Source organism: Elgaria multicarinata, chromosome 7 (genome assembly GCF_023053635.1).
Source record: "Elgaria multicarinata webbii isolate HBS135686 ecotype San Diego chromosome 7, rElgMul1.1.pri, whole genome shotgun sequence".
Taxonomy (NCBI): domain Eukaryota; kingdom Metazoa; phylum Chordata; class Lepidosauria; order Squamata; family Anguidae; genus Elgaria; species Elgaria multicarinata.
In genome coordinates this window covers 8,172,482-8,316,660 of record NC_086177.1, presented here as the reverse complement: position 1 = coordinate 8,316,660, position 144,179 = coordinate 8,172,482, and the positions used below count along the sequence as shown (strand labels likewise).

The 144,179-nt window shown below is 44.0% G+C and overlaps 4 protein-coding genes across 7 annotated transcripts; 3 read left to right on the top strand and 1 right to left on the bottom strand.

The window, feature by feature from the left end:
• Nucleotides 1–48,330: 48,330 nt before the first annotated feature.
• Nucleotides 48,331–66,972, bottom strand: ATPSCKMT (ATP synthase c subunit lysine N-methyltransferase). 4 transcript variants are annotated; one of them, XM_063129719.1, is made up of 5 exons: nucleotides 66,942–66,972; nucleotides 57,546–57,838; nucleotides 54,369–54,506; nucleotides 51,453–51,503; nucleotides 48,331–48,931 (listed from the first exon to the last, which is right to left on the bottom strand). In XM_063129719.1, the coding sequence occupies exons 2-5, from the start codon at nucleotides 57,825–57,827 to the stop codon at nucleotides 48,755–48,757; spliced, it is 648 nt and encodes a 215-aa protein (XP_062985789.1). In that variant the 5' UTR covers nucleotides 57,828–57,838; nucleotides 66,942–66,972; the 3' UTR covers nucleotides 48,331–48,754. The 4 variants fall into 4 exon arrangements, with proteins under 4 accessions (XP_062985789.1, XP_062985790.1, XP_062985788.1 ...); XM_063129720.1 differs by lacking the exon at nucleotides 66,942–66,972 and adding an exon at nucleotides 63,857–64,042; XM_063129718.1 differs by lacking the exon at nucleotides 66,942–66,972 and adding an exon at nucleotides 58,705–58,786.
• A 218-nt stretch (nucleotides 66,973–67,190) lies between these two features.
• CCT5 (chaperonin containing TCP1 subunit 5) lies at nucleotides 67,191–84,331 on the top strand. The gene is made up of 11 exons (XM_063130182.1): nucleotides 67,191–67,353; nucleotides 71,388–71,448; nucleotides 71,552–71,716; nucleotides 73,365–73,563; nucleotides 74,741–74,933; nucleotides 75,141–75,290; nucleotides 76,047–76,166; nucleotides 76,247–76,432; nucleotides 82,015–82,152; nucleotides 82,759–82,939; nucleotides 84,079–84,331. Exons 1-11 carry the CDS (start codon nucleotides 67,249–67,251, stop codon nucleotides 84,204–84,206), a joined length of 1,626 nt encoding a protein of 541 aa, XP_062986252.1. The 5' UTR covers nucleotides 67,191–67,248; the 3' UTR covers nucleotides 84,207–84,331.
• A 10,382-nt stretch (nucleotides 84,332–94,713) lies between these two features.
• Nucleotides 94,714–103,080, top strand: CST3 (cystatin C). The gene is made up of 3 exons (XM_063129717.1): nucleotides 94,714–95,005; nucleotides 97,652–97,765; nucleotides 102,667–103,080. Exons 1-3 carry the CDS (start codon nucleotides 94,790–94,792, stop codon nucleotides 102,742–102,744), a joined length of 408 nt encoding a protein of 135 aa, XP_062985787.1. The 5' UTR covers nucleotides 94,714–94,789; the 3' UTR covers nucleotides 102,745–103,080.
• Nucleotides 103,081–134,277: 31,197 nt separating this feature from the next.
• CD93 (CD93 molecule) lies at nucleotides 134,278–136,664 on the top strand. Its single transcript, XM_063129716.1, has one exon. The coding sequence runs from the start codon at nucleotides 134,473–134,475 to the stop codon at nucleotides 136,297–136,299; it is 1,827 nt and encodes a 608-aa protein (XP_062985786.1). The 5' UTR covers nucleotides 134,278–134,472; the 3' UTR covers nucleotides 136,300–136,664.
• Nucleotides 136,665–144,179: the final 7,515 nt, after the last annotated feature.

Sequence of the window (144,179 nt, the reverse complement as noted above, 5' to 3'; positions counted from 1 at the left end):
TTGGACTAAGTTGTAGAGATCAAGGAAGGGTCATTCTGATGGGGAGGAAAGGGAGAAACTAGGATCTATAGGATCATATGGGTTCTTTGACCCCCATCCCCATCCACCACTGGAAGTGAACTAGATGAGCTCAGAAGTTTGTCTGTGTTTTTTGCCTCCACCCTTTCCCTGCCTTGCCTGATTCTTGCTGACAGTGCACATGATTGATAGAGGGCTCTGATATTGGAACTTTCCATCTATCAGAGCGTAATCCCTAAGACTGCAGTCCTAATCTCTACCTATAAAGCTGAAAGTATGTGTGTGGGATGTACGTCCAGAAATGTTTACCCACTTCCAGATGAGTTAGAAACTTGAAATTTGGCATGCTGATAGGTCTGGCTGTACAATGTACCAGAAAAATCTAAAAACACACATTTGAGTGTTTTAAGTATTTTAAAAGAATTTAGTTTTAAAAAAACCTAGGCTTAAGCCTACAACTCCCAGCATGCCTTGGGTGGGAGGCCTGACTTACCAACCCTTGGGGGCCATTGTGACTGTGCAGATGGGTGGCTGCTGTGTGCCTTTCACCACCCAGACTCCTAAGATTGGTCTCAAGCAGTAAACCTAATTTCACATAAAAGGAAACAACCCACAAAAATGGGCTGGGGCCTTTTGCAGTACCTCCTTCCGCCTGCCGTGTGTAGTTTTAAAAACATAACTAGATACAACAGTGTGACTTTGAGAGGCCAAACTCTGAACATGCTCAAAGGTACCATGTCCTGATATCAGTTTCTTTAGAATCTGCGGGAAGTTCGTGTGCGGCCTTTGCCCTTAAGAGGGAAAGAGGGAGAATGGGGAGGCGCTCTGTGCATGCCCAGAAACAGGCCCAATGAAGGGAGAAAGGGCACAGGCCGGCCCCAGCTCTTCAGTACAGCCTCCCAATGGAGCACTTGATGGGTGAGAAGTGCGGGCCAAGGCAGTCCCGGCAGACTGTCCATTGACAGTCGTTTACCTCCTCTCCTCGCCAATGAGGAGCAGCATCAGGGACGAGAGGAGAGAAATACCTCTTAGAGGGCACAGACACCTGCGAGCCGCCAAAGTCATGCTGGGAGGTATTGTACTACCATGTAGAGGGGCTGATTTTAAATAAAGCATGGGTTAGCAAACCAGGTCACTATGAGCAAATCAGGGCCTTAGCTAGACCTAAGGTTTATCCCAGGGTCATGCTGGGGTCATCCCTGTTCATGTAAATGACACACAGGGGATCCAGGGATCAGGCAGGGACGATCCCGGGATAAACCTTAGGTCTAGCTAAGGCCTAGGTGAGTATTGCTCAATCTTAATTCAGCTCCCACTAACTGTCTTTGTTCTCCTTCTGACTTCCTCCAACTGCCACTAAACCCGCCCATCATTCAATTCTGGCCTCAGCTACAACTCCCAGCATGCCTTGGGCAATTTAATTCATTTAAACGTTAACTCACAGGCCTAGCACTGGCCTACTACTTTAAGATGATTACCTTGCAGACATATATCTTAGGGCGCCCAAGCAGCGCTGGTTAGATCAGCTAGTTAATCTATAACCAGAAAGAAATATTTCACAGCGTAGCATTATTTGAATACAGTTTATATTTTACATCAGGGGTGAGCAACTTGTGGCCCTCTATATCTTTTGATCTACAACTCCCACCACGCCTAGCTAGCATAGCCAATGGTGAGGCCAAAACACCTGGAGGACTAGATATCGCCCAACCTTATGCTACATGATGTTTGATGCCTATTTGTCCCCATGTCTCGCTTGCAGTTCAAGCTGCTGCCCCTTTCAACCTGACCTAGTTACGATACTGTAAACACTCATTTCACAATGACTTTTTTCCCCTTTAGAGGGAAAGGTTCTATATCATCTTAAATTCCTTTCTAACGCAATTCTACACATTTTATACTCTTTTCATATCAAGTGTTTCTTGCTGGAATTTTCTTTTAAGTGTTGATCTTATTTAAGTAGATAAAAATCCTTTGAGTATTTCAAACTCCAAGCAGTACAAGTCATCTCATTTCTTGCTGCCAAGGGCTGGATCTTAATTAAAATAAAATCCTCTTAGGTTTTGTTAGAAACTTTAAGAGCCATTTCACTGGCCTGCGAGGTCCAATTAAAATCTCTTTTCTACTGCCTGCTATTTAGCTGTTTGCAACTGTCTAAAGGAGATGTATCCAAGTAAAAGCATGTGATTATTCTATGGGTTCCCTAGAAATGTGGAATGCTGCCTTCTGAAATATTCAGCAATCCACAACCTCAACCCAAATGAGGTTATATGTTTACACTGCCCACCCAAATTTTCTTGTGTATGGCCACTCAAAACTATAACACCAGTCTGTGCTAACAAATGCTTACGATAAGTGGATGACTACTTTTGCTGGTGGCTGGTATATGTTGGGGGTTTTTAAATAATTTTCTCAGAAAACTGGTAATATGCTCGTTAGGAGCCACTGATCTGAAGCCATCCTAGACTAGCACGGGGGTCTCACATTAAAGTTTCATCTTTCCTTGTGCAGAGCTGGAATAGCATACTGCCAAAGAGACTGAGCTACAACTCAGGAAGTTCCTGGTTCAAATCTTGCCTCTGAGTGGCTTTACGAAGCTACTCAGAGTTTACCTCTCATATCTACAATACAGGTGTAATAATGCTTACTTGCCTTACAGGTTTGTTGTAGGATTACAACCGAAAAAGATCTTTGAACATACGAAAGCAATATAGATATTAAGGCTTCTAAAAATATTTTTGACTTTTGTGTAAATAAACATTGGTTACAACCAAGACATAATGCCATCAAATTTAATAAACATTCACAAGGCTACAACAAGTAAGTTGTGTGTGTCATCATCTGCACTCCCAATTTACAAGAAGCTTCCCTGGGAGATTGCATGGAGATGACTCTTAGTAACTACAGGCAAGTGATTTGCTATTTAATAGTCACAAGCCCCTTGTAATCAATTCCTTAAAGTCTTTTAATGTCAAAACCAGGGCTTTTTCAACATTCCGATTAAGACAAACTAGTGGAACCAGATCAGACTTTATGTCTGTCCATCCATTCAAACACACACACACCTTTAAATGTTTCCAACTCAGCCATGGCACCCTGCTAAGAAGCTAGCCGTGATACAGAATAAAATGGCCTTTCTCTTAGAAGCCAGTTTCCAGAACTACCAGTGTCCAAAGAAGTCCCATTCGTAGGAGTGATGTAGGTTTCCTTTAGCCCTCACACAGTCTTTTGATTCCCTGCATTCACATGGCTATGGAAAGACCAGTTTCTGCTGTACAAATAACTCTACCTCTTTTTAAAATTATTTGCCCATGCATCTGTTAAGAAGACAAGGGCAGCTTTGTGCAAGTGTCCCCTCAACCAAATACAGTTACCTGTATCCACAGCAACCATGAAATCCGCACAACTTTAATTTCAATAGGAGCCAAAGGCCAGGCAAACATTCATTTAATGCATCTGAGAATGCAGGAAGGGTGTTTTTGTTTTGCTTTGTTTCATCTCATTGGGAAACAAGTAACTCTGCTAGACATTCCAAACAGACAAGCCAAAATTAACTTGTTTCCGGATCAGGAAATTAAATTATTTGCAAAAATGCTTTTGCAACGTCTGTTTCGGTCACAGGCATCATGCAGTAGGTGTTTGCAACCTTTGCACGAGCCCCTTGCACACAGTATACACTAGAGAGGGGGGAGGGATTTGTATTTTCTCAGCAACAACATAAAGGTGTTTAAGTGTCAGTGAAATGTAATGGCCCCCAGAACAGAAGACACCTGGATCTCCAACAACAAGTAACAAATGTGGATTTACTGCACAAAGAAATCACTTTGTAACCACATAGCATTTATGCAGCACATGAAAAAGGATACCCAGCAATGCAAAAGCAGCAGGGGGGATAAAGAGAGAGAGAGAGGAAGAAAACTGGTGTTCTCACAAAATTACAGGGAGGAAAGAAAATAATAAGAAAAGGGAATGACCATGAAACAATAAATATCTTATATAAAATGCATTATAAAGCTGGAACATCACAAGGATACACAGATTGTACATGCAGTGAAAAAGAACACATTAGACATCCATAATACGCACACACTATATGCACAGTCCAACCCAGAATACAAATACACAATGCAACAACTCCAAAGATAGGTGATTGCCAAACTCAAAGTAGGAGATCAGATAGTATATGTTCAAATCCAGGTGTCTGTTTCTTTTAAAAGGATGAATTCCCAGATGATAAAATAGTTCCACTGCTCTGATATAAGCAAGTGCTCCACATATATTAGGTTGAATCCAGAGTACGTCATACTTACAGTTAACCCCCTTAAAAAACTGGGACTTAACTAGGACATGGCTAACTTAAGTCCAAGTGATTTCAATGTGTCAAAGTATGACTAAGTCCAGATCCAACACATTATCTCAGTAATCTTTACAACAAACCTGCAAGGTAAGTCAATATTAATGTATCCATATTACAAATGGAGGCTGAGACATGATGACTTCTGTAAGGCTGGCTGGCAAATTCATTGACGAAATGAGAGTTGAACCTAGGATTTTTCAGCAAACATATTATTTATGCAATGTGCTCAGCGTACATGATGTTCTTAAAGGGTTACATAAGAAACACAAAGAGATCCCTGCTCTCAAGGTGCTTACAATCTAAAATAGACCTTGGGGAAACAACAGGACTAAGGGATGGGGCGATGTGGGGAGATGTTGTTTCATGTACTTAAAGCTTAGAGCCAAACAAAATGTTCTTGTAATCATGCAGAACTGAGCTGTGTGTGCTTGACTTATTATTCCGGAATAAGGATGCACAGCTCCAATTTAGATCAGGACAACAGCACTCTGGAAGGGGGGTCAGTGCCATGCACACTTACTCTGAGTATATAAACCAATCATGCATAGCTCAGCTATGTGTGATTACAAGAACATTTAGTTTGGCTCTTATTTACAGCTGGGAATGTTACCACTGGAAATGAGGAGTAAGAGAATAGGCCACCTCACATTCTTAGCCATTACATGGTACTAAGTTGCAAAAGCTGGCATGATATAGTGCTGAGATGGGGAATGGGTGACCTTCTGGGTGATGTTGGACTGCAACTCCCATCAACCTTAGCCAGTGAAGGATGAAGGGAGCTTCAGTCGAACAACACCTCGAGGGTCACATGTTCCTCATCCTGGTGTAGTGGATAAAGTGCTGGACTTAGACCAGGGAGAGGTGCATTCCAATCTCCAGTTGACCATGAACTTCACTAGTAAAGTCTCAAACTCATAAGCCTCAAACTCAGAGGCTTATGTGTATCCAATCCAGAGCCGGAGGCACTTTGCACCTCCGGCTCTACATTTTAGCTAAACAGGAGATTTCACCCATCTAGCGGAGGCTTTGGGGAGGGAAGGAGGCTGGGGACAGCTAGGGATACCTCGTAGCTAGGGATACCTCCCCAGTCTTTTCCCCTTTCTGCCCCAGAAACACCTCCTTTTCTTCATCTCCATGCCCTGGTTTGCAAGCACAGAGAGGTAGCTGGCATGGTTCTTTCCACATCAGCTGGGGGGGGGGGGGAGCGGAGTGTAGTTCCTGGCTGCAAGTTTGGAGTCCTGTCTACAAGCTTGGAGTCAGGAAACCAAACAACCTTATATCCCCCAGATGCTGTCTAGGGGATAAAGAATTGCTCCCTGAGTGACTTTATACCAATCTTTCTCTCTCTCTCTCTCTCTCTCTCTCTCTCTCTCTCTCGGTCTAACCTACCTCACAGGTTAAACTTTTGTGAGGATAAAATGTTCTTTCACTGACAGACAAAACAAAAAACAAAACTGCTTTTACCAGGAAACAAAAATCTCCATGCAAGATATTGTAATTTGCATATCAGTAATTCACGGCTCTTTCGTAGTTTCCTTCCTCTAGGATGTTTTTACAGCAAAGTGTGCAATAAAACATCATTAACGAATATAATAATGAAATATGCATGATCTGATGTAGCCAAACAAAACCTGGACGTCTCAAATACATAGACAGATTTTAAATGTGCTTAATTGGTGGGTTTTGGAGCCATAAATTACGATCTTGTTCACTGTAACACTTGTTGCAACGATAAACAGCCACCTGAGAGTGGGTTTCATCAGAAACACATCCATTATTAACCAGGGCCCTGCACTCTATTGCCCTGATGAGTCTGTCTTCCATCAGCACTCTCACCTCTTAGATGGTTCAGCTGCATTCTTTGAAGTATAGCAGAGCCTTTCATTCCTGGATTGCAAAATCAATATGGAATGGATGCAGTTGCCCAAATCTGCTTCTAATTTGCCATTAAGCATCCTATTTATCCCACTCCAGTTCTAACAAATTGCAAGTGTAGCCACTTTCAGGGCCTATAATGTTTGCATGGAAAAAGGGGAGAGAAAAAGATAATTTGTTTGTACTGAACATACATTTACACATACCAGAAACAAATGCTTCATTTTCATCTCACTATGTCCTACGGACTTAAAGGTGGGCTGCAAGATTGTTAAAGCCCGGAGCAAAATAACCTTTAAACATATTACATCTGAAACAGGGAGTGCAAAACGCCTGCATTCTCAGGAGTGTCTGGATGCCAGCCCTCAGCAGGCCTTGCATTGGTGATCTGAGAAATATTGAGTGGAGATTCTCTTTTGTACATTACTACCAATCTTGAGGAAATGACCTGGTTTGCAAATAGCAACAATCCAGAGTAGGGGGTTGACGACAGGTTGTCATTAAATCACAGATTGTTGTTAGGGAGACATGATAGCACTTTTCAAATATTTAAAAGGTTGTCACACAGAGGAGGGCCAGGATCTCTTCTTGATCCTCCCAGAGTGCAGGACACGGAATAACGGGCTCAAGTTAAAGGAAGCCAGATTCCAGCTGGACATCAGGAAAAACTTCCTGACTGTTAGAGCAGTACGACAATGGAATCAGTTACCTAGGGAGGTTGTGGGCTCGCCCACACTAGAGGCCTTCAAGAGGCAGCTGGACAACCATCTGTCAGGGATGCTTTAGGGTGGATTCCTGCATTGAGCAGGGGGTTGGACTCGATGGCCTTGTAGGCCCCTTCCAACTCTGCTATTCTATGATTCTATGTACAAACCCAGCACTATGGTTTAACTTTAGGTTGTAGATCAGAAACAACCCCACAACAAACCATGGGTTGTCTTCTGGAATTATCATTAACAACACATAATGCAGTTAAACAATTCAACAACAATCCATGATTCAAAACACTCTGACCACCATAAGACGACGTAGGTCAGGCTTGCTTGCTTGTCTGAGCAACTAGGAGGTCTGCTTAAACTTTCTTCAGTTTCACAAAAAAAGAATCTGACAAGAGGTCACTCTACTCCCTAGACACTAATCCAGGGGCTGGAACATTAAGAACCCTTTTAGGTCAGCTCCTATTTAAAAAGTTTGCATTGCTGAGCAGGCCTTCAGAGGTATGGAGTGTATGTTCTGGAATGGTACAAGATCGTTGATTGGAGGTGGAGTGCATGTGAGAGTGTGAGAAACAAATATGATCCCTGAAATATGCCCGCAGGTTGAAGTGGTCCTTTGCCTTTTCAGAATGAGAACTGGATAGCAATGGAATGAAATACACACAAACTCACCCCTTCAATTTTTTTTATATATAGCAATGAGCAATTGTTGAACCGCTTGAATAACATTTGACGCAAACTCCCTACAAGCCAGATACATTTGGTCCAGTTGGCCAACACTAATCTAGAAGGTAAAAGATACAAAAACAAACTCAACTTAATTACCCTTGCTAGCAGATTTTTTTAATCGTAAGCTTTACTGGACTGGAGCACCAATTGAAGGGCAACAACATATAGATAGTACCAGGCTGAAATAGGTTATTCAAGTGGCTAGTTCTCCGTTGATTTATTATACATATATATATTAAAGTGAAGAATATAGGGTGCGTTTTTTATTCTGCTGTCTTAAGGATACGTTTCTTGTTGATTTTGGGCCATATCATCCAGATCTACACCAGGCAGGATATGACACTTTGAAAGCGTCCTGGGCCTGGGCCCCAGCAGTTGTCACTACTGTTATAAACTGTTTTAAAGCAGTAGTGTAGATCCTGCCCAGGTTTTATTACTGAGCCCTTTTGATTGTTCCTCTTTTTCCCCACTTTTTTTTTCTCACAGGCCCGGTTCAGATGTCAAATTAAGCCCAGAAATGCTGAGAATTCTGGCTTACTATGAATGAGCAAGTGTGTTGCTGCACGCTGCTTGATCGTTCCTGCTTGGCTCCTCAAACCAAGAGATCAGATTGGCAGGCAGCCTCCCTCGAGTGCTCACCCACCTGATCTCTTGCTCTGAGTTTTAGAAGAGGGCTCAGAACAAGATATTGGAGACTGTGGTTGTTCCTCCAGGAAACCCTGATTGCTGCTCTCCTGCTGTGGCATTTACTCCAGCATGGAGCAAGGCTGGTGTGGCCTCCCATGAGGCAATGCCTATAGAGGCCCTCTCAGCAGCGCAGGGGAATGACCTACCACTCCTCCCAATCCACCAACAGAGCAGGGATTCACCCTGCCTCATGGGAAGGCCAGCCCTGCAGTGGGAGTAGCTAAACAAGCCAGGTAACCCCCATCTGTGATTTGTTTACTGTTAGATCTATACCAGTATCTCTTGTCCTAGTCTGATATGAACAAATCCTAGCTTATGAGCCTGGCTTATGAGGAGAGGAACAAACGAGAGATCTTGGTTTGATGTAATAGCGAACAAAACGCAGATGGCGGTTCTCTTGTTTTCTTAGCCACTTCCACTGGAAGGAGACGACAAGTAGGAGCAACTGATCACTTTGCACTACCATGTTTGCTCGTTCACAGTAAACAAGAACCCTCGGCAATTCTGGCTTATTGTAATGTGCAAACATGGCCATAGTTTATTTCACAGTTTATTTTCTTGCCATTGCTGTTGGTACACAAAAGTAACGTTTTATGTAATTATTTAAACATTCTATACGGCTGTCACTTTCCCACTTTGTGATAGATTACTTATTATCTATAACACATAATTTGTGAGTGCATTTTTAAAATTGTTCTTATTTTTCAATATCAAAGTTTGTACAGGGAATTTGTATTTTGGTTTTATGTTGTTCATATTCATAGGGCAATATCCAATGTGACACTACCGCTAGTATAAATTATGTTGCTTTAATGTAAAAGACCTCAAGCTCAAGCCAATAGTGTCAGCGTTGGATATTGTCCATAGTGCCTCTGAGGAACAACTCTACTTGAAATGTGTTGGGCTCAATACATTTTTTTCCTTCTCTACCTGAAGGTCTCCTTCCTTCCTTTCTCTTGTAGCAGACTTCCATCAGTTGCAGGAAGTTCTCTCAGTTGGCAGGTGTGTGCATGTGTGTAAAATAAACAGGTACAAAACTCCAGACGGATGAGGCATGTAATGACTAGAGCAAAACCTCCATAAATATAAGAGGTATAGTAGATCTATAACATTTCTATGCAAAGGCTGTGCAAGAATATAGACCCACCCTCAAAGCAGTCATAGGAGATAATACTACTAATAGTATTAGCTGTGCTACATTAATACCTTTAGTAGGAAAGAAATCCCTAGTGCCAGTTAAGTCTAAATTGAATAGATTTAAATTTACTAATAAATTCTAGTTCAGCAATTTCACACTAGAATCTCCCTTTGAAGTATTTTCGCTGAGTATCTTAGAAAGTCAAGCATTCCTTCTGAAAAAATAATTCACCCCTAAAACTACCTTGAATACGTTTAAGTATTCAAAAAAATTTGTAATGTGTTTCTGTAAATATAAGTAAGTGAAAATTATTTAGCATAGTAAATGCAATAGACAAGCTTACTCATTCGTGCATCTCTGGGTCTTTATTTTCCAATATATTCTTCTTCCAGGAAAGTAATTAAGTGTGTTTTTTAATTATCTTCATTCCATTGCTCCCCCTTCATTTGTTAGGCCAAAAGGATGTTTATATGCCTTCTCTGACATTCAGATAAGTCTAGCTTCTAAAGTGTTTTACAGCTGAATTTTAATTTGCTCTAGCCATATCTTTAATTTTCTATACAACACGTAAGTTCTGAAGCCCAATTTCATAAAAGTCATTACAATACAGATCATCTGTTCTCCAAAATGACCACAAGAAATAGACTAGTAAACAAAAACAAAATCCCTCAGCAGAATGCTGTGTTATTTGTGAAACAGGCCAATAATCTCATTTGCATCTGTTCCAATTTGGATCACATAATGGATGAAGTACTAGTACAGGATGTTCCCTCAGACTTTTCTTGCCATCATTTGATGAAGCAGTTATTGCAGCTTGGAAATACAGACAGGTGCTTACAGGAATATGGCCCATCAACTGCATGCTAAGTCTTTGCCCATCCTAGCTAATAACATCATGTTAAGGTGGAGTGAACCGCTGTGTAAATGCTTTGTTGCGAGAGGGAGTGATTCCAGTCACTTTGAAGGAGGTGGTTGTGAGAGAACTCCTGAAAAAAAAAACCTCTTGACCAAGATGACCTTGCTGACTACTGACTCATCCCAGATTTCTTCTTTGAAGGTGTGAATAACCCATAGCAGACAGCAGACATCTACATGCAGTCACCCATCCCACTGCAGGCCAAAGCCTGCTTTTCGCACTGCCAGGGGAGAAGTTGTCTGTAGGACTCTCTCCATACAGCTGTATTATGCTCAATAAAACAGAGTTGCCTTACAACCAAAGTGGATTTTTATCCTTGACAAAGGCAAAGTCCTTGAATGGATGTTGGCAGCCCAACAAAATGCATTCCTGGATGATCCACTTCGGCTTGGGTTCCAGGATGAAAACTGCCTTGGTCATCCTGTGGCAAATGACAGAATTGCAAATGGCAAATTCTGTAAGACTGGCCAGTGGGCTCAATGCCAAATTGAGATCTGAACCTAGGACTTCCCAGCTCACACATTTTTATTAGTTATATCACACCATTTATCAACTGCAATTAATACACCAGTGACCACCTCTCCAGGACAAGAGTCTTGCCAGACTTGCCTTGAAAACATCCAGGTTAGATTACCATACCATGTTGTACTGGGGGCTGCCTATGAAAAGCATTCAGCAACTTCAACGGATGCAGAATCAGGTGGCCAGGTTACTAACGGGACCTGATCTGTGGAACATATTCCACCAATACAGAAAGATTTTTATTGGCTTCCCATTTGTTTCCAGGCATAATTGAAAAGTGCTGCTTTTGACCCAAAAAGCCTGGAGAACCTGATACCAGAATAACTGAAGGTGCATCATCTCCCATACCAATATGTGGTGTGCTGTAGTAGTGAGAGCTGGGATTCAGGAGATCCAGGTTCTAGTCCCCATTTGGCCATGAAGCTCACCGGGTGGCTTGTGCCAGTCACTGACGCTCAGCCTAACTTATGGAGAGGAGGACCATTTAGGAAGCCTTGGTTTCGTTGCAAGAGGGGGGAAAAGACAGGTTATTGATATAATATAGCTGCTTATGCACTGGGATTGTGGCCAAAGTCCTGTTCCAAGTGTCTCCACCTCTGGAAATTACATGGGTGGCTACCAGAAAAGGGTTTTCTTTGTCCCTAGAAAGCCCTCCTTAGTTATGTCCATCTACTTCACCATCTTTTAGGCATTAGGTGAAAAAGGATTTAATTGTCTTGTGATCTGCAATGGTTTTCAATTGTTCTTTTGCTGTTCTTGTTTTTAAGAAATGGTATTATTTATGTCATGCTGTTTTAATCTTGTCGCAAATCACTTTGGAAGCCATATACAGAATGGTGGGAGTATAAATTTCTTCCTTATAAATACGTCACTAAGAAATCCACCACACATGCACACAGACACACCCAAAAATAAGGACAATTTTGCACTTGGTACTTAAAAACTTTGCGGGGGGGGCGGGATGGACAGTTTGTTTGAAGTATAGGGGAGGGGCGAGCCTGACAGCTGAGTCAGCATTCCTCAAATAAATAACCCCACTCTTTCTCCCTTCCTGCCCTTTATGCCTGGAATCTATGCCTAGATCAGCCATGCAATGACACCAATTTTCCTTACCAGCCTTCCTCTAAAACCACCTTTACTATGGAGCCTTTGACATAACCTTTAGTCTACATAACTGTACTATAACCAAATTTTAGCTTGCAAACACCTCAGGGCAGGGACCCATCCTCTCGTATTTTGTAAAGCATCACTGATGGCATTATATAAATACTTACCCATACAGTCATTATATTTTATTTTTTATTTATTTATTTAAGGATTTTTATGCCGCCATTCAGCCAAAAAAGGCTCTCATGGCGGCTTACAAAAGTATTTCTTGACAGTCCCTGCCCACAGGCTTACAATCTAAAAGACATGACACAAAAGGAAAGGGGATTGGGAGGGAGGAGGAGGAGGGGGAAAAGGAAAGCAAATTCAGGCACTACAATCTTAGTTGGAAAGTTCAGCAGTTACAGGTGACAGCAGGAGGGAGGGGTCTCTCATCTGGAGCTGGACCCAGGCACGGTGGAGAGGTGCCTGGCTGCTGCTTCCTCCCTCACTGGTGGCCTCTGCAGAGACAGTTGACAGCAGGAGGGAGGGGGCCCTCAGCTGGAGCTGGACCCAGGCACGGTGGAGAGGTGCCTGGCTGCTGCTTCCTCCCTCACTCTTGGTTGGTTCAGAGCTTTGGACTAAGACCTCTCAGGGGCAAAAGAGACATTCCTTTAAAGGGTGTCTAGCAGCTATGTCTTTTCATCTTACTCTAGAGTAAAAATGGAAAAATGTAGCTGCTAGACACACATTTAATTTTGGCCATCTGGCATAAAGCTCAACTGGGTGGCCTTGGGCCAGCCACTGTCATTCAGCCTCACCTACCTGACAAGATTGTTGTAAGAATAAATTGAGGAAATAACCCAATGTATACTTCCCTGATTTCTTGAGGGAAAGAATAATATAAATAAATAAATAAATAAAGTGTGTAGTGAATGTTTTTGGCAACAGAGTTCATAACAGAAGTTTGCTGGTGACATCATTCTGAAAGGTTTGAGAGAAAGGAAAAATCAGCAACACTGAGCTGAAAAAATGCTGAGGTAACAGAAGGATGATCAAATGTCAATAATTGTTGCTGAAACCCTAGATACAGTTAAAATGATGGAATATTATATAGGGTACAAACCAGACAAATGAAAGCACTTTTAGGTCCTGCTGATTTCAGTGAAGATCTAAGCAGATGCCTAATTCTCCTACTGAGATCAATAGGATAGGAAAGTGCTTGTTGCTGGGTGGATTGTGGCCATAGTATTTACATTAATATATTTATACAGTGCAACATATTAGCCTCCCTATAAACTTTCCTCTCCCTTTCTTTAATTTCCCCTAAGGTTTCCTTATTTTAACTATGCAATTATACAATGTATGTATCCTGTGATTTATTTCTCTGCAGACATTATGAGTAGGATACATCCAAAGTTCAACACTCGTAAACCCCACTGATTTCAGTGAGGGGAATTTAAGCACATGCTTCACACTCACATGGAAATTATGAATCTTAGATATGTTTAATTGGATCAAACACAAAATGTTTTGTCTAGTATTTCAGTTTTATTTAATAAAATACTTTAAAAAAAATAGCAAGCAGTCTCCTTTCATTGCAACATTTGCAATACTTTTGTCTCATTCTTCCAAGAGCCTTTCCTTTCCTTACCACTTATGTGATAATGACGAAGTTGTTTCCAACACTTGGAAATGTGTTTCAAATTCCTTTATTTCCATGTTTTTAAGGTACCAGTCCTGGGGAGTAAGCAGAATTAATTCTCTGGCACAAGCAACACAGTGCCTGGGAGACCAGGTGCCCTGGTTTTTCCCCAGCCTTGCTGCTGAGGTTATAAGCCATTCTGCATTACCAAATTCCATCAAGCTGTTTGATGCCAGCCAGTCTTCGAATGTTAAAATGCATGTAACAGGTTGTGGTCTCAATTTACCACCCTGCAGTGCTTCATGTTACCACAATATTAAAAATAACACACATGTAGGAGAATGCTTTTGCATATGGAAGTGTTAAAACCATTCCTGGCATAGATTCATTCTTGGTTCAGACATGCATCTGAAAAAAAAAACTTTGCAAAGCTATACATTCAAAAGAAGGGAGATAGTCTTGCTGATTTTCTAACGTTGCTGACAGACATTCTCCCCAGATTAATTCTATGAGAACCCTATCAACTGCACTGCCCAGTATTTGTTTATGGGGTCAGGAGAAACCAGCCACGTAATTTTCCAATGAACTCAAGAGTTCCCAAAACATGACATGTTTTACATTTTTTAGAAGTAAAACAACCAAAAGAAAGCAGTTCTGAACCCCCAATGTAATTCTCATTACTGTACTGCATTAATTATAGAAGCAAATTAAGGATTGACATTGAAAGCTAGAAAATTAACTCAGCAACAACAAAATGAGTTGTAGAAGTTTGTACAGAAATTATGCTTTGCACAATAGTAAGAAATTCATAGGTAACAAACAGATTGTCTGAAATGATATATGCAAAGACTGATATAGAGAGCTTCGGCTATTGGGCGGTATAAAAATGTAATAAATAAAATAAATAAAATAAATAAAAATAAAATATAGACAGCCTTTTAAAATAAGGGTTGGGGGCATGTGCCCACCCCCATTTTGGCCATTGCAGAAGCACCAGGAATTGAATATGGAAAGTGGAAATTCCAATGGGACTTCTGACATTCCATCTGTACGTTGTTAAAAAAAAACACGTATGTTTTTGAATATCCATTCACGAGATGAATTGACTAGCACCATAGTTTTGTTCATGGGTTTACATTCATTCATGGGTTTACATTCATGTATTGAGTTACATATACGATTTAGAAAACACCTAAAATAGCTACATCCCATATGAAGAGAAAATCAATAAGGTTCAAGCTAATTAAATTATGGTGCCCTTACCCTTGTGGCTCTAATTATTGCCTTTTAAGCCTTGGGTAACAATGAAGTTGTGGTAAGAAAATTACAGATATATTAGATGCTCAAATATAATGTACGTCATCATAACTGTGGACACATATAACTTGCAATTCAACCATTTATAAATGCAGCAGTTTACTAAGGGATTTCAACCAGCAGAATTTACAGTTTCCTCAGACAATCCCCAAAAGAGAAATACCCAGTATTCCAGAGCAAACCCTCAGCTAGTTGGGCTGACTGAGGAAATTGAAGATAATAATATGGAAGCAGCTATATTCCACATGCTCTGTGGCATCCTTGCTCCCTGGTACAGACTAACAGGAGCCATCTCAGCAAATCCTCTCTTTCTTTTTTCTGAAGAGAGAAAAGTAACTGATAGCTAGCCCACTTAAAGGCACTGATTCCATATTGCTAGCAGGGCAATAGTACATGATGTGGCAAAGTTGTTGAGTTCAGGATGGCCAGATGCAAGAAGAGGGCAGGGCTCATGCACCTTTAAGAAGTGTGGAATGACTAATTTCAGCAGATGCAGCTTGTGTTGTCAGTGCCTGGATGGGAGAGCAGCTGAAAACCCCATGCCAGCTGCCTTGACTTCTATGATGGAAGCAAGCTGGAATATAAAGACATACTAAACGGATAAATATGCTTATATATCCATGGTGTAACCTTTTTCATACTTAAGAGTGACTTTCTAAGCTCCACACAGAAAACGCCTGTCCTCTTATAGCTTATACTTTGTGAAGTGCAAGGGAATAAAAACAACATCATCAATAACCTAAAGAGTAACTGAATTTTCAAGAACATGTTGACACTTCAGTATGTGTGCATATAATCATTTCTGTTCAGGGACATTATTTCAGGTTTTGGCTGATGAACGTAAAATTTTTGAGAGGGACAGGGAGATTTGCAGCTACATTCAAAAGCCTTTTAATTGTATTCAGGATTAAGCTGCAGAAAGCCTGCATATTTTAGGACAATTTGGTTGCTTCATAACAGCCAGGAAATGTAGGTGCTCCTAAGAAATAATCCTACATGGGTCTGAAATATACTAAGAGAAATAGCCTTCCCCATCCCACCCATTTTCAAAAATGGCACCTCTTTCTGTATTTGGTATAAAATATAATGAAATGAAGGAGCAGGAGGGACAGGGGAGTCTGGGTAATTTAATTGAGTCAAAATATACACATATAAGTTTTAAATAAGTTCTATTAGTTTGCACTAAGATTAATGGTGTATAATGTATTTATTTATTAAATGAAGGAATAGATTAGGAATGCATAGATCATTATCCTTGTCTCAAACTTGTAGAATACATTTAGACTCAGATGTCTTTTAATATGATAGTTATCAAACCACAAAAGGAATCAAAGTAGTTCAGAAGGCATATAAGAAAGATGGTTCCTGCCTGGTCCTCAGAGCATGACAGTCCCAGGGGAAAAGCCAGTGTTGGGCTGCTCATTTTGTCTTGTGAAAAGTTAAATGTCATGAAATGGAGGGGGAGTACCTCCAAAGAAAACAGCTTTACACTGCTTATTAATGGCTCTCAGGAATTCATTCGTGTGTGGTTAATTAAATCCTGACACGAACAAGCTCTTTAAGGAAATGAATGGATTCAGTATAAACACAGATAGTTTAGTACCACGGGGATCCCTAGCACTCGCTTTCAGTGAAAAAGATGTGCTAATTGCTCCCTTAATCATCAGGTTCTTAATGATATTTTGACACAAGGAAAAATCAGTGTATCTTCACAAAGGCATCTGAGGTAAAAAATACAGTCAATGGAGAAATTGAAAACCTATGAAAGGCACTTTCCAACCATCTCTCATGCCACAACACACAGGAGCTATCTGCCCCCATAAATCCAAAGCCCAGTGGGATGACAGACCCCCTCCTCCCTCAAGTTCTCTAGCACAGATAGAGGACACTGGTGATCTTTCTGTGGAAATATGTAACAGGTCCCTAAAACTGACCTCTGTACCTGAGGACTGGAAAGTGGCCAATGTGACAGCAGTTTTTTAAAAAAAGAATCCAGGAATTATAGGCCAGATAGCTTAATGAAATTTCTGGGTAATTTGGCACAAAGCGTTATTAAAATTATGAAGCATATATAAAGACAATCTTTGCTGAAAGAAAAACAACATGGCTTCTAGAACAGTAAGTCCTGTCTCACTAACTTTTTAGAGTTCTTTGAGGGAGTCAACAAGCATGTGCATCGGGGTGATCCAGAGACGTTGCATAACTAGGAATTCAAAAAGTTTTTGACAAAAATCCTCACCCAAAGATCCTGGACAAACTTAGCACTTATGGAGAGGTCCTTTTATGGATCTGTAATTGCTTAAACAACTGGAATCAGGGAGTAGGGGGAAAACGTATACCCTTTAAAGTATATGCTTTAAATTTGTTCACAAATGATCTGGACTGAGCAATGAGGTGGCCACGTTTGCAGATGACACCAAATTATTCAGGGTGGTAAAAACAAAAAAGGATTGTACAGGTATCTCTCCAAACTGGGGGAGGAAAGGAAAGGAAATGAACCTCTCATGCAAGCACTGAGTCATTACTGACTCTTGGAGGGATGCCAGCTTTCGCTGACGTTTTCTTGGCAGGCCTTATAGTGGGGTGGTTTGCCGTTGCCTTCCCCAGCCATTATTACCTTTCCCCCAGCTAGCTGGGTACTCATTTTACCGACCTCGGGAGGATGGAAGGCTGAATCGACCAGAGCCGGCTGCCTGAAACCAGCTTCCGCAGGGATCAAACTCAGGCCGTGGGAAGAGTTTCGGCTGCAGAAACTCCTGCTTTACCGCTCTGCACCGCATTAAAATGGCAAATGCAGTTCAATGTAAATGTAAGTGTGATGTAATGTGATGCACTTAGGGGCAAACAAAATTTCTAATGTCATGTGACGCGAACTTGGGGTTGCGGTGGATAGCGCAAAGAAAATATCTGCCCGGTGTGCAACTGATGTGAAAAGGGTAAGTTCTATGTTAGGGATCATTTAAAAATCATGACACCAATATCATAATGCCTTTATACAGATCTACAGTGCACCCATGCTTGGAATACTGTGTGCAATTCTGGTTGCCTTACCTCACTCAACAAGATATTGCAGAGCTGGAAACAGTACAGAAGAGGGCAACCAAAATGGTCAAGGTACTGGGGCAACTCCCCTACGAAGTTACAACACTTAGAACTATTTAGATTAGAAAAAAGATGAGTAAGAGGAAATACGATAGAGGTATATAAAATTATGCATTCTTCCAAGAAAGTGGATAATACCAGAACCTGGTTTATCCCATGAAATGAATGGTAGGAAACTCAGGGCAGACAAAAGGAAGTATTTCTTTACACAGCACATAGTTAAACTAAGGAATTCCACAGGATGTGGTGATGGCTTTAAAAGGGGATATGGCTATCATGGCTACTAGTCCTAATGTTTATATTGATGTTTACATGTTATCTCCAGGATCAGAAGCAGCAGGCCTCCAAATGCCAGTTGGTGGAAAACAGTGGGAGAGGGCTTCCCACCATAGGCGTCTGGCTGGTCACAGAGGGGAACAGAACGCTGGACTAGTTAGGCCTTTGGTCTGATCCAGCAAGGCTCTTCTGAAATTCTAATGACATGTGGGAGGGGATCAGTTGCAGCCATGAATTACGGCTTCGCTAGAAAGCCAAACCAAAATGGGTGCCCCCTTTTCCTCTGTGTTCCTATACTATCTCACAATGGACCACAAAACACACAAGACTAGGAAAGGGCAATACACCCACCCACCCACACAGAATTAACCTCCATGTACTGTGAAAGAATCAACGAGACACAGAGCTCCTGCTCACCTCTCTCAGAGTCACTTCATACTTTATGCAAAGGCAAACCTGGATATGCCACAGAGTTTATACCTAACAGGAAACAAATCAAAGCTCCCTGTGGAGCGCATGACATGTATGTTTGTTGTACTCACACTTTTACATCATAAGTGTATACTTATGTATCTATTTGTGAGGTAGCTGTCACTATTCACACCAGGAGGTCTAGTACAACCCATTTACTGAAGCTCTACAAGGAGTCCTCTTCTGGGTCACCGGACTGCAAATTAAGTATACCAAGCTAGAAGAGTTGAGAAAGCACAGCAACCCATGCTTGGTATTGTTTTATGCTCCCCCACTTTGCCACAGCAGCCTTGTAGGGAGAAAAGCAGGAGACTACAGCTGCAATCTTGCACACACTTACCTGGGAGTAAGTTCCAATGAATTCAGTCCCATACAGTTCACAGTACTTGGAGTGTTAATCTATTTGTTTACAAATGTAGAGGTTGAGCAGGGGAAATGCAGACAGGCACCAAAATAGCAGGGCTTGTCTGCCGAACCGCATCTGTTCCCCCTAAGGCTGCTTCTCACAGCCAGCTGCAAAACTTGGATTCTCTCTCTTACTAGCTAGATTCAAACTGCCAAACTGTTTTTTTTCTAGCCTCCAGGCCGGCAGGTAACTGTAACCTGCATTCCTACCTCTAGAAATAATCAATGGCCATCGGTTCCCTTTAACAAGCAATCAAGCTACATAAACACCTAAAAAAAGATGCTGATGGTAATCGCTTCACTTGACACAACACAAAAGCATTCCCAATAATGTAATAACTGGGTACTCTACTGCAGCCTTGCAATCAAGGACTAGAAGCCTACCTCCTGCTCTAGTAGCCATTTAAAGAAAAAAGGGAGCTAGAGGCCAAAAACCACAACATGCATTTCAAGCACTTTAGTGATCCGTTTAAATATCACCTCTGTCTGTGCCGTTTCTACATTATGCATGGCTAGAAATGACAAAAGAGCACAGGCATGAAACCATGACAGAAACAAGTTACAACCACAGTGCTATTCCATCGAGATCATAACTCTTAACTACGTATGTGAGTCCTTGCTGCATAAATTAACTTTCTCAAAGCAACTTTGTTTTTATTCCCACTCTGACTTGTCTAATCAAATTCCTGTCATACAAAGAAATTACACAGCTGCTTAACATTCCAGTGTCCATTGACTTCAATGCAGACAAGGCGTCAGCTAGCTAAATAGCTACTCTGTGGGTTTATGTCGGATCAGGACATTAGGCCTGTGTCAACCTCTCTAAAAGTAGGGACAATCAGCTAGTTCTGTGTGTGCACAACAGCCTACAAAAATCCATGCTGATAGCAATCTTGGCATAAGCAGTCAGATGTTAACTCCACCTCTAACTAGCACCACTTTTACACTGGTGTCATTGACGGATATTAAAGCTGACATAGAAAGTCACAATGCCCCCAGAAAGTTCACTGCATTTGAAATGACTAAAAACGCCTAGATCCAGGGAACACAAAAGAGCTCAAAACCATTTGTAAACAAATAGATTTACACTTCGGTTTTAGCTATGCACCTTTGTAGCACACGGTTTAAAATCTAAAGAGGCCCTTACACTATGGATACAAATGGAAAACTCCTTTCACATGGGCATGCCTGAAAAACGCAGGAATGGGCTAGTGCAGACTGTAAGAAGGAATTACCTTCCCTACTGGTGGACCCCTTCTTTACCAGGGTTCCCCCCAAAAAGAATTACTGCTAAACTGTCACCAGTCAGAATGAGCCTCCTAACACACTCCTGTCTGCCCAGCTGCTTGGTGAGTTTCTGAGCCCTATTGCCAAGTATCCCTTCCTTCAGCCAAGGCCTAGGGGGGAAAAGATTTTCTTGCCCAAAGCACAGAAACAAAAACCACGTGAACATTCTAAAAGCAAAAGAAAGTAAGTTCATAACTGTGTGAAAGTTCCACAGTACATTGAAGGTGTCTACGGGAAAAGCAATTTGTCTCCTCACCTCTGCTGGCTTACACGAAGTATCCTGGTGGCAGGGATTATGGTTGAAGGGATATATGCCATAAAGTTAAAAAACAAACTCTTTTCACCGTACTGTGCAGAAAGTTTCAGGAGGGACAGGAAGGAAAAAGAACCCATTCTCCTTCTCCGCAGAAAATTCCTCCCCCTGATATATAGCAATAATGACTGCATTCCTAATTATAAGATATGTACATACAGCCTATTCACTCCCACTTTGCACCTCCCTTTGCATGAGAGGGTAAACAGACCAGAAAGGTAAGGTCCAAATCCAGATTATGGTCAAGAGTATCCAAACAAGCCAGGATCCATAAACCAACAAACAACCCTGGTTTATAGCAGGCTTACAACCCTGGCTTGTTTGGACACATTCAGTCATGATGCAAACATCACACAACGCTCCCTCTTTCCTAGTTTATTTAACCACTCGTGGAAAGGGAAGAGTCAACAGCTGCATACACTGTCACATAGCTTGTTCTCATCATGATTTCTTAAGTCAGGATTGGGAGCGAATGCTCCTGATGTGTTCTTTGCATTACTATATAGCACAGTAAGGGAAGTTTGAAGGAGGGAAAGGGTGTGTGTGTCTTCTTGTCCCTTCTGTGGCATATATCCCTTCAACCATAATCCCTGCCACCAGAATACTTAGCATAAACCAGCAGAGGCTTGAGGAGACAAATTGCTTTTCCTGCAGACGCCTTCAATATACCGTGGAACTTAAAAATAATTAATTTTAAAATTGGTCTACAAATGCCAATGTGAGTGCAGTCTCTTATCTTACTTATATATGGCTGCTGTATGGGGGAGAGGGGAGAGGGGAGGGTGGCTACAAGATTCCTGGTGCAGACTGGCTGGCGCCCTCAAGAACACTCCTGTTAGAACACATTTTGTTGCATGCCTCCACTTGTACTTTCCAATAACCACAGATACAGGGGCTCCTGAGAAATAATCACAGGTCACCCAAATTGCTTGTATGGATTATTTTCCTACAAAGCAAAAATGGGCTGCAGCACATTATAAAATAAATCTATTGGTAAATTCCGTTACAGAAGTATGGTCTGTGATTTCTTCACATTTCAGCCACAGTTTGAAGTGCCTGTATTCCACCTAAGATTGCATTAGTAACTTTCCATCAAATGTCAAGTGTATATGCCAAGGATAGGATCAATAAAACTGCAAAACGAAGTCCCTACTCCTGTCGGACTACACATACACACACACACGAATGATGTCCAGATAAGATTTAACATCCTCTTCCACATGCATGAGAGAGCCTCATGTGGCGCAGAGCAGTAAAGCAGCAGTTTCTGCAGCTGAAACTCTCCCCATGGCCTAAGTTCGATCCCAGCGGAAGCTGGTTTCAGGCAGCTGGCTCGGGTCGACTCAGCCTTCCATCCTCCCGAGGTCGGTAAAATGAGTACCCAGTTAGCTGGGGGAAAGGTAATAATGGCTGGGGAAGGCAACAGCAAACCACCCCGCTATAAGGCCTGCCAAGAAAACGTTAGTGAAAGCTGGCGTCCCTCCAAGAGTCATTACTGACTCAGTGCTTGCATGAGAGGTTCCTTTCCTTTCCTTTCCTTCCACATGCATGCTTGAGAATTAGTCGCCTCTGGCTATATAGCAATGGTTTCCAAACTTTCTGTCATTTTTCTGGTGCCAGGCAGAGTGTTCCACAATCAGGGGGCTACCACCAAGAACGCCCTCTCCCTTGTTGCCATCCTCCAAACCTACCTTGGAGGAAGGTATCTCAGCTGTTGATTGTAGCGGGACAGGTGTTCTGTCAGGTATTGCAGTCCTGAGCCACATACAGCTTTATAGGTCAAACTCTGCACCTAAGCCATCCATGTAAGACTTTATAGGTCCAACCCCCATACCTTGAATTGGGTTTGGAAACATACACTCAGACATGCAAGCAGGACAGAATTTGTATTATATGCCCAGATCTTCTGACCTCTGCTACCAATCTGACTGCTGCATTTTGCACAAGCTGCAGCTTCTAAATCATATTCAAGGGCAGCCCCGTGCAGAGCACATTGCAGTAATCAAACTTGAGGTTACTAGAACATAGAATACCAAAGCCAGGTTATCCCTGTTCATATGGGGCGCAGCTGGGCAACCAGCCAAAGCTGGTAGAAGGTTTCTGTGCCACCGAGGCCACCTGAGTCTCAAGTAACAATGATGACTCCAGGAGAATCCCCAAGTTAAAAATGCTAATATTTCCAATTAGAAGAAAATATAGCTGAAGTTACAGGGATCAGTGCTTAACAGCTGGTTGCTCTGTCCACATGGTCCAAAACTGACCCAAATTCATAGAAATCGTCATTCATCTTTTTATTTGCTTGGCTTCGTATTCCCAATTTTACTGATATTGCTAACAGCAGTTGGGGAGATTTCCACTATCATGCAACACAAATGCCTGCAGCATTTAGGCCTTCCACTTGCTTTTCAGGAGCAGAAAAAAACCATAGTACCAACATAGTACAAGAGAATGGAAAATTCATTCCATCTGCACCACCAGCAAATACATACCTTGGGACCACTTTCTAAAAATGTATAATGCTGCTTCCTGAACAGCATAAGGGGCACTCATCTAGCAAGCAAAAAAAAAAAAAAAAACACCCCAATGTGAAAGACTGTATCTACAATTCCTAATTTTACCTGCAAAGGCTTGCTTGGGCTTCTAGGATTCCTCAGATTTCTGCAGGGATTCAAAACAGCAGACTGCCACCTGTTCTTGGCTGGTCAATTTTGCAGTGCTCCAGGCTAGACGTTAAAAGTAGTCTACCGTGAACAGCTGGCAAAAACTATATGTCAGAGAGAGGTCAATTTGAAATATGTTTTGGCATGGCTGATAAAACACACATTCTTTCAAGTCAGCAATACTTTACAGAGACAAATTGGAAAAGACAAAGAACGTGTGCATTGCGTTTTATAGCTGATTTCACGAGGGAATGTGGAAGACGACCAAATGGAAGAGAAAAAAGGCCAATTGATTCTCTGCACTTCTGGTTCTTCTCTTAAGCAGTGATATTTCATTAGATAAAATACACAAACTGACAAATACTTTGAATGGTTTTAATTTCTGTGAACCGCCCAGAGAGCTTCGGCTATTGGGCAGTATAAAAATGCAATGCAAAACGCAAATACAGGAAAAATTAAGAATGGTCATAATAATGGTTCTTCCTTAGTATCAATTCAGTCTTAACGATTTTACTAGAACAAAAAAGCTAGGGCAAAATATGATGTGAAAAGAGTAGATCCGTGCAATTATATCCAGATATGCCACAATCAATCACACAGCCAGCAGGTGATCAAGCCGCCTTCCCTATCTGGTAGTCTCCAAATGAATTGGAATACAACTCCTGTCATCCCCTTTGGCCTCACGGACTGGTGATGATGGGAGTTGGCAGGCACCAGGTTGGGAAAGGCTGCCCTACCCTCTTGATTTGATTCCCACAAATCTGGGCTTAAGCACACAGAACTGCCACTACATTAACTTTGACTTTAAAAGAAAAAAAGAGGGGCGCATCTTACATATTATCAGCTTTCTTCCTTCAAAATGTTTGATTTTCTGTCGCTAAACAGTAATTGCAGTTAATTGCAATTAAAAGTTGTCTATGTGTTGCACATATGACAAACACTCATAATATAGATCAGAAACACTCAGCAGTATGTATCAGGATTGGCCACAATCTCTGGCCTATGAGCAGGTTCTGATTCTGGAAAACCATGAAATCTGGGAGTAGTCCTCAGTGGTGGAAGAGTCACTGGCATCACCATAATTAGTTGGGGGCAGACTCATAGCAAACTTATGAGGGCAATGCTATCCTCTTCTGGCTCCAGCACGGCTCCATTTCCAGACAGCTATTGGCTCTCCCTAATTTGGCCAGATAGCAAAAGTTTGCAGGTCAGGGCTTTTTGCCTGGGCATCAGTCTAGTTTTGGCCTTGCCATCCAGCTCACTACCACCTCATCTGCCACCACCAGCCTAGCCTCCTTGTTCTCCTGCCTGTCTCTGCAGCTGCCCTGTATCCTGACCAACACCTTGGTTGCAGCCTCAACCTGTTAAGGACTTCTCCTTTGGGCAGCCCAATTCCAAGTGAGGCCTCAAACGTCTCAGGTCAGCAACTGATGGGGTCCCTTGAAATGCCGGCCTCTGCTCTCGCATGGTTGCTTACAGTCCAGCTGACTGCTTTAAAATAACATAGCATAGTGACTAAATGTAAACTGGGAAGTCCTTACTTCAGATTTCATCACAGCCCCAAACTGAATAGAGGGCCTGGGCAAGCCACCATTTATGCAGCCTCAGTCTCCATATGGGAATTATTGAGCTGTTGTAAAGTTTGCTCAAATCATAAATGTGAAAGACTTTGAACATTCAAAAAGTGTTCCAAGTCACTCCCTATATTAAAAAAAAATCTAGAAAATTGCTGAATACCAAGACAGACCATTGTCCAAATGGCCCAGTAGTTCTCTTACTACCATGGTATGTGTCCACCTTCAATCATGAAAATTCTCCCATGTGCCATTGTGGTCTGCATCCTTGACAGTATATGTAATGGGTTAACACCACAGGTGTAAAAAGACCAGTATCAGTTGCTGTAAGAACACAATCTGAAACGGGAGGCTTTCAAGACCCATCTTTGAAAGGTAAGATTCCCAAGATACAAGCTGCTGAAAACAATCCACAAGAGACAACCTTCATAATCAAATGCCTCTGAGTTGCTCACAGGTAGGGTGGCTGCTGTTGAAATCAGAATGCTGAACCAGACAGACCTTGGTCTGATCACCAAGGTGATACTTATGTTAGTAAGCTGCTCACTCCATTGTGAAGCGCATGAATGAGACTGGCCTAACAGGGACTGGCTGGCGAGATCACATTACGCCAGTCCTTTTACAACTTCATTGGCTCCTAGTCCAGGTCCAGGCCAGATTCAAAGTGCTGGTATTAACATTTAAAGCCCTAAATGGCTTGGGGCCAGGCTATCTGAAGGAATGCCTTCTCCCATATGTACCTGTCTGGACCTTAAGATCATCTACAGGGGCCCTTCTCTGTGAGCCCCTGCCAAAGGAAGTGAGGCAGGTGGCTACTAGGAGGAGGGCTTTCTCCGCTGTGGCACCCCGGTTGTGGAATGAGCTCCCCAGAGAGGTCTGCCTGGCGCCTACATTGTACTCCTTTCGTCGCCAGCTGAAGACCTTTTTATTCTCTCAGTTTTTTAACACTTAATTTTAACTGAAATTTAAATTTCACTGTTTTAACTCTGTATTTTAATCTTATATCAATTTTGCTGCATGGTTTTATCCTGGTTGTGCTTTTTATACTGTCATTTTGTATTTGTGCTTTTAACCTGTTGGTTGTTTTATTATGGTTTTAATTTTTGTGAACCGCCCAGAGAGCTTCGGCTATTGGGCGGTATAAAAATGTAATAAATAAATAAATAAATAAATAAATAGCTCAGTGTGACAGACCACCTGCCTGGCATGCAGAAGGTCCCAGGTTCAATCTCCGGCTTCTCCAGGTAGGGATAGGAAAAAATCCTGCCTAAAACCCAGGATTTAACTGACTAACCCGCTGCTAGTCAGTGTCAACAATACTGGGCTAGATGGACCAGTGGTCTGGCTCAGTGTGAGGCAGCTTCCTACGTTCCGCAAATCCCAGCATTCCCCTGCCAGCATGGGGAAATATGGGGAATGCTGGAAAATGTAGGAGTTTTTCTGTCTATATATGCATAGGATTACACCCTGAACTAGTAACCAACATTACATCTTGAGGCAGTCTGGAAACAAGTCCTATAAGGAAAGTCATTGCATGCCATACAATGTATGCATGTCATACATTGCATGTCATACAAATTGCATGTCATATGAGTGTATGTGTTCACCCCACCCAGGGCCAGTGCCAGACTATTTTGCGCCCTAGGCAGGTAAACTGCTTTCACCCCACTCCCACTCCAGCGTACCTGGGTGTGGGGTGCCATCTTGCCCGCCCAGCCGAAGCGAAGCCAGGACGCTGGGTGGGGTGGGTGGCTTCGGAACAGCGCGCCCAGCCGGAAGCCGCTCTCGGAGAGCAACTTCTGGGTGGCCGTTCCAAAGCTGCTCGCCCGCGCCCCCCGCCCCAGCGTTCTTGCTTCGCTTCAGCTGTGTGCCCACCCAGCCAAAGCGAAGCCAGGATGGTGCGCCTGGCCAGAATCTGCTCTGGGAGAGCGACTTCTGGGCACGCCGTTCCGAAGTCGCCCGCCCGCCCCAGTGTCCTGGCTTCACTTCGGCTGGGCGCCCAGCTGAAGCGAAGCCAGGACGCTGGAGTGGTGGGGGGCGTGCGTGGCTTCACTTTGGCTTGGTGGGCACCCAGCCAAAGCGAAGCCAGGACGCTGGAGCCCGGAAGCCACCCTCTCAGGACCGCTGTGGGAGAGCGGCTTCCAGTGCAGCGTTCGGCGCCCCCCTTACCTTGGCGCTGTAGGCAGCTGCCTGAGTGGCCTCTATGGTAGCACCAGCCCTGACCACACCCCCTTCTCTCTGTACACACGGGGCTCTCCTCTTTCTTTGAACCTCCACTTTCTTTTGGAGCCCCATCCGTGTTAATCTACCATTCTATCTTTTATCTATTGACTACTCATTCCTTAAGGCCATCATAGCTAATAATTCCAATAGAGTCATAAGCTATATAAAAAGAAGTACCTAGTTTAACCATTTAAGATGGTTCTGACCACCTCAATTAAAGTCCCACATATTTGGAAGAAACAGATGAAAGTGCCAGGGGCAACCTATTGTTTTACATCAGGAATGTTACCTCAATAGAAATATGATTTTGAAATATGAATATGATTTTGCTGTATAATATGCAGGAGACAGACCAAACCATAGGCTATATGAGCAATTTTATCCATAAGTGAGAATATTCTTTTCCACACATCATTTACAGATTTTGTGCTGTCTGTTTTGCATCTTTTGAGTGATGCTCCTCCCCAATTATTTCAGCACATTATGGATTTTTTCTGGTCAATTTCAGCCCTCTTGGATCATTATTTGGGGGGGGGGGGAGTGCCAAACTTTCAGTGTCAAGCACTGACACTTTTAAATGGGGCTTTGTTTTGCTTTTTTAAAAATACACAATTCAGGGGAAACTTCCTCTTTATGACAGTGGTCACCATCTTGTGGCCATCCAGGTGTTTTGACCTACAACTCCCATCCGCCATAGCCAGCAGTGAGGGATCATGAGAGTTGTAGGCCAAAACATCTGGAGAGCCACAAGTTTGCCACCCTTGCATTACAACAACAATTATACTAGGGTCATAAGGCTATCAAAGAAAGGCCACCTGGATATCCATCAATGATGTTACATGACAAACTCACTCACTCTCCATTGGTCAGCTTTTTAAACCCTCAGACTTCTGTTAAGAAATGTCTACCTATGGACAAAAAATCCAAATGGAGTTCCAAGCTAATCTTGAACTTTGTGAAGTGTACAATTTTTTTTTATTTTTTTTTAAAGTAGTGATGCTCAGCTGGCTCTTCTCCACTGATGCAAAGAGAGTTCCAGTTGCAAAATACTATAGAGGGTTGCAGGTTACAACGGGTGCTGTGTGTAAATATTGGGTGGAGGTTCCTATTCTTAATGGCTGTAAAGGAGTGCTGTGTTTACTCATGTCACTTTGTGAAATTGAGCAGGTGGGGGCTATCGCACTCGTGTCCTGCTTGTATGCCTCCCATTGGGTCATCTGGTTGGCCACTATGGGAACAAAATTCTGGATCAAATAGATCTTTGGTCTAATCCATCACGGCTCTTCTTATATTTTTTCCACCAAGGCTCTCGATCAGCCAGTTCAGAAATTACCTTGGATATCTTGGCTAGAGATGTGACTTAGAGAGACATCTGCAGGTTTCAGAGCTTCCATATATAAGGATATAAAAAGAACCATGCTGGATCAGACCATGAGTCCATGCAGTCCATCATTCTGATCACAAAGGGGCCAACCAGCTGCCTGCAGGAAACCCACGTCAGACATGAGTGCAATAGTACTCTCCTGCTTGTGTTCTCCAGCTACTGGTGTACATACAACAGGCATACTACCTCCAACGCTGGAGGTAGCATTTAGCCCTCAGGACTAATAGCCACTGATAGCTTTATTCTCCTTGAATTTGTTTAAACCCCTTTTAAAGCCAAATTGGTGGCCATCTTGTGGTATCAAATTCCATAGCTTAATTGTGCACTGTTTCAAGAAGTACTTCCTTTTATCTGTCTTGAATCTCCCACAAATCAGCTTCATGGGATGACCCCAGGTTCTAGTATTTCCAGAGAAGGAAAAAAGGTTTCCCTGTCCCTTTTCTCCATACCATACATAATTTTGTCCATGTCTATCATGACTCCCTTGACTTGTCTTTTTTCCTAAGTTAAACAGTCCCAGACACTAACCTCTTCGCATGGAGGGGTTGCTCATTTTAGTTGCCCTTTTCTGCCCTTTGTCGAACTCAACAATATCCCTTTTTAGGTGTGGTGACTAAATCTGTACACAGTATTCCAAATGTGGTCATGCAATACATTTGTTTAAGGGAAATATGGTATTAGCAGTTTTGTCTTTTCCTCTTGGCATGTAGGAAGGAAAGGAAAGGAACCTCTCGTGCAAGCACTGAGTCATTACTGACTCTTGGAGGGATGCCAGCTTTCGCTGACGTTTTCTTGGCAGGCCTTATAGCGGGGTGGTTTGTCGTTGCCTTCCCCGGCTGTTATTACCTTTCCCCCAGCTAACTGGGTACTCATTTTACCGACCTCGGGAGGATGAAAGGCTGAGTCAACCTGAGCCGGCTACCTGAAATCAGCTTCCACTGGGATCGAACTCAGGCCGTGGGGAGAGTTTCGGCTGCAGAAACTGCTGCTTTACCACTCTGCGCCACACATAACCATACATAAAATGGGCACAAAAACATGCATTAAATTCCAGCAAGGGATGCTCCTAACATTTTTATTCGGTTAGATACCAGCAAGGGCAAACTACAGCTTTCTTGCCGTGCCTGATCCTTAACCCTTGCATAGCCAGCCTTCCAAAACAAAATGGAGATTCTAGAATAAAGGTGTGCAAGGCACACCTCAAAAAAATAAAAATAACAGTGCAGCCAAACTCTTCAGCAAGAACTCCGCACTGCAACTTTTTGTGGCAGGTCCCACTTGTAGGTATATATACAAACAACATAATGCCAGCAGCGGCAAAAAGATCAGATAAACCAGTTTAAACCCATGCATAAAGACTAGCATTTTAAGAAACGTATACACTGCCTATATAGCAGAAGGTGACACTGTTTCTTTACAACACAGTTTTATCCCATTCACAGTCTTTGGGGAAATGCTGCTGATCAAGCAAGAAGTTTGTGCTTTCCATTTCTGAACCACCTCAGAGAAAGAAGGCGCATATAGAACAATGCTTTTCCCATTGGCTCATTTTAAAACAGCTGCAAGTTTATGTGCTTAGGGGGGGGAGATTAACTTTAAACTACTGCCTATCCTAAAACTGAAAATGGCATCTCCAAATATGTAAACCTTATGTTTCACAATACATTTTAATGGACTGCTTGAATTCTACAGCTTGTCATTAAAACAACAATGTTTTACCCCAGAGAAGGTTTGCTTTAATAGACTGCTGTTTAAATCGGCTGAACATTTTTAAAATGTGTGCTTTTTACAAACCTCCCCAAAACCACTTGTTTCTTAAAAGTATAATTATTTGGCTCTGTAAAACATTAGGAAATTGGCTATATATGAACTTATAAATCTATCTAACCAGTTCATTTTCAAAGATACATGAACCAGCACATTTTCTGTCAATTAAAATGCCATAAGGATTATTTTATGTTGAAATTTAGCATTTACACTAGGCAACAAACCGATACTCATTCATCAAGTCAATACTCCACACAATAAGGATGATTTACACAACAGACCAGGCTATTCTCCATGGATCAATAAATCAAAACTTCTCTTGGTTTTCATATTTTATGAGAAAGCAATACGCAACTAGTATACGGACATATTTTCAGAGGGTGTCTCATGAAGGCCATTTCATCAATTACATAGAAGCAAACTGGGGACTGTCACTGAGCTGCCACCAATCACAACTCCCTTACACTTGTATAATATACACCTTTGCAACACTTTGTTGCACTTACACATGTACATGCAATGACTGAGTTGCTGGCTTGCATCCAAGACTAGGGGAATTGAGCGTATAGAAATCTAGTGAGGTACATGTATATATGAACACGTTCTTATGCTTCAGAATGATGGGTGCACATAACACTTAAGTCTATGTGCATAAAACTATCAATAATTTATAGTTAAAACTTCACAGAACACGTGAACAATAAAAATGTGGCTTTTAAAAGCCAGTACCCAAATCTCAACACTCCGCAAAAGAAAAACAGGAGAAGTTTGCCTGGCTCCTTTCCTATTGACTTGTACGTGTCATGTCAGAAGTCTACCGTTCTGTAAAGGCTTTGAGGATAAATTGATTCTTCCTTTTAAGGTGACTGTGTTATGTTCCGTGCTGCTTTTCTGTTCAGGGGCTGGTTTTAAAATAGTGCTTCAATGAATTTTTATTTATTATCACTTGATGTATGCCCCCTGCCCCATGGATTATTTGGACGCCAACACAGCATATATGCCTTTTAAATAAATAAAATTAAGTTGGATTCAACTTACAAACTCAAGCAGCTTTAATTTTATTTAATATTTAAAACAGCTACATTTCCCCACAGGACTGGAAGTAAAGAAGTGTCAAATAAGAGAAGATGCAGTGAATCCAAAGTTACTGACTTCCAAGTATATCTGCAGAGGATTCTGCTGTAAGATTTTTATTCTTTGCTAAATGGGCATAATATCACACTGAGGCCAAATGAGATATTTCCCTTCTAATGTTTCTCCAAAAAACAAAACAAAAATGGCAGGTAACATTTCCTTTCTCTCCTCCTTTGAAACATCAGAAGCGCCAGATAACAAGAAGGGCGGTTCTGCTTAATGAAGAACATCTGCCCTCTTCCCCCCCACCGACCCGGCGCCCCTGCGCCCCTTTCTCTCCTTTTCACTCCACCACCTTCTCTCCCAAATTGATCGCTCCTACAAGGTGCCCAAAGGATCAATTCACGAGCAGGAACCTCACTTCTAGCGCCCCCTGCTGCTAAGGGCAGAGCCTTCCAAAGCAACATTGCAGGATGCGCAGGCGGAGGCGGCATCAGCTCATGGTAACGTTGGGAGACCACAGACGGGGCGACCGCCTACGCTGCACCGCAGAGCGCACGGGCGTGGGGGCATCGCGTGGAGTCGGAGTTTGCCTTTTCTCCTCTGCAAACACATAAGTTTACCTCTAATAATGCTCTCTCCGCAATGAAGAAGCTCCAGAAAGGCAAAGGGCAGGCGGGCGTGTGGTGCACCGTGCACCTCCCGAAGACGTCCCGTCTCCGATCTGCCCATCACACTCTGTCACACACAGACAGTTCCTCGCGTAAACCCCGGTCCTTCCGACGGATTTACACCTACAGACAACACCGCCTCAAAACTCTTTTCCTTGCCCCATCTGAGCAAGGGAAAAATTAAAATGAAGTTTTAACGAACAGCTACCGCGCAATCCAGACGTACGAACGCGCGCACATGCACATACACATACACACATGCATACACACACACACACACACACACACAGCGCTTATGTCATTTTGGTGGAGCCGCGAGAACAGGGCAAACAAATCGAAGCTACAGGCTTAAGGATGGGTAAACCCCATGGAACTTCGTGGGACTTCCTCGCGAGTAAACACCCATAGGCTTGGGGTGCAATCCGCCCAGCGTAGTGGCTTCCAAGTAAATCCCATTGAAATTCCTAGGGCTTCCTTCGGAGTAAACCTGGGAAGGATGAGGCTGGAGAGTACGGCAAGTGAAGTCGCCCGACGCCCGCTCCGCTTGGTGGGGAAGCGGTTACTCACCAAAGCAGAAACACCATTTCGGGGGGTCGCGTCGCCTGGCCTACGGAGGACAGGTCCGAAGGCGGCGGCAGCAGCACCAGAGAGTCCCCGAAGGCAGTCCCAGGAGAAATGGGCGCTTGCTTGCTTGCCCGGCCCCCGCTCAAAAAGCACCCGACGGCGATTCGGGCACGGTTGCGGGGGGACAGGGCTACCGCTGCTGCAACCGACGCGCGGAAACTAGACGGCGGAGGGAGGGAGGGAGGGAGGGAGGCAGGCTGCGAGAAGCGCTCTGGGCGCGGGGGGGGGGGGGACGTGAATCAGCGGGGCATGAGCCGGAGCAGAGAGCGGCCGCCCGCAGCAGCAGCAGGTCCCTGCTAGAGGTGGTGGGGAGGCGGCGCCGGAGCCGCCGCATGTGCGAGCGGCTAGTTGCTACTGCGGTTGTGGCTCCTCCTCCGCCTCCTCCAGCCCTCGCGGGGAAGGGTGGAATCGGAGCCGGCGGGCCCTTTTTCTCCTCCTCCTGGGTTCTGCCACCGCGCCGGGAGCTCGCCAAGGGGCGGCCTCTCTCGCGTCCTCCTCCTCCTCCCGTCCAAGGAGCGCGGAATGCGCTTTGACGGAGACCCTCCCTCCCGGTTAGAAACGAGTGACGTCTCCCTTTTGTGCCTGCGGCTAGTTTTCCAGAGAGATTCGAGACCCGGAGACTTGGGGGGCGGGGTGCTGCTCGTTCTCTCACTCGTACACACGCGTGTACTCCCCCCCCCATACCTTCTTTGGGGTGGGGGTGACATTCCTGCGGGCCTGGTCCATACAGACGTCCTCGACGCTAAAACGTGTAAAAGAGTCAGGGGCCAGAATCAAAGAAGTAGTGCGGGGTATTTTCTGCTTAGCTTGAGGTCTGTTGACCCACCACCGACTCTCCGGACGGGTTCGGACAACACGATAAGCAATGGTTGATTATTTAGGCAACCGTCCGTTGCGTTGCTTATCGTGTCATCTGGCGGACAACACACAATGGACACATAATTCACAGTACGCTATTTTCACAACTTATCCAATGGAGAAAAACAACGAGCTGCTCCATGGCTTATCCAGAGACCCGTTGACTAAGGTGTCGTCTGGCGGGCTCTGTTGCCTAATTTCACGCATCAAGTGTGCTGTTTCACAAGCCCGTAGAGTCCTCCAGCGAAAGCAGCAGAAACCGCCCCGGCCTCTCTGCTACAGATGCCTAAACTCCAGTCCGAAGTCGGTCTACCAACCCTCCCCATCCCACCCTCAGCACACTCAAGCGAAGGGCCAGATTCTGGAAGGATTGGACTCGATGGCCTTATAGGCCCCTTCCAACTCTACTATTCAATGATTCTAAGAAGGAGCATCTCACGGCAGCTGTGTCTCCATGGACACTGGCCAGCACTCGCCCCCCACAGTACACAAGCACCTTGGAGCAGTGCCACCTGGCACAGCTCCACTGGTCACAGGCCGCCCCAAGCCCCTGTTGTGAGGTGCAAGCCCACACAGCCGCCCCAACTCCATCCCCCTTCCGTCTCCCAAGACAAATGCCCTTGCCCTGGGAGAGAGGGGCGACCCTTCCCCCATTCATGCCTCCCCCACCCACTTTGCCCAGCTCCCCACAGCCTTGATGTCCCTTCATCACTGCATGCCTGCTCAGCCAGTTGCCCTGGCAACACCACACTGGCCCTCCATGCCAGCCCTCCTCATCTCCACCCACCCCTCTGCCAGCTCCCGCTTCCCCAAGCCTCATGCAAAGCCCAGCCAAAGGGCGCACACGGGCAACACAACCTACAGAATCCTCTGGATATGCCACCTGCGGTTGTTGTGTGAAACTTACGAAAGAATGCACAACACTCTCATGGCCATGCATCTCTGCTCTTCTATCAACCACTCCCAGCCCAAGTGTTCAGGGCAATTTCCCACAACTATCTCCAGCTCCCAAACCTGTACTCCTTCACTGGCCCACGGGAGCCCTACACGTAGGTGACACCTCCAGGTCCTCACAAACACCCAAGGCTGCCACTCTCACCACCATGGATCCCAGGTAAGTGAGTAGAGGATTGCGGCCTTGGTTGTTTTTGCTGTAACAGAACAACATGGCTACTACCCTACTGGAAGTTATCTGTAAGAAGGGGCTCAGATGGATTTCCACTGCTCAGGGCTTCAAGTACAGGGGTAGTTTGACCTGTGGGGGCATTAATACAATATGTTCCCTGCAAATGCTCTCCACCCTAGTGTTACTGCTACACAGGGAGGGGGGGAAACGGGTTGGGAACCCTGTGATCATCTTGTAATACCTCCCTTTGGCCCTTAGTATTTAGCCCAGTTATTTAGGTAGCTTGCAGGCTAGAGTCTGTTTCAGAGGGCTCTGTCACACCAGCATTTTATCACACTCTCGTCATGCCTGGTTTCCTGTTTTGCAATGCGGTACTCACATGACATTGTGCCTATCCTGCAGTCACTCTGCCTCTTCCCCTCCATTTTCTGTGTTTTCCTAGAGTGGGGAAAGTCCGGTTTATATCCTCAAAATGGGATTAAAGTGCCCTTCTGCCCCCATGTATTGCCATCCTCATGCTCTGTCCTTTGTTGGGGGGGGGGTGCTTTGAAGGGAGGTCTTGCTGATGAAAGAGGAGGGTGTTGCAGTTCTCCTCCTCCAGCATGCCGTGTCAAAGAAGCGGGCTTGTGCTGACTCAGTTGAAATGACTTCTGCTGCTCCAAGCCCACTCTCATTGCCCACAGAAACGGAACGCAGCCAATGAAACATTAAAATTGGTAAAATGCTAGAGCGAGGGGAAAGGCACCCAAGTCCATCACAATGTCCATCAACAAGAACAAATGAACTGGAGGACGGAGGAGAAGGGAGTGGGAGAGCAAACAAGCAAAAGGAGATTTCACCAGTACAGTGGCAATACCACAAACATGTGAAAGGGACCATTAGCTTGATGCGCAAATGAAACGGAGGTGGAAATGGGGGAGGCAAACCAGGAAAAAATGTAGGTGTGATGGAGCCCTAACTTTCAGTGAAGGCCTCACAGCTATTTCCTTCAGTAAACAAGAAGTGGTGCTCATAATTATTTTGTCTCTTTAAAAACTTCCAGTCCACTTCATATCATGAGAGTCCTGGTGTTTTGATGGTGATATATTTATGTCTTTCAGTAAATTGTTTGTTGGATCCTTTATGAATATTCCATCATTCTAATTACTTGACACTGTCTCATTGCCTAGTCTGCAGAACCTTCCAGCTGCCTCCTAGCAGGCTCAGGCTCCCAGCACAGAACTCTCACACACACCCAGCTGCAACAACTTTTGGGGACTGGGAGCTTACGAGGCAGGCTCCTGCTACCTGGGATCGTGTCCATCTGATCCAGCCAGGAGAGGAAGCCTACAAAGCAAGGGGCCAGTCAGCGGCTGCTGTTGTCCTGCCTTGGGGAGTTGGCTAGTCTGCGGAGCCTTCCAACTGCCTCCTAGCAGGCTCAGGCTCCCAGCACAGAACCATCTCACACACACCCAGCTGCAACATCTTTTGGGGACTGGGAGCTTAAGAGGCAGGCTCCTTTGGGGGTGTTGTGTATTTTAAACTTTTTTTTTTTTTACATTTCTTTTCCTATGTTTTAAAATGTATGTTTTAAACTTTGTAATACCGCCTTGAGGCCCAGTATTGGGCAAAAGGCAGAATACTAATAATAATAATAATAATAATAATAATAATAATAATAATAATAATAATATACAGTATATATATGGGCCAAAGAAGGGGGATAGCTTGAGTGGAACTAGTGCAGAACTTCATGGGTTATGAGAGGAACTGGCAGAATCTGGAGTTTATTGGGTATTTTAGACCTCAGTGCTAGTTACCTCTCAGAACATGTTTAGTAAGACAACTAAATTACTACTGAATTAGCTTTGGAAGCCCTTTGTTCTAACACCATTATTTGTATGGACCTGTCTTTTCTTACGTAAAACCCTCTTTACCTCACCAGGTGTGCACCCTGGTGAGGAAAGAAGTTTGAGCCATGCAGTTTTATTATTCTAATACCGTGTCCTTTATTCTCTGTAAGCCATCATTCATTATATGGTGTGTGTGAGAGTATGAAGAGAGTGCTCCCTCTGCACATCCTGTCAGTGATGAAAGAGCTAAACCTTCTCCCTGCCTCTGGTGACCCCACTCATGGAAAATCAAGCTTGCTCCATAGTGGTGCTATTAATCTAAATCACCCCATCTGGGGGCCTCTGTCCCCTGCACATGTCTTTGATCCTGGAAGAACTTGCCCCTTTAGCCTTTGCTCTTCTCCAAGATGGCTGCTAGGAAGGCCTTGATTGTCACTCATGAAGCTCTGGCATTCAGAAGGAGGACCTCACCATCCTGGTCTTCATGGATTGCAACTTCATGGATTTTTGTGAACCACCCAGAGAGCTTTGGCTATTGGGTGGTATAAAAATGTAATAAAAAATGTAATAAATAAATAAAGTCTGACAGGCTATTGTGAGTGTGGGATAGAATTTGGGGAACTGCTTTTTAAGTCAATAAATATGCATACTCTTACTGAAATGGCCTGGTTTCTGAACCCTAACTATGGGTTAACATAGGTATTGTTGCATCATGTGTTAACATTTCTGTCTGTTCCTATCTGTAACAAATAGTACAATTCTATGCATGTTTAGTGGCATTGGATTGTAGCTTTATACAGCTAAAAGCCATCACATTATTGTTAAAAATAGATTAAAATTTGGTTTCGTATCTAGTGGTGTTGTTGAAATTGGTTTCCTTTTGATCTCAGCAGTATTTTCACTGGACCTCATTTTGCACTTTGCTGATCGGTGTGGTGAATTGACTTCTGTAGATTTTGTATGGGTACATGTCCCTATTCATTTATGTAAATCTAGATAAAGAAAAGGACTGTACATATTTAATTGTTTTGCATGATTATTTTCTGTACTGCCCTGTGATCTTCACTCCACCACCATCTTCAGCAAGGCCATTTCATAACTGTGGTGTAAAAAAAAAAACACCGCTCTTTCCTTTGTTGAATAGCCCACTTCCAAGAATGAAAGCACTTGAAGAAGAAATTCAGCAGAAGATTTCAAAGCTCAGACAGACTGGTATAGGAAGAGGCAGGTGTCTCATTCCCAATCTTTTAGGGCTTTGAAGGGAAGTATGAGTCCCTTGTATTTGTCCTGGAAGCGAATAGTGCAGTTCTTTTAGATTGGTGTAACAAACTTCAAATGTAATAACCCTGCCTTGCTGCATTTGCGGGGAGGGGTCTTCCTGCTCATTCTGCTGATTGGGGCCCTGAAGGTCTGCCCAAAGTCCTGCCAAGTTTGCTGACAGCACCAAATTTTTTAAGGGACTGTGAAGAGCTCCAAAGGGATCTCTCCAAGCTGGGAGAGTGGGCGTCCAAATGGTAGATGCGGTTCAATGTAAGCAAGTGTATGGTGCTGCATGTTGGGGCAAAAAAACCCCAACTTCAAGTAGAACCTAATGGAATCTGAGCTGGCAGTGACCAAACAAGAGATCTTGGGATTGTGGTGGATAGCTTCAAAAGGGGGTTGGATAAATTCCTGTAGGCAAAAGCTATCCATGGCTACTAGCCCTGATGGTTGTGTGCTATCTCCAGTATTTGAGGCAGTAAGCCTGTGTGCACCAGTTGCTGGGGAACATGGGTGGAACGGTGCTGTTGCACCATGTTCTGCTTGTTGGTCCCTGGCCGATGGCTGGTTGGCCACTGTGTGAACAGAGTGCTGGACTGGATGGACCCTTGGTCTGATCCAGCCTCAGGGCTCTTCTTATGTTCTTATATTAAAGGGATTGATGGCTGACTCCCTGTGATGAATTCAGCCTCCTCCCACCACCACCATCTTTCTCAAAATATCTTTGAATAAAGAACATGGCCAGCAGGCTTACACACCCACATTTACACCTCTATACATTTCAGGTTGAATCTCCAACTTTTCATCCTTCATAACTCAGCTTATGTAACAGCAATTCTGTAGAGATCACCTGGAGGAGGCAGGACCAGTTTGAATTTTCCTCCTGGGAACTGCCCAGCCCCACAGAAATATTTGGGCTCTCTGAGATTTTCCTTTGACTTTCCACTGATGGGCAAAGAACTCTTCCACACTCTGATGTCCCACCTACTTTGGTGAGCTTGTTACTCTTAATTGCTTAAGAAGTAAGGTTTAGTGAGCTAGTTTAATGCTTCATTTTATTTCTAAAAGCAACTGACTACTTCTCAGCTTCTCTCTACTTGGCTCTTTAATAAATATATTGGATTGGAAACTGGACTTGGTTTGATTCTCTTCTCTAGCCTGGAAGCTGGCCACTCATATGCCGGACTGCTTAGCAAACATTCACCATGTTTGTTAAGGAGTTTAAAGGAAGCTCAGAAAAGGGGACCTATCCTTCTCTGTATATAACACCCATAAGCCTGTCTTCTCATCCGTAAGATAAAGGGTATTAGAAAGTCTCAGGAGTGGTGGTAGCAGTATTTCTGAAGCAAATAGACAGAAGTGTGTCTTGCAGCCTGGCCTACCTTGCAGGGTGCAAGCATACCAGCTTGTCACACTCCCACAGTTCCCAGTTTGCATTCTGCAGTACCTGACACTAATCTCTGGTGTTTCTTTGCTGTGGTGAAGAGTGAAAGAGCGCCCTTCTCTGTGTACCCAGGGCATTAATGCTATCCTTCTATCTTGACCTTCTCTTCCTTTAGCAAAGTAGTTCTAGTCTCATTACTGTCCTTAAAGCCACTCCAGTGAATGGAATTTAATATGCATGCAAAACATCCATCTCTTTTCCCCCCAGTTCATTGTTAGCTGTTGAAATACCAAACCCATGCCAATACAGAGACACTCTTCAGATTAATATATTTATAAGCACTTTCCTGTCATCAACGTTGTCTGCTGTTTCTAACACATTGCTGCAGGGCTATCTCGTTTACGTCAGAAAATTAACAGACGTGCTCCAGGTGAAGTAGATGCAATATTCCCATCACCACCAAGGAAAGAGTTATGACACGGGCAGAGCAATCCTATAATATCTGCAGTGATGTCATGGATGGAGATACTCTGCCGCTGCCCTGCCAGAACATGCTCCGTACATGCTCAGCCCACGACAGAAGAAACATGGCGGAAAGAAAAATGATTGAAAAGTGGCAAAAAATATCTGCCATACCCCCTAGCATCTTTGGCTAAGACCGTCACTGCCTACCAGCCCCACGATGGAGGGAGACAACCCATGTTAGCTGAAGTGGGGGGGCATGGCTGTGACAATGCCATGCCCTTTCAATGCGCAAAGCAGACATAATGACAATACCCTGGAAGACAGAAATAAACTTCAAAGTGATCTTGATAGGCTGGAGTGCTGGGCTGAAAACAACAGAATGAAATTTAACAGGGATAAATGCCAAGTTCTACATTTAGGAAATAGAAACCAAATGCACAGTTACAAGATGGGGGATACTTGGCTCAGCAATACTACAAACGAGAAGGATCTTGGAATTGTTGTGGATCGCAAGCTGAATATGAGCCAACAGTGCGATATGGCTGCAAGAAAGGCAAATGCTATTTTGGGCTGCATTAATAGAAGTATAGCTTCCAAATCACGTGAGGTACTGGTTCCTCTCTATTCGGCCCTGGTTAGGCCACATCTAGAGTATTGCGTCCAGTTCTGGGCTCCACAATTCAAGAAGGACGCAGACAAGCTGGAGCGTGTTCAGAGGAGGGCAACCAGGATGATCAGGGGTCTGGAAACAAAGCCCTATGAAGAGAGACTGAAAGAACTGGGCATGTTTAGCCTGGAGAAGAGAAGATGGAGGGGAGACATGAGAGCACTCTTCCAATACTTAAAAGGTTGTCACCCAGAGGAGGGCCAGGATGTCTTCTCGATCCTCCCAGAGTGCAGGACACGGAATAATGGGCTCAAGTTAAAGGAAGCCAGATTCCAGCTGGACATCAGGAAAAACATCCTGACTGTTAGAGCAGTACGACAATGGAATCCATTACCTGGGGAGGTTGTGGGCTCTCCCACACTAGAGGCCTTCAAGAGGCAGCTGGACAACCACCTGTCAGGAATGCTTTAGGGTGGATTCCTGCATTGAGCAGGGGGTTGGACTCAATGGCCTTGTAGGCCCCTTCCAACGCTGCTATTCTATGATTCTATGACAACACAATGTACAGATAGCAAGCACACCATACTCAAGAGATCTCAGGCAGCCTTACAGGGAGGAGCCTGAGACTCCAAATAGCACACACTGTTCACAAGCATCTCAACCTCAGGACCCAATCAGACTCTCTCTCGTTTTATTTTAAAGCCCCTACCCCAAACAAAACCCCGCCGGGACCAAGGGCTGTGCATGCGCATATTGGAAGGCCACAGAAAAGAGCAGCTGACACACAGGAGTCCTCAGGTAGGCTGACTGGACAGCAAGCAGCCTGTCACTTCAGCCTCAGGCCCAAAGGGCAGGAAGGAACAAGCCTTGGGGGATGTGCACCCCCTGAGCAATTTTGATCCATTTCCCCTCTTTTAAAATGCTAATGAAGCTGCCCTTCCTCACACCTCAAGGATGGGGATGGATGGGAACTGGGTTGACTGTGCCAGACAAGAGGAAACTCTGCCACATACTCCAACCGCCTCTCTCAAGTCCCTGAGGCGCTGCTGCTGCTTTGGGCCCTTGCTGGCTCCAGAGAGGTTCCCTGCAGTGGGCTTGAGGGCAGGGAGACAGTGCAAGGAAGGAGGGAAGCGGCAAAACAAAAGAAAAAAGGTTTCTTCCTGCCTTTAAATCTAGGGTGGCCATGTACGGGGCTCCTGGATCTTTATCAGTTGTACAGAAAAGGGAGTGTCAGCAGGTGTCATTTGTATGCATGCAGCACCTGGTGAAATTCCCTCTTGGTCCAAACAGTTAAAGCTTCAGGAGCCCTGCCCTCTTTTGTAACTGCTCACACTAGGCAGGGCTCCTGCAGCTTTAACTGTCAGGATGAAGAGGGAGTTTCACCAGGTGCTGCATGCATGCAAATGACACCTGCTGAAATTCCTGTTTCTATGCAGCTATTGAATACAGGAGCCCTGTCCTCCTTTCTGTATGGCCACCCTATTTAAACCTCATCTTCCGCATCCACCCGCAATGCTCGGTTCCCTCCTCACAGGATTCTTTAAGCTGAAAAGGAGATTGCCCCACCCCAAACTACACGTGTCATTCCTTGATTTGTGATGTTTGGCTACATTATAATGTTTAATTCCACTTCGCTCATGAGAAACACATTGGAGAAATTGTCCAATGGTAACGTAACATCTTACTTTCAGATACCACAATGGTGTGAACAGAGGTGTACCCCTATCCTAAGCACCTGGTTCAGCAATTCTTGATTACATCAAATATTCTGGATCAATTTAGTGAACAAAATGGGATATTTGCCAAGACAGCTAAAATTATAACCTCCGAGGGCCTGCTCCTGGTGGTTCCACCTAGATCCATCCTCCGATTGGAGCCCACCAGGGGAAGAGCCTTCAGCGTGGTGGCTCCCCTCCTGTGGAATTCCCTGCCTCTGGAAGTCAGGCAGGCGCCAACCTTGTACTCCTTTCGGCGCCTCCTGAAAACATCTTTATTCCAAGAAGCCTTTATTTAACATGCAGCCTTGGATCCCTGTTTTTGCTTCTTTTAAATTTTGTTTTAACTGTTTTATTCTGTTTTTATTTTTCATTTTATCTTGTACACCGCTCCGAAATTTTTCCATGGGGAGCGGTATATAAATATTCTAAATAAATAAATCCGTGAGGGCTTCCTGGAGGAATCTGCCTGACTGCCATTGAAAACAAGATGCTGGGGCCAAGGGATTTGATCCAGCAAGGCACTTCTTACGACCTTAGTTAATCTAATGACCCAAATATGCTCTATAATGAAAACTTAATAAAATCTGAGTGAGCAAAGCAGAAATTGTGCATATTTCTATAAAATCTATGCTGAAAACATCCATCCGCTGGATTTATGGTTTTGAATTGTAACTTTTATTACATTTCTCTCATGCTCTGTCTCGTACCCCATATCCTAATGAGTCTCTTGACTCTTTGCTTCCATGCCGTTTTATAATCTCTCATTTAGCCATCATTTTCATAAAGCAAACTGACACGGCAATCCTACACATGCCTACTCAGAAGTAAACCCCATTGAATTTAATGGGTTTTATTTCAAGATAGGAGAAGTGAGAATAGGGTTGCAGTCTTAGAGATTAATAATTTAGTGGACATACTGTACAATGGCCTTTTCAATTAAAGTTCCAAATTGTTAACTGTCTCAGACTCTGTCATGCTGGCAATTTGTCATACAGTGCTCTTAATTTCCTGTAATAATATTGCATTGATCTGGTTTAAATATGTAGAACACAAATGTACTTTGAAATATTAGAAGATTCCTCCGAGGTATCTGAACAATTTCTTTATTCAATGGATTTTCAAATCTTCACTCCATCTGCACAGTGCCGAGGATTAGAACTGTTTCCAAATACATGAAAACATATCTTGCAGAGGATTAGTAGGAATACCAATGTTTGAAGACTATTTCAGGACAAAGTAGGACAAAGTGAAGCAAACTGAAAACAGAGATGCATTTCATCTTAGAAGAGTACTGGGTGTGTGTGAACCTGCCATGAGAAAACTGCTGCCATTATTTATTATTTATTTATTTTAAACATTTGTATCACGCCCTATATCATTAAGATCTCAGAGCAGTGTACAGATAAAAACATAAAGTATAAAACAATAAATATGCACAGTTAAAAACAAATTAAACCATGATCCAAGTTAAAACAATATATAATTTAAAAGCAATAGATACAGTTAAAACAATGTGCCAGTGAGTTTAACCATCAAAGGCTTTGTTAAAAAGCCATGTTTTTACTTGGCGTCAAAAAGCAGTCAATGTTGACACCAATCGGGCCTCCAAGGGGAGGGCACTCCACAGTCGGGGTGCCACAACAGAGAAAGCCCTCTCCCTTGTCCCAACATAGCGTATATGTCGCATTGGTGGGATGCGGAGAAGGGCTCCTCCAACAGATCTAAGGTCTCGGGCAGGCATATATAAGGAGAGGCGCTCTCTCAAGTATTGAGGTCCAAAGCCGTTTAGGGCTTTAAACGTCATTACCAACACCTTGAATTCCAACCGGAAGCGAATAGGCAGCCAGTGCAGCTCCTTAAAGACTGGTGTTATGTGGACTCTGTATGATGTACCCGTCAGCAGTCTAGCTGCTGCATTTTGCACTAGCTGCAACTTCTGCATCGTCTTCAAGGGCAGCCCCACGTAGAGTGCATTGCAGTAGTCTAATCAGGAAGTTACCACTGTATGCACTACTGTGGCTAGGTTGTCCCTGTCCAGGAAGGGCTGTAGCTGGCGGATCAGCTGAAGCTGACCCCAAGTACTCCGTGCCACAGAGTCCACCTGGGCCTCCAGTGACAATGATGGGTCTAGGAGTACTCCCAAGCTACGTATCTGCTCCTTCAGAGGGAGCGCCACCTCATCCAGAACAGGTCGCTTACCTGCCATTCTATAAATAATATTTTATATAATACCTTTTTAGTAATCAAAGCTCAGAACAGAGATAAGCACAGGTGTGGCAGAGCCAGAGCTTGCATTAAACTCCCCTTTTTTTATTAATTCCTGTTAATAAAAAAAATAACTTTCATTAGCAAAAATGCTGACATCATCTACCCCTCCCTTCCGAATTTCCTGTTCTCACAAAGCTTAGCTGAAGTCCTCACATTAAGCTTCATCCCACGTACCTGCTTCCCTCGGATTATCCCTGTAGCGCTAAGCTTTTGCGGTTGTTGTTTTTGCTACCGGGCGACAGCAATCCTTTGCATACCAGGAAGTGAGTTTAAGGGTGGAAATGTAAAAAAATCGTAAAAAATCAACGGATGGCCCAATTAAATTCAAATTTGGTATGCTTAAAGCTCTCCCTAATATCTATTACTGTGCCAATTTTGGTGTCTTTATCTTTAAAGCTTACGCAGATGTAAGCATTTCTTTATAATCCTGCTTCTGCACCCCAGTGGCGGCTTGGTAGATACGCTCAAAAAGTAGGGGCTAAATACAGCGAATCTTTTTGCTTTATTGCACAATTAAGGCAGGATGCATGGGAGTACTTCACAATCAGAGCAGATTATAAGGTGGAAAACTTCGGAGTCCTTTGCAAGCAATTCGCAATAATTACACAGTATAACGCTGGTGTGATAAAGCTCATTATCTGGGAGGAAATGAACCTCCCTCCCACAATATATTGTCCCATGTTGTAATGCAAAGTATTTTGGGTTGGCTTGATTTTGAATGAGCAATGAAGACCCATGAGCTTTGCAAAAGACTTGTTCCTGGTGAAGATGAAAACTGCTAGAAATGGTTTGTTGATAGCCAGCCTGAATTTCTGGACTCTCCTTGGACGGCATGGCTGTGCAGACTGACACGATGTGTGCCTGCACTTCAAAATTCACTACTACGCTACTGGACATAGGATTTGAACCAGGAAGTTCTCATTCATAGTTCAGGTCGCAATCCTAAATACCCATACTAAGGAGCAAGCCTCACTGAATGCAATGGGACTTACTCCTGAGTAATCATGCATAGGAATCATAGAATAGCAGAGTTGGAAGGGGCCTACAAGGCCATCGAGTCCAACCCCCTGCTCAATGCAGGAATCCACCCTAAAGCATCCCTGACAGATGGTTGTCCAGCTGCCTCTTGAAGGCCTCTAGTGTGGGAGAGCCCACAACCTCCCTAGGTAGCTGATTCCACTGTGTAGGACTGTGTAGTCAGCCCCTTAGGAAGGCTACTTACATATTGACATAAAATAATACACCACCAAAACCGAGGACAATAGAAGACACAGGTGTGTGTGTGTATGTATGTATGTATGTATGTATATATTATATATATAATCAGCTTTGTTTTAGGTTTTTCTAACTGTTGTATTTTATTGTTTTTATTATTTTATTGTCCATTACCTTGAGCACTTGTTGAGTGGAGGGGTGATAAATACATTAAATAAATAAAATGTACATATACTAATTTATGAGTATATTTGCAAATTTAGAATACTATAATTTAAACACTAATATAGTGGGGGAAACTGTGACCGGGGGACCTGTGTGTGTTCTCTGTTTGCTCTCTAGGGGCTGTCAGTTGGCATCTTCAAGGCTGAAGCTGTTGCTATTTTGTGGCTTAGGTGACTTCTCAGAAGTAAGTAGTCCCTGTGTTTCTGTTTGTTTCCCCCTGGTTTGTTTCTTATCAGAAAGAAACTGGTATTGTAAAGCTGCTTGAAATTTCCTATCATGCAGGCAGCACAAAATAATGCAATGTGTTCCTCTAGGACTACTGCTTGTAGGAAATTCCTGAGGGATGAGAGCAGATGCAATTGCCGAAAGAGAAAAATACACCATCACAGCGCTGGCTCTTTCTTTCCTTGACTACAGCCCTGTCTCCTGGAGTGAACAATCCATATGGAGTGGTCCACTTTTCTCAACCCATTTAAATCAAACTGAGTTGCTATGATGTCCTTTACTAGCCTTTTAAAAAATGCCCACGCGAATATAGTCCAGCAAACACGACTAGTAATTGTAAGCGTTAATATTAGTACAACTATTAAACACACTGCCAAGCTGAAACCCTGTACTCCCATGAAGCTATTCATTAAAAAAAGCAATTATTTTTGAAGGATTTGTGGAGCACTACAGCACCTATTAATGAACATTGTTATGTATTAGCCAGCTAAGATCTTTCAACCTGGCATCAGTAAATTTAATCCTTTTTCCAAGAAATATGTAGAAAAATAATAGATTGGATATATAGTATATAAATAATCTATTTGCTGCCCCACAAATTAAAAAAAAGACAGGCAATGCTTGCAATCTATATGCTATATTTTACACATGCATACAGACACAATTTAAAAAGTTGAGTAAAAAAAGTAGGCTTTCAAGAGGGGAAAAACCTACCAACTCCCCGCCCCACCCATGCTATTTTTGTGTTGGTTCACACAACTACGTGCTGCCACTACAATACCATTTTAGGGCTTCTTTCTGTACTGGGTGAGCCCCATTGAGGAGGGATCAAGTAATTGATATGATGTTATAGTACCACGTAGCCAATCAGATTTGGTTCCTACTGATGTCACACTAGCCTCATTCGGGGAAGGGGAAACGGTTCTTGTTGCTTAGGCAACTGGGGAGTTCCTTCCTGCCTTGCTGCGCTAGTAGTTCCATTGTTTGTCCATGGTGCACACCAAGATTTTTGCTCAATTATGGATGTCAATACACAATTGGAAGATTGACTGATCTTGGTGAGGTGCATTCACTTACCCCCCAGGATCCTCTCCCTTACAAACTCTTTAGCACCCCTTCACAAAGGGATGTGAAAAATTGCTGGAAAAGGAGGCACTTTTTATTGTGGGTACAAGAGTTAAAAGCACGCAGACACACACACACACACACACAAAATAGCAAAATTCTAACTGAAACCCTACAAAGAATCCACTCACTGATTCAAACCAAGATGTAAAATTCATCACCCCACTTTGTGCTTTTCTTTTTAGGTTTTCTACTCCCTGTCCTTTTGCTTCTTTGCTTTCTGCAACCTCTACTCAGCTTTACAAAACTTCATCTGTCCCTAGAGCTTGTCTGAGCAAAAAAACCCCACCCTGACAAATTTCCTTCCCTCATAGAAGGTGGACCACAAGCATTTTGAAAGCTTTGTTCCAGAACAGTTGAGATGTTTATGAATATTCTGTTCCATAACAGCAACTCAGCCAATCAATGTCAACAATTTCATGAGCACAATATAATATAGATTCCATCCACTGACAGGAAGATAACTTCGAAAGGGAAGGAGCTATGTTAATTTGTTTAGAGAGAAGAAAGTTGGAACAGTTGATAACAGTGCTCGTGCCAGTTTTAGATAGTCTTCAGGCAAGACACCGTCCATGAGCCTTCCTTTCTTATTACTGCCAGCTGCTACTATTGTTCTTTATCACCATTGCCTGCTCACTTGCCCAAGAGAGTTGCTGGATGAGTAAGTGATGTAGGCAGTAGCAATACCACTGTTTGCTTGCTTTCTTCCTCTGAGTCAGAGGAAAAGGATGGATGAGCAAGTGAGCAGATGGCAACACTGGCAAGCAAGAGCCAGTGGACCCTTCCTTATAGACCCCCTGGAGAAGTGTGGGCCTTGGAAGGTGCCCAACCACAACAATCCTTGACATTGACCCTAGCTGATAGCATGTCTTGTAGCTATCTGCTACCAGTTAGGCACCCCTACCATAATCTTTCTTACAGTATCCCTACATCCCGGCAAATACTTTTAAGATCTCTGTCCTCACAGAGTTCAGCAATATGGATTCATGTTATCAGCAAGTTTAATTAAACTGTGTTTGTGCGTGCACGACAGCAAGCAAGGGTGAAGAGACCTGCTTTAGATTAAGTGGGCATATGATTGTGGCCTTAATTACAAACACAGAGAATACAAAATCAGAATAGTCAAAGAAAGGTTAGCCTGAAAGCCCAATTTTTAATAAAATCTTATTACATCTTACCATTTGTTAAATATTTTATTAAAATACTTACATCACATTGCAGGCATTTTGCCAGTGCGTTTTTAAATTGGTACGTTACAATTCCGTAATTTACTTTTTTAATTCAATGGATATTCCCTCCAATCTCAAGGTATTGTGGAAGAGGACACTGCACAATATTGGTCTATGACTAGGCAGTGGGGAGGATTTATGCAAGTCCTCCCTACTGTCCAGTCATGGTCCAATATTTTACATGACTGAAGCGCCTAATGATCTTTAAGGAGTACAAAAGACAAGGAGCATTTGGGGAAGCATTCTGGGCTACTATTGCTGAAATGTTCACCCACCAAAATCAGAGGCACAATGAGATCTACTCAACACCCATGCTCACCATTCAAAGCCACCAGAACAATACTTTTGGAAATGTAACTAATTCGAAAGAATGCACTTGGTCATAACTGCATCCTTTTCCTTTTCAATCTAAAAGACTCTGAGTCATAGGCCCACACAGTGTCAATGCCCTCTCCAAAACTATGGTTTGGCCTCCAGTGGGGAAAAGGAAAACGACAGGCAATAACCCTGGCGTCTTGCTGAAGTTCTTCTCCAAGCTTCTTCTCCAGTTGCAGCATCTGTGAAGAAACAATAAAACCCCTTCAGGTGGTGTTGTGTGCTGTAGCTGCTCAAGCGTCCCCAAGGAGTCAAAACTAAGGAAAGTTCCTAGGCTAATCTACAAAGTTTTATTGCAAACAATTAATACTTCTGTAATACAAACTAGGCACTTTTATGGGAAAATCCCCTCTAGGCAATGCTATGCAAACTAAGCAAAACAATTGACCGTTCAAAGGAAAGAAAAGGCTTTTCAAATATCTCAAGCTTCAAGGTGGAGGAGGGTGCGTAGACGCCTTCTCACACAATCTCTCCGACTGTCTCTTTGCTGCTAATCTCACTGAACGTTTTAACTTCCAGCAATTCTTAACATCAAGTAATATTTTGGAATGTTCACCCCCAGAAGTTGACTCCCTCTCTCCTGAGAGCAAAGGATCTGGCCTTGAGGAGACAGACTCTGGGAGGGGCGCATTCGCAGCTGGAGGCTCTCCTGTGTGAACTTCCTCCCCACACTGGCTCCGCATCTTCTGAATCATAATCTGTTTCTGATTGATTACCTGGGTCACCTGCTCCCAACACCAGAGAATGGATGGGAATACATAATCAAGTGAGAAAAGTGTAGAAGGCTGAGATGGAACAATGGCGCTTGGAAGATTACAAAGAAATGGCAGAGGAAGAGAAAGGCTATTAAAGATATGCAAAAATTAAAATAATAGGTTTTCTGTGTGAGTAAAATAAAGAAAGATGGAGGCTATAAGGAAAGGGAGAGAAATACTGGTCATAGCAAATTAGCAGAAGAAATGACAGTTACTGTATAAGACAACAGAATAGTTAATGGTAGGTTAATAGCCAACTCCATAGTTGATTATCAAGGCGTTACTCCCCACATGACATGGTTATAATCATAGAGTTGACTATTAGTCAACAGTGTTTGATTGACACATTCCCCTCCCTCTCTCCCCCACCCCCTCAGTCGTCCCTCTGGTATCCCATCAGATTATGGCTATTACCTCTTTTGTCTTTATATCTCCCATCCTTCAAGGTGGCTAGAAATAATTTTAAAAAATACCTCCCTTCTTATATTTCCCCCTCGTTTCTCTTTATTTGCCTTCTTTTCATTACAGCTTTCTATACATTTTTCTCGTTTATACCTCCATCCTTCTCTGTAACTCATTGCTGCCCTCCCCTAATACCCATACCTCTTTCTTTGTTTAAAAATCTCCCCTGTCCTCCTCCTCCTCTTCTTCTTCTTCCTCTTCCTCCACCTCCTCCATATTTTGAGATAAGTGGAGCTGAACTCTGTGCATGTGATGATCCCATGTGGGGGGAGGCACTTTTTGCAAATTTCCCTCTTCCCTCCTTCCCTCCCTCCCTTCCCACTCTTAAGATCTGTTCTTTGTTCTAGAGGGTTGGGGGACCCTCCATAACAGTGTGTGAGGCGGCAGCTCTGGGAGGGATGCAGGGAGGGAAGGAAGAATCCACAACACTTGCCGTCTCTCCCCCATTCCTCCAGCAGAAAATTCCTGCTAGATCCCGGTTCCCCTCCACCAATGGAAGCAGCCCTTCTGTTCATGGAGGATGAACTCTGCATCCCACCCATAAATTATATTCCCTCTAACCTTATACAGTTTCAAGCAGCTCTTATGTCCCTTCTCCATTTCTAATTGCTTTTTTTAAAAAACAGTCCTATCAGTGGAGTTGCCGCCAATCAAAGACTGGGGATAACCAGAAGATTGGGGAGTTGCAGCAGTGCACTCAGTCCAGTACTTGAGTTGTCCTTCACCCCATGCAAGAAAGGCAAACGAAGAGAAGCTCCCTTGTCTGGTATTTACAGGGCAAGTGAAGCTAGACTGAGCACATTCACCTGCCCTGCATCCTCTCGCCAATGTGAAGAGCGCCATGAACAGCAAAGCCAGTTCCCGGCGGACGCACCAGGAGGACTATATTCCCAATACGCCTACCAAATGACATCAGGGGGAGCGGACTTTCCCCTTTGATGTTATGTGGCCTGCAGAGGGCTTGGCAGATTCTTCTTGCTCAATCTTGTTCTATTTATTTGAAGGTTTGTGTGATGATTTCCGTTGAAGATGCCACTATTTAATTCCCCGCCCCCTCCACAAAAATAGCCTCGGGTGGCGCAGAGTGGTAAAGCAGCAGTTTCTGCAGCCGAAACTCTCCCCACGGCCTGAGTTCGATCCCAACGGAAGCTGGTTCTCAGGCAGCCGGCTCAGGTCGACTCAGCCTTCCATCCTCCCGAGGTCGGTAAAATGAGTACCCAGTTAGCTGGGGGAAAGGTAATAACGGCCGGGGAAGGCGACGGCAAACCACCCCGCTACAAAGTCTGCCAAGAAAATGTCAGCGAAAGCTGGCGTCCCTCCAAGAGTCAGTAATGACTCAGTGCTTGCACGAGAGGTTCCTTTCCTTTTCCTTCCCCTCCACAAAATGAAACATGGATTCTGTCAAACCTATCCACAATCAAGGATTTCAGAGATTATTATATATAAACATTCTAGATAATCGTATGGTTAGATAATGAAAACTTACCATTTCAGGTACTCCAAAGATAACAACATTTGTATACTGGGAAAAACTGATCTGTTAAAAAAGAAAGAAAAAGAAGGCAATATTCACTCTCTATAAATGCATTATTTGTTCCCTCTGCTTATTTTACAGGCCTGTATGTGCCCACTTGTGAATATTTTTTAATTATTTCTTTCATCTACATTCTACAAGGATCAGAAACTCTATATGAAACGTAAATGAAGTTTTCCCCTCAACTTGTCAAATTCCTGTCTGTCTAATGATGCAACTGAGATCCCTTGCTCTCTGAAATCCGAGGTGTGTTTTATTGCTGGCAGCCATGATGGCTTAAAATGGTGGTGCACTATGCCACTGGCGATGTTCAGACAATCATGGACAATCATCATGGGTTCTTCCACAGTCCCTGTGATTTACATAATTATCTATGATGCAGTGCGGGTTGTTGTGTTGTCCAAACCCGGCGCACGATGTGGCAGGGGTGGCTTCTCATGTACTCTACAACCTTACTGCAAGCCATGGGTTGTGGAGTGTATAAGAACTCACTTCCACTATACTGTGTGCTGGGTTCAGACAACATGGCAACCTGTATTGTGTTGCACATAATTATGAAAATTGCAGTCATGCATGTAGCATGCACAGGGGAAGAACCCACGAGAGCCAGTGTGTTGTAGTGGCTAAGGTGTTAGATTGGGAGTCGGGAGATCTGGGTTCTAGTCCCCACTCAGCCATGGAAACCCACTGGGTGACTTTGGGCTAGTCACAGACTCTCAGCCCAACCCACCTCACAGGGTTGTTGTTGTGAGGATATCATGGAGAGGAGGATGTACGCTGCCTTGGGTTCCTTGGAGGAAAAAAGGCGGGATATAAATGCAATAAATAAATAAATAAAATAGTCCCGCAATCGCCCGAACCTGGTCTCTACGTCTTTCTATCCTAGAGTTTGGATGCCAGTGGAATCACCAGTAAAATACTGGCAACTGATGGTCTATTCTTCATACTGGGAAAAAGAATGAAGGCCTTTGAAAGTCAACAGATTTAACATATATATTATTGGTGGCATTACTATTATGATTTTAAATAGAATATGAGATGAGAGAGCCAATGCAGAGAGCAGAAAAGAGCCGTAACACAGGCAAGCTGAAGAATTCAAGAGAGAAGAGAAAAGAAGCCAAGCAAAAGAATGTTGCCAGAGTTTATGTGAGAAATAGTGAGAGCAAACAAGAGTTTCAGCTGCATCAGAAAAAGAGTAACTGATTTATTTTGTAGCTATTACAAAGATGAAATCAACAAAATTTAGCACTGAGTGAATGTGGGGTTGTACATAGATAAAATCAGAGACAAAACCTGATTATAGATGTACAATCTAATTAGGAGGCAAAGTAAACATGACACTATGGATGCAATCAGCAGTTGTGTGATGTGGTTTTTACAGTAACTAGCAGGTGTAAACAGCAGTTGTGGGTACACTGACCAGATCAACTGTGCTGGCAGGAAAAGGAGGACCTAGGGAGGTTGTGGGCTCTCCCACACTAGAGGCCTTCAAGAGGCAGTTGGACAACCATCTGTCAGGGATGCTTCAGGGTGGATTCCTGCACTGGGCAGGGGGTTGGACTTGATGGCCTTGTAGGCCCCTTCCAACTCTGCTATTCTATTATTCTATGATTCTATTATTATGAAAAAAGGAAAGCAGCCAGAACACAGGTGCCAGGGCATCTTCAGCGGACTGTACTGACAAGATAACCCATGTGCCGTTGTTAGACAATACAACACATTAAATCAAATGCACAGTTACAAAATGGGGGATACTTGGCTCAGCAATACTACAAACGAGAAGGTCCTTGGAATTGTTGTAGATCACAAGCTGAATATGAGCCAACAGTGTGATATGGCTGCAAGAAGGGCAAATGCTATTTTGGGCTGCATTAATAGAAGTATAGCTTCCAAATCACATGAGGTACTGGTTCATCTCAATTCGGCCCTGGTTAGGCCTCATCTAGAGTATTGCGTCCAGTTCTGGGCTCCACAATTCAAGAAGGATGCAGACAAGCTGGAGCGTGTCCAGAGGAGGGCAACCAGGATGATCAGGGGTCTGGAAACAAAGCCCTATGAAGAGAGACTGAAAGAACTGGGCATGTTTAGCCTGGAGAAGAGAAGATTGAGGGGAGACATGATAGCACTCTTCAAATACTTGAAAGGTTGTCACACAGAGGAGGGCCAGGATCTCTTCTCGATTCTCCCAGAGTGCAGGACACGGAATAACGGGCTCAAGTTAAAGGAAGCCAGATTCCAGCTGGACATCAGGAAAAACTTCCTGACTGTTACAACAGTACGACAATGGAATCAGTTACCTAGGGAGGTTGTGGGCTCTCCCACACTAGAGGCCTTCAAGAGGCAGCTGGACAACCATCTGTCAGGGATGCTTTAGGGTGGATTCCTGCATTGAGCAGGGGGTTGGACTCGATGGCCTTGTAGGCCCCTTCCAACTCTACTGTACTATGATTCTATGAATTCTTAGCACCACACTGTGGGGCCAAACCAGATCAGTCCCTGCCCCTGTACCAGTTACTTGTATCGTGAGAAAAGCTCCTATTGGCACAATGGTTGCAATTAGAGTAAATAACCATTTCTAGCTGTGTCAGTGAGTCTAGTTTGGTCCTAAGATAGAAATGAAAGGGGTGCAGAAAGGGGAGACAGGAAATTGTCACTTTGCCCTGATTTTAATGTAATGTAATTTTAAAAAATGTACCCCACCTTTTCTGAAAACAGTCCAATGATTCCATTGAATAATTCCATTAGAATATTAATATAGGAATGAACTTTTAAAAAATGCTTAAAAGCCATACTTAACATTGCATTGGTTTCTATTTGTCCATTTCTGTTTGCATTTTTGGTCATTTGTAAATTTTCATATACATGTACCTTCCATAAATCTGAAATGTAAAATTTGGCATCTTGATGAACTCCTTCTCTCCAAGCACAGTACCTGGAATACCATACCAACCAGGGGTTTAATTCATAACCAACAGCTTTGAATCCAACTTTTGCAGCTGCTATTACCTGCGTAAAGACAAAACAGTATATGCTCAACAGAATAAAATCACTGGGACATTCCCGACTGGAACACAGAGCTTAGTGAAACTGTAGAAAACTATTTTAAATAGCACAAACATGCAGCAGGCTCCTCAGCATGAATACTGAGTTCAATGTCCTAATAAATATGGCACAGAGTTACAATCATAACATTATTGTTCAAGCAATTATTGATTTAGGACGCAATCCTATGCATATTTAGACAGAAAAAAGTCCTATAACTCCCAGCGTTACTCAGTCAGCTAGGGAATGCTGGGAGTTGTATGACTTCTTCTGCCTAAGTATGCATAGCACAGTGCCTTTAAGTGCAAAACCTCCGTTTTGCAGATAACCAAATAAGTAGGTTTAGCAGTTCGCTTTGATGGGTCTGCCTGTGTGTTGATCCTTTGCACTTTGCAGTATTACTCCAATCTTATAAATTAGCCCACAGAAGCTAGTAGCCTAAAAGCTACTAGCTAAGAGGCTAAGAGCCTGTGTTTCCATGCTGGCCATTTCCAACCAGTATGGAAACACAAGCTAATAATCACTTAGAGAGCAACCCTATGGCCCCTAGACAGCATCTCAGTGGGCCACAGGGTCGTTTGGTTTCGTGGCTTAGAGGTCAGACAGCGTTCTGACCTTGAAGCCAGGAAACCACGCTCCCCTACCCTTCTCCCTTGTAACCAGCACCAAGAACTGAGCCAGTTATCTCTCCATGCTCGGAAAATAGAGGGCAGAGACATGGAAAGGGAGTGTTCCAAGGGTCAGGGGGGAGAGAAGACCAATATGGGTGTGGTATGTCATTTCCTGTGGCCATCCTAGCCTCCTTCCCTCCCCCTCCAAGGTGTTGCTGCTAGACGGGTGAAATTTCCTGTCCAGCGGAAATGCAGGGTGGCTAGAGTGTGTCCTCCCAGGGTGCATTGGATACTTGGTAGCCTCCGAGTTTGGAGGCTGCTGACTATCCTCATAGTATTGTGCCCTTAGTTAGGGAAAAAGCAGACTTCTACCAAGTACGCTAGCAGAGAATGGAAGGGTTATTCTCTTCCAACTCAATCCACCCACGGTGTTTCCGTGCTGGTCGTAACTTTTTTATTTATTTATTATTTATTAATTACATTTCTACACCACCCAATAGCCGGAGCTCTCTATGGCTAGCATAGAAACCAAACAGGCTGGCAGAGAAGGAATGGAATGGTTCATCCCTCTTCCACCAGCCTGCTCACTCACCTGCCTGGAATACCGACTTATTAAATAGAAGCCTATCTTACCATGTCAAAGGAAGCAATAATTTGGACCTCCTTGCTGATAGGATTGCCAGGACATAACCCAGTGAATGAGCTTGCCTGTTGAATAGCCTGCAACTGCGTAAGAAGACGGAGCAACAACTACTTCCATCGTGCTCCTCCCTTATTTATTTATTACATTCTTATACTGCCCAATAGAAAATATTGGGGTTCTCTGGGCAGTTCACAATTAAAACCATAAAATACAAGTTAAAACATAATGTATTTATTTTTAGTTAAAACATAATATAAAGATTTAAAAGTTAAAAATATCATATAAAACCAAAAAGTTACAGTCCAGGGAAAGCCTGTGTGAAAAGATATGTTTTCAGGAGGGGTTTAAAGGATTTTCTGCCTCCTGAACTGCACGAGTGAGGGTTTTCCAGATGGTGGGCGCTGCTACAGAGAAGACCTTCATCCCCACTATCCACACTCCTCTTGTGAGATTAAATCAGGAGATAAGGCAGCTGCAACCTTTCTACATAAAATAATTTTAAAAAGCGGGGGGGGGGGGGGAGGAACGGCCCTGTTTCTCTCCTCCCCAACCCCTGTTTTTATTTTTATTTTACCTTTTCCAGAGGTGTAGGGCTGTGAAATCTGCACTTGCCTTCCTTCCCATGCAGATGCCAGGAAGGAATGCAAGTGGGGGTGCAAGGTGCATCATGACGCCAAAGTGCCGCCATAAGAATGGGGCCTGAACACACCTGGACTCCTAATAGTGAAAGTGGCAACGAGGAGTATGGAATAATGAATGGAGAGGAGGACATCTGGAATGGGCTGGGAAACTCACAACTGCTTCATCATCTAATTCAGCAACAGATTTAAAAATAAGGGGATTTCTAGCAACTTTAATGACCTACTTTATAGCTCAGAGGTTGGGCACATTCTTTACATCAAGGGTGGACAACCTGTGGCCCTCCAGATGTTTTTGGCATACAATTCCTATCGTCCCTCACTATTGGCTATGCTGGCTGTGGCTGATGGGAGTTGTGATCCTCCAGAGGTTTTGGCCTACAAGTTGCCAGTCCCTGCTTAAGGTCTCCTGGTCAAATGCCAACATCTCCAGTTAAATCAGCTTCCCTAACCTGGTACCCTCCAGATCTTTAAGATTACAACTCTGAGGATTCCTGACCATTGGCTATGCTGGCTGAGGCTGATTGGAGTTCAAGTTCAAAACATCTGGAGAGCACCAGGTTGGGGAAGGCTGCCTTGAAGGATCTCCGGTAGTTGGGCTGGGAAAAACGTAAGAACATAAGAAGTACCCTGATGCTGGATCAGACCAAGGGTCTCTCTAGTCCAGCACTGCTCACACAGTGACCAACCAGCTGTCAACCAGGGACCAACAAAGCAGGGCATGGTGCAACAGCACCCTCCTACGCATGTTCCCCAGCAACTGGTGCACAAAGGCTTATTGCCTTGAATACTGGAGGTGGCACATAACCATCAGGCCTTAGAACAGCTGCCAGAGAGATGGACCAGGGGCCTGTATTAGGCAGCTGGACAACCATCTGTCAGGGATGCTTTAGGGTGGATTCCTGCATTGAGCAGGGGGTTGGACTCGATGGCCTTATAGGCCCCTTCCAACTCTACTGTTCTATGATTCTATGAATGGGTTCCTGTGTATTTGGCAGTTCTATCCCTGTCTTGGGTAAAATATACAAACTCCATTAACACTGCACTGCATAACTCAATGTACACTTGCCCGGCTCTTTTTCATTAAAGACAAAAACCGCTTTAAACTTACAATGCGTCCATCGCCACTCCCTATGTCAACCAGGGATCCAGTTCTGCCCTTCAACACGTTCAGGACGTTTTCAACCTGCTTTGAAGTCGCAGGTATGAACGGCAGGCAATGTTTCCTCAGTGCTGGAGCAATAAATGGAGTAGCAACAGAGTACAGGGCCACTAATGTCCCACCAACAATGCCAGTGAGCAGTAAGCCCCAATTCCTTCGTTTAGAGCCTTCCTCAATGACAATCAAAGGCAAAATGTCTTGGGCTGTGCTGCCTCCAGGTATTTCTGACATAATAAAAACACCTAGAAAATGAGAAACATTTATTATGAATAAAATCCAGAATTTATATTAATATTCTTACACCTCTGTTTGCAACAGGGGACACAGCACTATAAGAAGATATCAAAGGTCCAGCATCCTGGTTCACCTAGGTGCTCCTGGGAAGACAACAAACAGGGCATGAAGGCAATAGCCCTCTTCAGTTGTTTGCTCCTTATCGGAGGTATACTGCCTTTGAACAAGGAGGATCCATTTAGCTATCAGGGCTACTAGATACAACTATCACTAGTAGCACATCCAGTTTATAATTTTTATAGATTTAAACATGTTAAAAATTCTAAAATTTAAATTGTTATAACTTTTTTAAAAAAAAAAAACCATATACATATATAAACAGATTTTAAAATGTGAACAATTAGGTATTAAAAATAGCTTCTGTCACAAGTAAGAGTGTGCTGCAATACCACTTATAAGCTAAACCAGAACCAAACCTCAATGAGAGAACATGAACTAACAATTAACATTTGTATTCAACAAGTCTTAGATACGATCATCCATGAATTTTTAAAGCCGTGGGCCATCACGCCTTCTTGGAGCAGTGAACTCCATTCGTTAATGATATGTTGTGTTAAGCATGTGCTTAAATCTCTCCCATTAAAATCAACGGGGCTTAAAATTGCCTGACTTTGGGTGGATCATGCCTCTGCTTTCTAATTTATGACAGTAATTTCATTTTAGGATTTTCTTCCTTGACGAGACTGCCTCAAATCATATTAACAAAAATGAATTCTGAGAAAAAACTTGAGTTATACATCAACTTTGTTCTCATTTTAGTAGTACAAAATGCAGACACATAATCCAATATTAATACATACTACCCAAGTCTCACAGGATCTGAATAAAGAAGGACGATCTCTCTTCAGTAATGCTTTCCTTGGGCATTTCTCCTGTAACATTCAGTGGTGTTTCAACATCAGAAATATTAATGCGCGTGCATAAAACTGGATTCCATTTACAAGGGAAAAAAAACACCAAATTGAAAGTGCCAAATGATATATAAGCTCTTTTTGAATGCATTAGTAACATTAAGAATCCAGACACTTTCAGAAGTTGCCCTACTGACTGCAGCAGGACTTACATATAAGTAAGCTAAGCGTGCACAGGATTAGGCCATTTGTTTCGCTGCAAATTCTGCAAAGTGTTTGCTAAGTAACGAAGTGCAGCATCCATTAAAGGAGAGTGAGTGTTAAGGCATGTTATGCCGTATATGTCCTTGCTTTGGACACAGGCAGCGAAGGACCAGAGATCCTTAGAGAAGGCTGTCAGTTTGATCTAATGCAGAGCTAGGAACACTGTTGATTTCAGTGGCCTTAGGCAGAAAGTAGAGATCTCCAGATATTTTGGATTTCAACTCCCAGCATCCCTGACCATTGCTGTAAGGGATTTTTGGGAGTTGAAGTCACAAATATCTACCTTCTTCCCACCTCTACCTTTAGGTATGCCTAATCTTCCATAGGATCGGGCTGCACTGATCACAATCTGCACCGTCCAGCATATTAATTCATTTATTATTTATTTAAACAGTGCTCATCCACCTTTCAGGGTGCACTGCCCTCCCAAGGTTACTTCTAATATTACAAAACATGAACATACAAATTACAATTAAACATACACAGCAGTAGCAGCAACTAATGGTATTTATTTAAAATATTTATAAGCCGTCTTTCAGGGCAGGAGAATCAAATGTTTTAAGTACCAAATGAAATGCTTCAGAATCTTTACAATTACACAAACTGTGTTATAAAACATATGAGCATGTTCACTCAAGGCTATGAAACAAAGTAACAGATAATAGAATAGAAATTTGTAAGTCAGAAATGCCTAGGCCACTGTGATCCAGAGTGTCTTTTATCAGCTTTAGCTGATATGCCCGCTGCGACCCTATCTAGCCTTGCTTCAGTTATCCTGGCAAAGCCACCTGTTTGAATTACCGCAACACATTGTAAGTGCTTTTTGGCACTTACACCTTCAATTAGTCCTGAATAGGGATGCAAGATTGTTCATTGGCACTGGGCAATTTGATCATATTTCATCAGTGCTTTGTCATTTGCACTGGCTTCCAGTCATTTCTAGGCTCAACTTAAAGTGCTACTTTTGACCCAAGCCATTTGACCTAAATGGCTTGGGACCTGGTTACCTTACGGACTGCCTCCTCCCACATGTACCAACCCAGACTTCCTTGAGCATCCTTTAAGGACCTTCTCTGGGTGACCCCCTATCGATCTAAGTGGGGTGTGGCAGGTGGCTATGAGGGAAAGGGGCTTTCCAAGATGTGGAGATTTCATTCCAGAGAACCTAGCCTGTTGCTTACTTTGTGGGATTTTTGGCATCAAGTGAAGAAATGTTACTTTCTCCAGGCCTCTTAAACTCTTAAATCTAAACCCTCTTTTTAAAATTGAAACCTGATTAATTTATTTCTGAGTATTGATGGGGATGGTATCTAAGGAACTAGCTGGAATGACCGCTAGCACACCAGGAAGCTAGTGCTTGACAGCACAACCAAAAAGTAGCTCAAACTAGTGCTTCCAGAATGGAACATGTCTTCTCCTGTTCAAGAAGCGTTTGAGTTGGTTTCCAGGGTTGCACTATGAAGCACTAGCTGCCTGTTTCGCTAGCGGTCATTCCCACATGCGCAATGTGATTAGCACTGGTGGACTGCCAGCCCTGAATACTGCCAAGAGCTTTTGTGGCACTGATTTTATTCTGTGCTGTATAATTTAGGGTTGCATTTCATTGTTGCTGTTAGTTGCTGTGAAGGAACAATGCTGTCCTATTTTTGTATTTAAGTTGATCTGGGAATATTATGGAGTTAAATCTGTTTTGTGCATGTGCTGGTTAGTTTCAGCCAAAAGGTTAATAGTCTATAGAGATCAAAAGTTTAGCTAGATTAAATGAGTCAGGATGTTTGTTCAAGGAGCCAAAGGTTTGCAAGGAGATTCAACTGAAAGTCAGGAGAAGAACTTAGGACATAGAAATTTAGAGTGCAAAAGTGAACAAAAAAATAACCTCCTGATTGGATGGACCTGAGAATGGGGTGTGTGTAGGGGGAATTACTACAAGAGCAATCCTGTGATGGTTAGACAACCATGCTGGGAGTTGTATAGGATTGTGCCCTAAGTTATAAATAAGATATAAAAGCCAAGGAGACAGAGAGAAAGGAAATAATGAACGAAAACTCAAGAGTCCTAGATGAAAGAAGGTATGGCTTGAAAGGAACCTGGATAAAATAGGGACTCAGTCTAGTAAGGTTAGTTAAATGTGGTTATTTTATTATTGCTCATACTTTTTTATTTGTATGTGGTATGTGTGTATCCATTTAGATTTTAAAATTTATTCCTGTTATTGTTTTCCCCCCTCCCCCGTAAAATTCTAAACTTTGTGGTCTCGTTTCTTGTTGGGTTATATCTAACAGCCAGCCCTCACACTACCTGAGTCCCAGAGAGTTCTAAGGCTGGTTTGGTGGAAGCAACCAGAGGGGGGTTGCTTCCATTGCCACCACTACCTGGTGGCAGTGGAGAAGGCCATGGCAAGAGAATGGCAAGAGTGAGAGTACACTATTTTGCCTGGTCTCCCTTCCACTCATGGAACAGGGTGTTGCTAGTCTGTGCCAGTTGCCCAGAGAACTGTTATTTGGTGACATAAAAATATTGTTAGTAAATAAAAAAAATTACTGGTCTTTGACAGGTCAGTTTTGACCCACAACTAGGTCAAGCTAAGTTGGGTCACATCATTGGTATTATCTCTATTTTTAAAAAATGTTTTAAGAGGAGGAAGAGAGGAGACGTACGAAAGGCGATCTTTGCCTCCCCAACACTCTTTGGTGGTTTTTGCTAGATGGGCTTTTTCAGGGTGCTTTGGAGGGGAAGGGAAGGCGGATGGAATAGAGGCAGGATAAATCATATCCTGGCCTCTCCAGTTTCGTCCTCTCCCCACAGAATGCCCCTTTCCGCCTCCTCTGAGGTTGCTTTTCCATCCTTGAAGGGCCGCCAAGGTGGTTCCCTCCACTCCGGGTGTGAGGTGGTGGCAGCGGATCTCCAACTCACTCTTCCAAAGTTGGAGTGTTGTGTTTGACCTCGGAAGGATTTTTCCAAGCAATCCTATGATCCCTGGGATGCTCTCCCAGGGACTATAGGATTGCTCTCTTACTTAGCCCCCAAACTGTATGGGAGTCCTGGCTCTCACTTCAATCTTGCATGGCCTAAGGAAGACTAATATTTTACAGCTTTGTACCCAACCACAGCATTAGCAATACAAGTCAAAGTTCTGTAAACAAGAGACAGAGACGCATAAGATCCCATCAGTTTATGGCAGAGGTGCAGAACGTCAGGCTCGAGGTCCCAAACCAGCCCTCCAGGGTTCCCAGAAGGCCCCTTTTCCCCAACCAGCAAGTGGTTTCCTGGCTTTTGTAGCTCCCCCCCTCAATCTAAAAAAGTTGAAAGACGTTTCCTAAGACTTTAGTTGCTCAGAGTAAGAGCTTTAAGCAAAAAATATGCTGCTGTTTTTGGTATTTTGTTCTCACCCCTTTGGCCCCTCCCACACCAGAATGTGGCCCTCAAGAGCTTCTTTGAAAGACAATTTGGCCCTGAAAGAGGTTTTGCACCCCTGGTTTATGGGCTTTATCATAAGCAAGTAACCAAAAACAGGAGTTAAGGTAAGTAACTATATTTTCAAGATCAAATCACTAACAGTTAACGACTGGAAAAGACATTAAACTTGCATATAAACTAGTAACCACCATAGAATATACACATATAAACATAGAAATTTTTATAAAAACGAAATGATAAAAACAGGTCAAATGTGTTTCGACAAATGTGTCTTCTTCAGTGACGCCTAAATAAACAGAGCTTCTGTATATGTATTAGACTGGGGTGACTCCAATTTAGAGGCTCAAAAATTAGGTAGCCATTGTCACTCCCGTAGAATAGGGTGACCATATGAAAAGGAGGACAGAGCTCCTGTATCTTTAACAGTTGCATAGAAAAGGGAATTTCAGCAGGTGTCATTGGTATATATGGAGAACCTGGTGAAATTCCCTCTTCATCACAAAAGTTAAAGCTGCAGGAGCTATACTAGAAAGACCAGATTTAAAGGAAGGCAGGGCTCCTGCAGCCTTAACAGTTGCGATGAAGAGGGAATTTCACCAGGTTCCCCGTACACACAAATGACACCTGCTGAAATTCCCTTTTCTGTGCAACAGTTAAAGATACAGGAGCCCTGTCCTCCTTTTCATAGGGTCAGGAAATCAGAAGACGTTTACTTCTTGGGAGGAGAGCAATGACAAATCTTGATAAAATAGTTAAGAGCAGAGACACCACACCGACAACAAAGGTCCTCATAGTTAAAGCAATGGTATTCCCCGTAGTAACCTATGGCTGCGAGAGCTGGACCATAAGGAAAGCTGAGTGAAGGAAGATAGATGCTTTTGAACTGTGGTGTTGGAGGAAAATTCTGAGAGTGCCTTGGACTGCAAGAAGATCAAACCAGTCCATACTCCAGGAAATAAAGCCAGACTGCTCACTTGAGGGAATGGTATTAAAGGCAAAACTGAAGTACTTTGGCCACATAATGAGAAGGCAGGATACCCTGGAGAAGAGGCTGATGCTAGGGAAAGTGGAAGGCAAAAGGAAGAGGGGCTGACCAAGGGCAAGATGGATGGATGATATTCTGGGGGTGACGGACTTGACCTTGGGGGAGCTGGGGGTGGCAAGGGCCGACAGAAAGCTCTGGCATGGGCTGGTCCATTAAGTCACGAAGAGTCAGAAGCGACTGAACGAATAAACAACAACAAAACCGTAGAACTAATTACATCAGGCTCAGTTTCGCTGTTGCTGGCTACAATGAACGAATAAACAACAACACAACTGATGTGAGGGGTTAACTCCTGTTTTTGGTTACTACGTAGCTTGTTTTAGTTAAGGTTTATACTCTTTTCATATATAGCTTTATCATAAGCAACCTTACTGAGAAGAGATACTTACTGTCGACTAAATAAGCATAAGCTTGCAGTCCTAGTCATACGTGCATTCTAGGGCTAGTCATCCTTACTTGGAAGTAAATTCCACAGATATCCGTGGACTTACTTCTGAATAGCCATTAACGAAGACACTGTCCCCTGCCTCGGGGGTCGGATCGGGTCCCGCCTCCTAGCAGCGGAGGAACCGACGCCTAGTTCATTTACACTTCTAGCAAGCATGCAATTGCTTGGCGGAAGCGGCAAGGATAAAGCTACTTCCTATCCGCATTGACTGTACCATTATGTTCATGGATGGGGGGGGGGTTGTTCTTTTTTACGCATAAACTGCCTGTTTTTTTACTTGAAAACAAAAGGGCAACAATGACTTTAAGGCTGCCTTTTCAAAGAACGGTGTTGTCTCAATGGTATCATCCACCGTGTAAATAGCCAGAAAAACCACAATACAAAATCTTCCCAATGGTAGCTAGCTCATAGAGATAGAAAAGGTTTAGAGTAACACACCCTACCCGCCGGCAATATGGGAAACAGTCATTGGCGTAGAGATTATAATTATTTTTTCTTATTATTTTAGGGTGACCCTATGAAAAGGAGGACAGGGCTCCTGTATCTTTAACAGTTGTATTGAAAAGGGAATTTCAGCAGGTGTCATTTGTATATATGGAGAACCTGGTGAAATTTCCTCTTCATCACAACAGTTAAAAGTTGCAGGAGCCCTGCCCTCTTTTAAATCTGGTCACTCTAGTATAGCTCCTGCACCTTTCACTGTGGTGATGAGGAGGGAATTTCACCAGGTTCTCCATATATACAAATGACACCTGCTGAAATTCCCTTTTCTATGCAACTGTTAAAGATACAGGAGCCCTGTCCTCCTTTTCATAAGGTCACCCTAATTATTTATTACATTTATATACTGCTCCATAGCCGAAGCTCTCTGGGCGGGTTACAAAAGTTAAAAACAATGAACATTAAAAAGAAATATACAAAATTTAAAACCATATAAAGCATAAAATACAAACAAAACAGACAATATCCATTTAAAAACAACTATTCTGGGGCCAGTTAAATGATGCACTCCAAAAGCCTTGAGACAGAAATTCCCGGTTCTTTAGGTATGAGCTTCTGCTAGAAAACAATGGAAAAATCCATGCACTCAGCGTAGCCTGTCGTGTGTCCCCAGCCCCCCCCCCCCCCCGGCCGCCCAACAAATGTTAGCAACAAGAACAGGAGTTCCGGTGTTTCTAATGCTGGTATTATTTTGCATAGAAAATATTGTTGTTGTTTTTTAAAAAAGAAGTTTTAAATATTAAATGCTTGTAAATTAAAGGTAAATGATAACATAATTATCTCCATATTGGGGGTACATGGTTTACGACAATTTTACAGTGTTGTTATTGCATATTGCTTATTGCACTTGTTATTGCATTTTGCATATTGGGGATGGATTAGTTTAGATTTTCAGCCAAATATTCCACATACAAAACACCCTTAAGGATGCAGAAAAGTAAATCTATTTAAATTACTCTCTAGTCCAGTACAATCAAAATACTAACTACATGAAAAGGCAGTGTATGCTGTTTACTTGCATACACACTGTATTCTTAAACGTTTTTTTAAAACTCAATTTTTCACACAAATTTTTTGCTGCTACCTTTTGGGGTGGGGAAGGAGATACTGTCTAATGCCCTATCAGAGCTGCACTAAAATCCTGTATTTTTCCTTTGTTTTTCATGAGAAGTTTGCTTCCACCCTGGGGAGAACAGAAAATCTAGACTTCAGATTCATCCTGGAAGATAGATGTGTCCATATTTGGATGTAACATTAAATCACAGTTTAGTTCCACAGGACAAGACTTGATCTGGTGTTGTCCACCTGCCTGTTCCCTCCTTCAGCGCCTCTGACATTGGAAGTGGCCTGTGAGATCAGAGGCGTTTGTTTCCATTTTCAACTAACCCCAGTTACTTTGGCTGAGTTCAGACGACACGATAATCAACAGTTGTTTCCCATTCTGTTCCTATTACCTTCTCCCAGTTGATTAGCGTGTTGTCCAAACTCAGCCTCTGTGTTTTCCAAATAGTCAGCGATGGGGAGAAGGTAGATCTGATTGATATACAGAAGCTTGGCAAGGGTTTCTGACTTTCAGTTGTTTAACAGCAACAACAAAACAAGTTTTTCTACCTACTTGATTGCTGAAATGAAAAATAGTTTGGGGAAAACCTTGTATGTGAAAGGGCAGTAAACTTAGTTCAGTTCTGAGTCTGCAAGTAAATTTCCTAGGCTTCAAATGTGCTCAGAGGCACCCTGTTCTTTAATTCTAAATTTAATTTAACTTTGTTCTAGTTGGTGGATCTGATAAGACTGGAAGTCTGACCACCCCTGGTTTAGGGAAACTTATAAACCATGGGTTGAAGCATGCTTGCCTAAACCTAAGTAATTGTTAAGGCTAACCACAGTTTGTCCAGCTTCAGACAGAACAAGTAACCATGGTTAGCCTGAAATGGAAACAAAAGCTTCCAATTTTCTCCTCTAGCCCACGCAGGAATAAAAAAGGGAGAGTGGAGTATGAGCCATGAAGCTTTGTACTCCTTGCACTAAACCAGCTGAGCATTATGTGTGAAGTAGACATTTTAAATGTATTTTTGTGAACCGCCCACAGAGCTCCGGCTATTGGGCGGTATAGAAATGTAATAAATAAATAAATAAATTTTATGCTTCTGCCTTGTTTCTGTAGTTTTATTTGCTGCCTATTTTTTTTTTTATTGATTTGGAATCGGAAAATGGTGTGAAAAATTAATTTGATTTTAGACTTAGGAATTTTGTTGAGATTTTTGAACAGAAAAAGATTTACAGCGCAATCCTATGCAGGCATGAAAAGAAGTAAATCCCATTGAATCCAGGGAGGCTTACTCTCAGGTCAACGGGTGTAGGATCGCAGCCTTAGAAGTACTCCCGTTGAGCTCAGCGGGTCTGACTTCTGAGCAGTCATGTATCGGATTGCGCCGTTAGTCAACCGACGCCGCGCAGAGCAATGCAAAGTCGAGAGAGTGGCGCCACTCGGTGCACAAAGAGCATCACGGCCTTTCCATTTTTACCCGAAGTTCAGACTGTGCGTTCTTCAGTTTTCTTCCTTATCTCTATGGATTATACATCCTGGGTGTGGTACTGCTCTTGCGCGTGCGCGCGCGGACGCTTCCAGAACATGGTTTTACCGCGAGAAAGGAGCTCGGCAGAGAGAAATTCTCCGCAAAGGGGCAGCCTTTGCGCATGCGTGCGTGCCGTCTGTCGGGCAGTCTCGCGAGAAGAAAGGGGGCGTCGTGGTCGGTGAGGAGAGCGCTTGCGCGGGGCTCTTTCTTTGCCGTTGGCCCGTCTTCGCCCGGCCTCGTGGAAGCGTCTGCCAGCATGTCGGCCATGGGGACTCTGGCGTTTGACGAGTACGGGCGGCCTTTCCTCATCCTCAAGGACCAGGATCGAAAGAGCCGCTCCACAGGCGTGGAGGCCCTCAAGGTAAATGGCGTGGCCGGGAAGAAGGCCAGCGCCTGCCGCCGCCGGCGCTTGTGGTGGTGAAGAGTTCTAGCCCAGTATTTGGGAGACGCGGGTTCGAGTGCACGTGTGAATCTCGGCTACTCGGCTTTAAGCTGCCTCACAGGCAGCTGTTGTGAGGATAATTTGGGAAAGCTCCATCGTGCGCCGCCTTGGGCCCATTGAAGGGGGGGAAATGCGGTGTAAGTGCCGGAAATATGCATAATTTTATGTATTTATTTTTATTTATTACATATTTATACTGCCCAACAGCCTAAGCTCTCTGGTAGTTTACAACTAAACCCATAAAATCCAGATTAAAACTTTAAAATCACATAAAACCAGAATAAATTATAGTCCAGGGAAAGCTTGTTTAAAAAGATACGGTTTTAGGAAGCGTTTAAAAGTTATTACATTTTCCGCCTCCTGAGCAGCACGAGGGAGGGTTTCCCAGAGGGTGGCGGCTGCTGCGATGCGCTCCTATGCGTGGCTGAACTTGCATCTGCAGCTAGTGCAGAATGCAACATAGAAGCATAGACTAGCAGAGTTGGAAGGGGCCTACAAGGCCATCGAGTCCAACTCCCTGCTTAATGCAGGAATCCATCCTAAAGCATCCCTGACAGATGGTTGTCCAGCTGTCAGGGATGATACTCAGCTAGATACTCAGTATAATATCACACACACACACACACACACTGCGGATCTTTTCCTCGCACCTCCTTTCATATTACTCCCATCTTTCTGCTCTGTCTGGGATTCCTCCTTCCCAGGGTGATCTCTTAGAGGCTGGCACCAATGGAAGTTGGAGAAGAAAGGAGAGGCGGGCTGTGGTTGATGTACAATGAACTTATTGTTCCCAAATTTAAAATGGCTCAACGTTTCGGATTCAAAAGAACCCTTCCTCAGGAGCTAAAACAAACAAATTACAAAACTGTTATTTAGTGTAAGAGAATGAGGACAACAACACCCATACAAATACGATAGAAATTCAGGATAAAACAATACAATACATCGTATTTGTATGGGTGTTGTTGTCCTCATTCTTTTATACTAAATAATGGTTTTGTATTCTGTATTTCTTTATTTACAGTCAACAGACCAATATAAAACAAGAAGATACACCATTATGTAAAACAATACAGAGTAGGGATAAAAAAGGAGTGTTACAAAATCACTAAAGATACTATATTGTTATTTATTGTTTTCTGAAAAGGGAACAGAATTGGGTTATTGGGGCCTAGCATAGTGAAAAAGGGAGGGATATATAGATAATAAAATTGCTAATCTGTGGATTTAAGCGCAATCAACATCCATAAGCATCCATAAGCGATCTGGTGCGGATGGCCAAATTCAGGAATTTGGCCACCTGCTCAGTGGTAGATTTACTGGAGTCCTGAAGTAGACTGTTTGTTTTAGCTCCTGAGGAAGGGTTCTTTTGAATCCGAACCACAGCCTGCCTCTCCTTTCTCTCCAACTTCCATTGGTGCTATTCCCTCTCACCCAGCCTCCAAGAGATCTGCCTGCGATGGATGAATCCCAGACTGAGCGGAAAGATGGGAGTAATATGAAAGGAGGTGTGAGGAAAAGACCCACAGTGAACTCTTAAAAGGATGGGGCGGGGAGAGATATTATACGTATTTCCGGCACTTACACCGCAATTTTTTTCCTTCAATGGGCCCAATGCAGTGCATGATGGAGCTTTCCCAATTATCTTCACAACAGCTGCCTATGAGACAGCTTAAGTCGAGAAAGAGAGAGCCGAGTGGCCGAGATTCACACGTGCACTCGAACCCGCGTCTGTGAGGACAACACCCATACAAATATGATAGAAATTCAGGATAAAACAACACAATACATCGTATTTGTATGGGTGTTGTCCTCATTCTTTTATACTAAATAATGGTTTTGTAATTTGTTTGTTTTAGCTCCCGAGGAAGGGTTCTTTTGAATCCGAAACGTTGAGCCATTTTAAATTTGGAAACAATAAAAAGTTCATTGTACATCAACCACAAGCACCAGATCTCTTGGAGGCACAGGCAAAATCTCCTTTAACGTTTCCTCCCCTGTTTTAAAGAAAAACCCTTCAAGCAGGGATCTGGCCTTAGTTTTCTGTTTTTATAACATCAAAACTGCCCCCCCCCCCCCCGCAGTCTTAAGTGGCACAGTCCATTCTACCATGTTATGGCTCTCTCCCACCTTATTCTGCAGCTCCTGCAGATCAGGCCACAAAAGTAAGAAAAGCCACCTATAAAAAATGAAGCATGTGGGCTCTGAGTAGGTTTAAAGTTCCTGGTTCATATCTTGTTTGTCTCTGCCACAAAACTCCCTAAGTCTGCTCATGATTTTCGTTGTTACTTTTTTTTTGTTTAATATTGTTTGGCGTTTAATTTTCTTTATGCTCTGCTACCCTGTGTTGTATTCTAATTCTTATAGATTGTTTTCTTTAAAACCTAGATAAATTGTGCTGAGAGGCCCAGCTTGAAAGGTGGTATAGAAGTACAATGCATTAAATAAATAGATATGCAACTTGATTTTAGAGCCTTGTGGAATACGGTGGAAACTATTACTGTCATCAGCAACATAGGCATAATATGGGCTTACTTCAAGGGCACTGATTAACCCCACAGACACTTTACTTGGTGGCCACCAAGGTGCACTATCCAATCCACTCTTTTCTTTTAAGTAACATATTTTTTACTGGCAGCTGGGATGGTTGTGAAAGGTTTCTGTTGGCACCGAAAACTGTGGACGCAAAAGAGTTATAAAGTGTGTTGGGGCTCAGACGCCAGCTCTGCCTTGTACTCAGTCTTTTGCATAGGTTACTTGTCCTTTGCCACTCCTACAACCGCCATTTTGTGGTGGTGCCCTGGACTGTTTATCATATTGCCAAATGTGCCCATATCCTCCAAAGATTGCTTTCTTCTAGTGAAGACAATACTGTAGACAGATGGACTAATAGTCTAACTTGGTATAGGGTAGCCTCCTAACAGTAAGGGTTTATGATGATTGGGAAAGACAAACCAAAAATAGCTTTTCAGATCTAGATGTTACCATTCCAAGTCACTCTGGTTTGTGCCTATCTTGAACAGCTTTGGCATAATATGGCACCAGTGGGCTCCTATTTTCTTTTAGCACAGCATAGGTTCACCAAATTTGTTTTGCCTCCTCCTTGTGGAGGTTCACTTGTGCCTTCTGTGCTGTCAGTAGTACAGTAGCTGCCTCTTCTTGTGCCTAGAACAGCCTTCTTTCATTTTCAGCTCCTCCCTCAAGGCCTATTTCTTTAACAAAAGCTTCTTGAATTATTATTATTATTATTATACCTAGCTTCCTGTTCACGCTATCTGTACATTGTCTTGATCCTGCTTGTCCTCCCCAAGTTTTGCCCTATTGGTTAGAACAAATTGAGAGTTTTATTTTAAACCATTTTACTCTGTGTCTCTGATCTACACTATTCTCCAAGGTATTAAAATGTTTGAATTCCAAATTGTTTGAAAAAAATCTAAGAACTACCCTATGTCTTCAATTCTAAGACGCACTTTTTTCCCATATAAACATCTCTGAAAACGGGGTGCGTCTTAGAATCGCAGATGCAATTATTATTCATAGAATCAAAGCTTTTTTTCTGTTGGTGGTACTGAAATTAGTTTGCATCTTACAGTCGATGGTGTCTTACAGTCGAAGAAATACGGTGATATCTTTAGAAAGAGTTTCCATATTCTTGAAGTCATAAAATGGTTTTTTTTAAAAAAATTCTACTGCAACCACAACTGTTCAGGGATATTTCAGGATTAAAAACTTCTCACATACATACCGATTCAATGTAAACAGAATGAAAGAAAAGTAGCTGTTCCAAAAAAATGTTGATATATAAGAAGAGTGATGGTGTTCAGTTATAGGAAATTAAGTGGAAAAAGATGCAGTGTTGCCTTTATAAAATAAGTGCTACCAATTGCATGATTGGAAAATACTGTACTTGTAGGATTTGGATAATGCTCATACTGTACTTGTGTTTCTTATAGTCTCATATAATGGCAGCCAAGGCAGTGGCCAATACACTCAGAACTTCACTTGGGCCCAATGGTAAGTATTAAGACTTTTATGTTGTAAAATTTTAAGCTTCTTGTGTTACAAGGTTTTTCTATTTATATTGAAACTTTTAAATGTCTGCTTAAATGTCTTGCAGGCCTTGATAAAATGATGGTTGACAAGGATGGTGAAGTAACTGTGACAAATGATGGTGCCACCATCCTAAATATGATGGATGTGGACCATCAAATTGCTAAACTTATGGTAGAGCTGGCAAAATCTCAAGATGATGAGATTGGAGATGGAACCACAGGAGTTGTTGGTAAGACTACCTTGTGCAAGTCTCTTACTGTAATTTTGTAATTTCAGAGGTATTTTTTTCTATAAAATACACTAAAACTGGGCAGTTAATACCAAACATATGTAAATGACGTCATATTGGGATGGTTATTTGAATATATTATTTAAATACACTTTTCGCATATTCTATTTTGATTCTTTATAAAGAAAAAATTCACCAGGTGCCACTAAAGCTATGATTGAATGAAGAATTTAGGATTGCAGGTTATAGTGGATCAGCAGCTGCGAAGGCATAGCACTTGAACCTGCTGTTACAACCTTTCATGTTATTGTCTGCAGTTCTGCATTAAAACTACCTCCATTTATGCAGCTAGAACAGGTTATGGTAACCTAGTTAGCTAGGTATAGTCACCAAGAATGTATTCAATGGGGCTTCTTCCCAGGTGAGTATGTGTAGGATTGCAGGCTAAGTCTTATACTGTGTCCATATTTTTCTTTTTGAGGTGATGTTCACATTTTACTACCTTTTCATCTGAGCAGGACTTTCTGTGAAGTAGTCTCCATCTGAAATTCGGAAGCTACTGGCTCAGTTCACACAACAACGATGGTGTAATAACTCCACTGTGGAGTTTTTACTCCACCTTTGAGAAAAGTGTTGTCTGGAGGGAAAACTCCACCCCATGGTGAATTTTTAAAAACAATAACACACTCCACCCTGAATCTCCATGCTGTGCAGAGTAGAGTTCCTGCATAACTGTTGTGTTCCATGTTGTCTGGAGGGATCCATGAAGTTACCTGTAGAGTTGAGTGGAGTTTCCCAGTGGCCTGCAAGCGTGGTGAAAGGAGGGGGTGTTGCTCTAGGAGAGCCTTTGGGATTGTTTTTTGCAGCAGTGGCTGATGGGATACCATTGGGAGGACTGGGGGAAGAAAGAGGGCAGAGAAACTGTCAATCAAGTGCTGCGTTGATTGCGCTCCACAGGAGGCCACACACACACACACACACACACACACACAGAGTGGTGGAGTTGGAACATGTTGTGTAGTGAGTAACACCTACAAACTCCACCGTTGAGTGGAGTTTTCCCACTGAGTGGAGAAAAGTGTTGTGTGAACTGAGCCACCATGTGAGAGAAAATACTTGAAAATGAATTGAGTATTATTTAATGTTCTGTTAAAAAGAACTGGCGCTAGACACTGTCATTTTGCACACCTTGTGCCTGTGCTTGGAGATGGTATGTGGCTGTTCATGGCATCTGATAAAGTGGCTAGTTCAAGAAATTGGTTATACAATACCTTAAAATTGTGGGTTTTTTTTAAAAAAAATAGTGTATGGTTGGTTAACTGCTACATTTACCAGCAAAAGCCTTATAAATAGCTACTTACCTAGTCACTTTTAGCAGGTAAATGATTGCCCAGTTTCCTGTCAAGGAAGTTCTTGTAAAACTGGAAGAATTGACTTTTTTTTAAAGACAGTTGATCTTCCAGAAATGATTCTCATGGACATATGTTGGCAGGTGGGCTAGTGAAAGCGTTTGCAGTCTTCCTGGCTTTCTGTTTAGGAATTGAGATTTCTCTCGAGGTAAATCTCAATATATAAGAAGATACGGGCATGGGAGGAGAAGAAATTTCCTAAATAGGCACAACTTTTTCTTATACATTTGTTTCTGTAGTTCTTGCAGGTGCACTATTGGAACAGGCAGAGCACTTATTGGATCGTGGTATTCATCCTATCAGAATAGCAGACGGTTATGAACAGGCTGCTCGCATTGCCATTGAAAACTTGGACAAGATCAGTGACAGTTTTCCTGTTGATCCAGAGAACACTGAGCCTCTCATTCAGACGGCAAAGACAACTCTAGGCTCTAAAGTGTAAGTATACGATTGGGAGTATCTTAAAATTGATAGCTAATTCTCATCACTATCTAAAAAGGTAGCTAGTTCTTAAAAAAGAGTTGTTAGGAAACCGTCTGTGTTCAGATTCTCTGGGAATGAACAAAACATTAAATGTGGAAACTAGCTTGGTTCTCTAATTAGGACAGACCCATGGAGGCCGTGAAGTTCTGAGCCACTCCTAGCTAGGCAGCCTCGCATATATATTGAAGTCCCCAAGCACAACAAGCTGGGGAGATTCCAGTACCTCCCTGGGACCATCCCAGCTGGCTCTACATGGGGCTCATTCACTCTCTCACTGGGCGATGTGGGAAACATGGGGCTCACAGGATTCATTCCCCATCATTGTGCCACCCAGAAGAATAGTGCTGATCAGTGAGAGGATAACAACTCTCTCGGTGTTGCAGCATAGATGGAAGGGTGGGCAGCAGTAGCTGCTCAGTTTCTCTCTAGATAGCACTAGATGGCCCCTGCCACGGTGCTTGGGCTAAAGTGAACAAGCAAAAGGCAGTATGAGCAGCTGCCAGTTTTGCTTCGCTTGCTGGCTCCCCTGCATCTTGAACTCCCAGGGCTCAGAGGATTTCCATTAGGCTTTCTGGCTAGGGCGTTCCCTTTGCTCTGTTCCACCCTCTGCTCCAGGGCAGGACAAGGAAGGTGAGATTACTGTTTACTCTTCTCCTGTTGATCAATTTTCTTCACCAGCAGCAACTGTGCTGAATATTGCTTTTACTTCAAAATAGAACTACAATATTCAGCACACTTAAAAAAATAATTATGGAACAATCTCCCTGAGGAGAGACCCGCCTGGCACCAATACTGTTATCTTTTTGGCGCCAGGTCAAGATTTTTCTTTGCTCCCGGGCATTTAACAGCGTAGGTTGTTAACTATCTTTGGCCTGGCTGAGAGTTTAAAAATTGTTTTAAATGTTAGCTGTTTTTATATTTTTACGGTTTTAAATTTTGTATGTTTATTTTTAATGTCCTGGTTTTTTTAATCTTTGCAAACCACCCAGAGAGCTTCAGCTATGGACGGTATATAAATGCAATAAATAAAATAAATAAAAAAGTGCTAAAGGAGTGTGTAGTTTGCTCCTATTTGATGTTACTTATTTTTGTTTATCTGAATAGCTGAAATGAAGCTTCCTTTTGTGTTTAGAATCAATCGTTGCCACAGACAAATGGCAGAAATAGCTGTAAATGCAGTACTAACTGTGGCAGATATGGAACGTAGAGATGTTGATTTTGAGCTGATTAAAGTCCAAGGCAAAGTTGGTGGTAGACTGGAAGACACCCAGCTAATAAAAGGTGTGATTGTGGACAAAGACTTCAGCCATCCACAAATGCCTAAAGTGAGTAATCTTTTTGATTAGTGATTGGATGTTTGTAATTAAAGTAGTTAAATCTTGGATTTGCTGCTTTATTTTATGGACCTATAATACTTATTAATTAATTAATTTTTAAAACACACGCGGTTTGTTCTTGTGGAACTATTAATGTTTTGTCATTAAAGTTGATGAGGTTATTGCATTGTTAAAATGTAACCCCTCTTCCACCAGGAAGTCAAAGATGCTAAAATTGCAATTTTGACTTGCCCATTTGAGCCTCCTAAGCCGAAAACGAAACATAAGCTTGATGTTACATCTGTTGAAGACTACAAGGCATTGCAGCAGTATGAGAAGAATAAGTTTGATGAGATGGTGAAACAGGTTAGAATGATATGTACTTGTTTTTTGGGCTTGTAAATAGTTTTGAAAATCAGTATCTCTGTTCTAACTAATCTTAATGCTCTTGCCAAATGATACCTTAATCATTTTACTAAAAGAGTGACTTATTGTACTCAGTGCTGAATAAATTCAAACCTTAAAATTAAATGCCTGCACCTTCTCTATCCAAATTTTCCACCGACAGAAGTTGAATACTAGGATTCTTATAAAATATCGTGTCTGGATACATCAGCATAATTCTGATTTTACTAGGCATGGGGAAGGGAATATGCTTTGCAGGTCACTAGCGCTCTTGTGCCTAAAAGGAAATTAAACTGCGTTGCTAGAATTTGAAAATGTAATCTCCATTTCCAATACGAAACTTAAATCTGGGTGGCTCTTCATTGCTGCATTGTTTTCTGAATTGTATCTGGCAATTTAATGATGACAGTATTTGGGGTGAAATCCTATATACTATTCAAGTGATGAGACTTTTTCCTCCACTCTTGTGCCCCCGCTCCAAATTTCAATTTCCTCTCCGTCTGAAGCCCCTGCCTCACTCTTCTGATGGAAATAGTTCTATCAGCTGAAGCACTTAAATAGATTCCACCCATGGTCTGGGAGTAGTTAGATTTGAAGTTAAGTGGCTATGTATAATCGCTATCTAGAAAGGAATTCTGTGTATTTCACGTAAGCTAAACTCAACATTTTTACAGGAAAAGGCAGAATAAAAATAAATATATATATGTGTATACTTAGATCAAAGACACTGGTGCAAACCTCGCTATTTGCCAGTGGGGATTTGATGATGAGGCCAATCACCTACTGCTTCAGAATGAGTTGCCTGCTGTTCGCTGGGTTGGGGGCCCTGAAATAGAAGTAAGTATGAGTTCCTCACTATTCCTGATGTGTCCTGAGTTTGTTTCTCCTTTCTCACAGCTTTATCTTGTTACTTTCAGTTGATCGCCATTGCAACCGGAGGCCGCATTGTACCTCGTTTCTGTGAGCTCACACCTGAAAAACTAGGTTTTGCTGGCATTGTCAGAGAAATTTCATTTGGAACAACAAAAGACAAAATGCTTGTAATTGAGCAGTGTCAGAATTCCAGAGCTGTGACCATCTTCATTAGAGGTGGAAATAAAATGGTGAGTGATTTTAATATTATTGGATAGCTTGTCCAGCAGTTGTTTTCCACTTCGTTAAATATTTTTACCGTTTAGCTTCTGATTTGCCTTAGTATGAATTCCTGTGTTGTGGCAAGAACAAGAACATTCTTCAGTATGAATGTGTACTTATTGGCAACTGAAGAAAAGTATTCAAAGTTCAAACAAAGTCCATGGCAAAGCATTAGAGACTTTGGGGTTGGGTTACCATTCTAATTAGTAAATTTCCCTTTCAGTTCATTTAAGGCAGATAATCATCAGTGAAAGTGTGGTGACATGTTCAACAAAAGGAGTATTCTGTTTGATGTGCAACTTGCATCGAAAGCATTTCTTCACTTCCATTTCTTTGCTGTTCACCTTATTAACCTTATTGGCATACTTTATTGATAAAGTTGGTAGGATTGCAAGGACATGTCCTTTTGAGGCAGTGGAAATTCAGTTTCTATCTCCAGTTAAGGTCAGAGTAACCAGATCTGTCACTTGAACATTCTGGCTAGACTCTTCAAATCCTCACACTGTATCTCCCCAAGCCAAATTTCACACTTTGAGCCTTCCTAACTAACTGATGCTTGAAAATATGTATTAATGGGATAAATGTATATTGAGTCTTCATTTGCCTTTCTGGATGTTAGAAAGAATGGCAGGCTGTCTCACCTTTCCAGGCCATGCTTCTGTAATTCTGCAGGGAGAGTCTGTTTAGTAGATGGTGGCTTGGATCCAAAGCTGCTGTTGCACAACCAGAATGCAGCCCCCCCCGACCCCTCCTGGGACTGGTTTCTGCAAGGGGGGGTGCGTTCACACTACATTCAACACAGTTCTGGAGAGTCCTTTGACCCACAGCATTTGAGAGGGCATGCAGCTGCACCAAGTAGGCTTGGGAGAAAAGCCTTGCCCAAGTTCATTTCTGTTTGTACTTCTTTAGATCCAAGCCAGTTTACTGCATTCCTTTGCATTTCAACGTTTGACACAATATGGCCTAACTCGTGCTGTGCCATAAATCCCTGACCCTTACCTTTGTCCCTCTTCTTTCCACTGTCAAATCTTTTTATTCTCTACATTTCAGACTTACCAGGATGTGATTACTGATCTGGGAGTTGCCCACGCTGCCCCATTTTCTCTTGGTAGCTAGGCAATTCACAATGTCATAGTTCTTCCATCCTACCCTTATTCCCAGTTGAAACTCCCAGCTTCTGTACATAGCCTGGCATAAGCTCTGCTTCACTTGAGCCGCCCTCTTCATTTTGATGCTGAGCTGCACTGTGCTCCTTCTATAAGTCTAGTTTTGGTCCTAGCTGGCAATGTGCCTTCACAGGGCTGGATGTGTTTCAGAAAAGATGGCTGCATCACAACTGGCCCACAAATCTTCAGCCCCAAGAAGCCACCAAATTGTAATGGGGAAAATAAGCCATGTCACTAGATTCTTCCACTACTTTAATGTAACTAGTCTGGTGGCTGCCTCCACATATATACCATGCTGGTGGGAGTAAAGGGGCTTCCCTGTATTTCAATGTGCTGAAAGCATAATATTTCTCTACGATAATTAGCATTTTGAATGTTAGTGAGCAGACCCTTGGCAGAAACATAATTTTTCTTGAGAGAGGAGGAAGTGCAGCAGAACTTTGGATTCAACCCATTATTTTTGTGCTTCATTGCGTCTGTTAACACAGACAGAAGTCATTTGAGAAGGGGCGGTGTGATTCCTTAAAACAACCGCTCAATTCTTTACATGTCTACTCAGAATAAGTCTGCTTGAATTCAATTAGGGTTGCTCTTAAGTAAATCAATATAGGATTGCAGCTCAAATTCGTTTTTGCAGTTTGTGCTGCCTTAGGAAACAGGATGGGATTGAAGCAAGATTAAGCCACTAAAAAGAATGAAAAACGGTCATGTGTAACTTTGATCAAAATGGTAGTTATAGGAGGACGAAAGGGAGTGTTGGCCAGGAAGAAGATGGGGCCATTATAAGAGTAATGTGAGGCAGAGGGTTTTGAGGCAGTAGTGGGGCAATGATGATTGGAGGGACAGCAATTTGGACCCTTTTTCACTTTGCCCCCAAGCCTTGGTAACTTTGGAAGCTTTCCCTGCAGTCTCCTCAGGTATGTGGCTGCTCTTAATGTATGTCAGGTCAGCTAATGGGAAGGTATGTGTTGTCTCTGACCTAATTGTGGAAGAGCATACCAACTTTGCTTGGATCATGGAATCCTGATTGGATGAAAGTGGAGATGTTAACCTATTCCAAATGTATCCTCTTGAATTGGGAAGAAAGAAGGAGCAGGAGTAGCCCTGGTTTATAGGGATTCAATCTCTCTGATCAGGTATTATTATTTATTTATTTATTTATTTATTTATTTATTTATTTATTTATATAGCACCATCAATGTACATGGTGCTGTACAGAGTAAAACAGTAAATAGCAAGACCCTGCCGCATAGGCTTACATTCTAATAAAACCATAATAAAACAATAAGGAGGGGAAGAGAAAGTAAACAGGCACTGGGTAGGGTAAAACTAACAGTATAAAGTCAGAACAAAATCAAGTTTTAAAAGCTTTAGGAAAAAGAAAAGTTTTTAGTTGAGCTTTAAAAGCTGCGGTTGAACTTGTAGTTCTCAAATGTTCTGGAAGAGCGTTCCAGGCATAAGGGGCAGCAGAAGAAAATGGGCGAAGCCGGGCAAGGGAAGTAGAGACCCTTGGGCAGGCGAGAAACATGGCATCAGAGGAGCAAAGAGCACGAGCGGGGCAATAGTGTGAGATGAGAGAGGAGAGATAGGAAGGAGCTAGATAGTGAAAAGCTTTGTAGGTCAACAGGAGAAGTTTATATTGGATTCTGAAGTGAATTGGAAGCCAATGAAGAGATTTCAGAAGTGGAGTTACATGGTCAGAGCGGCGAGCGTTTGTGCCTGTTATTGGGTACCCGAGACACGATTGGGATTTTGCTGGTGCACTATTCACCCTGCTACCAACACTGACTGTGGTGGTCTCAAGCATTGAATCAACCTCAAAGTTTGTGGTCTTAGAGGACTTGAACATTCACTCCATGATTAACTTGTTGGGTATGGCTCAGGATTTGTTACTCGCCATTGGCCTGTTTCAAAAGTATATCTGGCTTAGCACATCTAGAAGGACGCATTAGATTTGATTTTCTGTACTACACATGGAGGAAAAGAGAATCAATTGTGGCTCCATTGGCTTGGAGGGATCATTACTTGATCAAGTTGAAGCTTCCAGCTACCTGTAACTTCTGCAGAGATGGAGGACTGTGAAGATCTGACTTTGGAGGCTGATGGAGAGCCGCCTTAGTGTAAGCTCTGGTGTGCAAGAGCTGGAACCTTTGAAGGTCCACTGTGGCCAATTTGTTGTACATTTTCCAGATAAAAGTTGTTTGTATCTGTTCCAACTTAGATGCCGTAGTTTTGACAGAATCTGATATGGATGGAGCTAGTCTAGTCATGTTGTTATGGATACTTTTCAGCTTTCACAGCCTGAGGTCATGAGCAAACGACTTAGAGGTTTAAACCTTGTCATAAGTTTCTTTCTCATCCATGCTATTGAATTCTGCCAGGATTGGAGACAACCTTGGAAGATAGTTAATGCATCTTTGAGGGACCATATAGTTACTGCTGCTTTAAAGAAGGCAGTGATGAGGTCAGTATTAAAGAAACCAAATTCAGATTCAACCTGTTGGGATAATTACTACCTAGTTTAATCTTCCATTCTTTGGCAAGTTGTTAGGGCACTTGGTGCCTTCTCAACTCCAAATAGTGTTGGATACTGCTGATTATTTAGATCCATTTCTATCTAGTTTCAGCCCTGCTTTTAGAATAGAAACAGCCTTGATTAACATGGTAGATGACTTATGCTGGGAAATGGAGGGGTGGTGAGTGCAACCCTGTTGGTTTTCCTGGATCTCTTGGTGGCTTTCAGTATCATTGACCATAGTACCCTTTCTGGATTGGGCTTGCGAGACACAATGTTATGGTGGCTTTAGTCCTTCCTAGAAGATTGGTGTCATAAGGTTGTGCTGGGGGACCATTGTTCTAACTCATGGCCATCGGCTTAAGGGCTGCTGCAAAGGCTATCTTGTGCCATATGCTACATTGGAGTATAAAACACATGGGCCACAGGCTACCCCCAAAGTCCTTTCTAGTGCTTCCCCAAGACCCCCCACCATCTGCTGCAGTCACTTAAAAAAACAAGGGTTAAGGCCCATTGCAAAGCTTTGTTTCCCTACATCTGGGTATGGTCTAGGAATTGAGCTTCTATAGCAAGGAAGGCTCCTAGAAGGCTACCACATAAAGGCTTGCTGCTGCTGCCAGAAGGCAGAGCTAAGTACAGTTCCCCCCCACCCCACCCCGAAATTGTAAGAATGAAAGCAGGGAGGGGACTGAAAAGAAATTGCTTTATAAGATGTATAGGGTGGGATAAAAAAGAATAAAATATATGAGAAAAATAGGATGAAATAAAATGTATCTGCAGAGAAGTGTGTGTATATGCCTTGTCTGTGTGGGTGCACTTACATGGTTCCCAGCCCTATATCTGACATAAGATATGACCCTTGGGGGCAAAAAGGTTGTGCACCATTCGTCTTCATGAAACAGCTGGGGAAATTATTTGGAGGTCTGGGCTGAGGTCATCAGTATGCTGATAACATGCAGCTCTACCTGCCATTTTCATCCTTGCATCCCAGGGAAACTGTGGAACTCTTGAACTTGTGTCTGGAGGTGTTTTTGGAATGGGTGAGGGTGAACAAGCTGGTGGAGACTTGAAACTGGTCCTAGATGGGGTTTTACTCCCCTGGAATGATCAAGTATGGTGTTTGGGAGCTCTCCTGGACTCAATGCTATCTGAGGAAGCTCAGGTGGCGGCGATGGGCATGACTAGTCAAACAGGTATACAGATTGCAAGTTCAGAAACTTTATCAAGTGGTAAAAAAATGTGCCCACTCAAGGAGTAGGTGTTCAGTTTTTGGACCATGTAACATGTAGATTATACCCACTGCACCTGCTTTCCAGTGTACTTCTTGAGCCCAAATTAAAATGTTAGAATTGGCCTTTAAAGTCCTAAATGGTTTGGTTCCAGGTTAACTGAAGGACTGCCTTCACTCATACCAGCCTGTTCGTACTCCACATCAGAGGCTCTGCTTGTGCGCCCACCTGTCAGTGATTAGGCTGGCTGGCATAAAGCATGGGACCTTCTTGGTAGTAGCCCCCGCTTGTAGCACTCCCAATTTATGTCCACCAGGCACCATCATTATAGGTTTTCAGGTGGTTCCTAAGGACTTACCTACTTAGCTTAGCCAATAATTGAATTAACACATTATTGGGTGCTGTGGTGGATATGCTATTGGTTTTAATTGTTCATTTTGATTCCCCCGCTTGCTTTATTCTGTCCCATGGTTTTAGATTTTGTATGGGAGGTTTACCTTAGAATGCGGTGTATAAATGTTTAAGTTAAATCAGTCAATACTGCTGTTCAAGTATTGTATGCTTTGGGGGATTTTCTGTTTTCATTGGAAACTGGTATAATCAACATTTTGTATATTTCCATTTGCTTCCTATAATTGAAGATAATTGAAGAAGCTAAACGATCCCTTCATGATGCATTGTGTGTGATCAGGAATCTTGTTCGTGACAACCGCATTGTTTATGGCGGAGGTGCTGCTGAGATTTCCTGTGCGCTGGCTGTTAGTGAAACTGCAGATAAGGTAAAAAAAAATGAAAAGAAAAAAGTGAACATTGATCTGTGCATTGCGCTAATCAACTTTCCATTGAACAGATGCAGAATCATAGGTGCCGTAATACTGCACTGCAGATTTAGTTTTGCTTGTACTCGTAGTTTCTGGAGAAGCACCTGCAAACAGCAGTGTCCTACTCGCCTCAGTATATTTGTAGTCATGAAATAATATGTCAGACAGGGTGCAACCAAATTTGTGTTGCATATCATTTTACGATACATGATGGTCATATGAAAAATACACAACTCTTCATTGTGATGATGATAACAGTTCAGAAGTACAGTTTTTTAATGTGGAAAAGAGTAATTCTCCTTTGTACAATGTAAAATGTGTGCACCTGTACTTTCTAAAGAGAATAAGTGAATTTAAGATGTTTAAATGGTGTAAAAAAAGCAAAGTACTATGCAGTTGAAAGTTGAGTTGCACAGCTCATGGGCAGTAGATTCTTGTGAAGAGCTTTTGCCTACAGCATTTGTCATCTTCTAAAAAGCAGTATAATCTGTTCAAACGTTAAGCTGTAACAGGACCTCTTTCCAGACACTTCTTATGCTTGAGTTCTGATCTTTACTCTCCTAGTGCCCATCGCTGGAGCAATATGCCATGAGAGCTTTTGCTGATGCCCTTGAAGTTATCCCAATGTCTCTCTCTGAGAATAGTGGAATGAATCCCATACAGACCATGGCTATGGTGCGGGCTCGGCAAGTGAAGGAAAACAACCCTGCTCTGGGCATCGATTGTTTACGCAAAGGGACAAATGGTAAGAACTTTGCTGCGTTGGGAGTGCTAGCATTGTTTTCAGATGTGTCTGTGAGTGGAACAATAGTTTGAATAGGAGCTCTCTAATATGCATAATTATGTAGAAACAAATCCATGAATGCCTTTATCATTCTGTGCTTGCCTTTCCCCACCAAAAATGGGGAAACTGAATTTCATAAAAGACTCCTTGCCTTTTGAGCCCTTGACATTCCAGGGAGGAGATTGTAGTCCCGCCCCATGTGTTTTTTCCTTCAGATCTTTCTAGCCCTTTGACTGTAGCAACCATTGGTTTGAATGCACAGGCTGGATGGATCCTTCTGGAGTCTGCAAATAAATCCTATTTGAATTGTTTCAACCACTTTTTTTTTACAAAAATGATTTGTAAAATATTATTCCTTGCATATATCAATACTTTTTGATTTAAGCTTAGTTTAAAAGCTGTGGTATAGTCAGTCCTTAAGACAGCAGCCACATAGATAAACTGGTGAGGTTTAGGACTCAGTTGTGTGTTTTCTGTTTTCTTGTCTTCTCTTGGAAAATATAACGTGACTTGAAGGCTCAGTTCAGACAGCACGTTTCTCAACAGTGGTTTTAGAACTACACAGTGGAGTTTTTACACCACTGTTGAGAAATGTGTTGTCTGTTGGGAAAATGCCATGCAACGGTGGAGGGTTTTTTGTTTGGAAAACACTCCATGCAGAATATCCACGCTGTGCAGAGGAGAGTTCCTGCACAACCATTGTGTTGCATGTCGTGTGGAGGGCTCTGAGTTTTCTGTTGCATTTTTTTCCACTGGCTATAGAGTTCCCTGGCAAGAGTGGTGAAAGGAGTGAGTGCTGCTCTAGGAGAGCTGCCAGGATTGGTTGTTTTGTTTTGTTTTTGCAGCATGGACTGGGGGAGGAGAGAGGGTGGAGGAACTGTCAATCAAACATCACAATGGATTTTACTCAACTCCGCAGCGGTAGCCCACAGTCCCACAACAGTGGAGTTAGAATATGTTGTGTGGGGAGTATCTCCTAAAAACTCCATCTTTGAGTGGAGTTTTCATACTGCGTTGACTAATGTGTTGTCTGAACTGAGCTGAACAGTGCTTTTATTTTGAGTGGATATAATATTTTCAGATGTCTTCTCTCTTGGCAGATATGAAGGAACAACATGTCATAGAAACTTTAATTGGCAAAAAGCAACAGATCTCTCTGGCCACTCAGATGGTTAGAATGATTCTGAAGATTGATGATATTCGCAAGCCAGGTGAATCTGAAGAATAAAAGTATAAAACCTGGAATGTTGTAACTTCAGTGGCTACATCAACAGGATTCCAACTTTTTTCCCCATAGGCTGTTTTTGTTATACTTATTTAGATCAATAAATTACTATTGTAGCTTCATCTCTACTTCATAAATGTCATTGTGGATTTTCTTAAGGTATACCATATTTAATCTTTCCTTATACACAGGTGTTCTGGGAAGAAAGCTTAAATTATTGCCATTCCTTGTAGCCCTTCTTTGCTGTCTAGCTCTTCATATTGGTACTATTATTAATGTAGTTTGTGTAACTATCTCCCCCCCCCCTAAATTTCTGGAATTTAGCATGGATTGTAGTCGAGTGGGCTCTTAGGGATTGTAATTGGGTGGAATTAAAACTTAAAATTTCAAGTGCATGGACTTCAAAAGTTCAGTGAAACAGAGGATACTTATGAAAAGAGAGGTTCTGAAATAGGGTGTCATACTTGGTCCTTTTCATTTTGTCATACTTGGTCATTTTCATATATTCCTGCAGTCTTGATGTTTTCCTTGGGGCTGGCAGATTGTATGTGAATAATTTCATAATATGAGGGTGATAAGCACTGTCATTGCCACCTTTGTTTCTTGGCCCAGCTACCATCAACATTGTGCAAATTCACAGGTTCCTATCAGGCAATCTTCACGATAGTTTTAAATGACAATTTTTTCCCCAAACTTAACTGCTTCTGTATACCTAGAGTGTCTCCTGATTATGTAGAAGCCACTAGGTTATTTTGGGGTTGCCCCATTTCATTTCCAAACTAATAAGACAAACAGCCACCTGAGTTTTCTATTAAAAGAGCAAATGGGACCTGCAACAAAGTGTTGCAGAGTGGAGCTCAGTGTTCCAACTAGCCATGGCCTGTTCCAACCACCCGTACACCTTTCCCCTCCCCTTTCCCAGTTTCCCTTGTTTTTTCTCCAACAGGCACTTGGCATTGTGTAATCACCTAGCATGCATTTATCCTCATTCGGCTGTTTGGGTTCTTTTTGCCTTCTTAGTTCCCCCACTAAATACTTCATTTTATACTTCTGCATATTTCAGGGTTCCCTCCAACCATGCTGTTATCTCATTCTTATTTCAATGGCTACAATCCTGTTGCCACTCACCAGATGAGTTTGCTATTAGAAGAAGTGGCGATGCCTTTCTAAAATACATAAATTACTGTACTTGGTGCTGCCTTTAATTTTGAAGCTCTGGGTACTTGAATTTATTGAGAAGGAGGGCATGGCTCAGTGAGGAAACACACGCTTTGCATTTTAGGAGGGCCCAGGTTCAATCCCTGTTGTCTCCGCTTAAAATGATATTGAATGGGAGAGCTTGGAAAGGCCTGAAAGTGGAGAGCCACTGTCTAGATCAGGATAGATGGTCATGGACTGGATAAGCCAGTATGTAAGTCAACTGCATATTCATGTTTGTATAGCTCGTGCTTGTGATTCTGGTTTCCTGTAGTGTATTGGGAACAGACGGCTACTTTGACATGTTCATCTAGCAAAGTGTATATAGTTTTACAAAATGATGTGGGTCCCTATAGGACTGAAGATTATTGTGACATTTGTAAAATGAATGTGGTTGCAGTTGATACATCTCAAGGATTATTAACATTTTTAGCAGGTTATTTTATAAAAGGTTTATCTGGGTCTCATGACCTATCTTTCTGAATGGCTCAAATATTCTATAATATTTGTATTTGTCTTCATAATACCTCTCTTGAGGTGGATATCTTTTCTGTTCTACACATGGAAAACTAAAGTACTGATAGCAATTTGCCCAAATTGTGAGCCAATAGCAGAGAGACGGGACATATTCCTAGACCTTTCAAGTCCAATTCTCTATCGTGAATCTAAGGAACTGTTACTATGCAGGTCTCTACATTTTTATTTCATCTCCCATTGTCTTTTGCCTCTCCTGTCTATATGAAACCACGGATATTTGGAGATATATCATTTGTGTGTTGATGATATCTAGCTCTATTTCTCATAATTAAGGTAGGTGAGGTTGTGGAAATGGGATGGACTGGAAGAGAGCTAATAAATTGAAGCTCAGTCCTGACAAGGCAGGGGGTACTGCTGGTGTGTGGTCATATGACAAAGGAGGAGGTGATCAACCTGCTCTGGATAGGGTTATGGTTCACCTGGGCTGGTTGTGCTAATTGATCAATTTAAAGTCTTCTTGAAAACTTCAATTCAGAATACTGGTAACGGAGTGACCCAATGAGCTGGTTTATATGTAGTAGTGGCAAACTGTGGGTTTATTTTTATTTATTTATTTATTGAATTTTTATATCGCCCACTAGCTGAAGCTCTCTCTTATTAACATATAATTAGTAGCTAGATGAAATGTAGGTTGCTTAACCCACAATTAACCTATAGTGTTAGGGTTCAGATGTCATAACTCCCAATTGTGGATTGAATATGGAACTAGGCTGCATGCCTAGCATGTGCTGTGGCAAATCTGTCCTGCTTGACTGCTGCAGACTCTTGAGTGCAGGGCTAACATAGAAGCAATGCAATGAAGCCAGCATACAGGTTTCTATCCAGTGGGGTTCAGGTTAATACCAGAATGGGCCAGATTAACAGGCAGAGGTGCAATCAGATACATTTTGCAGTCTAAAGGCAGAGGCAATAAGGAGTCCAAAGTTCAATAACATGGAGCATCAATCAAGGCAAGAACGGTGTTGCTCTAACACTGGCTAGGTCTACACTGAGGGCTTTTAACTCCAAAGCCTGCTGTGCCCCACCCAGAGCTCAGCTGCAGCAATCAAAGCTCTCTGTTCAGAGCCCTACTCCTGAGGAGTCCTCTGCAAGCACTCTTTCTCACAGGGCCCTACTGGCCTGTCGCTTGAGGGGATGATAGACCTTGGGGCCAGAGGACTGTTTGGCTTCTGCCTCAGAGACAGAGTATCCTGACAAGGATGGACGTGTAACCATCACCCATGAGGACCCAGGCTCCTGCTGGTCTGGTGGCAGTACCTGATCTGGAATACCCTGGGTCTCTAGGGACTCCAGCTCCCCTGAGCAGGACTCCTCCAGTAGAGGCACAACAAAAAATGGAATTAACCCATGAACAGTCCCTAAATAACATTTCTCACCAGTTTGGAAACAGCTTTGCTAATTATTACTCTGCTTCTGAGCACAATTGAAAGTGCTGTTGCTTGTGCTCTAAAAATTTTCTGCAGCTTGTACCTAAAGGACTATCACTTTCCAGATACTGCCCAAGTGATAAGCCTAGGCTTTTTTTCATTATAAAAAGCCCCAGTTCATTATTGATAGGTATATTAGCAGTTAAAGAAAATTGGCAAGAAGTAGAGCATCCAAATGTCTGCAGCTGTTAGTCTGCAGTTAGCCCAGTACAGTTAGCCCGTTAGTCTGCAGTTAGCCCAGTGCAGTTAGCCCATGTCTGCAGTTAGCCCAGTACTGTTGAAAGCTAGTAGGGGAAGTGAACTGTGCTATGATGTGTTTCTGGCATGAAGTGTCACTGCTACATGTGCTTGTTTTCTTTAGTTGACCTAACACATAGTTTGTCAGGGGTGTTTCTCATCCTCATTGCTTATCTAATATTTGTTCTCTTTTCTTTCCTTGTGCTTTACTGATTTACTGCTCTATTTTTAATAAAGTAGCTGGCTGGTATCCTCCTGAATCTATATAGGGTTTTCTTTTGCTTATACTGAAACATGGATTTCCCCATCCGCCTACGCTTGTTTCTGTGTGTGTGTGTGTGTGTGTGTGTGTGAGAGAGAGAGAGAGAGAGAGAGAGAGAGAAACTTCTCAATGTGGAATATTTTTAATACTCCACATTGAGAAGGTGCTTTTTAAAGGATGGTATGGGAATTTGTGCCTCTTCACTGCTCATCTCCATGTTACAAAGATTCAGGAAAGGGGAGAGCCTGAGGTCCTGCAGTTAATCAGGTTGGCAATGGAGATACTTCATATACTTCTCATACTCAATGAATAGAGTATCATGCCACAGCATCTGGAATATACAGCCCAACAATGAGAGCATTTCCTCAGTGTGCAACTCGAAGTGCTATGTCAGCATTTTTAATCTCAAGAGGTTCAGAGTTGCAGCATGTCTCAGCCCTGACTAGTCTGGGCATGGGCCAGTATGTGCACTCTCTATGGCTGTTTGCTGCTTCAGAAGGATTTTATTGTGAGCTTATAATTGTGGGCTGCGGTGCCTCATCTGGATGAGTTCTAATGAGTGCTGCATACAAAGAGCAAAGGAATGGATTTGCAGTGATGTTTTGCTGGTAGAGTATTGACATCTGTGCTGCTGATTTTCCTTCTGTGTCTCATAGGTCCAGAATGCTAAGCCAATAAGTTCATCTAGGTATATATCTGGGTGATTGCTGAAGCACTGCTATTTGATTACTTGACTTGGTAGCCATTTTGAAACCAGAGAAAGCTTCAGCTTGGCAGAAGCTTTGATTACACATATGTTTCATCTGTTTCCGATAATGGAACCCCACAAAATGATGGTGTAGGAAGAGGCAAACAATAACCCCGCACTCCTAGTCAATGGGAATTAATTCTCCCAATACCTCATTTAATCAACCCCTGCAGTATCCTTCCCTCATAGTATGCTGGTTATGACTGATAATTGACTTTCGTATTCCTTTTTGTGAAGGTCACTATGGACTCAGATATCCTACCATAGGCTAGAATTGAGCAATATTGATTAATGTAACCTGCTGGGAACCTTGATTCTGGAAGGTTCCGAATACTTTGCTCCCATCCCCAAGGAGTTGGAGACCATGCTTTCCCTCCACACACACCCAAAAGGCTTTCCGGCAAAGATTGGGTTAGTGAAGAAGCCAAGTTCCTCTCCTGCGCAAGTGCTCTTGGATGAAACTGTTTATCTAGATCCATTCCAGTCTGGATTCAAGTCTGATTTTGGGATGGAATCAGCCTTTGTCACCCTGATGGATGATCTTCAGGGAGAGACGGGAAGTACGACCCTGTTACTTCATCTCTCAGTGGCCTTCGATACCATTGACCACGGTATTCTCCTGGACCAACTGTGGGAGTTGGAGGCACTGTTTTATAGTGGTTTGACTCCTACCTGCAGGGTCGGTTCCAGAGAATAGCTCTATTTCTATGTGACATCTGAATTGGGAGAGGCTTTGCATGTACTGAACCGGTACCTGGATACAGTTATTGCTTGGATGAGGGCCAATAAACTGAATTCTGATAACACAGACCCTATGGGTTGGTGATTTCCAGGTATGGGAATTGGGGTATTTGCCTGTTCCGGATGGGGTTGCACTCCCTCTGAAAGAGCAGGTCCGTAGGTTGGTGGTGCTCCCGGATCCATCTTTGACACCGGAGGCCCAGGTTACCTCGATGGCTGAGAGCACCCATCATCAACTTTAGTTAGTACACCCAATCCTGGGTAGGGTTAGCCTAGCCACAATTGTTCTTTTATTTATTTAAAAACATTTTTATAGCGCCACCTCGCCATTTCTGACATCGTGGTGCTTTACAATAAATGGAACAGTTTCCATTAGAAACCCTCAACCCACATTAAAATTTAAACCATCCCTCCCCCAAATGCTTGTGAAAGTAAAAATGCCTTACAGAGGCACATGATTAGACTACTGTAACCTGCTGTATGTGGGGCTACCCAAGTGCATGGTTTGGAAGCTGCAGCTAGTACAGAACGCAGCAGCTAGGGTGTTCACAGGGACACCTAGCTATGTACATATAAAAGCTGTGCTAAAAGAACTGCACTGGCTGCTTGTTGGCTATTGAGCCACATACAAGGTTATGCTAATATGCTATTATCCTGTAAATCTCTTAATAATTTGGGACCAGCATATCTGGCAGACCACCGTCCCAGGCGACAGTTACAATCTTCAGAAGAGCTCCTGCTAGACATTCCGAAACAAACAGAATGACACCAATGAAGAACCTCGACGGCGGGCCTTCTCTGTAAGGGCCCCCACCCTCTGGAAAACCCTCCGTAGTGAAGTTCAGGAGGCGGAAAATGTAACATCCTTTAAACACTTGCAGGAAACATACCTTTTTACACAGGGTTTCCCTGGATTGTAACTTACTTTATTTTGCATTTTAAAACTTTTAACGTTTTAAATTTATTGGATACATTGTATTTTATGGTTTTAATTGTGCACTGCCCAGAGAGCCTCGGCTATTGGACAGTATAAAATGTAATTAATAAATAAATGTATTTTTCCTTGATGGAGGTCTAACAGGCAATGCTCACAGCTGCAGCTTAGTAACTTAATAGAGGGATGGACTTTAGTCTTATGTGGTCTGCTTTTGCTTTTTTTAGCTAAAACGCATTGGATTTTTTTTTTAATTCACAAAGAATATTTTAGGCTCCCCTAATGGTTGAAGCATTAGGCTTGCTGAAGAATGTATTTAGACGTTGATAGCTCTGTTCAAGATCCAGCTTGACTTATATTCTTTACAAGAATCCCACTAACCAGGTGGTCTATCAAAAATTGACTAGGGGTACAGTCTAGCTTTTGCCTGTCCTTTCTTTGACTGGGTTTAGATGATTGTGCACAGGGAAGAAGCCATGTCTTCTGTGCATGACCACCGTTTGCATAATCCCCTGTGATGCACTGCAGGTTGTCTAAACTCAGCATGGGGAGCAGCAGGGATTGTTTTGTATCCACCTTACAACCCGCAATGTGCAGTAGAGGATGCAGGGTGGGTATGAAGTCAACCCTGCCACGCTGAGTTCAGACAGCACACCAAGCTGTGCTGCCAGGCGGGGAATTATGCAAATGGCTTCTCTCCCCGCACCCCCAGAGAGATTGTCCAAACACACCCTTTATAATTTTTCTATGGGGGTGGAGGAAGGGGAGTTGGTCTAAGCTCACAATCGTTCTTCACACTCTTGTCTGTATACTTTTATGTCCTCTCCCCTGTAAAGAAGTGTGCTTTAATTTACATAGATGTGCACATTGCATTCACTTAAACCAAACACATATATGAGCTCCCGTGCCCATCACGAATGTCTGTTCAGTCCATTCTGCTTCTCTGAAAAATTTCAGTTGCCAAAGACTTTCACCTTTATCCACTACATTCTAGTCAAAAGATGCTTCTCCTTTAGTTGTGGAACTGCTGCATGATTTGCCCTCCTATGACAATGTGTCTGTAATGTCAAGAAATTGTGTTCTGTTGAAGTTACATTTGAGGTTAGGTGGCAGCTTAAAGAAGCTTCACCAAAGAAGCATTCAAAGCAGAAGTCAGCTATAGCACATTCTGAGCAATAATTAGAAGCGATTTGTGGAAGCTTGATGGTCACATGCTTCCCTCTGTGGCCCAGGCTTCATGACGCAAATGTTGTCCTGCCTCCAACAGCAAAGCACTGATGTGGTGTAGTGCTTGGATTTAGAGTGGGCGATCGCCATGCCAATCCTTGCTCACTTTGAGGCAAGATGCTATCCCTCAGCCTTGTATTTCCTCAAAGGGTAATTTTGGAGATAAAGTGAGATAAGTCTCCTGTACACCATCCTTCATACCATAATTCTTTTATTAGGCCATTCAGTTTTTCCAGAACTTTTAATGAAGCAACTTAGTAGACAAATCAAGGAGTGGTGGAAAAGAATAGCTGATGAAAAAGTCATAGAGTTTGTATTTGGTTACAGTTTAAGATGGAAAGTTGGAAGGGATGAGACAAGAGACCCATTCCTGCTCCGTCCAACTAGCTTGTTTCCCTTACTTGAACAAATGTGTGTGACTCCCCTGACCTGGGGAGAAACACCAGCTGTCTGGACAAACCTCACTCTACAGTAGATGTTTAAATCTCTGCTGAGTGTTCTGGGCTTCAAGAATTAATTTATGGGGTGTGATCCCTGAAGTACCCTCTCAACTATCATAACACAATGGTGGGGTGTGTGCATGTATATTAAAGAGTAACACAATGTTGCAGTGATGTAACAAAACACATACAATCGTAAGAATCATAGAATAGCAGAGTTGGAAGGGGCCTATAAGGCCATCGAGTCCAACCCCCTGCTCAGTGCAGGAATCCACCTTAAAGCATCCGTGACAGATGGTTGTCCAGCTGCCTCTTGAAGGCCTCTAGTGTGGGAGAGCCCACAACTTCCCTAGGTAGAAGCATATTAAAAAATATTGGCTAGCGTATTCTTTAGTTAAATGAAAGTTCTATTCCGTTCAACTCAAAGTCACCAGAAGGCAAGCAAGCTGCAATTCATAAAAATAAATAAAAAAATAAAGGCTGTATATGAACTGCCTTGAAGATGGCAGCCACTTTCCATCCATCCTGTTCATTTTTTTTTTTTTTTGTACCAAGAGCTAGGAAAAATAACCAAGTGACATTGATCTGCACTGGACCTGGCTGGAGGTCTGTTTGGGTCTGGTCTCTCCTCATCTACATGGTCCAAACTAGTCACCAGGCAGGTAAATTCTGACAGGTTCATTTTTGGTCCATTGTTTGGGATGTATCTTTTTCCCATCAGAGGGCTCTGTCCTATTCAGTGCTACAAAATCCCATAGTGCATATCTCTGTTGTTTGCTCTTTCCTGCCTGCATATTCAATTCCCACCCACCCAACTTCCAGTGCCTGTGCAGTGCACCACTGCAGCTATCCAACCATGTTGCTCTTTACCAGCGTTCTCTACTTTTCCACCAAGTCACCTTTCAGCTGATGAGCAAGAGGTCTCCTGACTTCACAGCCCTGAAGCCTCCTCTGGTAGCCCAGCTCGCAGCAGCCAGCTCACACTGCTAATGGAAACAAGACAAACCAAGAGAGCCTCTGCTAAGAGGCTACCAAAAAAGAGTGAGTGAATAAGGGTGCGGGGGAGGCAGAAGCTACATTGATGTGAGTTGCCAGTGGCCTTTGGGCCTTGCAGTACAGAACACTGAAGAAGCAGAAGTGCATCTTGAATATTCTAGTAATATATCTACACAATGCCCAGGAATTATTCTCTAATGATGTAGTGCTCCATCACACCTATTTCACCCCCAGGTTGCTTCTGCGATTTCCACCTCCATTTCATTAGTGCATCAAGCTAGTGGTTCCTTTCATGTGGGTTTGTGGTATCGCCACTGTACCAGTGAAACCTCCTTTCCCGCGTTCGCTCTCCCACGCCCCGTCTCCTTCCCCCTTCAGTTCATTGGTTGTGTCATTGTGATGGATGTGGGTGCCTTCCCCCCTCGCTCTGGCTTTGTCTAGCATTTTACCGATTCAATGTTTCATCGGCTGGGTGCCGTTTCTGCGGGCAATGAGAGTGGGCTTAGAGCAGCAAAAGTCCATTCAACCAACTCAGCACAAGTCTGTTTGACACAGCATGCTGGAAGAGAACTGCCCTGCCCTCTTTTGTCAGCAAGACCGCCCTTCAAAGTTAATGCCCCCAACAAAGGACATAGTGCGAGGATGGCAATACATGGGGGTGGGCAGAAAAGCGGGTTAATCTCACGTGGAGGAAATAAACCAGACTTTCCCCACTCTAGGAAAACATGGAAAATGGAGGGGAAGAGGTGGGGTGACTGCAGGACAGGCACGAAGTCATGTAAGTACCATGCTGCAAAACGGGAAACGAGTGCGATAAAACACTGGTGTGATGGAGCCCTAGACTCTCTTAATTGTAACACTCTACATGTAACTGATTTCGAGTCAGTAAACCCTTTGAACCCTCTGGGAAACACACTGAACGTTTCTGAGACCCCACCCCCTTTTCAAGTCCTCACATCTTTCGTGGAAGAGCACATCTTTTGCATGCAAAAGCTCGCAGGTCCAACTCCTGGTAGGCTGAAAAACGCCCCTGTATGTCTACTCAGAAGTAAGTCCAGTTGAGTGCAATGGGGAGTGCAATACTCCCAGTTAAATGGCCTTGTGATCGAAACTTTTCTGGGCTGGTATCCATTTCAAATGCAAACTAGTAGGTTCAAGTTCACAAAAGCATCGCTTGTCTTTGAGATGCTACAAGAAGACGCCTTGATGGTTAATAAATGTGGGTCTGTACATAGTGACCAGTAGGCGCGCGCGCAGCTGAGAGCATGCAGGCAGGTGAGTCAGTTTCTCTTGTCTCGTTTAAGCGTTTCCCCCCTTTATTTACTTATTTATTACATTTATATACCACCCCATAGCCTCTCTGGGTGGTTTGCAACAGTTAAAAACAATGAAAATTAAAAACAGATGTACAAAATTTTAAAAACCAGCAAACTCTGAGCACTTTTATGGCTTTCTTGCTTGTGTGAATTCTTTGATGTCGATTAAGGTTTGCCCTCTGAGAAAAGGGCAAACCTTTTCATATAGGAGAGAATTCACTCTTGGCATGTGTAGGGCTTCTCTCCTATATGGATTCTTTGATGTTTATTTATGTGCCGTTGGTGGGAGGGGGTGGGCGGGATGCGATTTAGCGGGAGGAAGCTGCTTCGGCCAGAAAGTGGGTCCGGGAGGTCTCTGTCTGAGGGAGCTGTGACTCCGCCCCCTCCCCCCCCCCCGCTGGGTGGGCCTTTGAAGCCAGCCAGAGAAACGCGGGGCGGGTCTGGGTTAGAAGACGCAGCAGCAGCAGCAGCAAAAAGCAGAAGCGAGGCGGAGCTGGCGCCGTAGATCTCCGGAGGCTGCGAGAATGATGGCTTCTTCCCGGTGGCTCGTCGCGTGCGGCGTCCTCGCGGCCGTCGTAGCGCTAGCGATGGGGCAGGGGATGGTCGGGAGCCCCATGGAGGCCGACGTCAACGAGGAAGGGGTGCAGCGGGCCCTCCGGTTCGCCATGGACCAGTACAACAAAGGCAGCAACGACATGTACACCAGCCGCCCGTCCGAGGTCGTCAGGGTCCGCAAACAAGTGAGTAGCAGCTCCCATGGGTGGGGGTGGCGTGGGTGCTCCAGCGCCCCATTTTGTGGCTCAATTCCATTATTACGGTCACAGGCCAGCAAAATACCATTTTGAATATTTCCGAGCTGAACAGCGCCGTCCTGGGTATCCTTAGAGCGCGTTTAGGGTGGCCTGTAGTTGCCTTCTACGGAGGCTTTCTCAGCCCTCCCGGGCCATAGCTAGACCTAAGGTTTATCCCTGGATCATCCAGGGGTCAAACCTGTTCATCTAGGTGACACACAGGGGATCCAGTGCTCAGGCAGGGGCGAACCCTGGATGATCCCAGGATAAACCTGAGATCTAGCTGTGGCCCCAGTGAGATCTTCGGGTAATTCGAGGCTGACTGACCTATGGCAGGAATTGCTAGTGGCCATACTGGCAGGGGCTTCCGGGAGTTGGAAGTCCAAAACATCTGGAGCTCGACCTTCTGGCCGGTTGCCATCCCCTCCTGCGGCTTTGCTCCTGTGCTGTTAACGTGACATGGCAGAAATAATTCATCCAAATAATTCATCCGGTGCCTTGTTTTGTAACATGCACTAGAAAGCCTGCTAGAAAGCAAGGTGGAGGAAGGGAAGCTCCACCCTGTAAATTTTCCCATTCCAGGGCAGGATCTACACTACTGCTTATAATGGTTTATAATGGTTATGACAACTGTTCAGGCCCAGGACACATTACATATAAACCATTTTCATACCATTTTTAAAGTGTTATATCCTGCTTGGTGTAGATCGGCCCCTGGCTACTGTGAAAAGCATAAGAAAAGGGGAAAGTTGCGGGGTGTGTGTGTGTTGTTTTGCAAGCCTAGCCATCAGTAGAACAAAGGTAGACCCTCCCCTTCCCCTGAGCAGTAATTGGATATGGTGGGAGGAGAGACCTTATTGGACAGCCCGGGACTATGGTTTGTTGTTGGCAGGAAAAGCCCTGACCTACTTAGGACAAAGCGAGCCTCCCTTGCGCCTTTCCTCCAGTTTACAAACAGCATATCAACATTTAGTACTGCCAATTGGTAGTCTTTGGGCATAAGCTAGCAGGAAGCTTTCCTGTGCAAGCTGCATTGAAAATTTCCATTTCAAACAAGAGCTGCAAATGCCCTTTGTCTTTCTCTGTTCGTTACCGGAGTGGGTGGTGGGGTAGCAAATTTATAAATTGCGTCTAAGTTCCCAGATAGGACGTCGCCCTCTTTTCTTCTTTCCCACATTCTCTTAACCAGAGCTTCTGCACTGCTGCGGCTTTGGGCAGCTGGTGGCTGTCATGTCAAGTGATAGCTGACCGTATGCAATGGAGTCAGACCTCTTAGCTCTTCTTATAACCGTTCATTTCTGACTCTTCCTAACCAACACTGTGATCTCTGACGCTCAGACAGCAGTTTCTCTTCCCCCTCCACTCCAACTTCCTTTATTTTTATTTTTAACTGCAAATTGTGTACTGTTCTGAAATTTAAGGAAGTGTTTTCTTCTCTTTTATATGCAATCTGAGCAGAAGTGTTATGGAATTTTCCAGAGCTGGGTTGGCCATACAACCAAAGGGGTCCCAGCCCTGCCAGAAGCAGCACCCAAGTTGGTTTTTCTTGCTGCTTCCCGGACGATGTGTCAGTCGATGATACTCTTGGGTGTGCTCTCAGATTGCTCAGCTCTCCCTTCCTTCGGTAGGGCAGGGAAAGACTACTAATCAGTCCTGCTCTCTGGATCAGTTTGCTTTGCAACCATCCTTTCAAGCAGCAGTAGTTTACTGTTGCAATTAATGACTGTTTAAACAGAATGCTGGACTAGATGGGACTTTTGTCTGATCTAATATGGCTCTTACATTCTTTTGACTTTTAAGGGTTAAGTGTGTGCCAGGGGTGCATCTATTAATTCTTATCTACTGGATGTTGACTGGGAGGATTAAGTTAGCCTCTTATCACCCTTGTAAAGTAGGTTGGGCCTAGTGATGGGGACTTGCTGAAATTACTCAATCAGCTCCATGGCTTAACAGAGATTTGGATCTGGGCCGCCTATGTCTTGTTCATCCCTGGCCAATGGCTGGTTGGCCACTGTGTGAGCAGAGTGCTGGACTAGATGGACCCTTGGTCTGATCCAGCATCAGGGCTCTTCTTATGTTCTTATGTCCAAAGACAGCTATTACACCACACTCGTTCTCTTCTTGTGTCTTGACACTAGTTGGGCCTGTTGGAATTTCTTTGATCTAGAGCAGCCTTTCTCAACCTGGGGCGCTCCAGATGTGTTGGACTGCATCTCCCAGAATGCCCCAGCCAGCTGGCTGGGGCATTCTGGGAGTTGCAGTCCAACACATCTGGAGCGCCTCAGGTTGAGAAAGGCTGATCTAGAGGAATAATCACCCAGACATCCATGATAAAGTCAGCAGTGTAGTTCTTTTTGAAATGGAATGGCTAAGCACAAATTGCTCCTGTCTCTCTCACACGGTTTCCCCATTGGAGCAAATGGCAGTGCTTAGGGGCGCTCTTGGGGTGGGCCCCCCTATCACCCTCATTGTTCACTAGTCTACTGAATCCCAGCTTCTTTTTTATAATTAGAATAGTTTCCTTTTGGGATGAGTGAGGACTAATGACATATTTGAACGTTCTGTTTATTAAATCACCATTCCCACATCTTTCAGATTGTCGCTGGAATCAAGTATTTAATGGAAGTTAAAGTTAGGCGAACAACTTGCACCAAGTCAATGATTGACATTGAGAACTGTGCCTTCAATGAAGCACCAGAACTTACCCAGGTATGTGGCAGAAATCAAGGGGAGTGGGGGGGGGGGTCCGAACACTACCAATGAAAATGTCTTGCATAGCTATTTCTTCCTTTCCTCCTTAATGGTTTTTTTCTGCTAAAAAAAAAAAGGCAGAAGTAGTGGTGGGAAAACATGAAAGAGTTGTAGATTGACAATGTCATTGTGTGGACTGCTTGTAAACGAGGCGGGGCAGTTGCTCAATAAAAACCCCATCTCGGAATAGCCGTGGACATAGTTTAACAGTAATAAATAGCAAAAAGTCATAGCAAAATGCCTGATGTCATGATGGCCGGAGCAAGGTGGTAACATCAGGAATATTACATGAAACGCTGGAAACGAAATATTGCACCCTTTGCTCCCACGTAGTGCTTCACAAAGGAGGCAGGCCATGTGATACCAGGCAGGGCTTGTCCCACTGAAAAGGTGTCCCAGGTGCAGCACTGGTTTTTAACATAGAAGTAAATGATCATTTAAAAGAAGACGTGAATGGCACTGCTTGGGGAGCCCCCTTGAGACAGGAGCTAAATCTGGGTCTGGCGACTGCAGTTTCTTGTGTGTGTGTTTTACCCGCCCTCCCAGTGTTGCTCATTGCAGCACATTTACTTTGTCGCAAAGAAATCGGGGAATCACGGAAAAGCCAAGTCTTTTCCTATCTGCATCGCTCCACCCAGGACTGTGTTACTTCAGTAATCTATTCTGATGTGGCAAATTGTTTACACGGTTGCTCAATTCTCTGCTGAATGATGTACCATGGAAATCTCTTGCAGAAGCCTCACTATAGCGAGTGGGAACTATTTATTTATTTATTTATTTATTGCATTTTTATACCGCCCAATAGCCGGAGCTCTCTGGGCGGTTCACAAAAATTAAAAACATTCAAAGTATAAAACAACAGCATAAAACCATAATATAAAATACAATATAAAAGCTCAACCGGATAAAAACAGCAGCAATGCAAAATTACAAATTTAAAACATCAAGTTAAAATTTATTTATAGACTGTTAAAATGCTGGGAGAATAAAAAGGTCTTCACCTGGCGTCTAAAGGCATATAACGTAGGTGCCAAGAGAACCTCCTCAGGGAGCTCATTCACAGCTGGGGTGCCACAGCAGAGAAGGCCCTCCTCCTGGTAGCCACCTGCCTCACTTCCTTTGGCAGGGGCTCGTGGAGAAGGACCCCTGAGGATGACCTTAGGGTCCAGGCAGGTACATACAGGAGGAGGCGTTCCTTCAGATAGCCTGGCCCCAAGTCGTTTAGGGCTTTAAACGTTAATACCAGCACTTTGAATCGGGCCCGGACCTGGACTGGCAGCCAATGATGCTGGAAAAGGACTGGCGTGATGTGATCTCGTCGGCCAGTCCCTGTTAGTAACCGTGCTGCCCTGTTTTGTGCCAGTTGAAGTTTCCGGACCATTTTCAAAGGCAGCCCCACGTATAACGCATTGCAGTAATCCAAACGAGAGGTTATCAGAGCATGGATAACTGTAGCTAGGCTATCTCTGTCCAGATAAGGGCACAGCTGGTATATCAGCCTAAGCTGATATACCAGCCTATGCAAGAATTCCTGAAGTATATGAGGGTGATTTACATGGGATCAGGGCTGACATCAAGGGTAGGCATGGTTGGGCATTGTTCAGAGGCCCACCCCCCACTGGCGAGAGCAGCCTGGACTTGCTCCTTCTCTTCATCATTGCCACCTGCTTGTTTGCCTTTCTCTTGCTCTGGCCCAGACAATGGTAGTAGTGAGAAGGCATCACAATAGATGCAACTGCTGACTTGCTCGCTGTCAAGTCAGCAGGTGGTAGCGATGGTGATGGTGATGATGAGCCGCTGGTGACAATGGTGGTGAGAAGGTAGGCTCACCAAGGGAGAGGGCCATTGAAGGCGCCATGCCCAAGGGCCCATAAAAACCTGGAGCCGGCTCTGCATGGGTTTAACCTATTTTATCTCTAATAACCTTGTGAGACCTGAATCCAAACTAGACATGCCTTTAAATGTGTCTTTGCATCTAATGTGCAGGTTCTTAAAAACGCAGGTAGCATTATCTTGGGAAAGGAGGTGTGGCTGATAATTAACAAAACCAGAACGGGCAGGGAGTAAAGCAAGGGTGCAGAACCCCTGGCCCACCGGTCGTGATGGGGCCTCCCTAATTCATCCCACGGAGCCTTCTGGGATTCTTCCATGGGGCGGGGTTGCGTTCTGGTTCTGCCAGGTCCAAGTCATCAATCAGGTTCTTTTGGTTATCAAGACGGAACAAGCCACTTGCGCGGAAAGATGACAGTTCATTGATAGTAAGTGGATGCAGAATATATTCGCACAAAGGAGGTCCACACCTCCTTCCAGCTAATCAAGCGTTCATAGCTGGGTCTCTATGGGGGCCCCTCGATAGACAGAAGCCACCCCTTTACGCCACAGCAGGTTCTCCAGGCCGGGTGCGCAGTTGCTCCTGACGTGAGGCCGAAACATGAAGCCTGCGCATTGGATCTTATAGGCTGCATTCCTCCTCCCTCTCGCAGGTTCCCAAAGCATCTATGCTTAGGAAATTAATTGCCTTTCTAGTGTCTGGTTAGGAGTAAAAACCTTCCGGTTCATCTTGAGATAAGACTCTATGAGAAAAGGACGACATAGCTACCCAGAGAATGAGGCCTGCTCTTGTCAGCTAAAGCTCGCTAAAATCTACCCACGGTGTTCGGCTATACAGATCTCTTAGCAGCATGTCAGAACTCTGAAGTCCATATCTCTGCTCACTAACCAACTCGCTACACGGGGCTTGGCACTGGACAGGCAAACGGGCTTTGCCGGTCCTGCGTCCTCCCAATACGAGAGGCAGGGCAAAGCCTAATCCCCAGCCAAAGTGCCAGGTGAAGGATCTAACCAGGGTTTCGTTCAGGGAGCAAAGGATGTCAAGCAGGCATGGCTGCATCCACCTGACATTATATGGCCACAGGGGGCATTTGGCCCCTCCCTCCACCTCAAAATAGTTCTGTGCCCTTGGAGTAAGGCTTTGGAAAAGCTTAAGTCCTCTCTCCACGCCTGCCCTGATCCTGTTAACGATCAGCCCCTCCACCCACTGAGCTAATGCAGTTTTCAGTTTAGAAACCTGCACATCAGATGCAAAGATTCCCTCTGTGTGGTTTGGCAGTAAGAGTTAGGGATTTCCCCAAGGGTACCAGAAAGCTTTTTGATTGAGTGAGTATTTGAACACAGGTTTCTCTGGTCCAACACTATATCCATTAGATCAGAGGTGTGGAAACTCAGACCTGGGAGCCAAATCCATCCCCAGATGGTTGCTCTTCATGCCTCTTTCCCCAACCACCAATTGTTTAGGGGTTTCCTGGCTTTTGTGTAGTTTTTCCTCCCATTCTGAAAAGTTGAAATGCCTCTGCTAAGGCTCAGTTACTGGCAGTAAGGACTTTTAGCTAAAATATGCTGGTATTACTGGGTGATGGCCCTGCTTCTTTGCCTCTAGCCCTGCCCACCGCAGAATGCCCCCCCCCCCCAGCTTTTCCAAAATAGAATTTGAGCCTCTGGCTGAAAGAGGTTCTGCACTAGATCGATCATTATAGCCCAATCCTATGCAGTCCAGTGGGACTTACTCCCTAAGTAAATGTGCATAGCTTCCCTGAATATGAAACTCAAAGGGCTGTGTTCAGTACTAGTTGCAATTATAGCACGATCCTATGTCTGCCCACAAGTAAATCACATTGAGTTCAATGGAGTTTACTCTTGAATAAATGGGTATATAATTGCAATCCTATATACCACTGCAGCATTGTATTGAACTTCAAATATTGAACTTTTACATATAAAACTCCGTATATCGTGCAGTAATGTAATGTAACGTCTGTATATCATGACTCTGATCTTGTATTTGGCTAAAAACCCATGTTGGGTTGCCTTAATAATAAAATTCTTACCACTGAAGTCCATAGGGCTCAAATTAGTCACTACTAACTTGTGGCATTGATTTCAACAAGACTTAAATGCGCCTTTTAGAAATGCATGGGTCCCTGGGGCACTTCCATGTTCCTGGGTTCTGAAATCACGAAACCATCTCGTGTGCGCGCACACACACGCACGCACGCACGCACACACGGTGATTTCAGCAACTTCAGTACAACAGGTTGTCAGCAGTGGTTGATTACTGAGATGAAGTAAAATCTTTATTTACGCAGGCAACAGATGTGGCAAAGGCAAGACATGGTTGGGTTTTCAGGGACCTCTCTTCAGCATACAAAGAAGTCTTGTGTTTTTCCTTTCGGGGTGGGGGGCGGGGGGAATGCTGTGTTGTCCAAAACTCACTGATCAGCTGCTTAATGACTCAGAAGGTTTATGGCTGGGAACAGCACAAACCGCCTTCCTTCCCTAACTAGTCCAAATTCCTTTTCCGTGCTCTGTTGTTCCCTCTGTTACCAAATTAAGACTACTGCAGCATGATCATACTTTTCTTCTCATAAAACACTTACAAAAATAGCAGCTTATTACACACACAGCCCAGCTTTATCCATGTTCCATTGGAAGTAATTGATTTCATTGGGATTTACTTTCAAGCGAATATGGTCAGCATTCTCACGGAAAGAGTTGGCAACTCCTGGCTGACATGGAAGGACTTACTTCTGAGTAGACATGCATAGGACTGTGCACTTAAAAAGTGCTTAATCATTGACTGTATCATGCCCAATATAACAGTAGTTACTTAAAAATTATTCTTCAGGATGTTCATGACTTGGATTCCTGCATTGAGCAGGGGGTTGGACTCGATGGCCTTGTAAGCCCCTTCCAACTCTGCTATTCTATGATTCTATGATTTAGCTTAGCGAGGTTCTGTTATATTAATAAGGATGCTGTTTATTTCATATTGTATTTAAGGTTTGTCTCTTTTCTGTCCACAGGCGATGATTTGCAACTTTGATGTTTACCATGTTCCTTGGAAAAACAAAATCTCCCTGACCCGTCAGGAGTGCCACTAAGCATACATTGGCTTTGGCACAGGACAGCAAGTGGCTGTTCTGACAGTGTTTCCCCTATTCCAGAAGAGCAATAATCCAGATGTCTCCTCAAGGAAGAGTTTCTGCAGCTAACTAAAAAAATGCTTATACATACTTGTTTGAAGCAAGTAAATTCATATAGTCTTCCTTTTAAAGTACTTGCTGAAATTTGTTCTTTCTCATTTATAATTTCATTTGTAGCCATCGTTTTCATGCTAGACTAGTAGAAGGAAAGATGGAAATTTTCCTTGTCAAGGAGTTTGGTTTTGCAATGATTTGTGTCCTATTCATTGCTAAGAATAAAGTATTCAGCCTTCAGCCGAATGTCGCCTTTAATCATGTGATAGTAATCTAACTAGCTAACAGGTTATATCTAACAGATTACTAACACGCATACAAATTGAATCTGAGAGTATAAACCTGTGATTAAAGATGGTGCAGTAAATAGAAGATGGCAGGATTGGGACCCTGTGCAAGTCCCAGGGCAGGGGCAGAAATCGAATCCTGCTCCCTTGCCTGCCTGCTCCACTATTAGCCACACTTGCTTTAAAATAAAACATCCAGTACTGTGATGACCTTATGGGACTGGGGAGTATTTGGAATCCAGTTTATCATTTCTGCCCGACTCCTCTCGTAAAGTGAGCTGGGACAGGTGTAGAAAAAAGCAACTCAAATGATCAAGTAGTTGCAGTAATTTTCTTAGATGGGAAGGCAACCTGGAGCCACCACCCATGTCATGAACTACAGCTCCCATAAGCCACAGCCAGCCAGTGCAATGGTCAGGCGTTAGTGGGGGGGTGTCAGCCCAAAACATAAAAAGCATGTTTTGGGCTTTTCAGATTGCGGGGCATAGTGGAGATTTATAAAATTGTGCATGGTGGGAAGTTCACAGTATTCAGACTTAATTAAAGTGCCCCCTCCAACCTTGTGCCCTCCAGTTATTTTGGACCACAATTCCCCTCATCCCCATTGACCATGCTGGCTGACGTGATGAGATGAAGGCTGCTCTGTCTTGCCCTCTTGAGGACACATGGGGGATTGTTCCTCACCCACCCACCCAAAGATAATAGTTCCTTTGGAGCATAATGGCTGTCATTCGGCACCTGATGGCCCTGTTTGCCTTTCCTGTAACTACTGGGTTGTCTGGATTAGAAAATAAGACCTCTGTTCTAAACTCAAAGGAGCTAATGCCTTCATCTTCCTTCATGGTATGACATGCTTTGCTAATGTTTACACTGGATTGGATCCAGTTGAAGGGAGGGCTCCACTCAGGGAATGCCCCTGCCTTGTTTGGGGGATCTTCCCATCTCCCTGCATCACAGCTCAACCCATTTACCAGCACCCCCCAAACCTCCATGTGGCATTTTCAGAGGACTGGAGGGGCTGCCATGGGGAGGAGGGGGCAGGGAAGTCCACTGGCACCAGTCCAGTTACATATGCCTAAATCTGGACCCAACCTATTGTAAACAAAAGCCACATAACATCTATGTGTATTTCTTCAAACTAGCTGTACCCGGCGTAACATACGCCGTTGTAGCATATCTTAACAATACTGCCTCTCGCCTGACTCCTCCGGGCTTTCCAAGGTAAAACTCCCCCCTTCTGCCTCTTTGCTGCCCCCCCTACGAAGGGGGTAGCGCCACGGTCCGGAGCATGAGTGAGGCCGGGGCCGGGGCTCGCAGCAGGCGAGCGGCCTTCCACCCAGCCACCAAGGGCCCCAGCCGTGCCTCGCTCATGCTCCAGACTGTGGCGCTGCCCCGTTCGTGGGGGGGGGGGGGCAGTGAAGAGGTAGAAAGGGGGAGAGGTTTACCTTGGAAAGCCCGGAGGAGTAAGGGCAAGGGGCAGCAGAACGTAAGAGCGTCCTGATCATGCTTGTACGGAAACATTAAGACGTTACACATTACTGTTGCTTAGCAACCTGTATCAGCTGAAGCCTGTACGGAAACATACCTAAGCATTTTATATAGATAGATGGCCTCACCATACCTGCTTGTGCAGCCTTATCTGACTCCGCTATCCTAGCTTCAGAAATCATTATCAGTCCTAGACTCCCTTTCCAATGGTACAGTGGTTGCACGTGTGTGTGTGTATGTATGTATGTGTGTACACACAGGCTTGGGATCCCAGGTTCAGCATCCCTGCCGTAGCGCCTGTTGCAAGCATTGGGACAAAACCATGCTTCAGCAGTTGAGAGAGGCTCTCCTGTGCCATAATGTTGGGCATGGACTAGTAAATAATATTAGTAGCAGGTTCAATGTGTCAATAGTGTACTCTGTGGTCCCAGAGCATAATAATGAAGCAGAATGGCAATGGGTGATATCTGAATGTTTGCAGTGGTGGCTGGGGTCCACTAAAGCGCATGGGGCAGAGGGCAAGCCCATGAGAGGTGGAGGCAAGGGCGTCATGAGAGGCGGCGCAATCTTTTGAAACTCCAAGAGCCAGCAACCCATACTGCAGAAAGGGGTAGCCTTTAAAACAAGTGTGCATGAGTTGCAAAGACAAAACAGAGTATTGAAACACATGGCTAGATCTACACGGCTGCTTTATAGCGGTATTGAAGTGCACCGATAACTCTTGAGACAGAGGACACATTCCCTATACCGCTTTCATAGTGTTATTTCCTTGCTTTTTATTCTACATTCGTGATGGTTTGACACAAGGTGCAGATCTGACCTTAGACAATAACAGGCACAAGTACACTGACTGCATGAGATGCCGTTGGAACCTCTATTTTTGTGTTCAACTAAATCATTTTTATTTTTTTACTAACTTGGACTGGCTCCCACACTCCCAACCCAATGCTCAGGCTATTTGCTACCCCAACTTCTTGTAGGTTTCTGATGGCATTTGTCATTGTAACCTTGAATGCTCTGCAGATTACTTTTTCATCTTTGGTCATCATAGAAACTCTTCCTCTAATTTACAATTTAATAAATACAAAAGGGAAGTGGGTAAGAAAAGAAGAGGAAATAAGGAAATTTGGTTACTAATTCCTGGAAAAAGAATTATGATCTGATGTTTCAGTAGTTCCTTCAAACCATGCTTTCCATGCATTTCTTTCTTGCACTAAATGTTGCCCATGAGTAAACCCCCATGCACACCCCCAAGGCATTCACCCCTGAAGGCATCCTCGCTCACAGACAGAAATCCCGGGGGCATTCACGCCCACTCACCCCAACCTGAGCTAGCTTCTCTTGTCCTTTGGAGGACCACAGACATTGGCGTGTGGACAACAGGTTCAAAGGGTTCAGCTGAACACCCTAATCCGCCGCTGCCATGTTGCGGTAGCAGGGCCGGTGCTAGCTGTAGGAAAGAGCGACAAATTCAGCGGCTCCCCACTTCGCTCCTCCTCCGGAAGGCTTTTTTCACCGGTGCAGCAGCTGCCCTCCCCACAGCTCGCTCGCTCTTTCACTCACTCACTCAGCTGCTCCCTGCTCCCAGCTGCTCTGCCTGACTTCTCGTGACAGTTGCTGAACAAGGTGGGAGCAGCAGCCACGCTGGGGCCAGGAAGCAGCACGTGGTGGCGCCGAGGAGGGGACTGTTTCTGTAAGTAGTAAGATTGCCCGGAGCTGCGGATTGGGGCCCTCCCCCCTTTGGAGCTGCTGCCCTCCTCTCGTACTGTAATGTTTGGGAGAGAGAGAGAGAAGCTGTCTGTTTATGTGCCTTCTCTCCTCATTGCTGCCCCACCGCCCACCCCAGTCTGGACTCCAGCAAGAGAAAAGAAAAGGAAGGGGGGAGAACTGCAATGCCCCCCAGGACCTCCTGGCTAAGGAGGGTTCATTCAGCAGCACCTTTTTCAGAATGCTTGCTAAAACGATTCCTATCTGCCCTTGCTTATTTTGGGGTGTCCAACCCCCTTTTTTCAAGCCGTTCTTTTGGTAAACATGGTATGTGTGTATCTTGTGTCACCATAAAAACAGAGCTACAGCACAATCCTATGTATGTCTACTCAGAAGTAAGCCCCACTGAGATCAATCAAACTTACTCTGAGGTAAATGTGCATAGGATGCAGCCTGAAAACGAAGAGAGGACAAAAAAAAGACAGGAGAAAAAGAATTGTAGAAATAGAATAGCAAGGTAACTGTGGGATATTTAACCATATTTAAAGACAATAAGTACAGTAAAATTAGTGCTCCTCTACTTCAGTCCCAATCAAATAATTATAACAGTGCAGTACAGATTACTTGTTAATTAAAAAAATACAGTTTACTTCAGTTTTCGTTTATTTCGTTTGTTTGATGAATGAAAAAAAAGTCCTTTATTACTGTATGTTCAATCAATGTTTACCTTAAAAAAAATAAACCCTGGCCGAGCCACCTAATGAAATGTGCTGCGCACGCCTATGACCACAGAATGGCTTTTCTTGTTCCCTCACCTTTCTCGGCCAGCAGGAAAGGTGAAGGATGAGGTGAGCCCTTGGGAAGTGCCACCCACCGCCTGCACACGGTGGGAAAGGCAAAGCTGAGGGAGGACCTTCAGGAAGCCCCGCATCAAGGCACTCTGGGCTGTGGCCGCTCCTTGCAAGCCACATGCACAGAAGACTCACCCACACAAGTCCCTGCCTATCCACCCTGCAAGTGGGTTTGATCATGAGGTTGGTGTGAGCTGTGCACTGTGTAGGAGCCACACTTTCAGGGACAGGACAGGACAGATGCAGTAGCTGAGGCGGCTGCTCCCCAAGGAGACTGCTTCGCTCATCTTTTGCCTTCACTGCCAGCCCCCATCCATGGTCTCCCATTGGCTGGCTTGGCTCAGCAAACTGGCCAATGAACCAACCATCCCATTCAGTTCTGTTGAGCCTGGGCAGCCTCACGTCCAGAACAACACCCTCCTTTGCAAAACAGGGGGCCTACGCTGAACGGTTGATCAGGCAAGAAGCTAGAGCTGAGGAATAGCTTTTTACAACATCCTGTCAACGGGAGGGAGGGAGCTTTCCAGGAAGCCTTTCCTCACTAATTGCATGAGCAATTAGCAAAATGAGGCTGCCGTTGCCAGAGCAGGGGCTTGTCTGTTTGCTCTATAAACCCCATTGGGGCTGTGCAGTTGTGCCCTGTTGTTTATATGATGCAGCCACCAACTCGTAGCCACACGATTTCCTCTGCAAAACTGCACTTTTTCAAGGTGGTGTTTTACCGTGACTTTTTACTAAGGCTGTGCACAGTTCCCCCCTTGCCTTGGAGGCCATTTCAGGGGTTCCAAAATGGCCCCAATTCACCTTGGGCTGCCTCGGGACTTGTCCATCTTGCCTCAGAACCAAAGCAGAGGCAAAATTGCCCCCACCAAGGTAGTTCAGCATTTGCAAAGTTCCTGGATGGTGGCCACACTGTGGGCCACTCAGGAAAACTGAGGGAAGACCATTGAACTCCCGACTCCCTCCCTATCTGCTTGTTCCTGCTCCTTCCTTCCTTCCTTCCCTCCCTCCCCCCAAACCCAGAAACGACACTGTGTGGTCACCAACGGGACTTCCTTTCATGCATGTTCTCTTCAGAGCCGAGCTGTGATTTAAAGAAGATTCCAGGGTCTCTCTATTTTGAATAGCTCTATGGCCGCAAAATTCTAGAAATGGCCCTTTATGGCTGCTGTAGTTGAGAGCCCCTGCGATCTTCCTTTAAACCAGAGCCTGGCTCTGAAGAGGACACATGTGAATTCCCAGCGATGGCTGTGGTGGAAACTGGTGACCAATGAGTCCAATGGACTCACCTGGATTCACGGCCAGCCTGGTACCATTTTTTCTGGACAGGTGGGAGGGTGAGGGGAGTGGCCCAGCACTGCCCTGAATTGTCCCGAGGCATCCTGAGGCTTCGGTGCTGATCTGTTTTAGCTTCGGGATGCCTTGGGCCAACTCAGTACCACCTGGGATTTGGGCTGAGGTGGTGCACAGCCTTACTTTTTACATTGCTCCAATGTCACCAGAGTTGTTTGTTGTCTGTCAGTGATGGCTTCAGTTCAGATTAAAAGAGTGGGCGTAGTCAGGGATGGATCCCAGTGCGGGATAGGCACTGGAATGCAGGGCAGGAGACGGGGCGGGCTCAACAAGTCTAGTGTCTGGACAGAACCACTTCAGACTACAGATGGGGGCTCACAAGACTGAGTGATTCTCCATACAAAAATTCCCTACAAAAATTCCCTAGCTGTCTCTATGTGGAGGAGCATTCAGTCATGTGAATCCTCACCTCCAGTTGAAAGAGTTACTGCCCAATTACAGGTTACCACCTCAGTGAAAACTAGGCCATGGAGAATAAGGCCAGTGGGGCGCATAGTCTGAGAGAAATCTCCCAAACAGGAGATAGCAGATGGAGAAATACCTTCAACATCTACAGAATTAGAGCTAGAGAGAAGTGACCTTAAATGGCCAGATGATGGCACCAAAGGAGAACAATTGGTCCCAGCCAAGCCAACTGCTGGGTGTGTGTGTGTGTGTGCTTTCTGTCTCACCTCTCCCTCAGATGGACCGGCAGGAGATGAAGTGTGGATTTGCCATATGGCAGTTAGCCCTAGCCAGGCCCACTCCACTTGGTTGCCTTAGAAAGTGAGGCTGTGAGGCCCTTCCAGGAAGCTCGCTGGAGCTGAGGGCCATTTGATTGTTCCAAATGAATATTCTTCCTGTCCTCATCATTCTCTCAGCATCCCTGCCCTCTCACCCTCCATGAACCGCCCCCATGCCTCACCAACTCCGTTATATGTCTGGCTCTTTCCCCACCAAAAACGCCCAGCCATTCCACACAGTGTGTGATAGAGCACCTGATTTGCATGCAGAAGGTCCCAGGTATCTGCAGGTGCGGCAAGGAAAGAAGTTTGCCTGAAATCCTGGAGACCCATTGCTGCCAGTCCGTGTCGACAGTACTGGGCTGGGTGGACCAATGGTCTGAAACAGTATAAGGCAGCTTCCTCTGTTCCTAGTTTCTCCTTGATCACCAAGTTTAATTACCATGTGAGGGGCTTGTTTTCTGGGGCGGCACAGTTGCAGAAGGGTAGGTGAGCTGCAATTCTATTGCTGTTGATGGAAATTTCCACCTGTGTGACGAACTCACTGCTCCGCCCCCCAATCCCAACCCAGCCACCCACTGCTTTTTGTGCGTTCTTTCGGACCTGTTCAAAGTCATTACAAATCAATTGTAATTGAAGAGAAAATTCTGATTTGGGAAGATTTGGAAGAGGGTTGTGCAAGCTAACTGAATAATTTATTTTATTTGAAATGATCTGGATGAGAAAGTAATTGGCTGCCTTTGCCTTCTATACGTTTTGTAGAAATCCTAGTACTTTGTATAAAATTACATGTATAGATATAAATTAGCATATGCAAAATTTATGCAGATTCATGTCCTAGAACCCTGAGCCCCAAATCTTTTCGGTGTCTAGTAATGACCCTGGGGCTGCCTATATGTGCACTTTGTTGCCGCCGCTTTTGCTGCTGCTTTTCTCTGCTGCAGGGTGAGGGCAGCTAATCTGGACACAGGGGGAGGGTGTGGGGTTATTATTATTATTATTAATATTTATTTATATAGCACCATCAATGTACATGGTGCTGTACAGGTGGAAGCCATGTGGCTTGCTGGTCCGCTCCTGCCCTCATAAATGGCAACCAGTCATGGTTTGCCTTCCGCTCGGGAACACCTCTGCATCGACACTGGAGTGAGGGCAGATGGCGGAAGAGCCATGTTTGCCTCGCTCCAGCCTAAAAGGCAAGGCCCACGGTGGCCTGCTGTGTCATGTAACCGATGTAGTGCCACTGCACACCCACTGTGGTTTTTTTAGGAGTGTACAGACAGCCACCCCCCAGTTACATACACTCACACACTATTGTTAAGCAACAGGATCTGTGTCTTTAGATATGTATGTATGTATGTATTTATTTATTACGTTTTTATACCGCCCAATAGCCGAAGCTCTCTGGGCAGTTCACAAAAGTTAAAACCATAATAAAACAACCAACAGGTTAAAAGCACAATTACAAAATACAGTATAAAAAGCACAACCAGGATAAAACCACGCAACAAAATTGATATAAGATTAAAATACAGAGTTAGAACAGTAAAATTAAAATTAAAATTAAGTGTTTAAATACTGAGAGAATAAAAAGGTCTTCAGCTGGCGACGAAAGGAGTACAGTGTAGGCGCCAGGCGGACCTCTCTGGGGAGCTCATTCCACAACCGGGGTGCCACAGTGGAGAAGGCCCTCCTTCTACACCTAAAACACAATCTTGTTAAATTGTTTCTAATTAATTACTCCGTACATGGGCCTAGTGAGCTGGGAAGAGACAGAAGTGCTCCTAAGGCATAGCTTTCATGTGGGCTGAAACTTGAGCGGGAGACACTGACCTCCCGTCATTAAATAATGCCCCTGAGTAAGCCTCATCTCAGCAGCTTTGTCTGATCAGGGTCCTGTCAAGGAGTCAGCATTGGAACAATGGGATTTATAGCAGCCGCTATCAGGAAATCTAAACTACTTCTACGCTTTCCCGTAGCTGAATGTAAATGAGGAACACTTCAAGGGATCCCTTGGTGCACACTTCAAGTAGCATAATAATGGTCAAACCCAGCCATTAGGCCCTGAACTTCCTTTAAACAATATTGTTGAAGGAAACCTCAGTGATTTCACAAACGCTATTTTCCAGTCTTCCTGCAATTGAAACCTCCCAAAGCCCCATTTCCTTGAATAAACATCAGAGATGGCTTGTATTCATACAGCTCATCTGATATCTGTAAGAGTGAAAGGCGTATTGCCAAGAGAAATGCATGAACAATACCATCATGCTTAAAAAATACAGAACACTGTTTCTTGGCCTGAAACTCACTACAGTACAAGTTTTGGCTAGCTAACTATATGTCAGTTCACTCCCCGGTTCTCCAATAAATTACATACTGGATTTCATGGTGATTTATATATTTACAACAGTTACAAGCCATCCTTTAGCCAAGAAAGCCCCCAGACCAGCTTGCAAAGATAAGTAGCATGTCAGTCCCTGCCTGCAAAAGGAGGACAGGGCTCCTGTATCTTTAACAGTTGCATAGAAAAGGGCATGTCAGCAGGGGGGCTTCCACACACAGTCTTCGGGGCGCCCCGAAAGCGCTTCAGGGCGCCCCGAAAGTCCTAGTGAAGCTACCTGGTCAGAAGAGATGGAGGAAGAGGCGGCGGCGGCGGCGGCGGCGAAAAGTTCCCAGGGCTCGGCGGCTTCCTTGCCGCCGAGCCCAACTCCCCACCGGCCTCCTGCTGCCGGCAAAAGAGCCGGAATATTTAAAGAAAAACGGTTTAAAACAGGTTTTACACAGTGTACCTGTTTGGATACAATGTCCAGGGCCGGCGCCAGACTATATTGCACCCTAGGCAGGCGCGTTCTGAAGGCTCCGCCCCACCCCTCCGCCCGCTCGCTCGCTCCCACCCCCCGCCCCCCGCTCACTCGCTCCCACCCCTCCCGCTCGCTCGCTCCCACCCCCTGTCCGCCCACCCGCTCTCCTGCCCCTCACTCACTCGCTGACTCACTCACTCACTCCCTGCTCGCCTGCTCACCGCTTGCTCGCCAGCTGACACGCGCCCACTCCCTCCCGCTCCTGGCTTTGAAGCCAGGATGCTGGGGTTGGGAGGAGGGGTGATCGGGCGGAGGCTTCAAAGCAGCGCGCCCGGAAGTGGCTTCCTGGCGCGCCGTACTGAAGCCTCCACCCCCCGCCACGCCCACTCCTGGCTTTGAAGCCAGGATGCTGGGGTTGGGGAGCGGGGCAGAGGCTTTGAAGCGGCACACTTGGAAGTGGCTTCCTGGCACGCCGTACTGAAGCCTCCGCCTCCAACCCCAGCGTCCTGGCTTCGAAGGAGGACGCTGGGGTTGGGGGGCAGCGGCTTTGGAACAGCGCACCCAGAAGCCGCTCTAGGAGAGCAGCTTCCGGGTGCGCTGTTCGGCGCCCTTGTTTGCTTGGCGCTCTAGGCCGCTGCCTGAGTTGCTTCTGTGGCAGCACCGGCCCTGATAATGTCAGCGTCTGGCGGCAATTTGTGGGTTAATTAATCCATGAATTGCGGGGACATGTGCTGTGCCCGAGCCGCCCCAACCCATGGTTTGTTCTTAGGTTAACTTGGGGTTGTTTAACCCACAAGCAACCCTAAGTGCCCCTGTTTGGACCTAATCATAGAAACAACCTATGAATGCTGCATTTGTAGGTTGTTCCAGGAAACTGAAAGCGCTTGGTAGTTGTGTGAGTCCCTGCAATTCATGGGTTAATTAACCCATGAATTGTGGGGATGCACATCACTCCTGAGCCACTTCTGTTTTCCTAGAATATCCCATTAATTAACCCATGAATTGCTGCTGGATGCTGCTATTATGTCCGAATAGACCCAGTATGGTGAAAGGGCTGAGAAAATTGCAGAAGCTAGTGACAGACGAGTCAGTGGTAGTGGACAATTGGATCCAAGATCCAGTCTGAATGGGTGTGATCAGTGGTGCATTCAGGGCAGACATCTAGAGCCTAACTCAGCAGATTGTGCAGGAGGGTTCCAAGCCTAGCAGGGCTGCCTTGCCAGATTTTGAAGTAATATTTATTTATTTATTACATTTATATACCTCCCCATAGCCAAAGCTCTCTGGGCGGTTTACAAAAGTTAAAAACAATGAACATTAAAAACAAATATACAAAAATTAAAAAACATAAAAACAGCAATATCCATTTAAAAAGCTGTCATTTAAAGACCGCCCCACCCATAAAACAGGGGTAGGCAATCTGGTGCCATCGAAATGTTTGGACTACATCTCCCATCAACCTGGGATGATATAAGTTGCAGTCTAAAACATCTGAAGGACTTTGGGTTGTCTACCCATGGTCTAGAAATATGTAACTGCATCACTGGATGTGATTGAATCCCATCTAAGGCCACTGGTGATAAATTAGGAATTCAAGAAAGATAATGAAAACCCAGTGAACCAGAACTGAAGTTCTATAATATCACATTTGCTAATGAGTTCTAAGTCATTGGAAGTGTTTTTGCCTTGACTTTAAGGCAGCTGTATCCAAAACGGAGGCGCACTTTCCCTCCCTGATTTCAACTGGAGACACACTTCACTCTTCCAGCTGTGACAAATAAAACCCTTCTGGGGGAGTAAGGAGTGTCTGCGAAGAGAAGAGGTCACCCACTGCGTTTCTACTTGCGTCACTCTTCTGGGTGTGCCTCCTCTCAGGGCCGGAAGTTCTGTTCCGTCTCTGCCTCAGGAGGGGTTGAACGATGCAGTCACAGCTGAGGCAGAACTGCCTACCCTACAACAGAGACTGGAAGGAGACAAGACCAAAGTGATGATTCAAGCAGAGACACAGTGGGCAGAATCCTCTCTTGATGTGTACTTTAAGCTGACGGGACAAACTTATCTTGCAGCATCTAGCTTGGTAGGGGTCCAAGAAGTAGCACCCAGGAGTCTTGGGCAACTGCTGAGGGCCCAGTGCCTCAGGAGGCTCCACCAGCAATGAACTCTCCCACCTGTCTGTGCCCTTTGGGTTGAATTTACCAAGTGGCTGAGATGGGTGGATTGCGTGCTGCCACTTTGCAGTTCCCACAGTGTCTTGGAGCAACACATTGTGGCGACGTCAAAGTAGCGGGCAGATTACAGACTCTACCCATGCGCCCACTTGTAGCTTCATCACACCAGCGTTACTGCAAATTGCGTGTAAAGGACTCTGAAGTTTTCCATCTTATAATCTGCTTTGACTGTGAAGCACTCCCAGGCATCCTGCTTTAATCGTGCTTCTTAGCCAAAAGAACTGCCGTATTTTACTACCCCTTTAGGAGCGAATCTTTTGTTGCTCTCCAAGCGGCCACTGGGGGCGCAGGAGGAGGATTTGAGAAGTTTAAAGTACAAATTAAACAAATGCTTACATCTGCGTAAGTTTTTAAAGATAAAGACATCAAAATTGGCACAGTAATAGATATTAAGAAGGGCTTTAAGCACACCAATTTTGAATCGGATTGGGTCATCCGTTGATTTTTTAATGATTTTTTACATTTCTCCCCCTTAAACCCTTTTTCTGGTATACAAAGGATCCTAGGAGCACCTCCGCCTGGGGTGTGATTTAGCTAACAACGACAATGACAGATTTACGCCATGGGGATATTCGAGGGAAACGGGAACGTGGGGGTGAAGCTCTTGGTAGGTGAGGCCTTGTGCCAGTGAGGGCAGGGTGTGCTGGATAGCCCAGGGCTGGCCCAAGACATTTTACTACCTGAAGTGAAGGACAAGGTGGTGCACCCCTATTCCACATACAGAGGCTAACAGACTGGCAGTTGAATCTAATTTCAGTGCTGACATTGGGAAAGCATCTTCTTCGGTAGTGCACGCACTGGTAACTTCGAGGCTTGACTTCTGTAATGCGCTCTACCTCTGTGCCTAGTCCGGAAACTTCAATTAGTCCAAAATATGGCAGCCAGGCTGGTCACTGGTACACCTAGGGGAGACCACATTACACCAGTTTTAAAATCTCTTCACTGGCTGACGATTAGTTTCCGGGCGAAGTACAAAGTGTTGGTTATTACCTTTAAAGCCCTACATAGTTTGGGTCCAGGCTACCTGTGGGATCGCCTTCTCCCGTTCAATCCATCCCACACACTCAGGTCCTCTGGGAAGAATCCCCTTCAGCTAGCAAAAACTAGATTAACAACGGTTACCCAGAGGACCTTCTCTTCTGCTGCTCCCAGACTGTGGAATGGCCTGCCGGAGGAGATTCGTCAACTTGACAGTCTTTTAGAATTTAAAAAAGCAATAAAGACTGATCTATTCCGGCAGGCCTATCCAGTGAAATTTTAGAATGTTTTCAGGATGTTTTAATCATGTATGGTATGTTTTAATTCATTTTAATGTGTATTTTATCTCATGTTTTTATACTGTTTGTTTTACACTTTGAATTGTTTTAGTTTTTTGTGAACCGCCCAGGGAACTTCGGCTATTGGGCGGTATAAAAATGCAATTAATAATAATAATAATAATAATAATAATAATAATAATAATACAGCACTTGAGAGGGCAACAGGCTACCTTAAGCAGTGAAGAGCAGCCCACTTGGCCAATATCGCTCTGTCCCACCTCCCTCCCTCCCACCCTTTCTTTTCTCTCCCAATCCTGCTGGAGTCCAGTTTGGGGGTGGGGGAGGAGAGAACACACACAGACCCACAGCGTCTCTCTCTTTCTCCCAAACCTATTTGCAGTGCTGATTAGGGCAGGAGGGCAGCAGCTCAGGAGGGGAGATGACCCCAATCTGCAGCTCCTGACGAGGGAAGAGAACCTGGGGATACGTTGTGGCCAGCCTACCGCTCTTCTCGGCAGCCGCTCTGCTGCCTGCACTTTCTCCACGTGCTCCTTCCTCCCCGTAGCCTGGCTGCTGCTCCCGCCTCGTGCAGCAACTATCGCTAGAGGTCCGGCAGAGCAGCTGGTAGGAGCGAGTGGCTGACTAAGTTGCTGAGTTCGGACAACACTTTAGGCAACAGGGGTGGGGTGGGGTGAACAGGCAACTCACTGTGTGTTATGTTGCCGGTGCTCCCCACATGACATGTTGTCCCACCCTCGTCACACGGCTGAAAGTCTCGTGGGCCTTATGGACGGCTGGTACTCCTCCCTCAGTCCTCCCGGCCCTATCCAATCATGCATTGCACGTTCTGCCAGCTGTACAGGAGCGGCCAGGGTGCTTTCAGCCGCTCCTGTTGGAGGACTCTATGGCCAATGGAAACAGTACATGCAGCAAAGCGCATCACATGACATTTTAATCAACAGGTCTCCGGATAAGCAATGAAGCAGCCCATTGTTTTTCTCCGTGGGTTAAATAATAATAAAAAAAATAGCATGCCGTGAGTTGTATGCCAGTTGTGTGTCCCCCACACAGGACACGATAAGCAACACAACGGACGATTGACTCTTTACCCCACCTCCATTGTCGTCCAAACCCAGCCAGTGCGTGAGCAAGAGAGCGAGTGGGCAGCAGCGCCAGCGAGAAAGAAGCCATGGTCCCTCCTGGCCAGGGTGGGGAGAGCAGCTGAATTCACAGCTCTTCCTGCTCTGCTGCCTCATGAGGGCACTTTCCCCTGCTTAATGGTGGGGCAGGCTTTGTCTGCCAGAAACTGGGGTGGCAAGCTCCTTGTTTGGGGTGGGGGTGGCTTGCCCCTCATGCCACCACTGTGGGTACAATCTTATGTGTGTTTAGATAGAAAGAGGGCCTATAACTCCCAGCATTTCCCAGCACAGCTGGCTAAACATGCATAAGATTGCACCCTAAGGTTAAGAGCAGACCAGCCATAGTGCTGAGGGAATCCCCTTAGTTAGAGCACACCAGGGAATATACATCAGATTTCCCCTCAGAAGGCTGCCTTTTCTACAGAATATTATCTCTCCATAGATCTTAACTAATGTACTTCATTTAAGGCTTCCAGCCAAATAGAATTCTCCTGACCTTTTGCATTAAAATGATTTATTCTTTTCGCCAGTCACCAAAATTGGCAGATGCAAAGCAATTTAATAAATAGGTCCAGTGGAGTCATTATTTTTGTGCAGGGCAATCCTATGCATGTTTCCTCACAAATAAATGTTTCCTCGCTGTGTTCTGTGGAGCTTACTCCTACGTAAGTCCAATTAGGAGTGCATCAGATGAGGAAGGGATTGCAATTGGAGTACCGCAGGTGGACATACATGTGTTCCAAAGCTGTGTGTGTTGTTAACGTATATGTGTGAGCACTGTGCTGCTGCCAGGTAGAGTCCAGTCTCTCCATAAGAGGACCATGGTGGTGGTTGGCCTGGAAAAGTTTTACAGAGATCATTAAGTGAAATGACACCACTGTGCAATGATCTCTCAACTACGGTGCAGAGTGGAACCAGAGATTCTCCTTCTCCTGAATCCCAGCTGGAGTGGTCAAGCACTGGGCACACAGACAGTAGCACGGATGCTAGTCTTGGGTGGCAAGCTATTAATTTATTTAAATACTTGTATAAAGATCCACAAGGTGGTTCACATTCTGTATATTTTTAAAAACACAGTGAAAAAGGCAGTGTGATGTAAGTGGCTACAGCAGCCTTCTCTAGCCTCGTGCCCTCCAGATGCGTTGGACTACAACTCACATCATTCTCAGCCAGCATGGGTGTTGCAGTCCTCCTCTAAAGGGCATCAGGTTGGGGAAGGCTAGGCTAAAGTGTCAGGTTCAAATCCAGTCAGTCAAGAAGCTCACCACCTAGGGGTAGTCACTGCATCAGGTGAGCCTACCTCACTTTCTCTCTCCCACAAATAAATGAGGGACCGGTAAAAAGAGAGATGTGAAAGCCGAGAGAGTGAAATCTCTCCAGGAGGCTGTCTATACATTTCCTTGCCCTGGGGTGGCTCCAAATCCGTGCTGCATTGGTGATATGACGCAGCCGCCGATTCGGAGCCACCCCGGGGCAAAGAGCCAAAGATGTGGAGCAGAAAAGTTGGGAATTTACCCCAACTTTTCTTGCCCGAGTGAGGTCAGCGTGGCTCTTTCCCATCTGTCCTTGCTCGGGTGCTGCTCCAGGGGTGTTCCCGAGTGGAAAGTGACCTGCCATTGGTTGCTGGAAGTCGCAAGAGGGAGTGGGCCCAGTGAGCCTAATAGCTCTGCTTTCCTTTGTCTGCATAACTTGCTGCCAACCGGCACCAACGATACTGCAGGGTTTGGTGGTGGAGTGGTGCCAATGTGGCGCCGTGAAGACAGTCCCCAGAAGGTTGGGGATTATTCAAAACCACCATAATGGAAGCTGAGTTAAAATGTCTACCGCTGACTAGGAAATTACTTAAATATCTCAGAAGAAGGAAATGGACCAAGTCATCTGTGTGTGCGTGTGTGCGCGTGCGCGCGCATGCCCTGACCTTGATAAACTTGTGCTAAAGGTTGATAAGGAGATTGCAGGAAAGGAAGAATGGAAAGCAGAGAGTAAGCACATGTTACAACTTCCAAACAAAGGATCTAATTTAGAGTCAGTTGTAAAACACTGCACAAAGAATGTAAAAAACAAGCAACCCTGTAAGCATGTTTACACAGAGGAGTCCCAAGATATGTCCTATCTAACAAATCCATCATATTGAGCATTCCACGGCTCTGGGTGGTGGTTAGAAGCAAGGGTTAAATAAAACAATACCAAACTTCGGGGTCCTTCAACTTCTCAGTACAAAACAGAAAAAAACACACACACCAGAAGACAGGAATCTAAGACTTGATCTTTCACAGCAAATTCTTTATAAAAGAATCACATAACATAAGAAGAAACCCCCTTAACCTGGTCACTTTTATTGGGAGAAAAAACAGCCCCAAGGCCCAGTCTGGAATGTGCTTCTAGTCTAATTCTTGCCTCCTGACCTGCGCTTGTTTTCTGATGAAAATGGTTCCCTTCTGGCTGCCTTTTGCCCCAGAAAGGGCTGTTTACAGCAAACTGCAACTCTGGGGGAAAAGAGCAGCCAAGCACAGCGCAATTTTCGGAAGAAAACCAACTCAGAGCCCCAGGCTGCATTGCAAATAGGTTCCAGATCAGGCGCCCATGGCTGCTTTTTCTCCAGAATAAAAGTGACGCGGTAAAGCATGCTTGTTTAAACATGTGGTTAACATCATGTGCAGTTTGGCACTTGGTCACATTGCACTGACAGTTATTCTGTAAGTCACGTCACCTACCACTAACTTGATTATTATTCCTTTACTGCCTTACAGATTTTCTTGCAGGTTCTTAGATAGTCATTATTATTTCTTTATCGTGATCTAGGGAGAGAGGAAGCACACAGCTGAGGCAGAGGGGTACTAGTTCCTTTTTTTTTTTTGTACGTTGATTTTTTTATTATTATTATTTAAATTTTTATTTAACATCAACTCATTACCCTACAATAATAACGATAAAGAACAAAGAAAAAAAATCTACTTTGTTCTGACTTTATACTGCTAGTTTTACCCTACCCAGTGCCTGTTTACCCTACCCTGTGCCTGTTTGCATTCTCTTCCCCTCCTTATTGTTTTATTATGATTTTATTAGAATGTAAGCCTATGCGGCAGGGTCTTGCTATTTACTGTTTTACTCTGTACAGCACCATGTACATTGATGGTGCTATATAAATAATAATAATAATAATAATAATAATAATAATAATAATAATCTAACAACAACAACAACAACAACAATAATAATAACCATAATAAAAATGATAATAATAAAAAGTGCAACCCACCCCCTGGGACCATTATTCTCCACTCCAAAATTGTAACACATCTTGTGACGGTTTACACCCTTTCCCTTTTCCTAATACAAATTTAACAAATGGTTTCCAAATCTCCTCAAAATCATTCCGCTTTAATATTCCTTTCTTAACTTTCATACACCCTGTTAGCCTATCATTAATAGCAATATCCTAGACTTCTTTATACCATTCTTCTATTTTATATTCTCTTTGTTCTTTCCAATTCCTAGTAATTATCAGTCTAGCTGCTGTTAGTAAATTAGTAATTAATTCTTTACTATTTTGCGTACATTGGACCCCTTCATATATTGATAACAATGCTATCTTTAGGCCTATTTCTACCTTCCATCCCATTATTTCATTTATTTCTTTAAATACCATTTGCCAAAACTTCTGAATATTTTTACAATCCCACCACATATGAAAATATGTACCTATTCCCTGACACCCTCTCCAACAATTTACTGAATATTTCTTATCTATCTGGTGTAATCTTACTGGTGTTAAATACCACCTCCATACTAATTTGTAGTAGTTTTCTTTTATTCTTGTCGACATACTCTTTAATATACGTTGACTCCATATCTTCCCCCACTCTTGACCACTTAACTGTCCTACCATATCTTGGTCCCATATCATTTTAATATGTTCTTGATGTTTTTCCATGCTCATTTGTATCTTATACACTGCACTCATTATACACCGCAGCTAAGAGACATAACCTAATGCATGCCCTCTGCAAAAGAGTGCCAGCCACTCCGTGATCCGTTTATGAAAGGTGTTGAGCCCAACATGGCAGCAGCACAATGCATTCCCAACACACAGCTTCAGAGTGTATGTGTATCCCAGCACTTGTTTAACCCCCACCCTGAGCTGAAAAATTACACAGTTGGGTAGATGAACAGAGCAAAAGTAAGCAACTTTTTTGGGCCATGGGCATACTTTTTCACAGTGATTCTCCATATGGAGCGGAAGAATATTTCCTTCTTAGCATCCACGGCAATTGCCAATTAGATGGTGGTGAGTTAAAATACTTATACCAACTTGAATATTTCTTGTATAAATAATGATATGTAGCTTCTCTGGGGTGTTACTAAACTTTAATTTACCAGTATTCATGTCTTTTCAGTTGTCATACTACCGTATTTCTTCAATTCTAAGACACACTTTTTCCCCCATATAAACATCTCTAAAAATGGAGTGCGTCTTAGAATCGCGGGTGCGTTTATTATTTCTTAGAATCAAAGCTTTTTTTCTGTTGGTGGTACTGAAATTAGTGTGCATCTTACAATTGATGGCATCTTAGAATTGAAGAAATACAGTATATTTGCTGATGAAGCCATTCACGAAACAGGGTGTGAAAATATACCGGATGCCTGTTTATAACACTGAAGAAATCTGTTTAACTTTGTCATAATTTTTTCATAAGACTGAAGATACAGTTTGTTGCTCTTTATCATCATCTGATGAACTGTTTGTTTCAAATATCGTTTATTCAGCTGTTTCAGCTTGGTAATAACAATTGTATTTCTGTATTCTCACTGTCACAGTGATGATATTGTGTGTGTATATATATATATATATATATATATAAAATTTTAATTTAATAATTGTGTACTCCAGTTTGATACCTATTTATATATACATTAGGAGTTGTGCGCTTTGGCACTATCTGTTTAATTTTGACCTTGACAACTACTGCTTTCTTCAATGATGAGTGTGTTTCCTAACAAGTGGAACACATTATAGGTGAGATATAAAATCATGCAAGCAACAAGGATCAAAAAGGCCAGAGGCAGCTGGCATGGTTGCAGACAGACTGGTGGCCAGAGCAAGGCATTGCTCAGATTAAGGAGCTGACTAGGGCCTTAGCTAGACCTAAGGTTTATCCTGGGATCATCCCGGGGTCATCCCTGTTTATGTAAATGACACACAGGATATCCCGGGAGCAGGCCGGGACGACCCCGGGATAAACCTTAGGTCTAGCTAAGGCCTAGAACCCTATTTAGGCCTTCTGGATGAGCAGCCGCAGTCCTCTCAATCCTTGGGTTTTTTGCCTTTTACTAATGGACTGGAACTGTCTAAAGACAAGCGCTTCCTGCGTCCCAGGAAGCTCTCCACATAAGCCAGAACAGCAGGAATGCAGCCAGGCACATGGGTGACCAAAGAACAGAGTGTGGCACCTAGAGTATCATTCGAATGCTGCTGTAGGTGCCACAGTCTGGGTTTGGGTGGCGCATGCACCTGGCTGCCTATAACTCAACCGCAGTGTATGCGTGCTCCTAGAGCGACACCGGAATAGGCATCAAGGCACTGCACTCTTCTGTTTCTCATTGTGGTGGTGTCACAAACATACCAGGGGGCTGCACGAAGGGAGGCCAAAGGCTGTATGTGGCCCACAGGCCATTTGCTGCCCACCTTTGGGGCTAAGAGGTTGCGTAGGGGGAGATAAAATAGGGTATATCAGTGGAGCTAGCAAGTAGGTAGGGGGGAAATGAATATAAGAGCTAGAAATCAAAATAGGAATCCAGAACAGCAAGTGTTGCAGAGGACCCTGACTCCAGGGGCAAAAGAAGCTGAATTGAAAGCAAGAAGTCTGAAACATTGCCAATAGACTGGGGCCTTAGCTAGACCTAAGGTTTATCCCAGGATCGTTCCGGATCATGTAAATGACACACAATCCCAGGAGCAGGCAGGTACGACCCCGGGATAAACCTTAGGTCTAGCTAAGGCCTGGGATGAGTTGAAAGAAGTTGCTTATTGGTAGGTTTTGGCTATGGTAGGGAAACAGCCTTGATAAGGTTTAGTCCAGTGGTTCCTAAAGTGGGCGGTATTGCCCCCTTGGGGGCGGTGGGATTGCATAGGGGGGTGCTAAGAGGCAAAGGGGCGGCGGGGGGGGGGGGCGCACGCACTTGAAGTTGTCTTTTCCAAGAAGCGCCTCTCCAGTAGGTCTTAAGACCGAGGGACATTTTTATGGGAGAAGGTAGTTTGGTCCCAAGCCATATAGGGGAAGAATCCACACATGTATGAATACAATTTAAGAAGAGTCCTTTTAACGGTGAATTGAAATGTTTCAAAAGCACCAAAACGCTAGTGAAGAGACATACCCTGCTTGGTGTGCCCTGCCACGCCGGCTGCAAAACAGAGGCGTTAGCTCTCTTTTCCCTCCCTCTCTCGGCAAGTCTGCGGCGGGTGCTTCCTATTTAAAGGGGCCGCGCGCAGGGGGCACTGGGCATGAGTATGTGGAACCAAGGGGGCGGTTACCTGAAAAAGTTTGGGAACCACTGGTTTAGTAGGATACATTTTTTCCTATGTTATTTTCATATTTTTTATTTCTCTTACTGTCCTGTCTCCATGTCTATGGGCCCCACATATAGACACTTTTCAGCCAGTATAACACAAGCCTCTCTTTAAAACCAACAACTTTTACTTAACAAACAACGAAAAATAATAACTTACAGCCCACCAGAAACTAAAAAGGTAACCTAGTAGGAATTAAGTTGGATGCTGAATAAAAATGGGTGAGGCCTGGTAAAAAAAAGGAATGTGTTCAGCCAGGTCTTCCAGACCTCTTGCCTTCTTGCTGTCTAGGCCTGAAATCAGAAAAAAACTCCTGCCCAAGGGGACATCCTTACTAATCTACTCCAGACTGCCAGGGGGCAACACTTTTATTTTTTTATTTATTTAAGCATTTTTATGCCGCCATTCAGCCAAAAATGCTCTCACGGCGGCTTACAAAAGTATTTCTTGACAGTCCCTGCCTGCAGGCTTACAATCTAAAAGACATGGCACAAAAGGAAAGGGGATTGGGAGGGAGGAGGGGGGTTATGGTTAATTGCTAGAAATATTTTAAAATCCGTTTTTACCTCAAAAATATCAATACGATAACTGCTGAATTACTACTTTTCAAAACTTTTAGTTAAAAATGAAATTTGTTCCTGTTTTGCTCTGATGCCATGATTGTCAATCCATGCCTAATTGCCTTAGCTTAGCACATACTCCGTACTGGCTGAGTCAGTAAGAAAGTCTTTGTACTTGCTCATGTCTTCTGCCTTGTTTATTTCATTTTCATACTAAATTTATGCTATGTTTATTGAATTGTTGATGTTGTCTTTGAGTTTATTGGCCTAGCAAATTGTTTTTTTGCAGAGGCAATGTCGTATTCTAATAGTAAGTTGGTGTTTATTGTGAGCTGCTTTGAACACAGTCCACTGTGGAAAAGCAACATGTAACCCAACTCACGGAGGATAAATAGCTGCTTTAGCAGAGGCAGACAAGAAAAATAGCATCCACTTGGGCCAGATCTGCACTTCATGTCATATCAGTACAGCCCCATCATGGTGGCGCAATGTCCCTCTTGCGCATTTGTATCTCGTAGTGCACACAACAACATCTGTTGGGGTATTTGGGATAGTACAGAATAAAAATTGGGAAATAATGCAGGAAAAGCAGTACAGGTAATGTACCCCAACAGTTATCAAGGCACGTCAATGCCAATGAAGAACACTAGTGAAGATCTAGTCCTGGTTTTCCATGGTTTTCTCTCAAAACAGAGGTGTTTGGAGAACTCTGTGGAGCCTGCAATTGATCTTATATGGGGCGAGGGGGGAATTACTGCTGCATCCCAAAGATGGCATCTGTTCCTGAGGACATCTCATATCACCAACTCATCCTATCACACCGTTTATTGGGGAACCTCCCCACCCCATGCCACAGTCTGTGACTATTTGTGACATACTGATGTATCTGAACTGATGCCTCCTTAAGTAAAAGCAAATAAAAATGTAAAATCAAACTTATTTACGTGAACAGTGTAAATGACTAGTGCAGCACTACGAGAGACATGCATCAGAGCTTATTATGATGAAATATTTTAAAAAACATTAATAAAGCAGAGGCCTCTCCTTCTGCCCCAGACTGCTCATGGGATTTGTACCCTTGCTCTATCAGGACAAGGCAAAGATTGTTCATTGTGAGATGAAATGAGGGAGTTTATACTTTATATTTCTGGACGATTGTGCATGGCAGATGTTGAGTGCTAATGTAGTGTGGCAGTTAGTGTGTTGGAGTAGGACTGGAGAGATCCATGAAGCCATGAAGCTCACTGGGTGAATTTAAGCCAATCATTCATTATGGCTCTGCTTAACATACTTCATATAAGCCTCGTGTGGCGCAGAGTGGTAAGCGGCAGTTAATGCCGCCAAAACTCTCCCCACGGCCTGAGTTCGATCCCAGCGGAAGCTGGTTCTCAGGCAGCCGGCTCGGGTCGACTCAGCCTTCCATCCTCCTGAGGTTGGTAAAATGAGTACCCAGTTAGCTGGGGGAAAGGTAATAACGGCCGGGGAAGGCGATGGCAAACCACCCCGCTACAAAGTCTGCCAAGAAAACGTCAGCGAAAACAGGCGTCCCTCTAGGAGTCAGCAATGACTCAAGTGCTTGCACGAGAGGTTCCTTTCCTTTCTTTTCCTTTCCTTTCCTTTCCTTTCCTTTCCTTTCCTTCTTCACAGGGATGTTATGAGGATAAAATGAGTGGGGTATCATGTACACTGTCCTTAGCTCCTTTAAGAGAAAGTGGGATATAAATAAATAAATAAATAACAACAATAATAAATAATGCTGAGGAAAACTGCAATGAACTGCTGCCCCCTTTTAATTTATGTCCAGGATTTCTTCATTGCCAAATGAGGAACTTTATAGGGTCAGAAAAGGAAAGAGCTCAATCACAGTCCAAGAACTTTTACCTGGCACCTGAATCAAAAAGCAATGAGGTGCTGCTCTTGGCAGCAGGACTGTCAGAAGATAATGCACCTTCTTCCTGGAGATACTGGAATCAAAAGCAGGCTATCCAAAACACATAGATAACCCTGCATGAACAAACACAGAGATTTTTAGAACTTTTACTGCACACCCAAGCAATGTTCTATATATGTTTAATACTGCTCAAAACAGTGTCCAATAAGGACGCTGCAATTTTGCATAGTAAAGGCCAGGGCTCATCACTTTATGAAAAGGACAGGAAATTACCATTCAAAATAACATTCCGAAATGATGAGAGATTTCCACTGTTAGGGCCATCCAAGTAAGGTTTAAATAACTCTGCCCTATTTGAAAGAGAATCTTATTTTGGAGCATACAAATGCATCAGATTCTCTTTCTGTATGGCCACAGCTAGACCTAAGGCTTATCCTGGGATCATCCAGGGTTCACCCTTGCCTGAGCCCTGGATCCCCTGTGGGTCACCTAGATGAACAGGTTTGACCCCTGGACGATCCAGGGATAAACCTTAGGTCTAGCTATGGCCTGTCAACCTCCATCAGCCGTGATCTTTTAGTCTTCCTCTTGAGGTTATGAAGTTTCTTTAACCTTTTTCAGTTCCCTAGCTTCTTATAATCAGTACAATTTACTTCCTGTTTTCTGGGTCCTCTGTAGCTTCTTTAGTTCAGAATGAATCCTGCTTTTTCTCATTCTCCTCATGTTTGCCCTTGAAGCTCTTACTGTTTTTAACATTTCTTCGTAGCTGCTGCTCATTTTGAGGTGTTGTTCAATTTACTTCACAGCCATTTGTTTCATATACTCTCCTTTAAGTCCATTTACACTGCAATCGGTCCATACAACCACACATTTTTAAATATTTCTATTTCTCCCATAGAGACCTGAATTGGTTTATGTTGCTGCTAAGTTCTAGACTTTTGTGTGAGACTCTTGTTATCCTCCAGAGAGGTGGAGGAAAAAAGCTTGCCTCAGTGATAAATCTGGAAAGCAAGTAAAAGGTGGGAATGTTGTGGTGCATTTTGACAATAGGCTGCCCTCCTGGCCCTAACTTTACCAGTTCTAGCCTGTTGCAGCAGCTCTCTCACGGAGAAAAAAAATGAGAAAATGAGAAAAATAGCAGCACAGTAGAAACTCCCCAAAGATGCCAATGTGTTCATTCCAATGCGATGAAATTATTTCTACATATTTTCTAGCATCAGCTGCATCTCATCAGGAAAATGACTACAAAATGAGCACCAACAGATCACCAAGGTTGCTTTTGGTTACAAACAAACAAACAAACAAACAAACAAGCACACATAAACTCTTTAGTGTTATGTAACTTCCAGTTTGGCTCTGAGACTCTTTCCAGATTTATGGATTGAGTCATGGCTGCCCTGTGATAACACAGACATGTTTCCTGGAGCTCCAAAAATACAGACATGTTTCCTGCAGCTCCTCTATCTTTAACAGTTGTATTTAAAAAAGGGAAATTCACCAGGTGCTGCATGCATACAAATAACACCTGCTGGAATTCCCTTTTTTTACACAACTGTTAAAGATACAGGAACCCTGTCCTCCTTTTCATATGGTCAGCCTAGTCATCTGTGGACACTTATCTTGGAGACCTTCGCAGTTGTCAATGGAGGAGAAACAGAAGCTTGAACATGTGCATGGGAGACGGGTTATCCTGAGAGTATCTAGACTAATTTCTCTCTCTTCCTCAAAAAAGTGATCAGGACTAATCTTTGGCTGCCATGCATGGTCCAGGGGCACTTTATTTATTTATTTATTTATTTATTTATTTATATCCCACCTTTTCCCCTCCAAGGAACCCACTACACTAGAAACAGGTTTATCCTCTCCACCCCTGGACCCTGGGTGCCACTGTTTTGCATGTGCAGAACTGTTCCCAAAAGGTCATTCAGAGGATTGCCTATGCTGGGTTAGGATGAATGTGGTGGTCAGCAGGAAATCCCTATGAGTATGTTCCATTCTCTTCCTACAGTGAAGAGAATAGAAATCTTCCTAAGTGCACACAGAGCTTTAGTTCAATCCAGCTGTGTGCAGCAAAAGTTGTGTATGCAGAGCCCTTTTAGAAAATGGGCAACTGCACCTATCAGCGGTTGCACAGGGAGGGGAGAGGCTGAATGCAGCTCTCCCTGTCTTCCTTTCTCAAAAGTTTGGTGCTCAGAACTATGTATATCCACATTCTCCTGGCTGCTGGACTGGAGAAGGAATATCATGTACAGCAACTCATTTACCCCAGTAGGTCTCCATCCCTTCCAGCTTTGGAAATGCATGGGCCTGGCCCTACCATAAGGCAGAGAGATGCAGATGTTTCAGGCCATGGGTGCTGGGGGGTATAAAGCATTTTAGTGAGGTGTTGGAGGAAGGAGCTTTGTGGGCTTGTGCTGCACCTCCTAAGCTAGCTACCCTGCTGCCCTCAGGAGAACAGTCTCCCATAAACAGCTTCTGTGTATCTGGGTGTCCAGGCCATTTTATTTATTTATTTATTTATTTCAGGAATAGAATGCCTTTCTGCCAAAGCACTCAAGCATTTGAAATAGTAAAACAAACGTTACAAACAAACAAACAAGAGGGCAAGAGAATTCTCTCAGGCCAATTGAAGGTCTCTCCAGGAGCTGATGGCACAAGCTCCCTGGCCTAGGCTTCTCCCCTTCTGCTTTCCATCAGGGCAGGCAGGCAGATCTAAATTAGCACCAGGGAGGGGTGGGGGGCATGGCTGCCCTAGCAGCCTCTCAAGGCAACTGATAGTCCCTTCTGAAGCTGATGGCATGAGCTCCTGGCCTGGACTCTCAGACCTTCACCTTAGGCAGCAAAGTGATTTAGGCCAGGCTTGAGGCCTAGTATGCTGCCAGCTTGCTCAAGGCAACTGTACCGAGGGTCAGGATTTCATGTGCAGTTCGTCCTTTAATCTCGCACAGTTTAGATACCCTTCCCCTCTGAAGTTTTGTAACACTAGCCCTAATCAGGCATTCTCGAGGTAGATAAAGCGAACACACAACAAGAGGGAGCACTTCAGCTAGGGTGACCATGTGAAAAGGAGGACAGGGCTCCTGTGTCTTTAACAGTTGCATAGAAAAGGGAATTTCAGCAGGTGTCATTTGTATATATGGAGAAACTGGTGAAATTCCCTCTTCATCACAGCAGTTAAAGCTGCAGGAGCTATACCAGAGTGACCAGATAACAAAGAAGGCAGGGCTCCTTCAGCTTTAACTGTTGTGACGAAGAGGAAATTTCACCAGGTTCTCCTTATATACAAATGACACCTTCTGAAATTCCTTTTTCAATACAACTGTTAAAGATTCAGGAGCCCTGTCCTCCTTTTCATATGGTCACCCTACTTCAGCATCAGTCCTCTCCCTTGTCATGTTTGTCACCCCTCTACTTGTGACGGCTTTCCATGCAAGCCAGAACACTGGTGGGGGGCCTCCTGTCGCCCTCCACAAGTAGAGAGCAACAAACGCAAGGAAGGAGAAGAATGAGGTTGGAGCGCTCCCTCCCATTGTGCGTTGGCTTTATCCACATCTTAGAGGGCTACTTACAATATAGCAGACTATACCTTAGACACATTAGAAATCATTTACATTGCGGACATTTCCTGTGATTGAGAAGAACCTACATGATTCAATAGATAAGCAGCTAAGACATTGCTACAGGATATCCGTGCAGGATGTTAAAGTCAGAATACAATACCACAGCGAACACTTTTTGGGAAGACAGAGTTTGCTGGGTCCCCAAGATAAATGAAGGGCACAATCCACCAGGAAGTTCTCCCTTGCGAGCCCCACTGAAATAAGCAGGAATTGTGAAATAGGAACACTACTGAAACTATGCTTGTCTTTGCTGTTTGAAAGCCTTTTGAAAAGTAATATGAACCTATAACTGAATTTGATTCACCACACAGTGGCAGGAGTTGTGGAACTGAGTATATATGGAAACAATTTCTTAGGATAAAAGCAAAGAATGTACAAAAACAATGAGCTTAGTATGTGGGCATTTTTCTTTGCTTTCGAGTTTCTGTAAGAGAAAAAAGGTAGAAGTGTGTTGGTCGGGGTGGGTAGGATTTTCTTTGGGATTGCAGCATGGCAAGAAAGGGCTAAAACATGTTCCCAATGTGGCATGGTTCCAATCCTGATCAGCCTTCATCCCCACAATTTATAGTTAAATAATCAAAACCAGACATGCTAAATGCATACAGGCATTTGCACTGCATTGTTATACATGTCTACTCAGAAGGAAGCACACAGAGTTCAATAGGACTTACTCACAGGTAAATGTGTATATAGGATTGTAGGTTCAGTGTATTGTCTAGTTTGACCCTAACACTATGGAAGTTCAAGCCAGTCACTTTGCACAAGAACTTTCCGCGTATTATTTACAATAGCGATTGTGCAGGATATATACACCCCATGGGCTCTCCCAACCCAGGACCAATCCAACCATATATGAATGCGAGCGGAAGGATGTGATAGGTGATGGGAGCTGGAGCTATTAGCCCCACGCATGACTGATTCTTCTTTGTCAAAATATTTTGATAGGGTAGAAGGCAGAGTTAATTCTGCATAACACAAAGGAGGAGCCCTCAATGGCAGTTTATAAAGAATCAGCAATACTGCTTTCCAGACTGAAATCTGACAGGACAAATAGGCAGGCTGCTTTTTGGAGTCAATAATGTTCATAGAGCCATGTATTTTACAACCACACATGCATCGCTGATAGATCGCACACACTGACCACTCACAAACCAGAGAGCGTTCATACACCCACCCACCCCTTTACACATTAAGCCTCACAATTGGCCACTGATGGTTCAGAAACCATGTGACACCTATGGCTCCACGTTACATCCATATAATACATTCAGAACTGCTTGGAAGATGCTGGACGAGTATCACCCGATATAGCCACTTATGCAAGGTATAATTTATGTCCTACAGATTCTATGCTATGAAGCTTTTAAACTTGAGGAAGTGTTATTGTGGAGATCATACTAGTGATTTTATTGGATATGTTGCTTTTGAAGACTTCCTGTGGCAACTTTACTACTGGGTGGTATAGAATGAAATAAATCATCATCATCATCATCATCATCATCATCATCATCATCATCATCATGATTTGGAACTGATACATTGGTTGGGAAGAAGTTAATGGGTTTAGTGCTGGCCCACTCTATTTTGCTGTCTGTACCAAATGGTGCCCAATGGTCTGCTAGAGCCAGCACTTAAAAACCAAAACACCTTTCTACACCATTCAGACCCCAATTCCTGTTTGCATTTCTCCCCACTTTAGTGTTGCCTGAAGCATGTTGCTCCACCCTGTTGCATAGCAGGGTAACTTAGGGCCAGCCAGATGTTACTTTTATTTTGTGTGTAGCAACCGGGCCTGGGTTTAGTAGGCTTGGGTGAGGATTCTTTATTTTGGTGTCATTTTGGTTTCCTTGGTGCCAAGGGCCTGACTCACCCTTTGATTTGCCATTTGAAGTTTGATTGTTTAGTCCTGGGGGGATTCCACACGTTGTACTGAGGGCGCTTCCATGCGCCCCCAAAGCGATCGTGTAGCTTGCCTGGCGAAGAGACGAGGAAGAGGCGTCCTTGCCGCCGCCGCTGCCACCCTCCTCACCAGCTGGGTCGGAGAGCTCGGCCGAAGAAGGCGGGGTGGAGAGCTCTCCACCCCGCCTTCTTCCGACGAGCTCTCCGACCCGGCCGGCGAGGAGGGAGGTGGGTGGCGGCGGCGGCAGCGGCAAGGACGCCTCTTCCTCGTCTCTTCGCCAGGCAAGCTACACAATCGCTTTGCGGGCGCACTGCGGGCGCATGGAAGCGCCCTCAGTACGACGTGTGGAATCCCCCCTGGCTGTAGTTTAATGCTGGTATCTTTTAAAATGCAAATGTGGAATATCGGAGGCCACACCTTACACCCACCACATCCTTGAAGCTGCTCCAGAATAGGGTGACCATATGAAAAGGAGGACAGGGCTCCTGTATCTTTAACAGTAGTATTGAAAAGGAAATTTCAGCAGGTGTCATTTGTATATATGGGGAACCTGGTGAAATTTCCTCTTCATCACAACATTTACAGCTGCAGTTGACCTGCCCTCTTTTAAACCTGGTCACTCTAGTATAGCTCCTGCAGCTTTAAATGTTGTGATGAGGAGGGAATTTCATCAGGTTCTTCATATATACAAATGACACCTGCTGAAATTCCCTTTTCTATGAAACTGTTAAAGATACAGGAGCCCTGTCCTCCTTTTCATAGGGTCACCCTACTCCAGAAGAACAACTTTCCATATTTGGATGAGGAAGTGGGGGACAAGGAGGCAATGGGGAAGGCCCATCAGAGAATGGGATGCTTTTAGTATGTTTTTAGGAAGTTTTAATAATGTATATTGTGTTTTGATTGTATTTGTGTGTTTTGTGCCTGTTGTTGTTCCCCGCCTTGATCGGGATGGAGAGGCGGGTTAGAAATATTTTATTATTATTATTATTGGAGTCAATGGAAGGGATCCTATCGAGTCAATGGGAGGGATCCTACTCATTGCTCCCCAAAAAAGGAGACAGTGGCATATTACTTTACTAGGGTGACCATATGAAAAGGAGGACAGGGCTCCTGTATCTTTAACAGTTTCATAGAAAAGGGAATTTCAGCAGGTGTCATTTGTATATATGGAGAACCTGGTGAAATTCCCTCTTCATCACAACAGTTAAAGGTGCAGGAGCCATACTAGAGTGACCAGATTTAAAAGAGGGCAGGGCACCTGCATCTGTAAATGTTGTGATGAAGAGCGAATTTCACCAGGTTCCCCATATATTCCAATGACACCTGCTGAAATTCCCTTTTCAATACACCTGTTAAAGATACAGGAGCCCTGTCCTCCTTTTCATATGGTCACCCTAATTCTACTTACCAACCCACCAACCTCGCTGTCTCTCTTCTATAGCATTTTTGTTTGTTTCTTCCTTCCTTCCTTCCTTCCTTCCTGCCTGCCTGCCTGCCTCCCTAACCTATCCCTGGTTTTCCCTTCCAGGTTGGCTTCTGCTACATCTCCATTTTCTGCCTGTTTCTCTGGGTTCTAAGACACACCCAGTTCCCCCTGCTCACCCACAATCCCACTGTCAGGGGCCGGCCCTACCATTAGCCAGACTGAGGAAGTCCTCAGATGCTGGGTAATGTGGGGGGAAGCAGTGGCAACCCCTTGGTTGTTCCTCTCTGCCTGTGTGTCTGGCAGGACTGAGCTGTGTGTCCCTCATGTGACGTAGGGGATCCTGTCCCATTAACAGGGTTGACATAAGATTCAGTTGGCAGACTGTTTGGTTTCTGTAGGTGGAATGGAGGGGAGGGGGAGCAGTAGCAATCTTGTGCTGTGCTTCAGATGACAAAATGTCTTGCGCCGTCCTATCCCCGTGGGCAATTTATCCTGGCCTCTGCATAAGCCACACCACAGCAGTTTGAACGTTGTTGCAAGAGGCACTGTTGCACTGCCCAGTAGAAACCTACGGGTGATTTGTGGGAAGGGGTCTATAGCTCAGCGCTAGAGCATATACTTTGTGAGTAAAGGACCCAGGTTAAATCCCTGCACCCCTAGGCAGGGCTGCTGCCAATTAGAGAATCCTAAATTTAATGAACCCATCATCATTGAGTTCCATCACCCTGGTGTGATGGAACTCAAAGCTCCATCACACCAGGGGTTAACATGCTCCCTACATTCGCTTCTCCGCCTGTGTTTTCGTTCCTCAGTTACTTCCTCTTTTCAAAAGAGGAAGTACAGAACGAGCACCAGGCCCATTGAGTCCACTGTTCTAATGGCGCTGCTTCTCCTGCATGGAGCAGGAGAGAGCAGCAATTCCAAGTTTAAAAGAACATCAGACTTAATGAGTTTTTCGTGTTGCACAAGGAAGACCAGAAGCAGAAGGCGCGCAGGAGGCAGACGACATTGTATGAGGGACCTGAGCAAACTCCGTGAGTGCCCAGTAATGAGCGTGGGATAATGGCATATCCTAAAAGTCAGACGTGCATTAGGACTTTGTATTTCCGCTAACACATACATTACTTACTAACCTGTTAAGTTCAACAGTAATGTAGGCTTATCAACTTTGGCTGAATCAGAACTTCACACTGTGCAGTAATTGGTTCAGAACCTCAGGAAAGCTTGGCTCTGTCTTTAAAGCTTCGACATTCCCATGACCCAGATTCTATTTAAGGGCTTCTGTGTCTATTTAAAGATCATGAAAATGTGAGATTAATATTACGAAGGAGCTGTGCAATGTTTTTCCATCTAGGAAAAGAAATATGCAGAACTGTGGGGCAACTTATCTCCAGATCACATGACTCTGCAAATAAATAAAAATTATATATATATTGCAGTGACTGCTTGACAACTGCAAGGCCCTATTTGGATGGTTTAGAAGTTCAGTGACGTTTTACTACTTTAAAAAAAGAAGAGAAGGAGCATTCCAGCAACATTCTCACATGGAAGAAAAGGGTTAGTTTAAAAATAAGAAAGACGAAAGAGGGTATAAAAAGAAGGATGTTTCCAATAATAATAGGTTAAACCAAATTGGATAACAAGGGCTGCAGTTAACAATAAAAGGTTTCTCAGGAAACTTAAGTCTCCGGTGACAAATAAGAGTCACAACAAGACAGGATGCATATGGACCCAGCTGCTGGGCTGAAGGGATATGGGAGGCAAACAGTCTTAGCTTCATTGTCTTAGCATGTGCTCTGCAAGATTTATTTATACAATTTGAGCTTGCAATGGGGAGATCATTAGGTTCGCGGCTCCTTCACTTGTTAGACATGGAGATAGTCCTTCGGATCTTCTGGCAAACCCTGCTCTTGGGACTAACGGCCCAGCCCAGCGAAGAGGTGGAAGCCCTGTGTGCTGGAACTGCTTGCTACACACTCCACTTCGGAAGGTACAGCTGGATTGAGGCTCAACAACAGTGCAAAAACAACGGAGGTAACCTGATGACCCTGAAGAACCAAGACGAGGCATTGCTTGTCAGGCAACTGTTGGCCAAGGTGCCCAAGGGAGAAGCTGGCACAGACACAGAGGTAAGGTTGTGGATTGGGCTCCGTCGAGAGAAGGGCAAATGCTACCAGAAACATCAGCCGCTGAAGGGCTTCAGTTGGGTGACAGGAGGTGAGGAGACCCAGTACTCTAACTGGGGGCAGGAGCCCCGGGAAACATGCACCTTAAATAGGTGTGTGACCCTGCAGGGGGCTCCGTCCTTGTCTCAGGAACTGGCCTGGGCAGATGGCTACTGCAGTAACTCAGCTGACAGGAAGTCTGGCTACTTGTGCAAGTTCGGCTTCCAGGGAACCTGCCGCCCACTTGTTTTGGCGGGGCCAGGCATTGTCCGATACACCACCCCTTTTGGCGTAGAGACGGCCTCCCTTGTAGCGGTGCCCTTTGGCTCCTCAGCTGAAGTGGTGTGTGGACCCCAGGGCGAGGAGAGGCCTAACACCTTCCTTGTGTGCAAGCCGCAAGCAAACAGCAATACCTCCGAATGGACCAGCCCAGGGCCCTTTTGTGCTTCGCCGCGTTATGGTTGCAGCTACAGCAATGGAGGTTGTGAGCACAAGTGCCTAGAACGAGCTGGGGGGTCATTCCAGTGTGCTTGTCATTCGGGATACCAGCTTGGAGGGGACCGTCTGTCCTGTATCCTTGTGGACTACTGCAGCTCCAGTCCGTGTCAGGGGCAGTGCCTGCCACGCCCCGGGGGCTTTCAATGCCTCTGCTCCCCAGGTTACATGTTGGCTGATGACGGGCTGACCTGTGTGGATGTGGATGAATGCAGAGCTCCACAGCGCCCCTGTGAACAGATCTGCATGAACACGCTGGGCAACTTCACATGCCACTGCAACCAAGGCTACAGGCCTACTGAGCCCAATGGTTGGGCGTGCCAGGACGTTGACGAGTGTGCCACAGACATGCCTTGTGAACAGCTTTGCGTGAACACGCTTGGCTCTTTCCTCTGCTCCTGCCATCCGGGCTATCAGCTGGAGGGGATCAATAGCGCTTCTTGTTTAGATGTGGATGAGTGCCAGGAAGAGCCTTGTGCACATATGTGCATCAACCAGCTAGGCAGCTATCAGTGCTCTTGCAGGTCAGGCTGGATTTTGGCACCCAATGCGATCTCTTGCCTCCCCAGCCCCACGGGCAGCACCTCCTTCCCACCCAACCAGGGAGACGGAGAATCGGGGAGTCCAGCTAACACCGATCTTGCGTCAAAGATGCCAAACCTGGGGTCTGACTCGTCAGTCCAAGCTGAGCAAGACGTAATGGTTGTATCTCAGGATTCCACCTCCCAGCCGAGTGCATTAAGCAGTCCACTAGATGCCGAAGACCACGTCGTAAAAGATAGCCGAGACGATCACAGCGGCAGCGCCAAGCAACTCTTATATTATACCTTGGGTGGTGTGGCTGCTTTGCTACTGGTGGCTTTTGCTCTAAGCTGGGTCACCTACAGGAAAAAGAAAGACAAGAAAGACAAGAAAAAACCAAAGAGTGCTGCTGACAATTACTCATGGATGCCGGATCAGGGGGAGGCCAGGGCGGGGAGCAAGGAGTACATGTAGTCAACGCTGTGTTTTTGTTGTAACCGTGGTAGTGAATGATGGTGAGTTGGAGGCAGGGTGGAAAGGGAGAGTGTTTATAGGAATTGAAGGAAGCAAAAATATGTACTGCAGTAACATTGTCACGTCATATTTGGCAAGGGGAATCATCCTGGTTGTACCACCTGAAACTCTGAGGGTGAAGACAGAGGCAGGATTTTAAGAGCAGCCACAATGGGTTCTTCTCCCTCCCATAGTACAAGTCTAGCTTTGCAACTTATTTGACAGACATTTGGAAGGATGCTTCCAGACGAAGCTTTTATTGTGCAATTGCCCTGCCTCATTATTAGAATTTTACAGACGCTCCGGATGCCATCTTCTTAAAGTTGTAACCCTCCCATGTTTTCCCATCTTCCACCTTGTTCTTTACCGCACAAAAGATCTGTTAAGGAGGGAAAGTCAGAATAGTGGCACAGTGGCTTTTGACTGGCAGTGCTATGAGCTGTCCATCTGGAAGCACCCACAGAATAGCTGGAATGCTGGATCAGCCCTCCTCTGTGGCTCCTTTTGTTTGTGCATCAGATGGTCCCCTTTAAAATATGTTTAAAGCAGTGCATGCACATTTATTTGCATCTATCCTTTATCTTTATTATTTCCACCTCCAGTTGTAGTGAGAGTTGTTCAGTGTTGAGTAAAACGGGTTTATTTCACAGCTCTACCTCATGTTATTATTTCATAACATTCACAGCAGCAAATACTGTCAATTAGCTGTATTTTGTTTTTGAATGTTTCTTGCAGAGTTAATTATTCTTTTTTTTAAAAAAAAAAAAAATCTTGCCTGAATGTGTGATGGACACTGTGCAAGGTGAGGCAGGGCAGGACACAATCCAAATATGAGATGATTTCATTATTTACACTTCACTGAATGTCAAGATTTATACACATGTTTGCCAAAGCGTGTATACTGGACAAGCAAATGGGGCTGCAGGATCACACCCTGCCCTCTCTAAACACCAGCACAGTTCTCTTGAAATAAAGTCCTCAGAGCAGGGCTGGGCAAATTGTGGCCCTTGCTGCTGTTTTGGCCTACAAATCCACTTTAGGGTGGATTCCTGCATTGAGCAGGGGGTTGGACTCGATGGCCTTGTAGGCCCCTTCCAACTCTGCTATTCTAGGATTCTCCCCTGATCCCTCACTATTGCCTATACTTGCTAGGACCCATGGGAGATGTAGGCCAAAACATCTGGAGGGCCTCAGGTCACCCACACCTGCTTTATAGGTACAGGTTTATTTTGCAAATAGGTGCATTTGATACTGAGATTTTTTTTCAGTAATAGCAAGTTTGATACCTTGTTTGGTACCATGCCAGATTTCCGTTGAAAAATCTTTCTCTTCACTCCGTAGAAATCTTTCTATAAGCAATTCAGTTGCTAAAATCCAAGTGAGTATTAATATAATTGGATTATTTTTACCATGAAATCTGCATTGTCATCAACAATATTATGTCTATTGGACAGGATCCTACCAAAGGAAAGCATTTTTAATACCTACTGGTTTCAACGACAGAGAATTAAGCATATGCGTAACATCAATTAAAATTGCTTAACGTGATCTGGATTATGCATGATAAGATATGGTGTCCCAGGCTACTATTGTAGGTGTGTTTAGGACAGTGAAGTTTATCAAGGCCCACTAGTTACATCCTGTTCTTTAGTATTTATAGGAACACTTTCCTTGCTGTTTTTCCTTTCTGTTGGGCCTATAGGAAAATCAAGAAGTCAGTATGAAAAACTTCAAATTTTAGCTGCCATAATGTTTTAATGGGTGTCCTTATCATCTGATTCTGTAATTGCTTGGAAGAGAGGAAGTCGAATGGCTGGTATTTGTGGGAAAGCACAGGAGTTAATACACACCTAATTACAGCTTAAATCCAGATACTCTTTAAAAAATTGTTAAGACATGCAAATAAAAAGTAATGGACATACTTATGCACTTTATTGGGATGTGGGATTTGTGTCCTGAATTTGGAGAACATTGATTTGGATTAGAATCATAATATCGATGATGACTCTTTCATAAAAAAAAGAGAGAGATGAAAACCATCAGAGATTATGCTTTCCTGGCTAATGATGCTCCTCTTCTATGCTGGAAAAATGGGTGCATGTTCCTCCTCTACAATGTGCATAATATTTTATCTGACGTGGGCAGTCTATATGGAGACCTAAGTCATGCATTCTGCCCCTTGCCCTTTTTCTTTTAAGGGAAAGCTCCTAAAATGCCACTTTTCTTGGTAGAAAAGCAGGGTACAAATCAAATAAAATCAATATATTGTAGCTATTTGGCCTTGTGTACATGTAGCACTTATGTCACACAACACGGGGTGTGCAAGAGGAGGATTGTTGTCCTGGTAAGCATGTGGACCCAGCCAACAGACATTGTGCTGTTATGAAGCCATTTGGTAGATGGATTTCCAGGCTAATTTTAATGGCGAGGATTATTCCATTATGGTAGACAGGAGCAGGCAAACTCTCTCTCCAGATGTTGTTGGATTCCAGCTCCCATCAGCCCCAGTCAGCATGGCCAGTGGTCAGGGATGACAGGTGTTGCAGTCTAACAGCATCTTATTTTTTTCTTGTTCATCTTTGCTACTTATTCCTAGAGTGTCATCACACAGGGAGAAATCATGTTTCCTTACCGTTGCTTCTCCGCCCATGCGTTTGTCCCTCATTACTTCCTCTTTCAAAAGAAGAAGTAAACAATGTGCATGTCGTCCATTCAGTGGGCCGTTTTGATCATGCTGCTTCTGCTGCACACAGCAGGAGATAGTGGCAAGTTCTGTCTCAAAAATAATTTGGATTTACTGGGGTCTTCTTTGTCATGCAAAGAAGGCTAAAAGGGGGTGAGAGGCACACAGGATTTAGATGACGTCATGAATAGGACCCGGGAAAATCTGTGAGTGCCCAGTGTCGAGCATGCAATAAAATGCTCATCTGATGACACCCCTAATAATTTTTGTTGCTCTTTTGATTGTTGTATTAGCTGCCATTAGCTGCCCTGAGGCTACACACACACACACACACACACACACACACATATATATATATATATATATATATATATATATATATATACTACAAACAAACAAATTAATCCATGTTGGGCTGTTGTGTCATGCAAACCAGGTCAATATTAGCCTAGCCCAGCCTTCCCCAGCATAATGTCCTCCAGATTTGTTGGGCTACAATTCCCATCACCCCCGGTATGCTGGCTGGGGATGCTGAGTGTTGTAACTCAATACATCTGGAGACCTCTCTGGGGAAGACTGGGCTAGGGGCTGGATTGTGTCAGTATACTGAGATCTGATTCAGTATAATGCAGCTTAATATGATCCATAATGTGAACAGATTGCACAATTATGTGCCGATTGCAAAATATAGAGGGGTGAACCACTTCATCGTTCCTACTCAGTGGGTGAGAAATTTGTTTGCAGCACTAAATCACAAGCCCTGAGATGACATGCGCCAGTGATTTGCCTCCATCCGTATTGGCAAGCCTTACACCATGCTCCAATTTGCCCTTTGGCATTTGGCTTTAGCTTTGAATATTTTTTGTCATGGGTTGGGCTTTTCCTTTTGAAGTTCCAAAAAACTCCTTCAGAAATGCGAAACACATTCCAGGATAATAATCCTCTGGACTGAGTTTTCTGCTTGGAAAATGGGAGATAAGACGCACTGCACCTAGTTATGTACCAGCCTAGTTACGTATTCTGTGAGTCCTTCGCCAATTTACTCTTGTGTCTCCTTCTGCGAGAATGTTCATATGGTTTATTTATTTTGATATTTTATTCCCTGCCTTTCTATTACATGATTTTCAGCTGGTTTAAAACAGGTTGTAATACAAATTACTGCTGCCCTCCCAGCAGTACTACAGTCAGGGCTGCTGTTCAGGGTTTCTGTCATCTCTTGGTGCCCCTTGCTGGGCAGTGCCACAGACCACTGCTGATGCCTTCCCGAGGTCCCCTCCCAAAAAACTTCCTGGCCTAGCATTCTGAGAAGGAGCAGCTATCGCTCTGGGTCATTATGGGAAGCCAGTGTGCTGTAGTGGTTAGAGTGTTGGATTGGGACCCAGGAGAGCCGGGTTCTAGTCCCCACTTGGTCATGAACCCCACTCGTTGGGTGTCTTTGGCCCAGTCACTGACTCTCAGGCCACAGCTAGACCTAAGGTTTATCCTGGGATCATCCGGGGTTCACCCCTGCCTGAGCACTGGATCCCCTGTGTGTCACCTAGATGAACAGGTTTGACCCCTGGACGATCCAGGGAGAAACCTTAGGTCTAGCTATGGCCTCAGTCTCACCTACCTCACAGGATTGTTGTGAGGATAAAATGGAGGGGAGGAAGGTAATGTAACCTGGCTTGAGTTCCTTGGAGGCAGGATATAAATACAATGAATAAATAAATAAATATTAGAAGACACAGCTTCCAAGAATGGCTTGGAGCACTTGCCCTGCAACTGGATAAGCCTGCCAGGCTCACTGACAGAGGAAGAGGTCCATCAGAAGACACTTTAGCCACCCTCCACCCCCCCCCCCCGCCCCAACCTGCCAGCTGATGGGTGTGGCCAGAGCTTGCTTCCTTTCAGTTCTGTATTCTGAGGGGCAACTGGCATTTGGAACTGAGTGTTCTTTCGGTCAGGGAAGCATGATATCAGAACCTCCCTTGGCTTTTTCAGCACGTTAACTAACACCTGCACATATGAAGAAATAGTGTGCTTATTCAGTAACTCTGTAATTTCCTGCCAGTTCAACCCAAGGCTCTCAAAGCAACTAGCAAATTGTTAAAACACCTATTATATTATTATTATTATTATTATTTATTTATATAGCACCATCGATGTACATGGTGCTGTACAGATAACACAGTAAATAGCAAGACCCTGCCGCATAGGCTTACAATCTAATAAAGTTGTAGTAAACAATAAGGAGGGAATTATACAAGTATGACATCATAAAACATATTAAACCACTAATTTGTAAAATTTGTAAAATATAATTAGAAAACTATTATCCAAATTATATAAAAAATCCAAAACCAAAAGAAAGATTGATTGAAGATAGGGCAGTTACAGAGCAGAAGGAAAAACTATGGAGTTCAAATATACCTTATGGATGAAGAATATGATACTAGGGAGCCTTGGGTTCAAAATCCACCTCAGCCATCCATTCACTAGAGTCACCTTAAGCAAGACACTCTACTATTTTCCTTGTCTCAGGGCCCCCTCCCAATCTGTAATGTGAAAGTAATAATACTGGCCTACCTTAGAGAGTTTATGAAAGGATTCAAAGACAGTGTAAAATACATGGTACATTTATTAATGTTTTTAATGTGGAACAAGGTACAGAACAAAATGAAATGAAACACAATCTTCAACGCTACTGTTAGTCTAGAGAGATGCAAAACCTGGTGTTTCACCTGCAGAAGCATCAATCTGGCAGGAGTGCTTCTGTGCTACATGCATTTATCCGTAAACATCTTCACCCCTCCCCCAACATACCTAGCATATGGATTGTTGGACTTTTCTTGGACATCTCCATTGATAACTCCTCATCAAACCATAAGAACATAAGATCACGCCAAGGGTCCATCTAGTCCTGCATTCTATTCACACAGTGGCCAACCAGCTGCCTGTGAGAAGTCCACAAGACAACATAAGCGTAATAGGACCCTCCTGCTTGTGTTCAACCGGCATCTGGAATTGAGAGCCTAACCACCTTTGCTGCTGGAGGTAATATATAGCCATTGTGACTAGGGCCATAGCTAGACCTCAGGTTTATCCCTGGATCATCCAGGGGTCAAACCTGTTCATCTAGGTGACACACAAGGGATCCAGTGCTCAGGCAGGGGCGAACCCTGGATGATCCCAGGAGAAACCTTAGGTCTAGCTGTGGCCTAGGAGCCATTGAGAGCCTTATCCATCCCAGCAGGTTAGCTTCACGTCCCTGCTTCTCCTGGAGGACAAAATGTATTTCTCTGTCAACTTCAAGTACTACCGTAGCATAGGTTGGCCTTTCTGTGTACATTCCCATGCCAGAGTTGCTACATTTTAACCTAGCAAATCTTAGACGGTCCACCCATTCTCTGAGTCGCTGAAGGCCAAACTATATGCTTTATGCAGATTGGTATTTTAAAACACTATTGGTTGATTCTATGAAAAATTGCTTTGGCTGGTAGCCAATTTTGGCAGAAAAAGAGCTGCAAAAAGAGGGTGCTTAATGCTTTCCCTGCAATCCCCCCCCAAACTGTTCCTTGCACCCACCCACCTGTGGAGTTCCAGGTGCATATTTGAAAGGTTAAATATGCACCTGAATTCCTAGGGTGGGGAAGGACAGCAGTTTGGAGTGAGTTATTGGCCCCATTCAGACATTCAGATGAGGGCTAATAAACTGAGACTCCATCCAGACAAGACAGAGGTACTGTTAGTGGGTGGTTCATCTGTCCGGTGAGGTGATGTTTGCCCTGTCCTGGACGGGGTTGCAGTCTCCCTAAAGGATCGGGTCAGTAGTTTGGAGGTGCTCTTGGATCCAGAACTGTCACTTGAGGCACAGGTGAACTCAGTGGCAAAGAGCACCTTTTATCAGCTTAGGTTGATATACCAACTACGCCCTTATCTGGACAGAGATAGCCTAGCTACAGTTATCCATTCTCTGATAACCTCTCGTTTGGATTGCTGCAATGCGTTGTATGTGGGGCTGCCTTTGAAAATGGTCCGGAAGCTTCAGCTGGTACAGAACAGGGCAGCCCGTTTACTAACAGGGCCTGGCCGGCGAGATCACATTACGCCAGTCCTTTTACAACTTCATTGGCTGCCAGTCCAGGTCCGGTGCCGATTCAAAGTGCTGGTATTGACATTCAAAGATCTAAACGGTTTTGGACAAGGTTATTTGAAGGAATGCCTCCTCCCATATGTACCTGCCCGGACCTTAAGATCATCTACAGGGGCCCTTCTCCGTGAGCCCCTGCCAAAGGAAGTGAGGCAGGTGGCTACTAGGAGGAGGGCCTTCTCCGCTGTGGCACCGTGGCTGTGGAAATAGCTCCCCAGAGAGGTCCGCCTGGCGCCTACACTGTACTCCTTTCGTCGCCAGCTGAAGACCTTTTTATTTTCTCAGTATTTTAACACTTCTAACTCTGTATTTTAATCTTATATCAATTTTTGCTGCGTGGTTTTATCCTGGTTGTGCTTTTTATACTGTATTTTGTATTTGTGTTTTTAACCTGTTTGTTGTTTTATTATGGTTTTAATTTTTGTGAACCGCCCAGAGAGCTTCGACTATTGGGCGGTATAAAAAATGTAATAAATAAATAAATAAACACACTAAACCATGCTGCTTAACCACAAAATCCATTAACCATTTTGTGGTTAAGCAGCATGGTTTAGCGTGTTGTCTGAACGGGGCCATACTGGGGAAGTGGTGGGTGGAGAAAGGGTTAAATAACCTCGTCTTCTTGCTGCTTTTCTGCAACATTGGCTTCCTCCCAAAGCTATTTTTTTTCTAGAAGGAAGAGCACCGCCAGTGTTCCAGTAGACACGTTTGTGTATAATGTGTAGAGTTCAGCTCTGAGACAAACTAAGTACAGTATTGAGGAAAACTACAAGACTTTGTTGTTTTTGCAGCAACAGACGAACACATCTGCCTCTGTGAAATATTAAGAAAGAAAAGTTATCTCCTCTCAAATGTCCAACTGGGATGGCCTTCCGTAGTTTAGCACCTGGGATGGCAGCACCACCCACCCAAGGTCCCACACCCATCCTTTGAGAGTCAGCATTATTTTCCCCCCTCCAACTAGGGCCAATTCATATGTTATCTGAACTATGTTGACAGGAGAGTTCTGTATCAGTTCCCCAACCA

Bases quoted from the DNA above. Each gene is read 5' to 3' on its own strand.
- ATPSCKMT (XM_063129718.1), bottom strand. From the start codon at position 58,771: ATGTTACAGGAGAAATGCCCAAGGAAAGCATTACTGAAGAGAGATCGT. The intron at 57,839-58,704 runs GTGAGACTTGGG...CTCATTTTCTAG, and splicing joins TCCTTCTTTATTCAGATCCT to GTGTTTTTATTATGTCAGAA. The intron at 48,932-51,452 runs GTAAGTTTTCAT...GTTTCTTCACAG, and splicing joins TCTTTGGAGTACCTGAAATG to ATGCTGCAACTGGAGAAGAA.
- CCT5 (XM_063130182.1), top strand. From the start codon at position 67,249: ATGTCGGCCATGGGGACTCTGGCGTTTGACGAGTACGGGCGGCCTTTC. The intron at 76,167-76,246 runs GTAAGTATGAGT...TGTTACTTTCAG, and splicing joins TTGGGGGCCCTGAAATAGAA to TTGATCGCCATTGCAACCGG. The intron at 82,153-82,758 runs GTAAAAAAAAAT...TTACTCTCCTAG, and splicing joins TTAGTGAAACTGCAGATAAG to TGCCCATCGCTGGAGCAATA.
- CST3 (XM_063129717.1), top strand. From the start codon at position 94,790: ATGATGGCTTCTTCCCGGTGGCTCGTCGCGTGCGGCGTCCTCGCGGCC. The intron at 95,006-97,651 runs GTGAGTAGCAGC...CACATCTTTCAG, and splicing joins TCGTCAGGGTCCGCAAACAA to ATTGTCGCTGGAATCAAGTA. The intron at 97,766-102,666 runs GTATGTGGCAGA...TTCTGTCCACAG, and splicing joins AAGCACCAGAACTTACCCAG to GCGATGATTTGCAACTTTGA.
- CD93 (XM_063129716.1), top strand. From the start codon at position 134,473: ATGGGGAGATCATTAGGTTCGCGGCTCCTTCACTTGTTAGACATGGAG.